Consider the following 137,896-nt stretch of genomic DNA (forward strand, 5'->3'; position numbering starts at 1 on the left):
TATGCATCATATAGAAATAATATTAGGAAAAAGGTCAAATTTTGACCAAAAATTAAAATTCACTTGGCATTGGACATAAAAAAAATTAGGGATTTCAATTGAAAAGGGCAGGAGGAGGATCACGAGACAAGAAAATGCACAAATTTGGACAGTTGATCGTTGACTGTTGACCGTTGACCATTGACAGTCGACCGGTTCGACGGGGCTGGGAATTTAAAGAGGCCTCCCACGCGTTATTTTTCTCACTATTCTCCTTCACCCCTTGAAAACCCTTCACATACCTGCTTCCAGAGACCATTTTGGGTTGGATTTTGGATTGATTGAAGGCTTTGGAGTGGATTTTGGGACATATTTGAGCTAGGGTTTCAATCTGAAACCTAGGGTTTTCATATTTGGGAGCGTCTTCTCTCTATACCGTGCGCCTCAGGCTTGGTTCAGCTTCATCTCTATGCTCCTAAGGCTTCAATTTGGTGTTTGCTCTCTCTTGTTTGATTTCATTCTCCCTTTGAACTTTTCTTTCTATCTATCCCATTCATTGGATAGCTCCAAGTCGAGAGACGGGGACCTCCAGGGCTTAGGGCAAGCGCCCTGCTGAGCCATCTCAGCTTGAGCAGATGGAGGCTCGCCAAAAGGTAAGGTATGACATGACCCTCTTCAATTCCGTCGAAGATTATCAGCGATACAAACAAAAATTTGCCCAGAGGAAAGTCGCCTTAGGGAGAAGTATCAATTTCTCCCAACTTCAGCACTTCGGGTTTAAGGGACTCTTCGGTTGGATGGGATGGCTGCCAGTCGTGACGATTTCTGACCCAATCTTCCTGACTTTGGTGCGGGCTTTTTATTCACGGGCGACCTATGGGCTTGGAGGACCGATATTGTCAACAGTTAAAGGAGTTGAGATCAGATTGAGCCCAAAGAGTATCTACCGCATTCTCAACATCCCTTCAGTTGGACTCCGAGTGTATGAGGCCAAGGCATGGTCCACTATGCTGGGATTCAAGCCTAGAGAGGTTGTTCAGAGGTTGTGCGGACTCGTAGATGCCCAGGGGATAGGCAAACCATCGGCACATAGCCTAACCGTACCCAGCCGAGTCCTTCATCACATGATATGCTCCATCTTATTGCTAAGAGAAGGACATCGAGATGAGGTCTTCTACCTTGAGGCCTTCATTGTGGACTCAATTCTGACTAGGAGACGGATTCATGTGGGATATCTAATGATGATGCATATGATATCCTGCGTTGAGAGCACGACATGAGTACTCCCCTACGGTCGCTTCCTTACCCGAGTATTCAAGGATGCCAAGGTCGACTTGAGTAGAGAGACAGACTTCGAGGCCCCCACTAGCTATGACACGTATGATGAGCAGTCTTTGGGGCGAATGAAGTTCGAGAAGGCACCTGATGGCTCCTGGATTAGGAGAGCTGAGCGACAGGCCCGGGGTCAGGGACAGATGCATCCTGGAGCAAAGGAGGAGGCCGAGATCAAAGAGATAGAGGATGGGTTATATCCTCAAAGGGATTTTGAGCAGAGATGACCCGAGCTTGACATTCCGTATCCACCTCAGTCAGAGGGTATTCATGTTGAGGCTACTTTCTCAGAGCTTATGATGACTGAGTCATCTTACACAGCAAGACCATAATCTCAGCCATCATTTACCAAGCTTCCTCACACAGAGCTACCATCTTAGGCACCTCACGCTCCTAATCATGCACCTTGGATGGATGTCTCTACTCATATCAGCTCCCTTGGGACTCGTATGGAGGAGCTTGCTTTAGTCCATGACACTTGTTTCTACTCTATGGAGGAGCACATGGATCAGTATCAGACTGGCGTCATTTTTCGATTTGAGCACTTCCAGTAGAGATTTGAGCGCATAGAGGAGTGTATGGATCAGCAGCAGGCTACATTCGAGCATCTCCAGTAGAGCATTGATCGCATTGAGAGTCGCCAGGCGAGTCAGCATGAGGAGATGATGGCTTACCTCCGCTCTGTGTTTCCTCCTCCACCCCCTCAGCCTTGAGATTAGCTAGACTTCCCCCTTAGTTTCTTTTTTATGTTGCCAAAGGAGGAGAAATATATAGGATCTAGGAGACCCTCATGCATATCATTGTCATCATTATCATATCTATCTCGTTTAGCATATGTCTTCATGTACATGTGAGGTTACCATATATATATATATGATATGATATTTTCATGATCCATTGTTTCCTATTCAAATTTTCATGTTTTACATTGTTTCCTATTAAAAATCATTTGATTGATCCATGATTGGTTTGAGGGGGAGATTTTATTCTCTCCTAGATAACCAATGTTTTTCATCATAAAAAAGGGGGAGATTGTTAGCCCAAGGATTCTCCTAATCGGGTTTTGATGATAACAAACCATGGTTAAGTAACTAATTTGTTTTATGGTTAAGAATCTCAGGCATAAACTCGAAAATTCATCAAATGACCAAATGGATACAAGATCGAGACACTTGGAAGACTTGTGATCATAGAAAACTAATGTAAGATGAATGCATGAGTGCACTTAGGATTTTCACACGTTTCATGCAACTTAGAAAACTCGGTTTATCCTTTAAAATTTCGATTTCATTAAAACCCGAGTTTTTAACTAATGTACCTTAGGAAAAATATTTTATAATTGGCTTAATAATTCATCTAAAGACCTTGCCTAAGTGTTACAAAAGAAAGGAATTAAAAAAAAAAGGTTTTTGGGGCCAAAAGGCTCAACCGGTCGAGGCTATGGCCAGCCGGCTCAACCGGTTGAGGAACCGGTCGACCGGTTATGCTCGTCCAGTCGAGGACCGGTCGACCGGTTATGCTCGTCCGGTCGAGGACCGGTCGAGGGATACCAAAAAGTTTCTCTCTCTCCTAGTAACCTTCTTTTCCCGGTCGAGGTGATTCTCTTCCCGGTCAAGGCAACGGTAACCTGTCATGCATTAAATGCTCCAACGGTTAGTGAACCGGTCGACCCCTAGCTTGACCGGACGAGATTACCTTTTGTTGTTTTTGACTCCCGAGCTTAGAAACCTATAAATTGAGAGCTTCACTTCATTTATTGAGTAGAGAACACTTGCATTCAATAGTCTACCTACCTATTCTTGATCAAAAACCTCTCATTTCTTTCATAGTGCATTAAATCACCACTTACATATCCTTTAGTGCACTCTTGTGTGTCATCCTAACTTTGTCTTATATTTGAGCTATCCTAAAGCTAGGTTGAGGGATTGTTTCTTGTAAAAATTTGAGTGTTAAAGCCTTCAAGAGGTTTGAATCTTGAAGAGATTGTGTAAGAGCTCATTGGAGCTAAAATCCAAGTGTAAGAAGATTGGAAGCTGGGTTGAAGTTTAAAGTTAGTGGAACCCTCACTCGGTTAGAAGATTGAGGAGAGTGGACGTAGGCAAGGAAGTGTCGAACCATTATAAACCAGAGTTTGAATTCTCTAACTCCATCTCTTTATTTTGCTTATATTGTGTTTGAATTTGTTGTGATTGAAAAGATTTTTAAAAACCCAATTCACCCCCCCTACATTTTGGGTATTTTTCTTAAATAAGCATAACCTTTGTTTTCTCAATTGTTTTTACCAATTTTTTTAAACAATAGAAAGACACATACACTCTATTATTTATCTTCTACATAGAATTATTATTATTATTATTATTATTATTTTGGCTAAGCCAAATTAACTCTAAATTAAATAAGACTTAGAGTGTGTTTGGCAGTGATGCTAAAAAATGTTTCTAGTCTTTCTATCACTTAAATGATAAAAAATTTCAAATGTTGAAAATATTAGAAGCGGTTTCTAAAATCACTACCAAACGGGCTCTTAATGCATTGAATTTGTTAATAAGTCTATTAAAATTTAAAAATAATTAAAACATAAATAATAAACTCATTAATATCATAGATTTATTAATATAATAAAATATCCTTTTTTTTCTAACATATAATAAAATAGTATGTTTTCTACTAAAAATATAATTTATGATTTTATTATAATATTACTATTTATGTTTTACTAAAAACTATATATTTTTTTAATTTATTTGTAATTATAGAATTATTTTCATTTTCAATAAGACTTCAATTAAATTTAATTAGTTAATATTATATAAATTGAATTTAATTTTTTTTTACAAAATCAAAACAATTTTTTTTTAAAAAAAAAAACAAATTATTCGAACAAGTCTTTTATAAAAATAACTTACTAAATGTCCTTACTTTTATTCAAAAATAAAAAAAAATAAAAAACTTTTTTTGATTCTTTAACTTAAAAATAGTTTCATGAGAAATCATAATCAAACAAAAAATTTTAAAAATAACAATTAAAGTATTTATTTAACTTGTATTAAAAATGATTATTAAAATTATTTTTATGTTATAGAAATTTTTGTTTAACTACAATAAAAAAAATTGTTTCAAAATGAAAAGAAAATTATTTATCTTTAACTCATGTTTAATTGTAAATTTAATTTTTATTTTTTAATAAAACTTAATTTGAATTTGATTTCATATTATTATAAATTAATTTTATAGAATTTTTATAAAATAAAAGTAAAACATTGTCTTTAAAAATAATGCAAATTCTTTCATTTAAACAAGCTTCTTGCTTTTTGTTTTAAACAATTATTTTTTAAAACATCTTACCAAACACTAGTTTTTAAAAAATTCTAAAAAATTGTTTTTTATTCTCTATTTTAAAAAAAAATTTAAAAACTAATTTTAGAAAACACCACCAAATGGGCCTAAGAGTCTCTTTGGTTGTTTGATTTAAAAATAGTTTTCTATTTTTAAAAACAAAAAATAGTTTTCTATTTTTAAAAACAAAAAATTGCTTTTAAAAATTTATAACATTATTTAACTGTTATTCTTTGAAAATAATTTTAAAAAACAAAGTGAAATAGAGAATAATTTTTAGAAAATAAGTAAAAGTTATTTTTTTTTACCAATTTTTAAAAACAAAAAGAAAACATATGCTCGTTTTGCCATATTTTATAAAACTTGGTTTTAAAAACTGTTTTTTGTTCTTTAACTTAAAAACAAACTTAAGAAAACATGGTTAAACAGTCCGAAAACTACAAAAAACAAATAAAGCCTAAAGCAATGTCTTTCTTCTTTCATTCTCTTCTTGCCAACTAATAGAAAAAGTTTTCAAATATGATTTCTTTTTTAATTACAAAGTATTTTTTCAAATCTCCTTTAGTTTCTTTATTTCTTCTTTAGATAAATAAATTCTAAATTAAATGATACTTGATACATACCATTTACTATTTTTAAAAAATAATTTGAAGCTCAAAATCGATTAAAGTAATACTAGACAGTCACAAAACTGAAAACTAGTCCAATTAACATTAAAAATTCATATACCAAAATTCATTATAACTAATTTTGATTGTTTCTTCTTTACATATATTACCATATTTTTGTGAATTTTTTCATTAGGAAAGTAAACGTCAAATCAAACAAAACTTAATGAATTTGATTCATTCACGAGTTTAATAACTTAAACCTCAAACATGATCCAATTAATACCAATAATTTATCGAAAAAAATAGTATAAAATGACTATATTATTTATTTTCTACACATAACCATATTTTTTCGATTTCTTTTACTAGACAAATAGATTTTAAATCAAACAAAGCTTGATATGTTGAATTTGTTCAAAAGTCTATTAATTTAAAAAAAAAATAGAATCTAAAATGTCACACAATTACTATTGGAAATTCATGAATTAAAATTAGTCTATAACGATTATATTATTTTTGTTACATATAACTATATTTATTTTAATGAATTTCTTTTGAGAAAAATAAACTCCAAATCAAGCAAAACTTAATGTATTGAATATCTTAAAGAATTTAATAATTTTTAAAAATAATTCGAAACTCAAAAATAAATCCAATCACTTCCAAAAATAATTTACCAAAATAAATATATAATGAATTTTGACTTTACTATTTTTCAAATGCACGTAACTATATTTTTTTAATTTTCTGACTAGATAAATAGATTCTAAATCATATAAAACTTAATGCTTTGAATTATTTAATAAATATTCTAGTTTTTAGGAATAACTTGAAATTATTAGAGTTTTAGTTATACCAATCAAAGGTAAACACCTAAAAAGGAGGAAAGGAAGGGGAGAATTGAATGTTGATATCTTTTTAAAAATTATGATGAATGTAAGAGACAAATAAACAACAATATAATAAAATTTTTTAATAATAATTATATATAAATAGAAAAAGTAAGGAAGAGAGGAGTGCAAACTCAAGATTTTATAGTGGTTAAGTGTAGTTTGACCTACATTTACTTTCCTCGTATTTCAAACCAATTTGAGGGTTTTACTATGAATAATGCTTCCAATACGAGCCTCCAAGCATATAATTAGATCATGGTTCAAATCAACTCTTTTTGATATATGACTTTAAGTATCCTTTAGATTATGGTTTAAATGAATCCTTTACACCTTATGAGAACAACACGAATCCTCCAAGTGCTACACTATCCTTAAAATCCCTTAAGTGTTACCCTATACTTAAGACTACCTCACAAGGTATATAAATATAGATTTAACAAGAATATAACTTTTAGTTTATAATTGACACAATAGAAAGCAAAGAAAACTAGAGTTGAATAGTTCACTCGAGTAATATTTATGAAGGATTTTGAACCATTACCTTTCCAATACAAAAATTTTGAAATTTTTAAACAAGAGTTAGAAGCCCAAACTAGTAATTGGGCAATCATTGAGTTGACCGTTGTCCAATCGATCTTCAACTAGTTCTTAACTAATCATTGCTTGATAGAAACATGTTTTTCTAGACTTAAAGCAATTTTACTTCCCTCAATTGATTGAGCCTAAACGACTTAATCGATTCTCCTTTATCTCGATTGGTTGCACTATTTTTACAAATTTGAGATTGGATCAAGGCCAAGAAACCTTGACTAATAGCTTCTTAATCTTTGAAAACTCTTTAAAATGATTTTAACTACATTAAAAAATTGGATTTTCCTTAAATCAAATTTTCACCAATTTATAAAAGAATTAAAAATACTTTAGCATTTAGATGAACTTACAAGATATAAACGCATAAATAAAATATGTATTGCATTATGATCTTAGTACACCAACAAACTTATAAAAAAGATTAAGGTCGTCCCTTTTCCTTGATTTCCCTCTTGATATATTTTTCATTATTTCTTTGAAAATTTTCTTGCCATAACACACTTAGAATGAATTCCTGGTTTTCATCTAAAATACTTTATTCATAATAGAATACTAAATGTTTACATGCAATGAAAATTTTGACTTATTCATCTTTTCTTAAAAATAAAATAAAATAAATTTTGCTTATTTTTAAATTAAATATTAAATAAAATATTATTAAGTATTATTATTTTCAAAGGGTTAGTTTCATTCATCTCCACTAAAGTTTTAGCTAAATACATTTAAACCTCATTGATTTGATATTTTATCAAATACCTCCTTTATTTTAAATGAGAGAAAAGATGAGTGAAAGCAAACAAATGAAAATGATAAAAAATGTATTTGATGAAATTTTTAAACAAATGAGAGTTGGATTTATTTAACTAAAATCCTCAGGTAAATGAAATTAACCTTATTTTTAAATTATCATTTATTTTTAACAAAAAAATAAAATCAATTATGTGTTTATGAGATTATTAATACCCATACATTTATAATATATACTTAACATAGTGTCATTCTTTTTATAAAAAAAAATAATTTATGATTTTATTATAATATTAGTATTTACATTTTACTAAAAATTAATTATTTTTAATCTATTTGTAATTAAAAAACTAATTTTCTTTCTAATCACACTTGAATTAAATTTAAGTAATATTACATAAATTAAATTTATAATTTTTTTTACACAATCAAAATAGGAAAATTATTTTTAAAAATAACTTTTCAAATGCTGTTATTTTTTTTTGTTGGTCAACTTAAAAACAATTTTTAAAAATAAATATAGACCTTAAGTTTTCAAAAATAAAATTTTAAAATATTTCTAAAGAAATTATTTTTAAAAATATTAAAATATTTCTTTTCAATGTTTTAAAAATTGCAAACATTTTAACCATTGAAACTAGTGTTGCCTGATGTTAGTTGTTGCGGGTTTGGGTCCCCATGAAAAGTCCTAATGGCTCGACCATGGAAGGTTCCTCCATTATCAACTAAAAAAAAAAAAAAAGACACCATTGAAACTAGTGGGTAAGGAAGATGTTAATTATTTTCATTTTAAAAAAATAAAGAACTTACATACAGAGCAAAGTAGAAGACCGGTTGGGCCTAGACCCACAACCGCTGTAGACCCTTCTAATTCGGAAACGGGCTGAAAAACCTACCCACAAACCCGACCCCACCTTTCGGGTATTTTGAAACTTTGATTCAATTCTTCGTTTCGCAGTTTGAGAGCAGTGACAGTCATGGCTCCACCCGGTTCTACCAATGGCGACGGAGAACAGGTTTGTGTTCTCTGATTCTCTGTTCAATTCATGTTAGGGTTTTGTCAATTTCCTTTTCTTTCTGTTTGGTTGCTCAGAAAAAGGAGGAAAATAGAAAAGTTGGTAAATTTTGGATTCTACATTTTCTAATATTGTTTTTGCTTTTCCTAGAAATTGAAAGGCATGGATTAACTAGGCCTAACAGCACTTCAGGGTTTGGGTGGTTTCTCTTTTTTTGTTGTTTCGTTGCTGAGAAAACTGGCAAAACTGGGAAGAAAACACTAATTTGAATTTTACGCTTTGGGTGTGTGCTTGTTTTCATTTCAAGATCGAATTGTCGGGATATGCCCTCAGTTTTTCAGATTCCTTTATTATTTTTTGTCTTCTGTCTTTCTTATCAATCAAATGGAGCATAATTGTTTGCACTAGAATCATTTAGTTCTGCTTCACGTTTTAATTTAACTCAGAGGAGCTCAAACAGAAACTGAAAGTTTGGAATAGAGAGGTCTTTGGTCATCTGGAAGATAACAAAAGAGCAGCCTTGCAGCAAGTGGACTATTGGGATGGTGTGGAAAGTGAACGAAGTTTGTCCTTGGAAGAGACAGAGGTAAAAAAAGAAGCAAAGGAAAGCTATCAAAAATGGGTCATGTTGGAAGAAAGTCATTGGAGACAACTCTCAAGGGAGGTGTGGCTTAAGGAAGGGGACAAGAATACGGGATTTTTTCATCGAATGGCGAATGCTCACCGGAACAACAATACGGTGGATAGAGTAAAAATTGATGGGGTTTGGTTGGAAGAGGATCAGGAAGTAAGGGAGGGGATTGCAAATGCTTTTCATCAGAGGCTCTCAGAAGATGTGGGGTGGAAGGCGGATATTGAGGGGATCCAATTAAACCGGATTAGTCAGCAAGAAGCAAAGAGCCTTGAGATTCCATTCTCTGAAAATGAGATCCATTCTGCTTTAATGGAGATGAGTGGGGATAAAGCCCCTAGGCCGGATGGTTTTACCATGGCGTTTTGGCAAAGTTCTTGGGAGTTCGTGAAAGAGGAGATCTTGGAGATGTTTAAGGAGTTTCATGAGCAAGGATCCTTTCTCAAAAGCCTCAATAACACCTTCTTGGTTCTGATTCCTAAGAAAGGGGGAGCAGATGACTTGGGAGATTTTAGACCCATTAGCCTCCTGGGGGGGCTATACAAATTGATGGCTAAAGTGTTAGCTAATAGGCTCAAGAGAGTGTTAAACAAAGTAGTAGCCCCTACTCAGAATGCTTTTGTGATGGGACGGCAAATCCTTGATGCTTCTCTTATTGCAAATGAGGTGATAGACTCATGGCAGAAAAGAAAAGAGAAAGGGCTCATTTGCAAGTTGGATATTGAGAAAGCGTATGACAGCATTAATTGGAAGTTCTTGCTGAAGACTCTTCACAAAATGGGTTTTGGTCCAAGGTGGGTGGGGTGGATGAGGAGTTGTATCTCTACAGCCAAGTTCTCAGTTCTTATTAATGGGGTTCCAGCTGGTTTCTTCCCGAGTTCTAAAGGGCTTCGTCAAGGAGATCCATTGTCTCCCTATCTCTTCGTCTTGGGAATGGAAGTGCTAGATGCCTTGATTAGGAGGGCGGTTGCGGGGGGATACCTTTCAGGGTGCAGCATCAAGGGTGATAGGAGGCACACTCTAAAAATCTCCCATCTTTTCTTTGCTGATGATACAATTGTGTTCTGTGAGGCTAACAAAGAGCATCTAACATACTTGAGTTGGATTCTCTTGTGGTTTGAAGCAGCCTCAGGCCTAAGGATCAATTTGGACAAAAGTGAAATCATCCCAGTTGGTGAAGTGGAGGAGATTGAGGCGATGGCAGTGGAATTAGGATGTAGGGTGGGATCTCTTCCGTCTCATTACTTGGGATTGCCATTAGGGGCTCCGCATAAAGCCTCCTCAGTTTGGGATGGGGTGGAGGAGAGAGTGAGAAGGAGACTAGCACGGTGGAAACGTCAATATATTTCAAAAGGGGGGAGAATCACTCTTATTAGAAGCGTTTTGGCTAGCATGCCAATCTATCACATGTCTCTGTTCAGAATGCCTAAGGCAGTGGCCAGGAGATTAGATAAAGTCCAAAGAGATTTCCTATGGGGAGGGGGAAGTGAGGTAAAGAAAGCTCATCTAATCAAGTGGGAGGCGATTTGTGAGGCTAAAAGCAATGGAGGGTTAGGCTTAAGGAAGTTGGTGCTCCTGAACAAAGCTCTACTTGGCAAATGGGTATGGAGACTTGCTATTGATAGAGATGATCTATGGAAGCAAGTGATAATAGAGAAATATGGGCAAGAGGGACATGGATGGAGAGCAAAGAAGGCTATTGGGACTATCGGCGTGGGGGTTTGGAAGGAAATATGGAAGGAATCTGATTGGTGTTGGGATAACATGGGGTTCATAGTTGGGAAAGGAAACAAAATCAATTTTTGGACTGATGCTTGGTGTGAAGATACAAGGCTGTCCCAAAGATTCCCCCACCTATATGCTATGGCTGCGCATAGGGAGGCGACTGTGGAGGAGATGTGGGATCAGAATTTCGGCCAAGGGGGGTGGAATCTAAGATTTTTGAGGGACTTTAATGATTGGGAGCTGGAGATGATAGGGAACTTATTGCATGTTCTGAGGAGTTACAAGCCTTCTATGGAGGAAGATTCAGTCCGTTGGAAGGGAGGAAGGAATGGTAAATTTAGGGTGAAAGAAGCCTATAGAGTGGTGACCAGACCAAATGATATTGGGTTTCCTTCTAGAAGTATTTGGGTGGATTCAGTTCCAACCAAGGTTGCATTCTACGCTTGGGAGGCTACTTGGGGGAGGGTGCTCACTCTTGATAGACTTCAGAAAAGAGGATGGCAGTTTCCTAATTGTTGTTTTCTATGTGGGTGTGAAGAAGAAACTGTAAATCACATTCTTATTCATTGTATAGTTGTCAGAGTTTTGTGGGATATTGTTCTTGGGTTATCAGGTGTGCAGTGGGTTTTTCCAGAAACTGTAAAGGGGGTGTTAACTAGCTGGAGGGGCCCTTTTGTGGGAAAGAAAAGGAAAAAGATATGGAAATCCATCCCGTTGTGTATTTTTTGGACGGTTTGGAAAGAAAGAAATAGGTTAGCTTTTAGGGGAGGAGAGTTAAATATCCAAAAGCTTAAGAATTCTTTTGTGTGTAGTTTGTGGAGTTGGGCTAGATTGTATATTGGCAAGGAGCGTATGTCCCTTATAGGGTTCCTAGAATGGTTGGCATCCAACTAAGGGATGGTGAGGCTTGCTGTTTTTTTGGCCTTTTGAGGGGTTTGTTGCTTTGTATACCCCCTGTATACTTGTAACTTTTTGCCCCTTTATCAATATATCTTGTTTTACTTATCAAAAAAAAAAATTTAACTCAGGCTTTGCGATTTTTTCTTTGAAGGATGGAGTTTTTAGAATTAAATTCATTATCTGTTTTATTGTCTAGATTACCCAGATTATGAATTCAATTCACTTTGGTTTTGGCTAATTTTATTTTATTTTATTTTTTGGTTTTGCTGTTTGGTTGCTGAGAAGAAAAAATCGAAATGCAAAATAGTTGGGTCATACTTTTGTTTCTGCTCCTTTTTAGTTTCTTACATTCCTCATTCACCAAATGGCTCATAATGTAGATGCTAGAATTATTTCTTTTTTTATATTTATTTATTTATTTATTTTTTTACCATTTTGATTCAATTGTGAATTAGAATTTATTTTAGTTGGATTTTTTTTTCTTTTTGTTTTTTTTTGGTATTTAAATTCGATTATTCCTAGAAAAGTAATAGTTTTGGAATTGAATTTTCAAGCTTTAAACCACTTATTTTTGTAAATTTCTTGTTTCAATCTGTTTTAGAGCATTTCTTTTATGGTTATTGTGCCATTTTTTGGTGTTTTTTCATGGAAAACAGAAGCTTTTTCAAGTCATTGATAATCAAAAGGAAGGAAAACATGACTAGGATTTGGAGGAGTATTTTGTGGGAGTTGTAGATATGGATTTTTGAGCAGTGACCATTTGTTTATGACAAAACAATGGTTAGTTTCTGCATAAAAGCAATGTTGCTAAATTATTATAAATCTTTATCATGTATAGACTGAGTTTCCATGCTGAAAAGGTTTCTATATTAAGGATATAATTAGGGGAGAATTGTGCTTTAGGTGTTATGGATGTGATAATCAGTCAGATGCTGATTTGTTGTAATCACCAATGGTTGGAAGAAAAATTGGGAGTTCTAGATGTACTTTTCTTTGAACTAAACATCCACCTTTCTTTGTCTTTTCTAAATAGAAAAGGGCATTTAAAATGACCACATTGCACTTTTCTTCAACCTCCAGCCACTCCAACCAACCTTAACCCTAGTTCCCTCCCCCTTCTTCTCAAGGTTCAAAGTATCAGCTGAGTCAGGTACGACTTGACTGAGTTGTATCTGCCTTGGCAAGGTCTACAATGAGCCCGGTATCTGATAGATATTTTTGCATTGGCTCAGTGGTAAATCAGTAACACTGGTTTAACTTGGTCAAGTTCCTGAGACGCCTCGATCATAAATGCAATGTAATTACCATAGATATGGCTTGTATATGCATAAAAGCTGTATTGGGCTTGCAATAAGGGTACTAATAAGATGGATTAGGGTCCATTGCACATGTCATGGAGTTCCATAGATGTGTTGGTCTACGCATCCCAAAAAGTTTTGTTCATGCCTTGTAAATTTAGTGCATACATCAAGGTATCTTTGACATTGAATAAAAATGAAAATGAGATGAATTAGGGGTCTATTACCCTTTTCATACAATTTCATGGATATATATAGGCTTGCAAACAAAAAAATAGTCTCATACATGTAGTGCATTTGCTTTATGCTTGCAGCACAACTGTCTAGTGCATGCCTAAAAGGCGCCACAGGCGATTTAACATTCAATAAGGGCACAAATAAGATGGATGAGGAGTTCATTGTACCTGCCATTTAGTTTCTTGTACCACTATTGATAAGTAATCAATTTTCTATGAAAGATATACAAGACTTGAGATGTGTATAGGCATAGAAAACTAACTACACTACTTGTACATTGTAATTGCATTTATAAGACATTGTAAATTTGTAATAGTGTCATTGCATTATATGCAATGAATATTATTATAAATATTATTCATATTTATTTTTAAGGGTTAAATATACTTTGCTCCCTCAACTTTTAGGGTTTTTTGCACTTGGCTCCTTCACATTCAAAAGCCAATAGTTTACTCTCCAAATTTGCTAAATAGTGTTAGTTCATATTTTTTTAGATGACTTGTATTTTCACTAACTAAAAAACTCATGTGCCTTGAGTGATTATCATGCTCTCATATTTTGAGTTTTAATCCCTTTCAAGGACTATTATCATGCTCTCGTATTTTGAGTCTTCATCCCTTTCAAAAACTATTATACCCTTACATTTAGGGTCAAGTGCAACATGGATTTTTTTGTTAATGAAAATAAATGCTGTCCACAATAAAAAAAAAAAAAAATGTGGTGACACTACTTTGAAATTTGGGGGCAAGTTTTGGATTTTGAATGTGAGGTGCAATGACAAAAGTCTTTGAAAGTCATGGGGCAAACTGTTTTTAAGTGTAATCTTAATAATAAGTAATTATTTTCAATAATGTGCCAAATTCATAATATTAATATTTGAAATAAATTCTACTCTCCTTGAATTGTATTAGAATACAATATGTACATCTTATTTATACACAATTGGGCATTAGATTCCCTTAAAATCTCTCCCATAAATAAGGAATCTTATTTCCCTACCACCTATTATCCTATAATCTCTCCCATAAATCATATTTTACCAAAGAAAGAAAAGGAAAGAAATAAATATAAAATTATTTAGAATCTACCAACACCCCTCTCAAGCTAGAGAATCGATGTTGTCCATTCCCAGCTTGCATGTAATTATTTGAAACTGATGACTAGCCAATCCTTTTGTCAAAACATCTGCAAGCTGCTTTTTTGTTGAAATATAAGGTGTGCAGATCAAACTACTATCGAATTTTTCCTTGGTGAAGTGTCGATTTACTTCTACATGCTTTGTTTGGTCATGTTGTACTGGATTGTGAGCAATATTGATTGTTGAATTTTTGTTGTAGTATAACTTCACTGTCCCTTCCTACTTGATTCCTAGATCATCAAAAACAATCTTTATCCCTAATAGCTCACAAATCCCATGTGCCATAACTTTGAACTCTACTTATGCGCTTGATCGTGTTACCACGAATTGCTTCTTACTTTTCCATGTCACTAAGTTTCCACCTAAGAATGTATGATAACTAACATCGATTTGCCACTGATCCTACCTAATTAGAAGTAATGTATGCCTCTAGGCTTACCTCTTTATTTTTCTTAGAGAAAATTCCCTTTCTAGTAAACGTAGAATCTTGTATACCACCTCTAGATGGACTTCCTTGGGAGAATGCATAAATTGGCTTACGACGCTAACATCATAGGCTATATCCCTTGCATGTGATAAGTAGATTAACTTCCTAGCTAGACATTGATACATTCCACATTCTACTATTGCATCTTATTGAGCTTCCCCTAGCTTATGATTTTGTTCAATGGGGGTATCAGTAGGCTTACAAAATTTACAACCAAGCATGCTAATCTCCTTAAGATCCAAAATGTACTTTTTTTGAGAGATAAAAATACCCTTCCTTGAATGAGCCACTTCAATCCCTAAAAAATACATGAGTTTTCCCAAGTCTTTTATCTCAAGAGCTAGTTTCTTCTTAAGTCTTTCTATTTACTCAATCATCTCTTGTTACAATTATGTTATCAATATAAACTATGAAAACAGTAAGTTTACACATATGTAAGCATTTGATGAAGAGTGTATGATCTCCCTGGCTTTGTCGAAACTCCATGTCATTTATAGCTTTTGTAAATCTTTCAAACCATGCTTAGGGAGATTGTTTAATGTCATAAAGTGCCTTTCTTAGTCTACATACATTATTTCTTTCGAAGTCTCCATTGAAACTCGGTGGTGTTTCCATATACACTTCTTCTAAATCACCATGCAATAATGCATTCTTAACATCAAGTTGTTGTAAAGACCAACCAAAGTTAGCTGCCAAGGATAATAATATACAAATGGTATTCATTTTTGCTACTGGAGCAAATGTTTCTTGGTAGTCTACCCCATAAGTTTGCATATACCCCTTGGCCACTAGCTTATCGATATCTCTCCAATGTCCTGTCAACTCTATATTTAATAGTGAACACCCATTTACATCCAACCGGTTTTTTTCCCTTTCATAATTCGATTGTGTGTTCATTACCCGACTCAGATTCAAACTCTTGAGCTTGTATTCAATTAGGTTGGGACTATTTCCTCCTAGAGTAAACCTATAGTGGCATGGTGGTTGCATTAATTCCTCCTTGATCCATTTTTGATGAGGGTTCTTGACCAGATGACCAGGAGGTAGAACCTAGGAGAAAGAAGCATGATTAAAAAATTCCAGGTAAATCAAGCAAACCATGAGAGAGAAACTTATCTTCACCTAAGTTCTCCCTTTGAAGATAAATATTAGGAAAAAATGATTGATTTCCAACAAAAGTGACATCCATGATTGTAAATATTTTTTGAGAAGTTGGATGACATCTATAATCCTTTTTGGTTGGAAAGTATCCCAAAAACAAACATTTTAAAGCTTGGGGATCAAGTTTGCCATGATTCGTAGTATAGACATGGACAAATGACATGCAACTAAAAACTTTGGGAGGAAGTTTACTAAAGCTATTGAAATGTGGAAGAAATTTTGAGTGTGTCCAATGGAGTTTTATTTTCAAGCACCTTTGAGGGTAGCCAGTTAATCAAATGAGCTATAGTTAAGACAACCTCTCCTTAATATGATTTAGGCATATTTTTTTGAAAAAGTAAGGCTCGGATTATTTTTAATAGATGTTCATTTTTCCATTCAACCACACCATTTGGCTGTGAGGAATTAATACATGAAGATTGGTGTATAATCCCTTATTTTTCAAGAAAAGGAGATGACACCTGATTAAAGTATTCTTTTCTATTATTGGATCCAATGGCTTTCATTTTAACCCCAAACCGTGTGTTAACCATTTTGTGAAAGATAGGAAACACAAAACCAACATTTGATTTGTTTTTCATGAGGTATAATCAATTCACCCTAGTACAATCATTGATAAAGGATGCAAACCACATTGCGGCATTGCTCCAAAAAAACTTGGGATTCGAGAAGGACTCCAAACATTAGTATGAATTAACAAGAAGGGGAATACTGATTTTATATTACTTAAAGGAAACGAAACACGATGATGTTTAGCTAATTGACAAACCTTGCAATGAAAATTGTTAACATTTGATTTATTGAATAATAAAGGAAACATTTTTTAGAGCAAAGAAAAGATGGATGCCCTAAATGAAGGTGATGTAACCATCTTTGGGCTTTATTCAATGATAATTTTTCTGAAAATTGAGAGTACCATACGATCACCACTGCTAAAACTGGATTTAAGCAGGTACAAACCCTCTTGTTCCTTAGCATGCCCAATTGTCCTCCCTGTGTCTTGGTCCTGGATTACACAATGAGATGGGAAAAAGGTGACTGTACAGTTCAAATCTTTAGTAATTTGATGAATTGATGGGGGTTAACTGAAAGTTTTGGAACATGTGACATGAATTTTAATGTGAGAGCCGATGTTAAAAGAATTTTTCCTTGGCTTGCCACAATTGCTAATGTGCCATCGACAACTTTAATTTTTTTTTTTTTATCCCTAGAACATGGATTATAAGAAGAAAAATGGTCTGAAGAAAAAGGTCATATGATCAGTAGCACTTGAGTCAAGGACCCAAGTACTTGGAAAACAGTCCTTTGAAACACAAAGAACATGAGAAATAGGATACTTACCTGATTGGGCGAGAGTATGAAGTAGTAGGCTTGTCCATTGAAGTTAGAATGCTATAGAGCCTCTCAATCTCTTCTCTGTGCAATCTACCAACATTTGAATCATTAGAAGCTAAGATTTCTGGTTGGGAAATCTCATTAGATTGAGCAATATGGGTTTGATGATTCCGCTGTTCAAATTGTGCATATTGATTTCCATACCCTCTACCAAATGATTGCGGCTTTCCATGGAGTTTCCAACAAGTCTCCTTGGTATGCCTAGGTGTTTTGCAAAACACACATCACAAGTCATCTTTGTTGATTGGTGATCTGGACACTTCACTTCCTCTATAATTGTTGTTTGGTAGTATAGAGTTTGGCTTCATAGTGACAAGAGCTAAACCTTCTATTGTTGGGGTGTCAAACATAATACTCCTTCTTCCTTCTTCTGCTCTTATGATGGAGAAAACTTTGTTTAGGGTAGGTAGATCTTCCTTTCCAAGGACTTAAGCCTTGACTTGATCATATTTCACATTAAGACCTGCCAAGAAATAAAATATCCTTTCCCTTTCAACATATTCGAGTATCATGACAACATCTTCACTGCACTTCATCTTAATATTTTGATAGTAATCAATTCCAGCCATAAGCTTTTCATGATATTATAACTTGATTGGTTAGCGGTGTGTAATCCCAATGGGTTGGTCTAACCTAGAGAGTTTGCTTGTTTTTACTTTGTATTTTCTTGTATTTGATTCCTTGTAGTTTTGTTTTTCTTTGGTGGGAGGATTCCTCATCCTTCTCTTGTACATCCTTTTTATCAATATATTCCTTTGTCATTTCCTATAAAAAAAAAAACAAAAAAATGATATTATAATATTTAGTAACATAAAAAGTACCTTGCTTGGTTGCACAAATCTTGGTCTTTATTTCGTAGATGTGGGCAACATCCCTCGCTTTGGAGTATGTTTGCCTAACAGTCTCCTAAATATCTTTAACCATCATCAAGAATATGCACATCTTGTTGATCTTTGGTTGCATTGGATTCCACAATCATGACATAATCATTGAGTCCTCTTCATCCCATGCAATGAACTTTAGATTGTCTTCGCTTGGGACAGGTCTAATTAAGTGACTAAGTTTTCCTTTTCCCTTTAAAAACGTTTGCACCAGTTGAGACCACACCAAATAATTGCAGCTATTGAGTTTGAATGGATTTTGTAGATTTTGACTTTCTGCAAAAGGGTTATTGCTAGTCAGGTTGGGAGCAAAGTTTTAAGATTGGATGATTTTTGATCTGTTGGATATATTGTAGCAAATCAGAAATAATTTTTGTAAATCTGACAAAAGGGAAAATTTTATGAGCCTATGTAGGCCAAAAAATTCGAAGGAAATGGGCATCAACAAGTTCTACTGCTAGCAATGAAGGCCATACAAGTGCAATGAAATTCTTAGCAATTAAAGCTTAGAAAGAAAAAACTTAGGATGCAAAAGAGAGCGTAGCTTTGATATCATGAAATAAAATTTGCTCGCCTTGAATTGTATTAGAATATGATATGTACATCCTATTTATACTCTGTTAATCTCTCCCATAAATCAGGGATCTTATTCACCTACTACCTATTATCCTATAATCTTTCCCATAAATCATATTTTACCAAAGAAAGAAAAGAAAAGAAATAAATACAAAATTATCTGGAATCTGCCAGCAATATTAATATTAAATGATAATACTACTAATAATAATAATGATGATGATGAGTAAGTCGAGGAAAAGACAAAAACTGGAAAAAGATAAGAAGGGTAATTTTTTTTTTCCTTCTGTTCTATAATAGCCTTCCCACTAATTTTACAATTTTATGTTCTTCCTTCAATTTTTATCCATTGGACCCTAAAACATAATTGTCCCTTGTTTCAATTATGAGTTTGACAGTATAGAGTTCTCAGTCATGGTTCCATTCAGTTCTACCAATGGCAATGGTGACCAGGTTTGAGTGTGATGCTCAATTCAATTCACCTTAGAGTATGCTCATTCCTTTTCCTTTTTGGTTGTTAAGAAAATGGAGGGGAAATAACAAATTTTGGATTCTACAATTTTTTTTTTTTGTTTTTTTTTTTGTACATTCTCTAGAAATGGAAAAGCATGGATTGACTAGAGCGAATACTACTTGAGCGCTTGTGAATTTTATTTTATTTTTGGTTTGGTTTCTCATAAAATGGAGGAAAAGTGAGACGAAAACAGAAATTTTGAATTTTAAATTTGTGCTGTTTTTCATTTCTAAGAAATGGGAAACTTGACTTTAGTAGACTGGATAGTTGGGTTAGGCCTACAGTTTCACCTCAATTCACTTCAGGATTTTTGTGATTTTTCTTTGTTTCTATTGTTTGTTTACTAATAACATGTGGCGAAATTTAGAAGAAAAAAAAATTGGAATTTTATGTCTTATGCTGTATCTGATGTCCAAAAAACATGAGTTCACCAGGCCCGATAGTTATGGCTACAGTTTGAACTTCTTTGTTTATTTATTTTATGAGCATCTTCTCATCAACCAAAGGAAGCATGAATGTTTTTGATTGAATTATTTGGTTCTATTTCATGTTTTAATTTAGTTCAGAATTAAATTCATTTTATTTTGTATTCTCCAGATTATGTGGATTCTCAATTCAAATCACATAGGTTTGTTTGTTTGTTTTTTTTTTGTTTTTGTTTTTTGTTTTTTTTTTTCCTCTTTGTGTTTTGCTGTTTGGTTGCTTAGAAGAAATAAAAAATATGAATTCTTCATTTTATGCTGTTTTCCTGCACAAATTCAACTTAACTAGGCCAAATAGTTGGGTCAAAGTAAGAAGTTTGGAATAGTCTTTTTAGTCTTTAAACTACAAATGTTCATAATTTTCTTTTTGTAATTTGATAAGTTTTGAGGCATTTTTTTATGGCTATTGTGCCATTTGGGTAGGGTATTGTGGAAAATGGAAGCTTTTTAAAGTCATTGCAAATCAGAAGGAAGAAAGACAAGAGTAGGATATGAAAAGGAGGGTTTTTCATGAGGGGTTGTAAACATGGATTTTTGAGCTCTGATTATATGTTTATTCTTAAAAAGACTGGTTTTCTGATCAGAAAAAAAAAGGACTCATTTGGATTTCCGTGGTGTTATCAAAGGTGATTGCCTAGGTTGCCTAGGCCATTAGGCTAGACAGGGCAAATAAAGGCCACCTCTTGAAGACTCAGGCGAGGCGGCTTCAAAGAGGCAATGCCTAGGTGATCATGTAGGTAATCGCCTTGGGATAAGGTGAAAGACATAGATGTGTTCTTGCCTTTGACCATGAGTTAAGATTAAACATACTTAATTGTAATTTCATTCAATATATCATTGGATTAAACAAAGTATAAAATAAAATATTATATCATCAATCTTAGAGATAATAGGATAGAGGACTATCAATCTAGTCTTGATAGAAGTGATGACAATTTTGATTTCAATAATGACTTTGATGAGGATGCCTAAAGCTTCTCTAGAATGTTCAATTTCTTATTTTGTTTTTTATTTTGCATTTTAGATGTTTGAAAAATTAGAATATGCATTTAGATAGGATGAATATCTCTAAATAATATGATGTTTCTTATGATAGGGGGTATAATATATAATACTTTGAATAATTATTACTATTTTGTTAATCTTATAAGATATCATGAGCGAAAAAAAATTAAGGGTGTTGATTGTTGAAGACAACACTTATACTGGTTGAGTATCGAATAGGTAATATGTGTATATTTTTTATCGCCTTACTATAGTGAGGCTATCGCCTTGTTTTCGCCTTTTGCCTTAGGCTAAAAGGAGTCTTATCGCCTTGACATCACCTTTTGCTTTTGACAACACTGGATTTCTGCTAATTTTAGTAATTTTCACAATGTTTGGTGTCAGATTGCAAAGTAGCTCATTTGATGCTTCTAAATCTTATATATATATATAAACTTTTTGTTGTTCTATAAATTTTTTGTTGTTGTATAATTAGAGTAATGCCTTTTTATTATTGCATAAATAGTGTAATGCTGTTATGTTGCTAAATTCCTTATCCTGAAAAAGCTGTGTTTCCATGCTGAAAAGTTTGTATTTTGAGGATATAATTAACATAACTGTCTCTTTTATGCATGGAATTATTATTTGTATATGTACAGTGTTGAAATGCTTTATTAGCTAAAAATTTAGTAGGTGTGTATTCTGGCTTATCATTCTTTCTTTGTCTGACAGGTTCTTGTAGAAGAGAACTTATTTTTGAGAACATTAATATTAAACAGGCCTCGACAATTGAATGCCCTTTCCTTTCAAATGGTATGAGAAATGGTTAGGAGATGCTTTATTATCTTCTAATCTCGTTAGTCCCATATTTTATTGCTACATGATCAACTATTGATTACATTGCCTACATTTATTATTTGTTCTGTTATGTTTTCTTTTTCGGAACATCATTCATTTTCTAAGCCACATTTTGTACACTGACATCTCAACTCCGTAGAACACCTCATAAGGCTAACATGTTACCACATGTTAATACGATAAGAACACATGGTTTTAATTTCAGTGACTTAAAATCAGGTCCCTACATGAAACGCAATGAGATACCCTGCATATAATCTACAAGAGTGTTATAAACATGTAACCAAGCAACTTATTTATTTATTTATAATAAAAAAACAATTGACATTTTCATTAAATGAGTAAAAAGAGAAGGATGAGAAATCCTTCCCAAAGTATAAAACCTGATCAAAACAGAGGAAAGAAAAATGATCTAAAAGACATCAAAATGTCTTGACATTACTATTGATGAAAAAAATCTCCCATATATCTTTACATTCTAATTTACAATACATATATACAAAGAATGAGATCTCCTAAATTAGGCTACTAATTAAAAAAATCTCTAAAATCAAGCAATCTGATTGCAAGAATCCTATATGGAAATTTATCTAAGGTTCCTATATGGAATTTACCCAAATTCTTGGTACAAGAATCAGGGGTCAACTTTTACAAGAAAGGAAAAATATGGTAGGGGAAATTAGATATATATGAAGAAAAATAATTGCTGATTTCTTGGCTTATTCTTCTAACACTCCCCCTCAAGCTAGTGCGAAAATATTTTGCAATCCCAGCTTGTCTAAGATTGTATAAAAAGTTGAACTTGGTTGGTCATTTGTTAGAATATCTGCCAATTGTTTAGAAGAGGGGACATACGGAGTGCAAATCAACCTAATACCAAGTCTTTCTTTGATGAAATGCCGATCTATCTCCATATGATTGGTTTGATCATGATGAACGAGGTTATGAGCTATATTTATAGTAGCTTGGTTATCACAATATAACCTCATGGGTTCTTTTAAAGTGATGCCAAGGTCAGTAAGAATGATCTTTATCCAGAGTAGTTCACAAATCCCTTGGGCTATGGCCTTAAACTCAGCTTCTGTGCTAGATCTAGCCACGACTGGTTGCTTTTTACTTCTCCAAGTAACTAGATTTCCTCTTAAAAAGGTACAATATCTAGAAGTTAACCTTCTATCGACAATTGATTTAGCCCAATCAGCATCACTGTAAGCTTCCAATTCCATATTTCATGTCTTTTGAAATAAGATTCCCTTGCCTGGTGTAGACTTTAAGTAACGAAGGATTTTATATATTGCCTCCATGTGAGATTCATGCGGTGAATGCATGAATTGGCTTACCACACCTACAACATATGCAATGTCTGGTTGAGTGTGAGATAAATAAATTAATTTTCCCACCAATCTTTGATAGAGGCTGTAGTCTACCATATCATCCTCTATTTTTCCTCTTAATTTATGATTTTGCTTAATCGGACTCTTTGCTGGTTTGCATCCTAGCATCCTTGTCTCCCTTAGCAAATCAAGGATATATTTCTATTGGGAAATAAATATTCCCCCTTTTGAATGTGTCACTTCAATTCTGAGGAAATATTTTAGACTTCCTAGATCCTTGATCTCAGATTCATTAGACAAACTAGTTTTTAGTCTTTGAATTTCCCATTCGTCATTTCCTGTAACAATAATGTCATCCACATAAACTACCAAGACAGTCAACTTACTAAAGGGGTTATGTTTGATAAACAATGTGTGGTCTTCTTGGCTTTGATGGTAGTTCATTCTTATTGTTGATTTTGTAAATCTCCCAAACCATGCTCTTGGAGATTATTTAAGTCCGTAAAGAGACTTCTTAAGCTTGCAAACTTTGTTCTTCCAAGCCTTGTCACCAGACCTCGGTGGAGTGTCCATGTATACCTCTTCTTCTAAGTTGCCATTGTAAAAAAGCATTCTTCACATCAAATTGCTGCAAAGGCCAATCAAAATTAACAGTTTAAGACAATAGAATACGAATAGTGTTCATTTTTGCCACCAGTGCAAAGGTCTCTTGGTAGTCAATGCCATAAGTTTTGGTAAGTCCCTTAACTACCAATCTAGCCTTATACCTCTCTATTGTCCCAGCAGCCTTGTATTTAATTGTGAAAATCCACTTACATCCTACTGTTTTCTTCCCTTTGGGAAGCTCAACTATATCCCAATTCTCATTTTTTTCCAAGGCTTGCATCTCCTCATTAATTGCTTTCCTGCAATTCTCATCTCTAAGTGCCTCTTGGATTGTGTTTGGTATCTCAACAAAAGACATTTGGGTAATAAAGGCTCGGTATGTAGATGATAAACAATGTAATGAGGTAAAATTTGAAATAGGATGTTGAGTGCATTGTTTAGTGCCTTTCCTCAATGCAATTGGCCAATACAAATCATTATAGACACTAGAATGAGTATTTTCATTACCTGATTCAGGTTTGGATGATGGGATATGAGAGGATGTTGTAGATTTTCCTTTCCTTGAATGCACTTTTAGTTTGGAGGTGTTTGCTGGCAGCATGTATTCCCTATCTTTGAGCTGAATCTTCATTGGCTGGAATTTCAGTGGGCAATTTTTCTACAATTAGCTCTTCGTTGGGAGTTTGCTAGAATTTCTTATGTTCACTAGCTGATTCATTAGATGAATCCAAGGCTGGAACATTTGGAACAACAGGGAGTGTTAGTGCAGAATCTGAAAATTCTTGGGGCTGAAATATCTTGAACAGTAGGGGAACTTGATGTGTTTGAGGTAGAGACATTTGGCACATTAACTGGTTGTGGAAGGACACCCCCACCAATCTCACCATTCCTAGGAAAAATTCCTGACAACTTATCTTCCATTCCTCCAATCTCCCCTTGAAGATAAGTGTGTATGAAATGTGGTTGACTCTCAAAGAAGGTAACATCCATGGTGTTATCTGACCTTTTTGTGGGTGGATGGTAGCACTTATATCCTTTTTGATTGGAAGAATATCCAAGGAAGACACACCTAAGAGCTCTTGGGTCAAGTTTGTCTCTAGATTGTTTGGGAATGTGAATGAAAGATACACACTCAAATATTTTTGGAGGAAGTGTCCCAATACCATTAAAGCTGGGAAAAAACTTTGAAAGTACATCAACATGGGATTTAAAGTCTAAGACTTGAGAAGATATTCGATTTATCAAAAATGTAGCAGTCAAAACGGCTTCCCCCCAATATGTTTTTGGAACACTCATTTGAAAAGTAAAGACCTAGCAACTTCCAAGAGACGTCTGTTTTTTCTCTCTGCTACCCCATTTTGTTGTGGGGTATCTATGCATGAAGATTGATGCATAATACCTTCACTTTGGAGATAGGTGACAAGATTATGGTTGAAGTATTCCTTCCCATTATCTGACCTTAAGGTATGGATTTTGGTGCTAAATTGGGTACAAATGAATTTGTGGAATATCGGGAAAATGAAATTAACTTTCGATTTGGATTTTAGGAGATAAACCCAAGTGGTACGAGTGCAGTCATCAATGAAGGTAACAAACCATCTAGAACCCGAAATGTTTGGAATTCTAGAGGGTCCCCTAACATCAGTATGTATTAAACTAAAAGGAGATGTTTTTTCTTTATTTCTTATTGGAAAGGGCACACGATGGTGTTTTGCAAGCCCACAAACCTCACAATGAAAATCACGGGATTTAGTTTTGCCTAACAATGTGGGAAGCATTTTTTCCAAGACAAAGAAAGGTGGGTGTCCCAACCGTTTGTGCCATAGCCATATTTGATCAACTTTTGAGGTATTGTTGGTGGTAATAAGAGCTTGTGGGGTAGAATCACAAATCTTCCAATGTGTATTGAGGTAGTAGAGTCCACCTTTCCTCTTACCATGCCCAATCATCCTCCCCGTTATCTGTCCTGAAAAACACAATAGGAAGGGGTAAATGTTACAAAGCAATTCAAATCTTTAGTGATTTTACAAACAGACAAGAGATTACAAGACAAGTTTGGAACATGTAACACATTTTGCAAGGTCAAAGATGGAGTGATGGAGGCTATGCCTTGACCAATTATGGAAGAAAAAGTGCTATTAGCAACCTTCACTTTTGGCCTACTTGAAAGTGTTGTATAATTGGAAAAAAAATTGGAGTGACTGGTTATGTGGTTGGTATCCCTAGAATCAATGATCCAAATGCTTGATAAACAATCCTTGGAGGCACTTAAAGCTTCGATATTACCTGTTTGGATGAAAGAGCTTGAGGCGATTTTTGCAGTGGGAATTTCAGCACGTGTATCAAGTTGATTGAGAAGCATTTTCAGCTTTTCATAATGCTCCTTGCTGATTAAAATCAGTTCTTGCTCAGTGGTAGGGATATTTTCATGAGAGATATCAATGGTGGCAGCTTGATGCGCCTGTCCAGATCTTGTGACAGGTTTTCCTCCTCTATTGCTTCCCCCTTTACTTCCTAATTGAGGCTTGCCATGGGGTTTCCTGCAAGATTCACGTGTATGTCTTGGTTTGTGACAATAATTACACCAAAGTGAATCTTTATCATCTGGTGTTCTTCCTTCTACTTTGGATCCCATCGACTTGAGATTTCCAGCAGTAGCTAGTGCTGAATTTTCTGGAGTATATCCTCCTAGCATCACAACTCGAGGACTTTCTTCTCCAATCACATAGGCATAAACCTCCTGGATGGATGGAAAAGGTTCGTTCCCCAATATTTGTACTCGGTCTAATTCGGGATTAAGACCAACCAAGAATTCAAATACTCTCTCATGCTCCATTATCTTCTTCAATCTAGTAGTGTCTTTAGCAACTACCATTTCTATGTGCTGGTAATGATCTAATTCCAGCCATAGGCTTCACAATTTATTGTAATATTCAGTGACAGACCAACTTCCTTGCTTTGTAGCATGAATTCGGGACTTCAACTCATATACTTGTGTTGTTATTCCAATCTTGGAATATGTTTGACTGATAGCATCTCAAACCTCTTTGGCGGTGGAGAGAAACAAGTATGTTTGGCTAATCTCCAACTGCATGGAGTGTAGTAGCCAAGACATGACCATGGAATTTTCCTCATCCCATAATTCATATCGTGGATCATTGGAGTTGGGTTCTGATTTGGCACCCATGATATAGCCCATCTTCCCTTCACTTTTAATGAAAAGTTTGGCTGATTGAGACCATTGAGTTTTTGAGTGGTGATTTGGAGTGTAAGGCTATCATTATGATGGGTAGATAAAAGTGATAAGGTTTGGAGTGTAGAGGAGGGATTGAGGGGTAGGGTTGTTTGAGAGGATGGTGTATTTTCACAGTGTTTCATACATTTTAGGGAAAAGAGCAACATGGTTTCTAGTTTTTTTTTTTTTTTTTTTTTTTTTTTTTTTTTTTTTGGAGTAAACAAGAGATGACCTTGAGGGAATTATAATGGGAACTAAGGAACCAACAACCAAGGCTGATTAAAAAAGGGAACAAGCTACAACAACGAAGGTTGTATGTGATCGAGCAATGAAGGCTCTATGGATCTTGGTAGAGTCAAACTTCTAGCTTTGATACCATGATGAAAAAAATCTCTCATGTATTTTTACATTTTGATTTACAATACATATATACAAAGAATGAGATCTCCTAAATTAGGCTACTTATAAAAAAAATCCCTAAAATCAAGCAATCTTATTACAAGAATCCTATATGGAAATTTACCTAAGGTTCCTATATGGAATTTACCCAAATTCTTGGTACAAGAATCATGGGTCAGCTTTTACAAGAAAGGAAAAATATGGTAGGAGAAATCAGATATATATGGAGAAAAATAATTGTTGATTTCTTGGCTTATTCTTCTAATAACTATGTTAATCCTTTTTATCTACATATCGAAATTCAATCAGGTCTAATAAAATCGAGAGGAATGCCTTTGAAAGTTGTAGTAGTAGAGGCTTAAAAAGATGAATAGAAATAGACTAGGTTCCATAATGTTTTGGAAGTCCTTCACTTGTCCTCAAAGATCCTTACATTTTTTTTTCCTACCCTACTATCCAAATCCATGTAAAATAAGCAATTTTCCCTAATCCCTTAAAAGAAATGGTCAACATGTCACTGACACTTCTAAGTGGAACTAAATCTGAGCCATCTAGCTTGAATAGCTTATGCCATAACTCCAAAGTTGTTGGACATTATAAATAAAGGTGATCTATTGATTCTTCATTGCTCATACATACAATGCATCATTCCTAACTAAGAGCTTTGAAAACGCTTCTCATCTAAAGTAAGTCATTGACATTAACCTTCTTGTTGGCTACTAACTAAGCAAATGCTTAATCTTTGATGGGTTTTTTGATTTCCATATGAAATTAATAGGAGAGAAGAAAACTAAAGTTGATTGATTAGATAAGGTTAGGAAGAAAGATTTGACCAAAAATGAGTTTGAAGGTGGCAATGACCGAGCTCTCACATATGACGATGATAGTGATAGGTTAACACTATTTAGAATGGACATGAGTTTTTCAAGATCCTCTATCTCTGAATCAGTGAGGTTTTGCCAAAAGTTTAAGTTCCAAGTAAGAGGGGAAAAGAGTCCTAGGATGGATGAAATAGGGGAATTTTGAATTGATGAAACTTTATAAAGACTTAGAAATAGTGAAGCCAGAGGTTGATTCCCTCACCACAAGTCTTCCTAAAAATGGATTTTTGTCCCATTTCCCACCAAAAACTGGGTATGACGAGAAATCATGGAAAACATGAGAAATGGCCTCTTGGACAAGATTCAAGCTTATATATTCACTCATCTTGTTCCAATTCCTGTATATTTGTCCTATATAATGCTCTTGGGCTAATAATGGTGCAAATGTTAATATCATTATAGACTTAAAGAGATAATATCTTCCTACCCTCTTTATAGCATAAATGTGGATTAACTAACTCAAGTAATGCCCTTATGAGAGAGAAAGTTTCATGGAAAGGAATGTGAATGGACTTTTAAAGAAAGATAGTGGAGGATGCATTCCTCCAGACAATGCGTAAGGAATATGCATTTGAAGAAAGTAATCAGGTAAAAGATTTGAATAATTTAATTATTATTTAAGAGACTTGAGCAGTTATTATTATTATTATTATTATTATTATTGTGGAATTCCGGATTTATGGATGATTGTAGGATGAAATTAGAAGATATTATAGGCTGTAATTAGAGATTTGCTAGCTGTAAATAGTTGTAGATTATTTTCTATAGATAGGAGATAGTTTCCTCTCTTATGGGATCTGACAGAGCTTTTTAAGGAATTACCAGGCTGTTGGTAATCTCCTATTTCCCTATAAATGTATTTTCTGCAGTGTAAATGATATAGAAGAAAATTCTCACAATTATCTTCATGGTATCAGAGCAATTCCGCCTGGACCTATCACTTTTTTCTCGGTTTTAATCCAGAACCAATTTTTCTGGGTGCAAAGCAATCTTCTTCTTCATCCCAACTCATTACTTCTTTAAGTTTTTTGTTTTTGAGCCTAGTCTCTCATAGGTATTACTTTTCCCTATGGCCTCGGAAACCAGTAGCAGCGTTACGGGAACCATGTTTGGCTAGGAACTCGTGAGCAATGGTGGTGCAGAAGGTTCATCATTCCTCATCACTCGACACAAGTTAACTGGCCACAATTACCATCAATGAGCGAAGGCAGTTTTGATGTTTATCACAGGCAGAGGTAAGGATGAATACCTTTTCAGCACTACTGAATCGCCTAAGAAGGATGATAAAAGATTCAAGGTTTGGAACATCGAAAACAATCTGGTTATGTCTTGGCTGATCAATGCAATGGACACAGAAATAGGTCAAAACTTTTTGTTTTATGATACTGCACATGAAATCTGGATGGCAGCAAAGGAAACATACTCTGATAGTGACAATACTGCTGATCTATTTGACATCAAGGGAGCCCTACATGATCTAAGGCAAGGTGAGATGACTGTGACTCACTACTATAACACTCTTAGTCGTTTTTGGCAACAATTGGATGTGTTTGAGACCATGGATTGGGAGTGCCCAGGAGATGCTAGTCGATACAAAAGGATTATTGAAAAAGAAAGGGTCTTTAAGTTCCTGTTGGGATTAGACAAATCCCTAGATGAAGTAAGAGGGAGAATCCTTGGAACCAAGCCTCTCCCTACTATTCGAGAAGCTTTCTCAGAGGTTAGAAGAGAAGAAAGCAGGAAGAAGCTGATGATGGGAACAAGGCCATTCTCCAATGTTCAGGAAGGATCAGCACTCATCTCCCAAGGCTCCACAAACATTCAAGAAGGAACTGCCCTTGTTTCCCGAGGCTATGATGCAAGGCAGAAGAAAGGAAGACCATGGTGTGATCATTGCCGCAGACCAGGTCACACCAAAGAAACATGTTGGAAAATACACGGGAAGCCCACTGACTGGAAGTCAAACAAGGAGAAGGAGGCACGAGCATTTGTGGCAGATCCTGAAGGGAAAGAAAGAAGTACCAATGATTCTGCTCTCTTTAGCAAAGAACAAGTGGATTGGCTGCAAAAGATGTTTAGCCAAGGATCATCCACTAACCCCGTTATCTCAACCGGATCCGCTGCTCAGAGAGGTAACTTCCTAATTTCTTTACACACAAAAACTGAAGATTCATCAGGTTGGATCATCGATTCGGGTGCCTCCGACCACATGACAGGTGATATATCAGTACTCCATGATTGTAGCCCCTGCCATGAGAATTACAAAGTAAGAATTGCTGATGGCTCTCTTTCCACCGTGACTGGTATTGGAAGAGTGATTATTTTCGAGACCCTAACTCTTAATCAAGTTCTTTTGGTTCCCAAGCTCTCATGCAATTTACTATCAATCAGCAAGCTTACCCGAGACCTAAATTGTGTGGCTAAATTCTCTTCCTCTCATTGTTTGTTTCAGGATTTGGCTTCGGGGATGATGATTGGCAATGCTAAGGAAAGCAAAGGACTCTACTGGTTTAGGGCAGCTGGAAAACAAGACTCTCAAGCACATCATGTATCTTTCTCTGATCCTAGGTTAAACCTGTCTTTAGATTCAAATAAAGAAAGTACCATCATGTTACTGCATTATCGCCTAGGACACCCAAATTTTATGTACTTATCAAAGATGTTTCCAGCACTATTTAAAAACAAAAATCCCAAACTTTTCCAATGTGAGATTTGCCAATTTTCTAAGCATTGTCGTAACTCTTATCCATCCCAAAATTACAAACCATCAAAACCTTTTTCCATTATTCATAGCGACATTTGGGGACCCTCTCGTGTTCACAATATCTCTGGGGCTAGATGGTTTGTTAGCTTTGTTGATGACCATACTCGAGTTACGTGGGTATTTCTCATGAAGGAAAAATCAGAGGTAGGTTCTATCTTCAAATTCTTTCATTCCATGATTCAAACACAATTTCAAGCTAAGATCCAAGTGTTTAGAACAGACAATGCCAGGGAGTACTTCAATGTTATACTCGGAAATTATCTTCTAGAAAATGGGATTATTCACCAAAGTTCCTGCATTGATACCCCACAACAGAATGGGATAGCCGAGAGAAAAAATCGACACCTTCTAGAGGTAGCCCGATCTATTAGGTTTACCACTCATGTCCCAAAACAATTCTGGGGAGAGGCTGTTTTAAATGCTACATACCTAATAAATAGGATGCCTTCTAGAGTCTTGAAATTTGATACTCCATGCCAAACCCTTTCCAAAAACTTTCCTCTAAATCGGATTATAACTGATATACCTCTCAAGGTCTTTGGATGTTCTGCATATGTTCATCTCCCTCCTCATCAACGAAGTAAACATGATCCCAAGTCTATCAAGTGTATCTTTATCGGTTATTCCTCTTATCAAAAGGGGTATAAGTGCTATTGTCCTTCCACTCGGAAAACCTATAACACTATGGATGTGACCTTTCTTGAGAATGTACCTTTTTACACCAAAACTCATATTCAGGGGGAGAATCCAGTCAATCAGCAAGCAGAATATCAGTTTTGGGATGTGCCCGTGCCTGACTTTGGGGTGCCAGAACCTAATTTTTCCAGTGAACCATCTATGGCACCGGATGGACCACCATCAGAGTCACATCAGATTCAAGGAGACAAGGAGTCCATTGGCAAAGAACTTCAAGTTTACTCAAGGCGTCAGAAGAACCCTAAACCGGTGGACCTACATCCTGAGCTTCCTCCTGTGCCTTGTCAAACTGATGACCCGAAATCAAATCCCACCGGAGTCATTCAAGGTAATATTGATTCTCCTGTTATTACTGATGACATTGACTCTATGGATGATCTCAATAGGCCCGTGGCCCATAGAAAGGGAGTAAGATCTTGTACTCAGCATCCCATCTCAAAATTTGTGTCCTATGAGAAGCTATCTCCTAATCTTCGAGCTCTCATCACAAATCTGGAGAGTATTGCTCTCCCAAACTGCATACAAGAGGCCTTACAGCATCCTGAGTGGAGAAAGGCAGTGAATGAAGAAATACAAGCACTGCAGAAGAATGACACTTGGAAGATTATGAAATTACCACAAGGAAAACGCCCTGTGGGTTGTAAGTGGGTCTTCAATGTCAAATACAAGGCAGATGGGAGGATAGACCGGTACAAGGCAAGGTTGGTGGCCAAAGGATTTACACAAACCTATGGGATTGATTTTCAAGAAACTTTTGCACCAGTTGCAAAGTTAAATACAATCCGAGTCTTGCTATCCTTGGCAGCCAACCTTGATTGGAATTTGCATCAACTAGACGTCAAAAACGCATTTCTCAATGGCGATCTTGAAGAAGAAGTCTACATGGAGATTCCTTCAGGCCTAAAACTCTCCAGTAGCAATGACCTAGTCTGCAAACTTCAGAAATCACTCTATGGGCTTAAGCAATCCCCAAGAGCTTGGTTTGAGAGGTTTACTAAGGTGATTAAAGGAGAGGAATTTTCACAAGGGCAATCTGATCACACTCTTTTCATTAAGAGATCGCCTGGTGGTAAGATTACAGTTCTTATAGTCTATGTTGATGATATAATTGTTACCGGGAATGATGAAGAGGAAATTTCCCGACTTAAAACAGTTCTAAGTAAAGAATTTGAGATTAAAGATCTAGGAACTTTGAGGTATTTTCTTGGCATGGAGGTAGCAAGGTCAAGCAAGGGTATCTTTGTATCACAACGAAAGTATACTCTTGACTTGTTGAAGGAAACAGGAATGCTTGGATGCAAACCCTCTAATACTCCTATGGATCCATTCAACAAGATAGGCTCAAAAGAAGATATGGTTGCTGTTGACAAGGGAAGATATCAAAGACTAGTTGGAAGGTTAATCTACTTATCACACACAAGACCTGACATCAGCTTTGCAGTGAGTATGGTTAGTCAATTTATGAACAATCCCACCGAAGAACATCAAGAAGCCGTATATAGGATACTACGCTACTTAAAGATGACTCCAGGTAAAGGATTATTCTTCAAAAGAGTGGCAAGCCGTGACGTGGAGATCTTCTCAGATGCAGACTGGGCTGGTTCCTTAACAGATAGAAGGTATACTTCAGGTTATTGTACCTATGTCTGGGGCAATCTAGTTACTTGGAGGAGTAAGAAGCAATCGGTTGTGGCACGCAGCAGTGCAGAAGCGGTAGTTCGTGCCATGGCCCATGGAATTTGTGAAGGGATATGGTTAAAAAGGCTGCTTGAAGAACTCCAGCTCGCTCCTCACGGACCTATGAAGTTGATGTGTGACAATCAAGCAGCAATCAGCATCGCAAAAAATCCAGTCCATCATGATCGAACCAAACATGTTGAGATTGATCGTCACTTCATCAAAGAGAAGATAGAGCAAAAGATCATAGAAGTGGACTACATCCCTACACGGCAACAGATTGCAGATATAATGACAAAGGCTGTTCCTAGAACCCAATTTGACATACTTCTCTCCAAGCTGGGAATGATTAATATTCATTGCCCAGGGGGAGTGTGGAATTCCGGATTTATGGATGATTGTAGGATGAAATTAGAAGATATTACAGGCTGTAATTAGAGATTTGCTAGCTGTAAATAGTTGTAGATTATTTTCTATAGATAGGAGATAGTTTCCTCTCTTGTGGGATCTGACAGAGCTTTTTAAGGAATTACCAGGCTGTTGGTAATCTCCTATTTCCCTATAAATGTATTTTCTGCAGTGTAAATGATATAGAAGAAAATTCTCACAATTATCTTCAATTATTATTATTATTATTATTATTATTATTATAGAGACTTGAGCAATTTCCTTTTTTTTTTTCCCTCTTTTTTCTTTTTGGATAGGCAAAAGAAAAATGTAAAAAAAGTACCTAAAAATAGGCAGCCACCACCCAAGTATGCAGAAATTATCGAGAGAGAACCTAATGGAAAAGAAAAAAAAATGGAAGGAAGGAAATAAATAAAGAGCTGTGCACTATAGCTCTGATCCAAGCCCTCAACGAAGTACAAAACATTAAGTAATCCTGATCCAGTCAAAAAAAGTTTTTAGGAAGAGCTCTTTCAACTACTGGTCGTGCACCTCTTCCTCTCTAAAAGTTCTGTCATTGTTCTCCCTCTAAAATGCATCAAAATAGGCAAGGGAGCTTCTCCTCCACATATTAGTATGCTGCTTTGCCACACCTTTACCTTGCCATTCTAAAAGAAACTTTCTCACTATCCTTGGGAATAACCAGAAATTTCAGTAAAGAAAGTAGAAGTTCTCAAAGCATTATTGATGAGAATATGGTTCACCTTCTCCTCTCAAACCATGCACAGAAAACATCTGTTTAGCAGAGGTCAAACCTCTTCTTATGAACCGATCAATCATAAATGTTTTTTCCAAACTTCTTCCTAGGCAAGGAAAAACACGCTTTGAGAGGAAATCCAGCTTCCTACACCTCCGTAGTGGGGAATTTTATTGAGATCTTTGAGAATAAGGAGGTTTTTTTTTTTTTTTTTTTTTTTCTAGAAAAGCACCAGTTCTTTGCACACCTCCACTCTAATCTATCCACATCAGTTCCTTGTAAGAGGAACTGTTGCTCTCCCACTCCTTAGTGGGGAACTGCATTGAGATCTCTAAGAAAAAGGAAGAATAAAAAGGCTTCATGGAAAAGCATCAATTCTTCACACCTATCACACTAATCTATCATTGCCCCTCCCTGTAAGTCAGTGGATGAATACACTCAAGAAAGCTACCACCCCCCTCCCCCACTTCCCAGTCATTAAAGAACCTTACAAAATAAGGTTTCCGATTACTTGCCCCTCTTCCACCACTCAAAGTTTCAGCAACTCTCGCATTTTTTTCGGAAGAAAAACAATCTTCCATAGTACATTCCCCTGACCATCTATCCATCAAGAGCCAAATTACATTTTGTCTCATGTCGAGGACAGAGCAACGACATTGAGGGCTCTAGTTTTATCCAAGGGGATAACTTGGCCAATGACCTTTGATTTGCTTTGAGTACTACCAACAAGATATAGAGTAAGTAGGCTTTATTGTGGTGGGGCAGTACCCAAAAATTAGTTGTGTGGGAGTGGGGGAAGGGGGAGGAGATATGGTGGGTGAGTATTGCAATAGGTTGGTGTTTGAGAACCTGTAGTTGCTAGTAGAATGGGATGGTGCCAGAAAATTGGTGGGGTAAAGATGGGTTGGGGTGGGGGAAGCCATGAAAATGGACATAATTAGCAGTAACATCTTTGTATCAGAAATGGAAGAGAGAGAGAGAGAGAGACATTTGTGAGCCAGCTAATTGAAAAATAGGTGTCTGTGAGCCAGCTGACTGAATTGAAAAGGAGTAAAACTAATTTTATATAAAGATAAAATGAGAAATGAAAGAGAATTTAAAAGAAACTAATGCTACGCAGAATAATGTGGATGATTGTGATTAACAGGTGTACAAGAAGTTCTCAGAAAGATTCTGGGCCCATTACCATCATTTGTAGAAATCTTTCTAGGAAAAATTTGTAGGTCATGCTATAAAACTTGAAATATATCAGGATGAAGGAAGTTTTGACTTTGAGGACTATTTCTTGCAATTGTTGTTATAGGGAATTATGATGAAGTGTAACTTTCCTGCTTTCATTCCTGTTATGTTGTCATGGCATTCATTATCCTTATAATATATGGTTTTTGCATGTCAGGGACCCTGCAGAAAGTAACCAAGTTGCTACTATATTTTTTCATTACAACGAGATTTTGATAATTCTATTTATTGCTGTTTTTTTTTTTAAGGTATCAAAGCTTTTGGAACTTTTTGTTGCCTATGAGGATGATTGTAATGTCAAGTTGGTAATTTTGAAGGTACTTACCCAACAAAACACAATATTCATGATTTGTTCTATCGATGGCTGTATATGCTTTCTTTTTTTTCTCCTTGTGTGTACTTGAGCATGATATAGATGCATCTAGTTCAATGCCCCTGCAACTCTAATCAATATGTACAATAACCAAGAAAGGGATTTGACATTACAAGAAGGGTGAGCTTTTATTTACTGAAGGAGAATAGTTAGTGAGGTCACAAATCAATCAACAAAACATGTAGCCAAGCACAGGCTTTCCTTTGTAGGGGATTTTTTTACGCCCTTGAGTTGTACATTGTTTCTATGTTTTGTGCATGTTCTTGTTTTGTCCTCTCTGTCTCTCTCTCTCACACTCACATCTTGAAGGATACCTCATCTTTCCTATAATTATTCTCTTTATCAGTAATTTTCTGTTGAGTGTAAAAAATAGATAATGGATTGAACTCAGAAGAACCCATAAAAAAAAATTGGATTGAACTCAAAAGAGTTTGAATTGCAATTAGTGTAAGGCCAAGCATCAAGCTGAACTATTGTTCTGAAGGTCAGTCTGAACTTAATTTTACATCATGTCAGCCAATGTGTACCCCTATTAGATTTGCAAAATCTTGCATCAGGCCATTGAAAATCAATTCCTTAAGTTGTCCTAGGTTGGGCTAATCACAGTAGTTTTTTTAGTGGTTCTCTTAAGTTTAAATATTATTGAAAAGTTTTAATGTTCTGCTTACAAGCTTGGGATGACAGCAGGTGTTAGGAGTGGAGCATATGGTTACAAAACAAACACTAGGGGGGTGTTTGATAAAAGAGTTTATCATTGCAGTAAAAAAAAATTGGTGGGTCCCATTTTCTATTTGTGTTTGATAATACAAATTTTAAATGATTTAAAACTGAAAACTAGTAAAAAACCACTTAATATGTTAATAATGAGAGTTGACTAATTACCTATAGCAAAACATTTCTTTTCATAGCCTAACCAATCCAAAAATTGGCAACAACAATACAAAAAGGAAAACTTACTGAACATAGTAGCTTCAAAACCTGTCATCATACAATTACATTAAACTAAGTTTATACTTCAAACTAAATAACAAGAAAGCACAAAATATTCTTTTTTTTTTCTTTTAATATAGTGGATTCAGTAACACTATCACCATGCAATTACATTGAATAAAGTTCAGACCTTTGAAACAAATTACCACTATATACATATGGATAGAAAAAAAAAATAAAAATAAAACACATATAAGATTCTTAAATGGTAACTAGCCATTATTATTTGTAAGTTCGTAACTCTAAGAACATGAATTTTTTTTTTGATAGCTAAAGGCAATTGTATTAAAAGAAAAAGTATACACGACGTATACAAAGCAACCAAAGAGGTGTAAATACACAAAAATTAGCAACCGTACCCTAAGAAGAACCTAACCAATCCACAAAATCTAGCAAGGACATAGAACCATTCCCAATATACAATCTAGCCCAATCCCAAAATAGATACAAAAAGGAGCTTTTAAAAGTTTGGTCTAAACTTTTACAATTCTCAAAGGCTCTCTTATTTCTCTCCCTCCAAATGGTCCAAAAAAGGCATAAAGGAGCAACTTTCCAAGCCTTTTTACTTTTTCTACCAACAAAGGAGCCTCCCCCACTCAACAGCAATCCTCTCACCGATGAGTTCATCACTCACTATACATCAAATAAAGCTAAAGTCGGCTGCTACAAAATGCAAGCTTTCGAACAATGCAGAAGAATATGATCACTCGTTTCTTCCTCTTCTTTGCATATGTAGTATTTATTAGGCATCTTCCAACTCCTCTTTCTGAGTTGATCCTGCATCAAAATCTTAGCCCAGGTTGCCTCCCAAGCAAAGAAGCTTACTCTAATGGGAGCTTGGGAATTCCAAACCATACCATGAGGGAAAGGATCAACTCCCCTATTGGCCAAGGAAGAATATAAGGACTTAACAAAAAAGACACCATTCTTTGTATCCACCCACACCAAAATATCATCAGAATCTAAAGAGAGGGCATGATCATGCAACCTCCCAAAGAAGTTATTAGTCAAAGGATAAGGTTTCAAAATGTATATATACTAAGCCCAAAAAGAAACAAAGAAATGAAACGCATCCTACATCATCTCCAATGTTTGCCAAGTGTCCTAAAAAAATCCTAGTGTTCCTCTCCCTCCATACAATCCACAACAAAGAAAGATATGCGATCCTCTAAACAATCTTGTCTCTAATAGAGTTCCCAAAACACTTGAAAGAAATTACCATTATATCACGAATATTGCCTAGTTGAACCCACGTCATCCCCTCTTGTGAGAAAATCCTATGCCATAATCCCAAAGTAATTAGGCAATATAAGAAGAGATGATCGACTGTCTCACTACTCCTATAAAGGATGCACCAATTAGGCCTAAGGACTTTGAAAGGTCTTCTCAATTGTAACATTTCATTGGTATTTACCTTCTTATGTGCTACTAATCTGGCGAAGGCCATGACCCAAGCTTGATGACTCTTGATTTCCACAAAAAGTTAGCTGGGTAAAAGGGAGTAGAATCTGAGAAATTGGATAAAGCTAAAAGAAAAGATTTTACTAAGAAAACTCCTGAAAATGACGAAATCCAAGCTTTCGCATTTGGAATAGAAGGAGTCAAATGAACATGGGAAAGTAAAGACATTAGTTTTTGAAGATTCTCAATCTCCACATCCATTGGATTGCGATGAAAGATAAGATCCCAAGACATAGAAGTATCATTACCTAATATGGTTGAAAGGGAAAGGTTTTTAGTTGTGGTGACTCTGAAAAGTCTTGCAAATTGTAAACATAACGGTTGGTCCCCTTACCACAAATCTTCTCAGAAACGAATTATGGCCCCATCACCTATCGCAAAGCGAGTGTGTAGAAAAAACTTGGAGAATATGTGTAATATCCTTTTAGGGGCAACGATGTGACCATCTGACTATATTGTTGGCATCCCATCCATTAGGACGTGTCCCATGGATACTCAAGATAACTTGATGCCAAAGGACAAAACTTTCCTAAGGGTACTTGCCAAGCCATTTCTCTAATAACTTGGTTCCTCAGAGTAATTTTCCTAAACCCTAACCCACCAAACTCATTAGATCTACATACTATGTCCGAACTGACCAAGTGATCCCTTTTACCCTCCCCAAACCCGGACCATAGAAAATCTTTTTGTAATTTCTCTATCCTCAAAGCTAGTATAGTTGGAATCTTGAAAAGAGATAGAAAGTAGCTTGGAATGTGCAACAAACAAGACTGAATTATGGTGATTCTACTTCCTAAGGACAAAAAAGCTCTTTTTCATCCATCTAACCTCCTAGAGAGACTATTCAACACTTGATGCCAAAAGGAAATCGATTTTGGGTTCCCTCTTAAAGGAAGACCCAAATACATTAAAGGTCACTGAGACCTCGGTATGCCTTAACCCAACCCTTGGCATATCCATTCACTAAGATTCCAAAAGTCGTTGAAGATAGACAACCCCTCATCTAAGATCTCCATCTTGAATTAATTCATTTTCTTTCAAGTGCATAGTCCAAAAAATCCCAATCTACATGATCATAAGTCTTTTCAAAATCGATTTTGAATACTACCCCTTCCTATCTTGATCTCCTTTTCTCATCCACCACCTCATTAGCAATCAAGACAACATCTAGAATCTACCTTCCCTCAACAAAAACACCTTGAGTCGAAAAAATGGTGTTTTGAAAGACTTTATGTAATCGCCTTGATAATACTTTTGCCTACAATTTTGTACAAACTGGTAACCGAACTGATGGGTCTGTAATTAGATATCCTGCTTGTTTGACTTTTTTTTGGCACTAGAGTAATGAAGGTAGCGTTCATGCTTTGATTAATTATGCCATTATTGTGAAACTCTAAAAATACACTTAAAAGATCCTCCTTGATCATCTCCCAACATTACTAATAAAACCCAACGGTGAATCTATCTGGCCCGGGGGTCTTTTCCTTATTTAAATGCAACACAACATTGTGAATCTCCTCTTTCGAAAATGGGTGATCCAACCACTCGACACTCTCTGTTGAGGTAGGAGACCAATCCAAACCTCCAATCCTCTAAGAACCTCTTAAAGGCTTGGAGAATAACTTCCCAAAATGGAGCTTAATCTCCTTTGAAATGCTTTCAATGTTATTTAAGACTACCCCATCTTCTAATACCAAGGACTTAATGAACTTCCTATTCCACCTGCCATTGGTCACCTTATGAAAAAAATTTAGAATTGCAATCCCTTTCTCTTAATCCATTTGACCCTAGATTTTTGCTTCCAAGACACCTTGTCCAATTCCCCCCACCCTTGCCGCCCTCCTTAAGGTCCTCCTTGTTGCTAGTTTGGGAGTAAAAGTCCATTCTTATTCCTTCTCAGCCAAACCCACAATGTCCAAAAGGATATTTTTCTTCTTTTCTTTTAAGTCTCTAAAAGAAACTTTATTCCACTCTTTCAATTTTGACTTCACAAACTGTAACTTTTTCATGAATTTGTGACTTTCCCATCCTTCAAACTGACACTCATTCCACCAACAACCTAAATTATCCTTGAAATCAGAATGTATCAGCCACATGTTTTCAAACCTAAAAGGTGTTGACCCCTAATTAAAAAGGTTGGTGTCTAACACAAATGGGCAATGATCCGAAGTCAATCTGGGAAAAGCTTCTTGGATGCTTTGCAGGAAACCTTGCTCCCACTCATTAGAAAATAAGAATTTATCCAACCTTTTGAAAATAGGGATTTCTTGCAAGTTTGACCAAGCGGAGGACACATTCCTAAGAGGAGGATCGATTAACTCACAATCTCTTATAAAATCATCAAAATCCCTCATGCTTGTGGTTAACTTGGAACCCCATAACTTTTTTGAAATTCTTCTTATAACATTAAAATCCCCACCAACACACCATTTCGGAAAAGTTAAACTTGAAAGATTCCATCCAAAAATCCTTTCTAAAGTGTGACGAACTAGGGCCATAGGCCAAAGTTAGCCAGAAAGCCCCTTTGACCTCTGACTTCAACTTGATTGTTACTGAGAAAGACCCTAGAACAACCTCTAAGCTCTTAAACCTTAAAGCATCCCTAAAGATTGCCACTCCTCTTGAAGCCCCGCTAGTTGGGAGAACTGCCTAGTCTTTGTTTTTGACCTTCCACACACTACCCACAAACCTCCTATCACAAGACTCCCTCTTTGTTTCCTACAACAGAACCACATCTGGATTTTCATGGCAAAGAAAATCCTTCACTACCCTTCTTTTCTTTCTGGAACCAAGATCTCTAGTATTCTAACTGATGATTTTCATAATTATTGAAAAAACCTAGAAAATACTAAAGAACCCATAAAAATAAAGAAGTTTAGAGACAACAAAAGAGATTTTGTTCTTCCTTCTGGAATAAACATTTTGCACAAAGTGCCATTTATTTTGGCCATCTGAGCTCCACTCTCATTGTATTTGACAATCTTGACATTTAAAGTTTCCAAAACCGACTTAATGGAAACCATTTTTGAAGGAGAGATGCCTTCAATATGGAAATCTTCGAACTGAGCGGGACCTAACTCCATAGGCAAACACTCACTAGGGAAGAAACTCCACTAGGGTTGTTTTGTGGTAACTTGAGAAAAGAATCGCCCTCTAACTCTTGGTTGGGCTTGCCTACTGAGGACGCCACACCTTTGGGATAGGAACAACCCCTAATTAAACTAGAATGTAACTTGTTAAACCCTGAAGGATTGGTTGACGAAGAAAAAATACAACACATTAATCTCAAAGGGAGGATCAAAGAAGGCATAGAAAGACTCGAGGACCGAAGAGAAGTAACAGGGGATAAGGGAGAAGAAGGTAACTTAATAACTCCCTCTAAAACTTGGCCTTTAACCATAGAAAGTGGAGTAGAAGTGTGTACCTGGACTTGACACCCGTAGTGTAGAGCACCCCATCTAACCTTAACCCCGCTTGGACCATCCCCCAAACACAAGGAAAAAGGGCACGAAGCTCCCTTTGCCTTCTCTGTTGACCCTTGAACTTTTGACTACCTTGTTGTCTCTAAAAGGGAGGTGCTCTGGTTCTCTTTCCCTAAGAATTTCTTCACCTTCGAGGAAAGCTCTCTCTCTTGAAGACACTTTTCTGTACTTGCTACGACACTCCCAGCCAAAGGACTTGGCATCTTCTCAAAATAGGACGTTGGGGGTAAACCTCTCGCAGGACTACTACCCAACTTCCTGTCTAGACTAAGGTGGGGCATTGACGCACATAGAGAGGAGCTAAGATTCCTTAGGAAAGCATCCTTAGACCCTTCGTCCTCTAGCACCTTTAACAAGTTGATTGTGTTGTAGTTTAAGCTTTTGTCTCTAAGGCTAGCCAAATGGGCTTGCTTTTAAGAAGAAGATGACTAAAATCCTATACCACGATGTCAACCTTCTTCAGAACGGGCCCTACTTGCACTGAGCCTACCCTCATTTAACACAAGTTTAGTATGAAACAAGCTTTGGATAGGCTTGGGCTTTCCTTCTGAAATGGGCTTGAGTTTCCTTCTACATAAGATTCCTTCTCCCTTAAGTCATCGGCCTGCTTTACATTCCCATTTGAATTTGAAATAATGTGAGACAAGAGAAAGTGGATGGTAGTTGTTCCCTATTTTCTCTTTTGCCTCACCACATGTCCTCAGTTCTTGTGAGGGCCTTTTAGCACGCCATCTCCCACTGAAAACAACTTGCTCTGCAGCCAATTAATTCATTCCTCCTCTATAACCCTTCTCCTTCCTCTCCGATGACTAAAACTGCCATAGCAAAAACCCAGGTACCATCTATCACCTCCAACAACGCTGCAACACCACATTTCGGTTCATCTCCACCTTCAATTTGATCTTTGACATATCTACAAGTTTAAGGTATCTCGATCCACCTTTGCCACCTACCCCCAGTTCTTCATAATGAACCATAGCTGGTTTTCATCCCACAGATGGAATGAAAGACCCCGTAATTCTATCCAACCCCTCCTGAATTTTCCAAGAACCATTGTATTTTCTTTTGGTGACCATTTCCACAAACACAAAACCATTCCTCCTCTTAGTACCAATCTTCCCCGCGCTTGAAGCCACTCTACTCTTTCAACATAATCCAAAAAGAAGACACCTTTGTATGTTTTTTGAAAGGATTTATGGAAATCATTCCCCTCGCCACATCATTCTCGTCAGAGCCTTACTAACAACACCCTAATCTTGAACTTTTCCTTGGCAGTTATAGATCATAGCCCTAACCCTCTTTCCAACTGGTAAGAGAGCTCCTTTCCTTATACCCTCCTCTTCTACAATTCTTACATAAGAGTGATTCTCGCTCCTCTGTTCCATTGACAGAATGAAAATAGCACTCCGACACTGAGGACATCGATTTCCTTAAGGCTTCCCATCCTTCTCCCTTCACACCTTCAGGAACAATTAGAGAAGTAGTTTTTCTGTTTGTAACAAACTCCATAATTCTAATGAATCTTCCTCTGCTATTGAAATAAACCTCCAACAAATGTGTCCTCGATTTTCCCCTAAACTTTTGAATGAAACCTAGAGATCCTGCCAACTTCATAGCTTTCTTCAACTGTTCCATTATCCAAGTGACTTCCTCCTCTTCAAAAGCCATCGGAAAAGCTTTTCCTAGAACCCTCTTCATAATCGAAATCCAAGGACCCTCATGGATGCCTTCAAACTTGACCTAAAAAAACCTTTTTCTCCGCTTTGAACCGTTTCACACCCATTTTCTCGACTCCCTTTCTGAGTTTCCCTCTTTCCAACCTCTATCAATGAAATCTATAATTAAGTCTTCAAGTTATTCAATCCTTGTTGGCTCTCACTTGTGTGAATTCAACACTTAAGTTTTCATAACTTATTTTTTAGTTTTATCAAATACTACCTAGGCCTTGACCTTTACCCGATTATAACACTTCTATTGGTACTAGGCTTATCTACATTCACAAATGCTTTATCACTTTGCTACAAATTCACTCACTTGGGAACAAATTACCAAATTACTGGATATGAGTGAACCATCGGCATTGATATTTGGCAAAAACACCAATGAAAGAACGTTTTGTTACATGTATGGGTCCTATGGGAGGCTAGACCTAACAACCTATCATTTGTTCTTATAAGAAGAACACTCACTTAAGTTTTTTTTACCTATTGGTTAGGCATAGATCATATTGAAAAACTTTTGTTCCAATAGGGTAATACCTATAAGGAGGCTGGGTGGAATGGGTGTTTCTTAAAGATTATAATAGATGGATTGAAATTCTTAACCCAGTTCTAAAAAAGAATGGGAATTAAGCCTTATTGAAACAATTAAGTCCTGTAGGATATCATGAATAGGCAATAGAACACATCCCACACAAGAGACAAATGATCTTATGTGGAACAACTCCACACCAATTGTGAAGATAAAAAACCATGAAGCCTAAGACCTCTAATCTAACAATCTACTGTTTGAGATCAAGATACATAGATTTACCTGGTTACTTATCCTAAAGACTTACTCTCTAATACTTATATCGTGATCTACATCCACAATGCAACACCTCCAATGCTTTAGTGGATTCGCCTCAACCTCTAAGGGGATGCAAGTTCTTCCAATAGCTTGAAAATTGAATCCATGAGACTTGAGAGTTTAGTGAATGATAGGGCAAGCTAGGGTCTTATCTCGTTGAAGCATCAAACTTTAAAACAGGTTTAGAAGTGGTATATCTAGGCCTAAGAGCCTAGAGGGTCAAAAATGAAATTTTCTTTAAAAAATAAAATCTCAACTTTCCAAAAATTAATTAAGACATTTTAGCTCAATTTTTTAAAACAAATTCAATCCATACTCTCTCATATACTAACTTGCCTCTAACAAACCTTTTTAAACTTGTGATAATCTGGTTGAATGAATAACAACCTCAAATCTTCAATGAAGAGCAAGTCACTATCTAAAAAGGTTCCTATGCTATAATGAAAATGAACAAAATTGCCAACAAATAAAATGGAAATGTAATGCCCTTACACATATCCCAAATAGAACTCTACGGTAATTATTTTGTATAGCAAGCAGAGGCAGAACTATATTGTCTGTAAATTCCATATGCATAATTTTGATTAAAGGAAGGGTTGATAATCACAACCAACTAAAGTTGATTGGTGTCCTCTAAACTAGCTGGCTTTGATTTCATTATTGAAGCAAAAATCATTTATTTGCTGGAAGGAATAGTAGTGACACACATTTGGAGTGCTAGTAACATGAAAATGGAGGGAACTCAGTAATGATGCATTCATGTGTGTCCGTAGAAAAAATGGTGGTTGGAAACTGGATTCTTGATTTTGAAAAATTGTTCGACTTTGTAGAGGGTGTGTAGCTTTATTTAGATGCCTAATTTGGAAAATTGGATAATAGATTGTTTGGTAGGTGAGACGTCTCTTTATTAAAGGTTGTTTTTGGGCATTTCCTACCCAACCCCCCCTGAATAATGCATGGTGGGGATCATGTTGGATGTTTTTTTTTTCTTCTACTTTTCAAGCGGGGCTATGTACTGGGTGTTTATATATAGTTTTGTTTTAGTCTCTTTCTTCTTGTATGTGGTTTGAGAGAGAGCTCATCCTTGTACATCCTGCCTTTTTTATTAATACAAATGTTCTGGTTGACAATAGAGAAGGTAGATCAATTAGGGAGAGTTCACTAATATATCTCTTGTAAAATCCCTCCTACTGTTTAATTAATTAAATATCAATTGTATAAAGTTATTTGATTGGAAAAACCTTGCACATGATATTTATTTATTTATACTTATGACTCAAAAAATATGGTGCAGTGAGTGGTATTAGTCAAAGAAAAATTTTACTTTGATAGTAATTTAGAATTTCTTGTAGACTGTACAACACATTCCCTCCTCTAGTATATAGAAAAGAAAAAAAACCAAAATATTTTAATAGTTAGTATCATTGATATGCAATTAATAAGTGTTAAGGAGCATGATATGCATATTGAGCCCAAATATTGCAAGCTTAAGCCTTTAGGAAAGTTGGTAGTTTAACATGGTATCAGAGTTTGGTTTGGTGAGACGTCATGGGTTCAAGCAGCCTCTCCGGAATTTGTATGTTTGTTTCCCCCATTTGTTTCTCCTCTCCCCCTTTGCAATTCTTTGGTATCCTCCCTCCCTCCATAATTTGTAATTCTATGGTATCTCTCCACATGTGGGAATGGGGCTGCATGTGAGGGAGGATGTTAAAGACCATGATATGCATATTGAGCCCAAATCTTGCAAGTTTAAGTTTTTAGGAAAGTTGGTAGTTCAACAATAAGCTGTAGATTTACACTGATTTGGAGAATCAATCCAAATATCTTCCTGTTTTTGGCTTTATAGAGAGCAAAATTTTTATGGCTTGCACGTTACTTGTTATGTCTATAGGGAAATGGAAGAGCATTTTGTGCTGGTGGTGATGTTGCAGCTGTGGTTCGTGATATTAATGGAGGTAAATCTTATCCTTGCTCAATATGCCATTGCCTTCACTGGTGTGTAATGTTCAAAGTAGTTAGCTACCATCTTAGTTGAGGTGGATGCATCTTCTTATTATTAGTTTATTGTTTACCTGCTCTTTCTTCATTCTTTTTTTTTTCTTTTCTTGTCTCTTTTCTGATCCTTCGAAAGTTTTCAGTTATCTCCCATTGGGAAGATGCCAGCTTTTATGTAAGCATGTAGTAGCTTCATTTGCAAGAAATCTAAAGTGAACTTTTGCAAAGTTGATAGTAGTTTGTTGCCCATGTATATGCATCAGGTGATTGGAGATTAGGTGCGAAATTTTTCTGGAAAGAATTCATTCTAAATTATGTAATGGCAACATACAGTAAGCCTCAGGTGATCCATTTTGGGATTTAATTTTGGTTTCTCTTTTCCTCGTTAATGAATACTCATTTTAATCGCATTGCTTAGTGAAGTCAGCTTTGTCCGTCATCCTATGGAATTATTTGGTTTTATTGTTTACAAGTGATTATGATTGAAGGTTTCAATTCTTAATGGAATTGTTATGGGAGGTGGTGCTGGTGCTTCCATGCATGGTAGATTTCGTATTGCAACAGAGAATTCGGTACTCCTCTCTCTTCATATAAGGTTTTAAGTATCATGGGATTTTGCTTATTTTAAGAGAACATGGTTACATAAATTGCATCTTTGAGAATTTTATCTGTCTTACTTCATTTGGTTGATGAGATTTTCTTAGACTATTAGTTCTGAATGCCTGTCTTTCGACTTAAAAAGTATATGAATTTCTTGGTTTAGGACTTTCTATTATTTTTTAAATCTTGTTGTATTTAACATTCTAGGAAATACTATATGTTTTGCTTATCATTTTCATGTGAGAATTATCAAGGAATATCTTTATGTATAATTGTGTGTTAACTAGCAGTGAATGCATTATGAAGATGCTCCATGAGATCCTTTCTTCTTTCTAGGGGACCCTAGTCTCAGCTAGTCATGTTGTTTCATTTGTTAATTTATGGATAACAAATCATTGGATGGGTTTTAGATCTAGGCAATGTAGGTGGATAGATTTTTGCCTTGTATGGTGGTCGGGGGTTTGTATGTCCTCATTGGTTTGTTCGACTGAGCCCTTTGTAGGCAGTTGAGCCCCTTTTCATTTACTATGGTGTTGGATGTCCATGGTAGGATGATCAAGACTGAAAAGTGTTATTGTAGAGGGTTTTGTAGTTATGAGGGATTGTTTGACTATCTCTCATTTACAATTTGCAGCTATAAATGAAGAGAGAACTTGTAATTTTAGCCCCATGCTTTAAAATCATTGGGATGGTTAGTGGCACACAAGAAGGTAAACACTAATGACTTGCTACAATTGAAAAGACCCTACAAAGCTCTTAGTCCTGACATTTGTAAGTTGTGCATGAAGCAAAGAGAATCAACAAATCATCTTTTTCTACATTGTTCCTTGTCCATGGGGTTGTGGCACAGATTATTTCAGCTAGCCAAGATGGATTGGGTTTCTCCGAGAAGCATTTCAGACATGATGTCTATCAATTATAAAGGTTTTGGCACTTCCAAAAGAGGGATAGTTTTGTGGCAAAATGCGTGCATTGCTTTAATTTGGGTTGTGTGGCGGGAAAGAAATGCTAGGATATTTGAGGACAAAGCTAGGAATTCAGAGAATCTATGGGATTCCATTCACTTCCTAGCTTCTCTTTGGGCTTATTGTTCCGCGGTTTTTAAGGGCATTCCCCTTAACGCGTTACAAATAGATTGGCTAGCAGTGTGTAGTTCCAACGGGATGGTCTAGCCAAGAGAGCTTGTTCGTAGTTTTCATAGTGTAGTTTCTTGTTCTTTTATTGTGTTGTTTAGTTTTATCTTTGGTGGGAGGATTCCTTATCCTTCTTTTGTACTTCTTATTCTTTCAATATATATATTTGTTGTTTCCTATATAAAAAAAAATAATAATAATAAATTCAAAATACTAAGTGTCAATTCGAAGTTCATTTTTCTAAGATGAATTTTTTTAAAAATATAACTATGTGTAGAAAGAAATAATAGAATCATTCTACACTAATTTTTATCTATAAATTCCCGGTATGGGTTTATTATTTGAGTTTCAATTTATTTTTAAAAACTAGTGGATTTGATAATGAATCTATGTAGAAGAGAAACAATAGAATCGTTCTAGACCAATTTTCGCCTATTAATTTTTTGTATTAATTGGATCGCTTTTTGAGTTTTAAGTTATTTTTAAAAATCACTAGATTCGATAATGAATCTAATGCATTAAGTTTTGTTTAATTTGAAGTTCATTTGCCTAGTGAAAAAAATTGGAAAATAATGATTCTACGTAGAAGAGAAACAATAGTCATTTTAGAAATTTGTCCATAAATTTTTTGTATTAATTGGATCACTTTTTGATTTTAAAATTACTAGATTCATTAATGAATCTAACACATTAAATCTTACTTAGTTTGGTGTTTATTTGCCTAGTGAAAAAATTTGTAAAATTATTATATATGTACAAAAAAAACTAACCAAGTCATTTAAAATAAATTTTGGTCTATGATTTTTTAATACTAATTAAATCGGTTTTTGAGTTTCAAATTATTTTTTAAAATTAATAAATTTTATGTATTAAGTATAGTATGATTTGGAATTTTGCTTAACTAAAATTTCTACAGAAATTTTAAAAATTTAGAAAAACACATGTAATTTAAAGGAAGATCATATTTGAATATTTATGATATTGGTATCAGATTGTAGAAAGAGAAAAAAAATTGATATTGTTAGATAATGTATGGTTATTTAGATTATTTCCTTTTCCTTTTCCTTTTCTTTCCTTACTGTATTGTGGGTCCCACTAGCATGTATATATATACCCAAGTCCAATGTGTATTCTTTACAGTTTTTCAATAACAATAATTAGGGATTCTCTCTTTTCTCTCTCTCTCTTCACATGGTATCAGAGCCTAGGGAGAAAAAAACCCTAATTATTTCCGGTTTATCCGTGAATCCATTTTGGGAAATCTTTCAGTGACCGTATTTCATTCCGGTCACCCTTCCCATCTCCTAAAGCTTCCGATCAACCCTCACCGCTGTCAGAAAACACTCACCGTCGGCAAATTTTCCGGCGACCTTTTCTGGCGACTTTCCGGCGAAGTCCTTTTTCGACACCGACCATACCATCAGGTGCGCAAGGAGGAGATCTTCAACTTTTCTCAAAGCACCGGAGGAAGAATCCCAGCCATGCGCCGTCCACGTGCGTCTATTCTCCGGCGGCCTGAATCTCACGCGCCGGCGCGTGAGGGCGCGTGGGGCACTTTCCGGCCACGCGCTTCCACCTCTAGCCTCGCCTAACGCCGTCTAGCCACCCTTCATCTGCGCTTGTGTCATCTGAGCCCTAAAAGTGCATTTTTTGGGGTTTTTTGTCTCCGCTGGCCCTCTAAACCGCCTTTCTGGCTACCTCCGGTGGCTTCCTCTCCACCCCGAGCCCTGCACGTGTCTTAGGAAGTCCGCGATAAGCCGTATTAAGGCTCTCTTCGATCCAAACGCATTTCATTCACCAGATAAGTAGATATGACTACTAAAAGTTCCACTTTTTCCTCTGTCATATCTGGATCTCCTATGATTATTTCAGAGAAATTGGTTGGCAGTGAAAATTATTTGTCCTGGTTTGCCTCTATGGAACTTTGGTTTATGGGTCAAGGTTATGAGGATCACCTTGTTACGCAGGAGGCGGATATCCCTGAGGTTGACAAAGTACAATGGAGGAAGATAGATGCACAGTTATGTAGTGTGTTATGGCAATCAGTTGATTCTAAGATTCTGCATCATCTTCGGGCCTACAAAACATGCTTTAAATTTTGGAATTAGGCGAAAGGGCTATACACGAATGATATCCAACGTCTTTATAAGGTGGCTTGTCAATGTCAAACAACAAGACATGGATTTATCTACTTATATTGGCCAGATTGCCTCTCTTAAGGAGGAATTCTTGACCGTGATGCCTCTTACTACTGATGTTGGGGATCAACGCATACAGATTGACAAGTTCTTCGTGGTTCTTACGTTTATTGGCCTCCGTCCAGATCTCGAGACCATCCGCGATCAGATTCTTGGCAGTTCCTCCGTTCCATCCTTGGATGATGTGTTTGCTCGCCTCCTCCGTATCTCCTCCACTCAGACTTTGCCATCTGATAACACTTCAGATTCTTCTGTGTTAGTTTCTCAAACTAACTCTCGAGGAGGACGCAGTGGTAACCGAGGTAGAGACCAACGTCCTCATTGCACCTATTGCAATAAGCTTGGCCACACTCGTGATCGGTGTTATCAGTTACATGGGTGGCCTCCCCGCACTGCCCACGTGGCCCAGTCATCTGATCCTCAGTCGCCTCAGCCTCCCAGTTCCTCCACATCTCAGGGTATTTTCCTCACTGATAGTGAGTATGACGACTATCTCCGCTATCAGGTCACCAAGTCAGTTTCTGTTGCTTCTGTTGCCCAGACTGGTAATGCTTCTGCTTGTCTTACCCACACATCTTCTCTTGGACCTTGGATTCTAGATTCTGATGCTTCTGATCACATATCTGGTAATAAGGATCTTTTCTCTTCTATTACTACTACCTCTGCCTTACCTACTGTTACTTTAGCTAATGGTTCCCAAACTATGGCTAAAGGTTTTGGTTTCGCTCATCCTCTCCCTTCCCTATCTCTCCATTCTGTCCTTTATGCCCCTGAGTGTCCTTTTAATCTTATTTCCATCAGCAAAATAACTCGCACTCTTAACTGTTCTATCACTTTCTCTGATAAATTTATGACCTTGCAGGACCAGAGTACAGGGAAGACGATTGGCATAGGACGTGAGTCTCAAGGCCTCTATCACCTCACCTCGCCTTCACCTGCAGTTTGCATTTCCACTGATGCTCCCCTCCTCATTTACAGTCGCTGGGCCACCCTAGTCTATCCAAGTTCCAGAAAATGGTCCCTAGTTTTTCATCTTTGTCGTTGCTTGCGTGTGAGTCCTGTCAGCTTGGGAAACATACTCGTGTCTCGTTCCCAAAGCGTTTGAATAATCGGGCAAAGTTTCCTTTTGAACTTGTCCACATTGATGTTTGGGGTCCTTGTTGGACCGCGTCTACTTTAGGATTTCAGTATTTTGTCACTTTCATTGATGACTATTCTTGATGTACTTGGTTATTTTTAATGAAAAATCGAGCTGAGTTATTCTCTATTTTCCAAAAATTTTATGCTGAAATCCAAACCCAGTTCAATATTTCTATTCGTGTGTTGCGCAGTGACAATGCCAGGGAATATTTTTCTGCACCATTTACTTCATTTATGTCCCAACATGGGATCATTCATCAGTCTTCTTGTGCTCATACTCCTCAACAAAATGGGGTAGCTAAACGTAAGAATCGACATCTTGTTGAGACAGCTCGTACTCTCTTTCTACATAGTCATGTTCCTTTTCGTTTTTGGAGGGACGCTGTTCTTACAACATGTTATTTGATTAATCGTATGCCCTTATTTGTATTACACGATCAGATTTCTCATTCCCTTCTTTTCCCTGACCAACCACTTTATTTCCTTCCTCGTGTTTTTGGTTGTACTTGCTTTGTTCATATTCTCACTCCTGGACAGGACAAACTTTTTGCCAGAGTCACAAAATGCATCTTCTTGGGATATTCCAGACTTCAAAAGGGTTATCGTTGTTATTCCTCTGCGACCCATCGCTACTTTCTCTCCGCTGATGTCACTTTCTTTGAGGACTCACCGTTTTTCTCCACCTCTGAGTCTCTTCCTGTTTTTGAAGTCTTACCCCTTCCCATTATCTCCCCACCTGATGCAGTGCCTTCTCTCGCCCACTTCAAGTTTATCATCGCTGTCATCGTGTCGCTGTTCCTCCTTCTTTGGCCGCGGTACCTGCTGACTCACCTTCTATCCCTTCGGCTTCTCCTGCCCCGGCTCTGCCTCCTTCTGCTGACTTACCCATTACTCTTCGGAAAGGTAATCGATCTACTCGTAATCCTCATCCCATTTACAATTTTTTGAGTTACCATCGATTATCTTCACCCTATTCTGCATTTGTTTATGCTATATCTTCTATTTCTCTTCCCAAGAGCACCCGTGAGACTTTTTCCCATCCAGGTTGGCGACAGGCAATGGTAGATGAAATGGATGCTTTACACTCCAATGACACTTGGGATCTTGTTGTTTTACCCCCTGGTAAATCTACAGTTGGTTGTCGTTGGGTCTACACGGTTAAGGTTGGCCCTGATGGTCAGGTTGATCGCCTTAAGGCCCGCTTAGTTGCTAAAGGCTATACTCAGGTTTATGGTTCTGATTATGGTGACACTTTCTCTCCTGTTGCCAAGATAGCTTTTGTTCGTCTCTTGCTCTCCATGGCTGCTATGCGTTCTTGGCCTCCTTATCAGTTAGATATTAAAAATGCTTTCCTTCATGGGGATCTTGCTGAGGAAGTTTATATGGAGCAACCACCTGGTTTTGTTGCTCAGGGGGAGTCTGGTTTAGTGTGTAGGTTACGCCGTTCTCTATATGGCTTGAAACAATCTCCTCGAGCATGGTTTGGCCGTTTTAGTTCTGTTGTTCAAGAGTTTGGCATGCTTCGCAGTACATCAGACCATTCAGTTTTCTATCATCATAACTCCTTGGGGCAGTGTATTTATCTGGTTGTTTATGTGGACGACATCGTCATTACAGGCAGTGATCAGGATGGTATTCAGAAACTAAAGCAACATCTTTTTACCCACTTTCAGACCAAAGACTTGGGGAAACTCAAGTATTTCTTGGGATTGAGATAGCTTTTGTTCGTCTCTTGCTCTCCATGGCTGCTATGCGTTCTTGGCCTCCTTATCAGTTAGATATTAAAAATGCTTTCCTTCATGGGGATCTTGCTGAGGAAGTTTATATGGAGCAACCACCTGGTTTTGTTGCTCAGGGGGAGTCTGGTTTAGTGTGTAGGTTACGCCGTTCTCTATATGGCTTGAAACAATCTCCTCGAGCATGGTTTAGCCGTTTTAGTTCTGTTGTTTAGGAGTTTGGCATGTTCCGCAGTACAGCAGACCATTCCGTTTTCTATCATCATAACTCTTCGGGGCAGTGTATTTATCTGGTAGTTTATGTGGACGACATCGTCATTACAGGCAGTGATCAGAATGGTATTCAGAACCTAAAGCAACACCTTTTCACCCACTTTCAGACTAAAGACTTGGGGAAACTCAAGTATTTCTTAGGGATTGAGATAGCTCAATCCAGTTCCAGTGTGGTTCTTTCCCAAAGGAAGTATGCTTTAGACATCTTGGAAGAAACCGGTATGTTAGACTGTAAACCGGTAGACACTCCTATGGATCCAAATGTCAAACTTATACCAGGACAGGGGGAGCCTTTACGAGATCCTGGGAGATATCGACAACTTGTAGGTAAACTGAACTACCTCACCATTACTCGTCTAGACATTTCTTTTCTTGTAAGTGTTGTTAGTCAATTCCTACAGTCACCATGTGATAGCCATTGGGATGCTGTAATCCGCATTCTTCGATATATCAAAAGCACACCAGGCCAAGGTGTGTTGTACGAGAATAAAGGTCATACCCAAGTTGTTGGTTACACAGATGCAGATTGGGCTGGCTCACCCATAGATAGACGTTCCATTTCTGGGTATTGTGTTTTTATTGGAGGTAACCTAATATCTTGGAAGAGCAAGAAACAAAATGTAGTGGCCAGATCTAGTGCTGAAGCCGAGTATCGAGCTATGGCTTTGGCAACATATGAACTCATATGGCTGAAACATCTTCTTCGGGAGTTGAGATTTGGAAAGGATGAACAGATGAAGCTCATCTGTGATAACCAAGCCGCTTTGCATATTGCATCCAATCCAGTCTTCCATGAAAGGACCAAACACATTGAAGTTGACTGTCACTTCATTAGAGAGAAGATCGCATCAGGATGTGTGGCGACTAGTTTTGTCAATTCAAATGATCAACTAACAGATAGTTTTACTAAATCTCTCAGAGGTCTTAGAATTAAATACATTTGTAACAAGCTTGGTGCATATAACATATATGCTCCAGCTTGAGGCGGAGTGTTAGATAATGTATAGTTATTTAGGTTTTTTACTTTTCCTTTTCCTTTTCTTTCCTTACTGTATTGTGGGTCCCACTAGCATGCATATATATACCCAAGTCCAATGTGTATTCTTTACAGTTTTTCAATAACAATAATTAGGGATTCTCCCTTTTCTCTCTCTCTCTTCACAGATATCATGTTCAATTTTTATTTGTTTATTTTGTTTTGTTTTGTTGTTGTTGTTGTTTTTTTTTGTTTTTTTTAATTTCTCTATGTTTTCCTTTTGTTTTTGTAATTAGTAAAAACAACTTCTACTTTTTTTTAAAAAAAAATTGTTCTCTATTTCACTTTGTTTTTAAAAACTGGAAACAAAGAACAACGGCCAAACGGTGTCATGAATTTTTAAAGACAATTTTCTGTTTATAAAAACAGAAAAATGTTTTTTGATTACATGGCCAAATAGGCTCGAAGATTTTAGGAACATGTCTTTCAACTTGGAACTTTGATAGCTCTGCCTCTTCAAACATTCTGAATTTTTCTCCTTTCAAATGCAACAATTTAAGCTTAATGGCATGGATTTTCGCACTATACTTCTTTTTGATACAAAGCCATTATACTAGCTAATTAATGTTTCCTTTACTGATAAGGTAGCACTATAACAAACATTATGGTTACCTTTAGAACAAAAAAACATTTATAAAGATTTAATGTGGCCAGGGTTCATGGAAGGGAGCATGAACCATTTAACATGCTGGAGTTTAGTATTTGTGCCTAAGCTTGAGGGAGATTGGGTTTGGAGGTGGATCTTTGTGAGGAATGGAGCTTTCTTTGGTAATTGATGATGTTGGTTCCTTAGAGAGCTTTACTTGTTATGGAATGCAGTTATTAGAAGCATTTATGGTTGCATAGCTACATGCAGGATGTTAACTTTGTGGTGAAGAATATGTATTGCAACCTTGGAATTTATTTCCTTGAGGCTATTAGGATTTCATCCATTGTTTGTGATCAAATTGCGATTGGTGGATCAAAGATCTATTCCTAAAGTGTGGTCTGGAGACTGATTAAGTTATTTAACATGCCCTCCCTCGTTCTATTGCATTTGAATGGTAAGAGCCTCCTCCAATTCCAGCTTTTGGTCTTTCCCTTAATAATGCCCTTTTTTAGTACTTAAACTTTCCAAAAGGCTAAATTGATTGCAAAATTGATCTCCTCTTCTCCCTTTTTTTATTTCTTGAAGAGTGCTTATTTACCTCTCTTTTTCTTAATGGGAGAAGACTTGGTCCTTGAACTCTTTAAGACCTTTTGCTTTAGGGTCCTGTTTCCCACCAAGGAGTAATAATGCAAGTTTTCTTCTCCCTCTCCAATCGTGTTGATTAGGAAGCCTAGGGCTCCTCCAAATGCAAAATCTTTGCATGGTTGGATGCTTAGAAGAAGGTTGTTGGACAAAAAAGTTTCCTAAAAAGCTGATACTATTAGGATTAGGGTCCACAATGTACGAGCCCTATTCTGCGGTCTTTGGGGGGGAACGGGACTTCTTCTCTTCTACTCCTTCTTCTGGGTGTGACCGAGCCTTAGTGGTGGGAGATGTTTTCGGTTTGGATGTCGCCGCTGAAGGTGCTAGTAACCAAGCTCCATTACGCGCAGTGTTGTCTGATGGAAATCCGTGGGTGATGGACTCAGAGGGGGAAAAGGCTATTGTTGATAAGCCGGAGGCTGTTGAGGAAATGCAAGATAGGGAGGATTCTAGTAGTATTTGGGATGAAAGTAACCTGTTGAAGTTCAGTAAGGCACTGGGGTTCGCGGCAGAAGGCGTGGAAGGGGAAATCCTAAAATTATTGCTAAGACTGAAGACCAGAAGGGATCAAGGCAAGAAAAAGGGATCGCTAGGATTGACTAGGTTTGATCGGGAAGTTAAAAAGTTAGAATGGTCGGTTAATTACGATGGAAAAACCAGAAAGAAAAGTTCGGATAGAAGAGGGGGGGATAGATCCTTGTGTTTTAAATGAAGATTAAGATTCTATCTTGGAATGTTAGAGGGATAAATGGTAGAAATAAGAGGAAACTAATTAAAGCCTTAATTAGTTCCCATAAAGTGGATTTAGTTTGCCTGCAGGAGACTAAAATGACTGAGATGTCTTTAGGGGTAGTGCGAAGCCTAGGTGTGGGGAGATTTTTGGAGTGGGGAGCTCTGAATGCCAGGGGGGCTGCGGGAGGGGTGGTAGTTTATTGGGACAATAGAGTGTTGGAGTTAATGGGGATGGAGGTGGGCCTTTTTTCCATTTCTTGTCGTTTTAAGAACTGTGAAGATGGGTTCAGATGGATTTTTTCAGGAGTGTATGGTCCTACAATGAAAAAATATAGAGAGTTTTTATGGGAAGAGTTAGGGGCCATCCGAGGGCTTTGGAATGACCCCTGGTGTATTGGTGGAGATTTCAATATGATCAGATTTCCGAATGAGCGTAGAAGAGGAGGGAGACTGTCTCCTTCAATGCGAAGATTCTCGGAGGTGATCGATGACTTGGACTTGAGGGATCTGCCCCTTCAGGGGGGTCCGTTTACATGGAGTGGAATGTTGAACAACCAAACCATGTCAAGACTTGATCGATTCCTGGTGTCGGAGGATTGGGAGGGCCATTTTAATGGGGTGGTACAGAGTATTCTTCCTAGGCCAATGTCAGATCACTTTCCCATTCTTTTAGATGGGGGAGGGGTGAGGAGGGTGTCAAAATATTGTATGAATGACCGAATACCTTGGCCTTGAGTTTTGTATATTATATATAGACTTTACAAGGATGCTTTACATGGAAAGCAAATAAAAGCAAATAAATTCCAGCATGATTCTAGCCCTATACATGTAAACTATAATCTGTCAAATAATATATGCTAACTGTACAAAATAATAAATGAAGAAATAAGGAAACAATTGTGGGCTAAAATAAGGAAAGAAGGGTGGGCTAAAATAAGGAAGAAAGTGTGACAGCAAAGCTGTCCTTTGATAGCTGTCCTTTGACTAGCAAAGCTGTCCTAGTGTGGACAGCAAAGCTGTCCTTTAACAAAAGCTGTCCTTTGACAGCCCCCCTCAAATTGATGCAGGTTGATCAACAAGCATCAATTTGCTACTTAGCAAGCAATGTCGATGACGAGGGAGAGCCTTGGTGAAGATATCAGCAATTTGTAAGTCGGTGGAAATATGTGGAAGAGTGATAACACGAGCTTCAAAGGCTTCACGGATAGAGTGACAGTCCACTTCAATATGCTTTGTGCGCTCATGATAGACAGGATTGGCCGTGATCTGAATAGCGCTTGTATTATCGGCATGGAGAGGTGTAGGATCGGTCTCAGAAAAATCTAACTCCGCAAGCATACCTCGAAGCCAAATGATTTCAGAACAAGCAAGAGACATCGCCCGATACTCAGATTCCGTAGATGACTTAGAGACTCTGTCTTGCTTCTTACTTTTCCAAGATATCAATGCATCTCCTAAGAACACACACCAACCAGTGATGGAGCGACGGGTATCCGCACAACCTGCCCAATCAGCATCACTATAAGCAGCAAGGCGAGTAGAATTGCCTGCAGGGAAGAACAAGCCACGAGTAGAAGTGCCTTGAACATAGCGTATGATCCTACGAACAGCAGCCAAATGAAGATGACGAGGAGTCTGAAGGAACTGGTTGACTTGCTGTACAGCAAAAGAAATGTCCGGTCTAGTAATGGTGAGATAAACAAGGCTACCCACCAACTTCCTGTATAAACTGGGATCAGCAAGTAAGTTGCCCTCCTCTTTGCGAAGCTTGACATTTAATTCCATGGGAGTATCAACAGAAGTAGCCCCTTGTAGACCAGCTGTAGCCACCAAGTCACTCGCATACTTATGTTGATTGAGGGAAATACCAGAGGGACTATGATGCACCTCAAGACCAAGAAAATATGTGAGAGGTCCAAGATCTTTCATATGAAAGGACTCGGAGAGATGAGTTTTGAGCTGACCAAGTAAAGCAGAATCGGAACCAGTGATCACAATATCATCAACATAAACCAAAAGAACAACAATACCCATGTCTGATTTCCGAAGAAACAAGGAAGTGTCATACTTGCTCTGCCTGAATGAAAATTGTAATAAAGTGGTGCGGAATTTCTCAAACCAGGCCCTCGGAGCCTGTTTGAGACCATAAAGAGAGCGACGAAGCTTACACACATGTGAAGTCGGAGAGGGAAACAATCCCGGGGGTGGCTTCATATAAATACACTCTTTAAGATCCCCATGAAGAAAAGCATTTTTTTACATCCATCTGATGTAATGGCCAATCACTGGAAGCAGCAAGAGCTAGAATCGTACGAACAGTAGTCATTTTAGCCACAGGAGCAAAGGTCTCTTCATAATTGACACCATATTCCTGATTATTCCCAAGTGCAACAAGCCGAGCTTTGTAACGATCCAAACTTCCATCAGATCGGACCTTGACTGAGTAAACCCATTTGCAACCCAGAGGAACAATAGTGGGAGGACAGGGCTCAATGTCCCAAGTGTGATTGGCCTCTAGAGCGGCAATTTCTTCTTGCATAGCTTGTCGCCAACAATCATGCTTAGTAGCATGTGAGTAGCATGTGGGAATATCAAATTTGGACAATGCAGCAGTAAGGGCTGAAATAGAATTGCCAGAACTGGAAGAGGGAAATCCATACCTATTCGGAGGTACAGACACTCGAGAAGAGCGACGTACTGAAGGTGCTGCAACTGACTGCATCTGGAGCGTGGTAGGATCAGATATCGGGTGAGCCACCGAAAGAGACTGTGGGTGGGAGCGTCTCGTATACACAATACCTGGTTGAAAGCGAGAACTGACTGGATGAAGATCTGAGAACTGTTGCTCAAAGGAGGGAAGGACCACAGTAGAAGAGGATGACACAGTAGAAGAGGATACAGGAAAGAAATGTTGATTTTCAAAGAAAATAACATTCCTAGAAATACGTGTACGATGTAATGTAGGATCATAGCAAACAAATCCCTTTTGACACATATTATATCCCAAGAAAGCACATCGAACAGATTGAGCAGATAATTTATGTCGCTCATGGGGAGGTAAATGAACAAAGCATACACAACCAAAAATACGAAGGTGATCATAACTAGGTTGCTTAGCAAATAAGCGGAAATAGGGAGACTCCATATGTAGGACTTGAGAAGGTAAACGATTAATCAAGTGAGTAGCAGTTTTTAGAGCCTCTACCCAAAACATGGATGGAACAGAAGATTCTAACAAGAGAGTACGTACCACATCTAAAAGATGACGATTTTTGCGTTCGGCAACTCCATTTTGTTGAGGAGTAGAGGGACATGAACGTTGATGAATAATACCCTTAGAAGCCAAGAATGCTTGAAACTCAGTAGACAAATACTCACCACCAGAATCTGTGCGTAATGTCTTAATAGAAGTAGAAAATTGATTGTCAACATACGCTAAAAACTCAGTGAAAGTACGAAAGACCTCAGATTTAGAGCGAAGAAAGTAGACCCAAGTAAATCTGCTATGATCATCAATGAAAGTCACATAATATTTAAATTTCTCATGTGAACTAACCGGGGAAGGTCCCCAAACATCACTATGGATAAGATCAAAGCAGTGAGATGCTCTACTTGCATGCAAAGGGAAGGGAAGAGTTTTACTTTTACCAAGTTTGCAAGAATCACACTCAAGAGATAAAGAATAACGATCCTTATTACCAGGTAAATCAGAGTTCAATACATGAGATAAGATTTGAGTATTGGGATGGCCTAAACGACGATGCCACACCGTACTAAGATCTGAAACATTATTACAAGCAAAAGACTTAATAGAAGAACGTGGAGAAAAATCTGGAACAGGTAAAAATAGTGGAAACAAGCGCCCCACTTTAGGTCCCTTCGCGATCGGCTTCCCCGTTACTTGGTCCTGCACAACACAACCATTACCAGAAAAATTAACAGCACAATTGTTATCAACTAATTGGCCAACAAAAATAAGATTCGTGGAAAGCTGAGGGGCAAGAAACACATCAGTGAACTTAGAAGAGGCATCGCCGATAGCAGCTATGGGCAAAGAGCTGCCATTGGCAGTCTGAATGGAAGATTGACCAGCGTAGGGCCGAACATGACACAAAGCGGTGGGATTATTAGTCATGTGATTAGAGGCCCCCGAGTCCACGTACCAGAGTTTAGTAGAATTGTTACCTTGAAACCCCATTGCTGATAATGCTGAAATTAATATCCGTTGCACCATTTCTGGGGTGCAGTAATCTGGTGCAGGAGGTGCAGGAACAGAGCACGCAGCTGAAGGAGAGTCGTGTGTTGCTACAGGAGGGACAATAACCGAAGTCTGAAATGCTTGGGCCTGACGATTCTGGGGGCGAATACGACATTCTTTGATAATGTGACCTTTCTTCTTGCAATAAGAACAAAACTTCTTAGGGCAAGTGGCAGCAATATGCCCATATTCCTTGCAGCAAAAACACTGCAAGTTTTTAGAATGCATAGGTGGTCCGCGTCCTTGGGCAGCATAAGCTACAGTTGTCGTCCCGGAACTGCCATGAGATTGCTCCAAAATAGCTTGAGTACTAAGGCGTTGCTCTTCGCGAAGTAACTCACCAAAACAAATATCAAGAGAGGGAACAGGAGATCTATTCAGTAAAGAGGAGCGAACAGATTCATATTCCGGACGTAGTTTCATAAGAAACTGATCACGCCGGGTAGTCGCGTGAATAGTCTGAATAGTTGAGAGAGCGGCAATAGGAACATCTGCTGTAACCAAATCAGCATATTCATGCCAAAGATTCAGAAATGCCGAGTAGTAGTCCTGGATGGAAAGACTACCATGTTGAAACATGGCAATCGCATGTTCTAATTGAAAGCGACGAGCATCGTTATCCTGATGATAAACTTTCTTCAAATAAGCCCACATAGATTGAGCGGAGCGATGGGGCCCGCAAGTGGGTGACAATATGAGGCTCCACTGAACCAAGAAGCCAAGACATGATGCGTGCATCAAGCACAGCCCATGAATGAGAAGTCCCAACATCCTGAGATTTGTCAAAAGTGGATGGTTTTTCAACATCCGTGCCATCAATATGACCCCAAAGGTCTTTTCCCTTGAGAAAAAGTTCAAACTGAAATGCCCAGGTAGAATAATTTGTGCCTGTAAACTTAACACACAGCGGTGCGGAATCCATAGAAAATAAATAGAACCCGAGACAAAAGGATGGACCAAAAAAAATCCCAGAAGAAAACTGACCCACGACAGCCACAGAAATACTGAGAAAAATGGTTGTGGTTGGGTGCAGCACGGATCAACACAGACTTGACCGAAAGACACGAGAGGCACCTCCGAAACCGAAAAGACAGAAAAGAATTTGAGGGAAGAAAAATTAGCAACCTTGCTCTGATACCATGTCAAAATATTGTATGAATGACCGAATACCTTGGCCTTGAGTTTTGTATATTATATATAGACTTTACAAGGATGCTTTACATGGAAAGCAAATAAAAGCAAATAAATTCCAGCATGATTCTAGCCCTATACATGTAAACTATAATCTGTCAAATAATATATGCTAACTGTACAAAATAATAAATGAAGAAATAAGGAAACAATTGTGGGCTAAAATAAGGAAAGAAGGGTGGGCTAAATTAAGGAAGGAAGTGTGGACAGCAAGTGTGGGCTAAAATAAGGAAGGAAGTGTGACAGCAAAGCTGTCCTTTGATAGCTGTCCTTTGACCAGCAAAGCTGTCCTAGTGTGGACAGCAAAGCTGTCCTTTAACAAAAGCTGTCCTTTGACAGAGGGGGCCTGTCCCTTTCCGTTTTGAAAACATGTGGCTTAAGGAGGAGGGTTTTAAGGATTTGTTGAAGGGGTGGTGGCAAGGTCTAAGATTTAGCGGGTCTTTTAGCTTCATCCTTGCAGAGAAATTGAAGGCTTTAAAGGCAATCTTAAAGTCATGGAATAAGGTAGTTTTTGGGAAGGTGGGAGTGAATAAGAGATTGGCTTTGGACAAAGTGGATTTTTGGGATTCTCAGGAGAAGAAGCGTACATTATCTTTGGAGGAGCTGGAAGCCAGAAAGGAAGCTAAGGGGGACTTTGAGAAATGGGCTCTTATGGAGGAGATTTCTTGGAGACAAAAATCAAGAGAAGTGTGGTTGAGGGAGGGTGACAGAAATACCGGCTTCTTTCATAAGATGGCCAATTCCCATAGGAGAAGTTGTTTGTCTAAGATTAAGATTAATGGTAACTGGTTAACAGAAGAGCAGGATATCAAGGGGGGTGTGGTTGGAGCTTTCGAGAACCTGCTAACAGATCCTGGGGATTGGCATCCATCAATGGAAGGTTTGGATTTTAATAGGATTGATGGTGAGGATGCAGCTTGTCTGGAAGGGGTTTTTACAGAGGCAAAGGTCTTCTCTACCCTCTCAGATCTGAACGGAGACAAGGCTCCTGGTCCAGACGGCTTTTCTCTCAGCTTTTGGCAGTTCAGCTGGGATTTTGTGAAAGATGAGGTTATGGGCTTTATGAAGGAGTTCCACGAGCATGGCAGATTTGTGAGGAGCTTGAACTCAACTTTCCTGGTCCTTATCCCTAAAAAACCGGATGCGGAGGACCTTAAAGATTTCAGACTAATCAGCTTGATAGGTGGATTGTATAAACTGTTGGCAAAAGTGCTAGCAAACAGGATCAAGAAGAAGGTGGGAAAGGTGGTGTCTTCAGCTCAAAACGCCTTTGTTGAAGGAAGACAAATTCTGGATGCTGCCCTAATTGCCAATGAGGCAATAGACTCGTTGCTGAAGAGAAACGAGAGTGGGGTGTTGTGTAAGCTAGATATAGAGAAGGCGTACGATCACTTGAATTGGAATTTTCTACTATTGGTATTGCAAAGAATGGGGTTTGGGGAGAAGTGGACTGGCTGGATCTCCTGGTGTATCTCCACAGCGACGTTTTCAGTCTTGATTAATGGCACTCCAGCCGGTTTTTTCAATAGTTCAAGGGGTTTGCGTCAAGGGGATCCTCTCTCTCCCTACCTATTTGTTATCGGGATGGAGGCTTTTAGTAGGCTCATCCTTAGAGCAGTGAGGGGGGGTTTTCTTTCGAGCTGCAGGATAAAAGGAAGAAGTGGAGACGGGGCTGTGGTAACTCATCTGCTGTTCGCCGATGATACTTTAGTTTTTTGTGAAGCTTCCCAAGATCAGATGGCTCATTTAAGCTGGTTGTTGATGTGGTTTGAAGCCATATCAGGTTTGAGGATTAATTTGGATAAGAGCGAGATTTTGCCGGTTGGGAGAGTAGAGAATTTGGAGGCTTTGGCTCTTGAGGTTGGTTGTAAAGTGGGAAGGCTGCCAAATTCTTACTTGGGGATCCCTTTGGGGGCGAATCACAAGTCTGTGGCTGTTTGGGATGGGGTGGAAGAGAGATTTCGGAGAAGGCTTGCCTTGTGGAAAAGGAATTGTATCTCCAAAGGCGGTAGAATTACACTAATTCGCAGTACTTTGTCAAGTATGCCCATATACTTGATGTCTTTACTTCGAATGCCAAGAGTGGTTAGTTTAAGATTGGAAAAAATTCAAAGGGATTTTTTGTGGGGGGAAGGAGCTTTGGAGAGGAAGCCTCATCTAGTAAATTGCGATTCCGTGTGCTCGGACATAAGGAAGGGTGGCTTGGGAGTTAGACGTTTGGCTACTCTCAATAGAGCCCTTTTATGCAAGTGGAATTGGCGGTTTGCGAATGAAAGGGAGGCTCTTTGGAGGCAAGTCATTAGTAGGAAGTTCGGGGAGGAAGAAGGGGGCTGGTATACTAGAGAAGTTAGGGAGGGGTTTGGAGTAGGCTTGTGGAAGGAAATAAGGAAGGAAGGAGCTTTCTTGCAAAACAAAGTTGTCTTTTCTGTGGGGAATGGTAGAAGGGTGAAATTTTGGAATGATAATTGGTGTGGGAATTTCTCTCTCAGTAATTTGTTTCCCTCTTTGTATGCCTTTGCTTCATTTAAAGAGGCTTGGCTAGTGGAGTTATGGGATCATTCGGGAGATGAAGGGGTTTGGAATCCTAGCTTCTCTCAGTCCTTTAATGACTGGGAGGTGGAGGGGGTGGAGAGATTACTTCTGACAATCCGAGGTAGGAGACTTAATCCTCTTTTGGAAGATAGAATGCTGTGGAAAGAGACTAAAGATGGGATTTTCTCAGTTAAGTCCCTTTATAGTTCGCTAGCTTCAAGAAGAGATGTTCAATTCCCTTATAGTAATATTTGGAGTATTTGTGTGCCTACCTAAGTGAGCTTCTTTGCTTGGGAAGCTTATTGGGGTAAGGTGCTAACCTTGGATCGACTTAAAAAGAGGGGCCGGTCTCTAGCTAACAGATGCTTCCTTTGCGGTATGGAAGAAGAGTCAATTGATCATATTCTTATTCAGTGCTCTAAGGCAAGAGGGTTATGGGAGTTATTGTTTGCTCTGTTTGGTGTTACTTGGGTCCTCCCTTCTTTGGTTAGAGATACTCTTAGTGGTTGGAGTGGCTTTAAGTTGGGCAAGAAGCGTAGGAAGGTGTGGAACGCAGCCCCGTTGTGCATTTTTTGGGCGGTTTGGAAGGAAAGAAACATGATAGCTTTCGATAATGAAGAGTTATCAATTCATAGGTTGAAGAATTCTTTTGTTTGTAATCTTTGGCTATGGACTAAATTGGTTGTAAATGATGGTCCTCTTCCTTTGATCAATTTTTTTGATTGGCTAGGCGCTAGTTGAGGGCTGGTATTGTATCTCTTTTTCTTTTTGGGCCTATTGGCGCCTCTTGTATACATCCTGTATGCTTGGGTCAGCCTCAAGGCGCCCTTTTCTAATATATTTTTGTTGTGTGTTTGCCTATAAAAAAAAAATGTATATCATGCTCTATAACACCCAACATCATGTGTGACTACTTACCTACGCATGGAGAGACAAATATGCCTATAGGCCAACCAACCATAAACAACCTCCTTTAAGCTTAACTATGAGCTTAATAGGAAAGTGACATGTGATGAGGTTCAAACATAGAGCTTCCCACCAAATGAGGCTTTGATACGATGTTGCACAACTAATTTTTCTAAAAAGCTTAAGCTATTAGGATTTTGGCATATAATGTATATTATGCTCTCCAACAAAATTCATTACTATTACTTAAGATAAGGAGATCTTACAATGCTAAAAACCTTGGGAGATGTGTGTTGTATACATAGAGCAGAAGATAGTAGATATTAGGGAATGATTTATATTATGGGCCTACATGCTAATAGCTTAACGTCATTCTCATTATTGTATCTGTGCACTGGTTAACGGAGGACTCTGGGTTCAAGTCCTTCCCTTATCTATTTATATGTAGTCTTGTTTGTGTTTCCCATGGTAGATATGAGGTTGCATGTTGGCCTAGAGCATGATATATATTGTGGGCCTAAATCCAATAACATAAGCTTTTAGCAAAGTATTTGTCCATTGTTCTTTAGCACTTGCAATATGACAAATATTGTTTTCTTCTTTAGGATATTTTTAGTGGCCCTAGGATATTTTAACTCTTTCAGTGATATCTTTTTAGGGTTTAGGAGGGAATCTAAGGGAAATCATGTTAAGACATTGTGCTTTATTATTCACTCTTTATGTAATTTATTTTGAGAAGAACATTTGGAAATTTTAAAGATAGGATTTTCACTAATGAATTGTGGGAAAATATTTGTTAGATGTTTGCTTTTGATTCTTGTCATCAAAGAGTTCACTAATACTTGCATTTAATATTAAAGACAAAAGAGGACAAAAATCCTTCCAAGATGTACAATTGTTGATCAAATGATAGAAACATATATTGCTCCACCAAAATGTAAAACTATTTGCATAGACCATTGGTAGAAAAGTAATGAAGACAATAAAAATGCTTTATACACCTAGTAATGAAAAATGCCTCTAACAAAAGAAACTAAGCGCTTTGCTTCTTTTTTGGCTAATTGTCGATCGCCTTCTTGCTCTAACTCCTCAAGTCTATATAACTCAATTCAATTAACTAAGCAAGGAACCTAAAAGAAGGGGTATCCCACCTTCCTGCCAATATCTATAATTTTGTGAAACCAACTATTAAATTTCCATGAGCCCCTCTCCTCTTTTGACATTCAAGAAGTAACAACAATAGAATCTCTCTACATTTAGGTTGGACGGACATAAAGCTTTAGCCTATAACAAGCCCTTCAATAATGTTATTCTCACCCTTGATAGCTAAACCCACTCTAGCTTGTTTAGAGTAAGCCCTTGATATTGATTATTTAGAGAACATTTTTCAAAATTTAGCTTTATTGAACCTATTAGAGAAAGTAACTAATCAAGTAGTCTCTCATGTGATCTTTTAGAGTGGCAAGCATTTTTCCAATCTTGCTATGATAGGTTAAAGAAGTACCTTAAAAAAGATAGTGACAAAGGCCCAAAGGTAGGAGAAGAAGTAAACCAAATCCTAAATAGCCTTCATTGATTTCCTATTGTCCTCAAAGATCCTAACATTTCCCTCCTGTCATAAATTAAGTCTATTGCTAATGCTCTTGAAGAGAATTACTAGCAGGTCTTCAAATCCTCTAGGGAGCACTTGATCAATATTGGTAAGATCGAACAATCCATGCCAAGCTCCGTAAGCTATAGGGTGATGAGGAAAGAGGCGATCAACGAATTCACTACTCTCCAAGCATGTAACACATTAGTCTAGGTTGATAACTTTATAAGGTCTTCTAACCCATATCATATTGTTAGTATTAACCTTCTTATTAGTCAAAGGCCATGCAAAAGGTTCAACTTTAGATGGAACTTTTGAATTCCAAAAGAATTTAGCAAGAGCAAAAGGGGTCGAGATAGGAGAAATTGTAAGAGCTCTAAGAAGGAACTCACTGAGAAAAGTCTTTAGCATCCTAGTTAGGGCTGCAATTCAGGTGGGTTAGGTTGGGTTTATACCTAACTTGAGCCTAATCCGAATTAATAAACATTCAACCTGAACCCTACCTAACCTAACACAACCTTTGACCTTATGCCTAACCTATTCCCATTTTTTCAAGCCTGGGTGGAGTTCAAGTTAGGCTTGGGTTGATTGGGTTAAACTTGGGTTGGATAGGCTATACAGGTTGGTTTCGGTTGAACCCACCTATAATGACATTTTTAACTTTATTTTTTATATATTTATACTAAAATTTAAGTAGTAAACAACACATTAGTTTGAAATAATAACAGTAGATATACATACAAGAAAAATGAAATAATACATAATATAATTAAATTTAATATATATTTTTAAATTATTTGAAAGGATATAAATGAAGTATTGGTATATATAATATTACAAATCATAATTATTATAAAATATTAAATTGGGCTCAAATTAGGCTTGGGATGCCCAAACCACTGGCCTTAGCATAACTCAATTTGAATTTGAGTTGAGAAAACTCAACCCAAGCCCAACTCGAGTATTTAAAATACTTGGTTGGATTCAGCTAACCGGCCTAAGTTGCACTTGTTATCCCAATGAGTCGAATCCTCATATCTAGATGGGAGGTGAAAGGTGCATAGGTGATTAGAAAGGAAAGGAGGGTTTTTAGCTCCTCAATTTTTAAATCAAAATGGCTTTGACAAACATAAAATTTCAACAAGGAGAGGTAGAGGAACTAAAACTAAGTAAACCGAACATCTCTAGTCCTTGAAACACTGAAAAGTTTTAAAAATTGAAGTTTGAGAGGCCGATCGCCCTGCCATATATCCTCTTAAATGAATTTTTATACCATCTCCCATAGACCAACAAGTAAAATTAGAGAAATCAGTCAAAATTTAAGCAAAAACCTTCCAAGGATAATAGTATAACCACCCAACCACAATCTTGGCATCCCAACCATTGAAATGTAATCTATAGATGCTTAAGATGGCTCTAAGACCCAGGTTTGCACACATGCTTCTACCTAATGAGGTAGTCTCTCTTAGTTTTCCTAATCTGACCAAAGAAAATCCTCGGTCAATCTCTAAGCTTAGCAACCATTTTTATTGGGACCTTGAATATAGAAAGCAAATAAATGAAGATTATCACAACACTAGGGTTATTCTACCTTCTATGGACCAAAAAGCTTTTTCCCAACCATTTGAAGGACTAGAAATTCTATTTAACACTAGGTACCAAAATGATGAAAACTGAAAAACTATTAGAGCTATTATCCAAGTAAACTACAACCAAGTTACTCCAAACACTGTCAGGGCCAAGATTTCTTAAGGAAAAATCCTTTGCAAAAGCTAAACCAAGAACTTTTGGTTAATCACTTCTTACAATTTTTTTTGGATAATTATCAAAAGTTCTTACAATAAGCAAGTTCTTCCATTTCATAATGATAACCCTCAACTACTTTCTGAAGGTTTCCAAGAAACAATTAGTAGCCTTTAATTAAAAAACTGACCTTTGGACTTCTAATTTAATAACAACCTTTTCCATGCAAACCTTTGATGTTTTCAAACTACCATAAATTGTCTAATACTGACCACATCATTCTCCCCTCCTTAGAAGAAGTTTGTCCTCGGGTTTGGTGCTGCTGGAAACATCTTTTATGTTTTCACCAGTGTAAAATATAAATCTGAAATGTTTAATATTGAATCTATTCCCATATGTTTTGGCAGATCTACCACATAAGCATTCTCCCCAATCTTGATGATTTTGTAGGGTCCTATCTTTCTTTTACTTAGCTTGGAATAAAAACCAGCTGGAAATCTTTCCTTGCTTAGGTGTACCATCACCATGTTGCCCTCTTGAAAGCTTTGGCTGTGCCTCTTCTGATCTGCATATTTCTTATGCATTCGACTCCTCAATCTTCAATCTGATTTCTTCATGCAGGTTTTTCATTAAGTCAGCCATGTTTTCACCCTTTAAACCATTTCTTCCCATCTCTGGTAAAGGAGCTAAATCATAAAGATGCACTGGTTGCTTCCCATGAACAACTTCAAAAGGACTTTTGCCTATAGTTCGATTCTTGGAATAGTTATAGGCAAATTCTGCTTGCACAACCACAACTTCCCGTTGCTTAGATTTCTGAATAGGCACCTCAATAAATTAGCCAAACTTCTATTGACAACCTCAGTTTGTCCATCCGTTTGAGGATGATAGCAAGTACAATACTGCAGCCTGGTTCCAAACTTCTTCCATAAAGTTCTCCAAAAATGAGAGAGAAATTTGGGGTCTCGATCTGATTTGATAGATTTTGGAACTCCATGTAATCGCACAACCTCTCTAAAGTAAAGATTTGCTATATTTGATGCATCCATCATTTTTGCAAATCTGTCAACCACCACAAAGATGGAATCCATTCCCTATTGACTTCTAGGTAATCCCACCACAAAGTACATACTTACATCTTCCCAAGGAGCTGTAGGAACTGTCAGCGGAGTATACGAACCTATATTTTGAACTTTTCCTTTCAATTCTTGAAACGTTTGACACTATTTAACAAATTTGTAAACATTCCTCCTCATTTTTGGCCAAAAGGACTTCTGTTCAATCATAGCATATGTTTTATTTGTCCCAAAATGTCCTCCTAAGCCTCAACTATGCATGTCTTGAATGATCTTTTCCCTCAAAGAGCAATCTGGAATACAAAGTTGATTCCCTTTGAATAGGAAGCCATCATGCAACAAATACTTTCCCGGTTGCCTATTAGTACAATCCTTTCAAATTGAACCAAAGAAAAGGTCACCAGGATAAAGATCCTTAAAGGAGTCGAAACCTTTAATAGTAACAATCATATTAGTCAACAACAAACTTCTTCGACTAAGTGCATCTGCCACTTTGTTACTTGCTCCGGACTTGTTCTTTATCACAAATGTGAACTGTTGCAAGTAAGAAACCCAATGGGCATGCCTCTTGCTTAACTTTTGTTACCTGTTGAGATGCTTTAAAGCTTCATGATCTGTATGCAAAATAAATTCTTGATGTATCAAGTAATGCTCCCAATGTTTAAGAGCCTTAATGATGAAATAAAATTCTTTATCATAACTGTTGTATCTACTTCTTTTGTCATTTAATTTTTCGCTGTAAAATTTCAAGCCTGCCTTTTTGACTTGGAACAGCTCCAATCCCAATTTCGGAAGCATCACACTCTACTTCAAAGACCCCTTCAAAATCTGGCAGCACTAGTACCGTGGCCAAGCTGAGCATCTCTTTCATCTTTTGAAAACTCTTCAGCTTTGTTCTGACCATTGAAACCTCCCTTTCTTCATGCAATCAGTGACAGGAGCAATTATAGTGCTGAAATTCTTGATGAAGCGTCTATAAAATGAGGCTAGACCATGAAAACTGCACACTTTTCCCACTATTTTTGGCATTGGTCAGCTTCTAATTGCTTCAACCTTACTGTCATTAACTTTTATCTCTTCAGCACCAACTATATATCCCAGAAATAGCAAAGAATCAGTGAAAAATCTGCACTTCTTCATATTGGCATGAAGCTTTTCTCTTTTGAGAACTTCTAATACTCCCTTCAGGTGTTGCAAATAGGACTCCTTGGATGGGCTTAAGTATATTATCAAAATCTACCACCACAAACTTTCCAATGAATGACTCCAGAATTTGATTCATCAAACGCATAAATGTGCTAGGTGCATTTGACAAACCAAACGGCATCACAATCCATTCATAAAGCCTATGTTTAGTTTTGAAGGCTGTTTTCCATTCATCACCTTCCTGATTCCTAATTTGGTGATAGCCACTTTTAAGATCAAATTTAGAATATACCTTTGTTCCATGCAGCATATCCAACATATCATCTAGTCTTGAGATTGGGTATCGATGCTTTATCGTTATCCGATTTATTGCCCAACTATCGATGCACATTCTCTAGGTACCATCTTTCTTTGGAGTTAATAGTACTGGAACTGCACATGGACTCATTGATTCCCTTTTGCATCCCTTCTGGAGCAACTCTTCCACTTGTCTTTGAAGTTCTTCATGTTCTTTTGGAGGCATTCTGTAATGTGGCAGGTTTGGTAGGCTGGCCCCTGGTATTAGATCAATATGGTGCTGGATGCTTCTTTTTGGAGGCAATCAACTTGGCAGTTCTATAGGATGTACCTCTGAAAAATTTCCAGCAATGCCTTTGGTTCATTAGAAACATCTTGCTGGTCTTCTAAGACTTCTCTTGCCAACAGCAAAAAGGCAACTCCATTGGCTTCAAACTCATTTAGAAGCATTGAACAGTTACATAAGATGGTTCTTGTTTGGCGTTAGACTAAACAAACTCTTCTTCTTTCATTGGGGCAAGTACTACCTTTAAGCCAATTTTTGTAGAAAGCATAAACATTCTTCTCTCCATGGTGGACAATTTTATTGTCAAATTGCCATGGCCTTCCAAGTAACAAATGGCAGGCTCCATTTCCACCACATCACATAGAACCTTATTTGAATCATTTTTCCCAATTGAGAAGGGAACAAAATACTGCTGCACTACTTCTACTTCACCTCCTTTGGTGAACCAAGCAATTCAATATGGCTTTGGGTGTGGTAGCACTTCCAAGTTGAGCTTTGTCACCATTTCTTTAGAAACAAGATTCTCACAACTTCCCCCATCAATAATAACATTGCAAAGCCTCCCATGCGAAGAACATCTAGTTTTAAAAATATTGTTTCTTTGCAATCGCTTTTTGATGTTTTTGGAGTTAACATGGAACGTCTTACCACTAAATTTGGACGATCATGGTCTTCATATGTGACTTCCTCTTTTGTGAATTCCAGCAACCTTCCATCACCTTGAGGTTCCATCTCTACCTCATTATCATTGTTCTCCCCTTCATCTTCATTGATTAGTAAATTGTTGGCCTGTTTTTGGCAATCAGAAGATTTGTAACCCTCTTTTCCTCATTTATAACATATTATTCTGCATCCTGCTGGCTGCAATGAGTTGCTACTATTTCCAAGAACATGATTTCTCATTGTTGCATGCCCTTGGCCTTGGTTGCGAGCTTGGAAGTGAGTATTTGATCTAGAATTCTACAAATCATCGGTCGCTGACTCGCTGCCACTGATTTCTGCCATCTCCCTCCTGCCTATTATCCTCCAATTGATTAGGCCCTCTTGCACTTCTAATCAGGTGGTTGTTGGACCATCTTTGTTGATTTTCAACCTTCATTGACAACTGAACAACACCAGATAGTGTCCAACATGGTTGCAGCTCCACCAAATTTCTAACATTTGGCCTCAATCCCATCAAATAACAATGAGTGACCTGCACTTCCATTTCGGTTAGTTGTACTCTAGTTCAAATTTTGTAAAACTCACTAGTGTATTCTCACACAGAATGTTGGCCTTGCTGAAGTGCTTGGTATTGCTGAAAAAGAATCCCTTCATAGGTCAATGGAAGGAATTGACTTTGGATTTGCTGCTACATTTTAGTCCAGCTCTGGATTTTCTCCTTTCTAGATTGGACTTTGTCATCTGCACTTGCTGCCACCAAGAGGAAGTATACCCCTTCAATTTTATAACCACCATCTTCACCTTTTTATTTTCTGGAAGATTTAGAAACTCAAAAACCCTTTCAACTTCATTCAACCAATCTAAGACCTCCTCTAGTTGCTCCTCTCCAGTAAAGTGTGGAATATTTACCTTAATGTTTAGATTTTGATCACAATCTGTAGTACAATGAAACATCAATTGCTTCTCCAAAGGTAAAACTCCACTGTCTTCATCTGAAAAGTCCCTTACAGTTTGCTGGAAGTCCTCCATAGCAGGCTGATTTCTCACATTCCTCTGTTGGTAAGTTCGAAAATTCTGCCTTGTTTGGCCTCCAAGGGTGGAATTTGGAGCACCAATAATACCAGCTTGCTCCAATCTGGCACATAATTGATTAAGCTGCTGCTGCAAGTTTGCAAACTCTTCTCTAGTTGGGCCGCTTCCTGCTAGTTGTGATGCTGCAGCATTCAAATGATCCCCAAACCCGGCCATTGATTCAAACAATAACAAATCTGGACCAAAGGCTCTGATACCAATTGATGAAAACGGAAAAGTTATTAGAGCTATTATCTAAGTAAACTACAACCAAGTTACTCCAAACACTGTCGGAGCCAAGATTTCTTATGGGAAATCTAGTTTGCAAAAGCTTAAACCAGGAACTTCTAGTTAATCACTTCTTATATTTTTTTCGGATAATCATCAAAAGTTCTTCCCTTTCATAATGACGACCCCCAACTACTTTTTGAAGGTTTCCAAGACACAATTAGTAGTTTTTAATAACAAAAACTGACCTTTGGACTTCTAATTTAATAACAAACCTTTCCCATGCAAACCTTTGCTGTTTTTAAACTGCCATAAATTGTCTAGTACTGATTGCATCACAAAATGAAGCAGCTCTGGAGTTTCTCCCCAAAGGGAGACCTAAATAAGTTAGGGACAACAAGAGAATCTGTATTCTTTTTTCACTAGAACTCTCAACAAATTTTTGATATATTAGAAATTGATTTACTTGTTTAGTAGAAAGAGAGATGGTTTTAGTGCATGGTTGGATGTCCCCACATATGGGATGCGGCATGTCCTATTATGATGGGTGCCTATTGGATAACTCAAGGAAAAGAGCATTGAAGATCTTTTTGGAAACCCCAGAGGGTTGGCTTGTAAAAGATTAAGAACTTGACGTATGAAAGACATTAAAAACATTACTTTGACTTCAATGATGGTTTGGCAGGTTTTTGTTTTTTATAAGTTTTCAGTCATTATTGTTTAATGAGGTTAATGCCAGAGAAGTTGATTTGGCCATAGTGCAAGTTATTCATTTTGTTTTGACTCACTTATAGTTTTGCTCTTGGCATTAAAGAATACTATTTTCAGCTAGTGTTGGTGAAATCCTTGGCAATATTTGGTGCTATTAATTGTGATCAATGTTCATTTTATATGTTTATTTTAAATAAGGAAAGCACTTAAATGCTATCAGTTGTTTTATTTTTTCGAATTCCATTTATTTTGAAAACTTAAAGATAGTCACCATTGTGCCCTTGTCATCCTGTTCCTTGAACTGGATTTGCAGGTTTTTGCAATGCCAGAAACAGCTTTAGGACTCTTCCCAGATGTAGGGGCCTCCTATTTCTTGTCAAGACTTCCTGGTTTCTTTGGTAATTCCAGTTATCCTTTTTTCATTTGCATGAGGCTGTGTTCAATGCTCCCAATTATATCCCAAACCCAATTCCTTGGAGTTCCTTTTCCTTCAGCAGGTTGTAGGTGTCGGTTGTTCCATTCCATTTTTATGTTTACCCAATAATATGGATCATATTATCAGCAGGAGAGTTGTGACACCAAAATTTAGTTCAATTTACTTTTTAATTATTCTTATTGTAGTTAGGAAGACTCGGGGCTCAAAATTTAAATCTTATTGTTTCTTACTTTTTTTTTAAAAAAAAAAAAATTATTATCATAAATTATTGTAGTTTCAGCCTTTCAGATGGGTTTATATTTAAATTGAAGTCTTCTAAATTTAAATTTCCTGGAAAATTGAAAATGAAAATGAAAATTTCTTGTTTTTGGAAGCAATATGAAACAAAGTTCAACATTTATGTATGATCAATGTTTAAAAACTGGACACAGCTCAATGCATAAAACTTCAAAACTCATGGATAAAACGGTTCAGCATTCTGGCCTGATCATGCTGTCCTTGTGCAAAAATGATGAAATTTCAAAAGAAAAATTGGAAATTATAGTGTCGCCTAATACCACAATACTTTGAGAAAGGCTTGTGCCAATATACACATACAGTTGATTATCACTTTTTACTTCTAAAAGCACGATAATTCTTAAGTTCTTAGCTTAGATCATTCTGTTATGTGCCTAAGGAGTGGGGAATCAATAGATCATCTGTTTTTACATTGCGTAGTGACTTTGAACCTATGGAATAGACTATTTAGCATTGCTAGGATAGATAGGGTTTGGCCTAAGGGTGTGACAAATATGTTATATATCTCTTTTAGAGGGTTTGTGCATACTCTTAGAGGAAGGGTACTTTGACTTGTAGCTTGCATTGCATTGTTATGGATATGGTTTGGAGGGAGACGAATGCAAGAATTTTTAATGATGAATGGAGGATATGATCGATTTGGATTTGATACATTTCCATTCATCTTTATGGGCTTCTTCCTCTTTAACTTTTGAGTGTACGCCATCAAACATTCTATACCTTGATTGGAATATGGTGTGCAAGTCAAAGAGTACTGGTTGTAGGATGCTCTCAGTATAGACTCTTTTACCTCCTTTAGATTTGATTAGGTTAAACTTTGGCAGATGTGCTCTAGGTAATCCAGATCAACAAGGAAATAAAGGTGTGATTGGGGATCAATAAGATATAGTGTTGAGAGCCTTCTCTATATTGGAATGAGAGGGTTTGGATATTGTGGTAGAGATCTTAATTCTTTTGGAGGGCTTATTGCAAGCCAAGATTTTGGATCTTTCTAATTGTAGACAAAAAATAATTCTTTTTCTTAAATCATAAAAAAACTGTACATGCTCAATTTATACAAGAGGAATTTTGACCCTATGGAGGTTCCATGTAAATCACCACTTCTAAGTCTCCATGCAAGAAAACATTTTTAACATCAAATTGTTGCAAATACCAATTAAAATTAGCAACCAAAGATAATACAACACGTATGGTATTCATTTTTGCTATTGGAGCAAAACTCTCCTTATAATCTATTTCATATGTCTGAGTGTACCCTTTTGCAGCAAGCCTGACCTTATACCTTTCTAAGGAACCATCCACTTTGTATTCCAAGGTAAACGCCTATTTTCACCCCACTTATTTCTTTCCACTAGGCAAATCAACAATTTCCAAAGTTTTATTCTTCTATAATGCACTCATTTCCTCTCTCGTAGCTTGTATCTAGTTCTTATCCCTAAGTGCCGCATGTGTTGTTTCTGGAAATGTTGATGGAGTTTAGGGAGGTGAGAAAAGCTTTGTGTTGGGAAGAAAATCTGTGGAAAGACACAGCGTGAAATTGGGTGTTCAGTGCATTTAAGAGATTGCGAATTGATAGATTTACCTTTAAGGAGTGCATCATTTACTTGGTCAAACATGCAAGAAAATCCAGTTTGCAAGAGATTAGATCGTTTCCTGTACTCAAATGAGTGGGAACAAGTATTTCCTCAAAGTATTCAAGGAGTACTGCCAAGATGGACATCGGATCATTGGCCGATTGTCTTGGAAACTAATCCGTTCAAGTGGGGTCCAACGCCGTTCAGATTTGAGAATATGTGGTTGCAACATCCTAGTTTTAAGGAGAGTTTTGGAAGATGGTGGAGGGAGTTTCAAGGAAATGGGTGGGAAGGGCACAAGTTCATGAGGAAATTACAGTTCGTTAAAGCCAAATTGAAAGAGTGGAATAAGGTTTCTTTTGGAGAGCTAAGTAAAAGGAAAAAAGATATCTTATCTGATTTAGTTAACTTTGATTCCTTGGAGCAAGAAGGGGGCCTATCTCATGAACTTTTAGCCCAAAGAGCTTTAAGAAAAGGGGAGCTAGAGGAGTTGATTTTGAGGGAAGAAATACATTGGAGACAAAAAGCTAGGGTGAATGGGTAAAAGAAGGGGATTGTAACTCAAATTTTTTTCATAAGGTGGCCAATGGCAGGCGAAATAGGAAATTTATTAAGGAGTTGGAGAATGAAAATGGCCTAATGATGAATAATTCAGAGAGCATAAAAGAGGAGATTTTAAGGTATTTCAAAAAGCTCTACACGAGTCCTTCTGGAGAGCCTTGGAGAGTGGAAGGCTTAAATTGGTCCCCTATATCTAGTGAGAGTGCGTTTAGGTTGGAATCCCCCTTTACTGAAGAAGAGATTTTTAAGGCTATATTTCAGATGGACGGGGATAAGGCTCCGGGGCCGGATGGCTTTACCATTGCAGTGTTTCAAGATTGTTGGGAAGTGATAAAGGAGGATCTAGTGAAAGTGTTTGCAGAATTTCATAGGAGCGGAATTATTAATCAAAGCACCAATGCTTCCTTTATAGTTCTGTTACCCAAAAAAAGCATGTCAAGGAGAATCTCAGACTTTAAACCTATTAGCTTGATCACTAGTCTTTACAAGATAATAGCCAAAGTGTTAGCAGGGCGCATAAGAGGGGTACTTCACGAGACCATCCATTCTACTCAAGGAGCCTTCGTTCAAGGGAGACAAATTTTGGATGCAGTTCTCATAGCCAATGAGATAGTGGATGATAAAAGAAAATCAGGGGAGGAAGGAGTTGTATTCAAAATTGACTTTGAAAAGGCCTATGATCATGTGAGTTGGGATTTTTTGGATCATGTGTTGGAGATGAAAGGGTTTGGTCTTAGATGGAGGAAATGGATGAGAGGTTGCTTGTCCTCGGTTTCTTTTGCAGTCCTGGTGAACGGTAATGCGAAAGGGTGGGTTAAGGCATCTAGAGGTTTAGGACAAGGAGACCCTTTATCACCGTTCTTGTTCACTATAGTGGCAGATGTATTGAGTAGGATGTTATTGAAAGCTAAGGAGAGAAACGTCTTGGAGGGTTTCAGGGTGGGTAGGAACAGATCAAGGGTTTCCCACTTACAATTTGCAGATGATACCATTTTCTTTTCCAGCTCTCGGGAGGAGGATATGATGACCCTTAAGAATGTCCTGCTAGTGTTTGGGCATATTTCCGGTTTGAAAGTTAATCTTGACAAAAGCAATATCTATGGTATTAATCTTGAGCATAATCCCCTTTCTAGGTTGGCCGAGATGCTTGACTGCAAGGCTTCTGGGTGGCCTATACTTTACCTAGGTCTTCCTCTGGGAGGGAATCCTAAGGCGTGTGGCTTTTGGGATCCTGTGATTGAGAGGATATCAAGGAGATTAGATGGGTGGTAGAAGACATATTTATCTTTTGGAGGCAGAATAACACTCATTCAATCTTGTCTCACCCATATGCCATGTTACTTTCTTTCCTTGTTTAAGATTCCCGCCTCTGTGGTAGCAAAAATTGAGAGAATGCAAAGAGATTTTTTATGGTCAGGCGTAGGGGAAGGTAAAAGAGACCATTTGGTTAATTGGGACGTAGTGTGTAAGCCGAAATCGAGAGGGGGATTGGGTTTTGGAAAGATATCTATAAGGAATGTCGCTCGTTTAGGGAAGTGGTTGTGGAGATATCCTAGGGAGGGTTCAGCTCTGTGGCATCAGGTTATTTTAAGCATTTATGGATCACACTCCAATGGATGGGATGTCAACAACATAGTTAGATGGTCTCATCGTTGTCCTTGGAAGGCCATTGCACTAGTCTACCAAGAGTTTTCCAAGTTTACTCGGTTTGTGGTAGGTCATGGGGATAGAATTCGGTTCTGGGATGACTTGTGGTGGGGGGAACAACCTTTGGGAGTCCAATATCCAAGATTACTTAGCGTAGTCATGGATAAAAATGCTCTTATTTCATCAATTCTTGGATATACTCGCCCCTTTTCAATTTTCGCTGAAATCTTTCTGATTTTGAGATAGAAGATTTAAAGGGCCTTATGCGGTCTTTTGATCGTCTACACATATCACCTTCGGTTCCAGATAAGAGATCATGGTCCTTATCTCCTTCAGGTCTTTTCACAGTCAAATCTTTCTTTCTGACCTTATCCCAATATTCTGAGTCGCCTCCAGTTTTCCTTACCAAGTTTGTCTGGAATGCTCAAGTCCCTTTCAAAGTCAAGTCCTTTGTCTGGTTGGTGGCTCACAAGAAGGTTAATACTAATGACTTGCTACAATTGAGAAGACCCTACAAAGCACTTAGCCCTGACATATGTAAGTTGTGCATGAAGCATGGAGAAATAGTAGATCACCTTTTCCTTCATTACTCTTTGATGTTGGGGTTGTGGCACAGATTATTTCAATGAGCAAAGATGGATTGGGTTTTCCCAAGGAGCATCTCTAACATGTTATCTAGCAATTTTAATGGTTTTGGATCTTCCAAGAAATGGATTGTTTTATGGCAAAACGTGTGTATCGTGTTAATGTGGGTGGTGTGGCGGGAAAGAAATGCAAGGATTTTTGAGGACAAAGTAAGGCATTCTGAGTATTTTTGGGATTCTATTTGTTTTCTTACTTCTTTTTGGGCTTTTTGTTCTAAGGTTTTTAAGGGGATTCCTCTTTACATATTACAACTTGATTGGTTAGCGGCGTGTAACTAGAATGTCTACTTTTCTCTTTTTGTACTTTCTTATATTTGATTACTTGTAATCTTGTTTCTCTTTGCTGGGAGGATTCCTCATCCTTCTAATTGTACCTTCTTTTTTTCAATATATTCCTTTGTCGTTTCCTATCAAAAAAAAAAAAGGGGCACCTTTCCCGATGCAGTGGGCAAATCTAGATCAGGAAAATGTGAATCAACAACTTGTGAACAGGCATGTTCATATGAAAGAGTAGTGTAGGAAAAACACATAGTCTACTTGATAGTTTTATCCTAAGAATTGGATAATTTTTCTTATTTAAGTATGTGACTTATTTGTATTAAGCTAGAATGACAACTTAAACTTGTTTTAGTTTTTTGGGAATTTCATATAAATTTTCTAAAATTTAAAAAATGTCTTTTTTGTTTTTATTTTTTTATTTTTTTATTTTTTTTTATCCTTATCCATTTATCTAGGTCTTTGACTTGATATTTATATCACAATGACTAGTGATTTAATGAATTTAGTTCTCATTTTTTATTTTAAAATTTTTGTTTTTTAATTTGTAGTATGTATTACCTGCAAGGACACGATTGTCCATTCTGTTTTTATTTTTGTTGCTACCCTGGTAACTTTACTAATTATGAATCATTTGTGTTAGTCAGTAATTTTCCCTTTTTTATTTTAAAATTTTTGTTTTTTAATTTGTAGTATGTATTACCTGCAAGGACACGATTGTCCATTCTGTTTTTATTTTTGTTGCTACCTTGGTAACTTTACTAATTATGAATCATTTGTGCTAGTCAGTAATTTTCCCTTTACATTTTTGGCAGGAGAATATGTTGGTCTTACAGGGGCAAGATTGGATGGTGCTGAAATGCTTGCATGTGGTCTTGCAACTCATTTTGTCCCTTCAACAGTATACTTCTTGTCTCACCATGCCTGTCGTATACTATGCCTTAGTTTTAGTGCTCAAAAATCAAATAAAACCCAATACCACTCTCTAGTGAGGAATAATACTGGTTGGAAATTGTGACCAGTGTGAGTGTGCTTTTGTTGGAATGAAGACACTAGAGATGGATATCATTGTTGTTTGAAGTTTTTCCCATGCCTGTCTAATTAGTGCAAAATAGGGATGTAGCTAGTCAACTTGGGTTTTTTTAGAGGGGAGAGTTTTAGGGTCTATTTAGCAATGATTTTTAAAACAGTTCTCAAAAAATGTTTTTTGAGAACAATTCATAAAAACATGTCTCAATTGTTTTTAGGAACAAAATTTTGTTTGGAAACTCAAATATGAAAAATTGTTTTCTTGAGTTATTCTACATGGTACCATACACTACAATGCAAAAGTTCGTAAAATATTCTCTACTTTTTTAATTGTTGCTTATAACACTTTATAAGAAGCAATTGAAAACACCTCTAATTTGTTCTAAAAAACAATATGATGATCAAAAAAAAAAAAAAAAACGTGTTCTTTGAGTTAGAAAGCTATTTATGTTCTGAAGATCCAAAATATTTTTCAAGAGCAGTTTCCAAACAAACTTAAGTTTTTTATGCAACTTAAACTACTCTTTACCGTGTTCTATTTCTTTTCTAATGCTATGCATTGAAGGAGAACAATCGAAGTCTACAATCTCTCATAGTGATGCAATCTTCAATTTTGAGTTACATCATTTGAAGAAATAATACATCCATGAAGGTTTATGAACCTTTTTGTATATATGTGTCTCTCTGTGTGCGTACGCTTGTGTGGTAGGTAATAAGCAATATATAAAGGACTTTTAAAGGGGTGTAACTTACATTGATCATAGGCTACAAGTAACACCAAAGAAAAGAAAAGAAGAAATGGCAGCCATAGGTCTTAAGCCTCTTCCAAAGCGTCAATGAGATCCATAAAAGACAATATCCTCCCCATGGTAGAATTCACTAACCAATAAAATAGAGATTTAATTTAAGAAACTATCCTTCACTTTCAGGTCTAGTAGCATTGGCATTCAAAGGGTGTGTGATTTCTCTCTCTCCAAAGTTACCAAGTTAACTCAAGTAGAGCATTCTACAAAACAACAATCTCTTCTTCACAAATCAACCATTCTCTGCAATCCACACGTCCTTCCTCTTCTTCACTAATGTTGATGCCAACTGGCAAGATTTTCTTTAAGAAAATGAGGCATAACTTACAACCCCAAATAGGACAAGCAATAAAGAAAGGGAATTGTTCCAAGAACATGAATAAAAAAATAGCTAATAGACTCCTTTCTTTTCTTGCACCTAGAAAACCATATTCTTGATAATCCTCCCCCTTTTGATTAGCTACTTATTAGTTAAGCAAGTTGCCTAAGAAGGGTGGAGTAGTACAATTTCCAATTTATGTTGATGATAAAATGTTATTATGATCTTTAGAAAGTTCACTACATTGGGGGTCTATTGAAAAACAAACCTTAGTTAATTTCCTAATCATTCTTCCCTACCCATGCCACACAATATGAAGGAATCCACCATTTCCAACTCTCAATCGTGAAATCTAACGAACCACAACTTCTAATGCCCTTTACGCTCCATGGTCTAATAATTTGTGATTGTGGCTTTTGTGTTAACCTCTAAATAAGTTTTGATATCTTTCATTAAGCTAGTTTTAACATTTATGTAGCCCATTTCATATCAAAATCCTTGTTGATTCCCAAAATTATTCCACTATATCATTTTGAATTTCAACAGAACTTTCCAATATTCCCATTCCTCTCCCTTGAGCACATTGCTCCTCTTTAACAAATTTTCCCTATCACTACTTCTTTCTCTTCTCTCTCTCTCTCTAAGTATGTGTGTGTGTGTGTGTGTGTGTGTGTATGTAGATATGTAATCTGTAATTTTTATGAGAAACCATACTTGAATTCATAGTAAGAAAAAGATATACAGGAAAGATGAAAGATTCTTTATATTCATGCATAGGGAAACTAGAAAAACTAGAAAGAGAAAAGAGCTCCTTATAAAAGAAATTTATGCTTCCCACACCTAAAAGGCAAAGGTGAGGATGGAATACCAAACTCAAGGAGACATGAAGTCTTCAAGAAATTCTACAAAAGGGACCTCCCTTATTAACCAGTTTTTTGGCTCTAGATTTATTGACCTAGGTTTCTAAGCGACTGAACAATTAAACCTCTAGGGAAGTCCAATATCCTCAGCCCAGTTCATATCTCCATGGTCCTCTCCATTCTTTTGCTATCATGAATCTTCTCATTTTCAAACAATGTTGTATGGCTAATATCCGAGGTCAAGCACAACAGGATGCACCTAAGCTTAGCTTTAAATTAAACCACAAATCCTACTGTTGAAATGGAAATACCCACATGAATACCAAGGTTGATTTCAGCTAAATAAATCAGTGGATAAGAATATTTGTCTATTTTTCATGTAAATCATATTCATAGGAATATAAGCTGAAACATCTCTTGATTTTGGTCTCAACCATTTATAAAGAAGTAAAAAATCCTTCCCTGAAAGGAGAACTTGATTTAGTAATTCTTTCCATAAAGCATCAATGCAAATGAAAAACATCTCCTAGATAAGCTTTGGTATTAGACAGTCCTTCTAATAGAAGAGATATATGATGATAAGCTTGTGCTTGTTTGGAGGGATCATAAAAATTAATTAAAGTGTGTCATTTATGGTACATAAAATATTAAATTAAAGCCACTCCTGTATAAGGGTCTTGGTATTGTAATGTAGAGAGTCAACCGTTTTGAGTCCCACAATTGCATATTCTATTGCAAGAAATTGCTCCTTGTTAGCTCCATAACTCAACTACATTATTGGCGAACATTAGGTGTGAAATGGTTTTTCTTAGCCCAGCCTTAAAACTGTGAAGAAAACCAAGTTCCACCACTCAGTCAATGAAATAATTAAGACCTTAACCAAAACAAGTGGATAGGGGTACGGGAAACCTTTGCCTTGGATTAATGAACCTTTAGAAGAAACCTATGGGGTTACCATTACGAACATCAAGGCCTGGTTTGGATTAGCTTTTGGGAAGCTAAAAACCCTCTTTTTAATTTTATTATTTTTGTGTGTGAGTGTGTGTGAGTGTGTGTGTTTATGTTGTTAAGTCCAACGAAAGCTTCTAGATGTTTTTGGGTAATATAAGTATAAGAGTTTATTAGTTAAAAAAGAGCTTACTCGGGAAGTAGGACAATATTACTTCTCGTGGAAGCTTTTTTTTGCTTATGAAGGAAGTAGTTTCATGTTTAATGAAACTATGGAAAAAGTTGATTTTCATTGATGATCAATAATTGAGATTACATAGGGATGTATACAAAGTTGGATGTATATTCTAGTAAACTATATAATCTGTCTAGGCATAATTCTTGGGTCAATGACAATCTATATATTTACAAGATCACTACCATTTAGGGTAGATTACATACAAGGAAAGATACAAAATCATAGAGAATGTGATCTCCTAAGATTAAGGAGATTTCCAATGACAGAATTTTAACAGAAACATTTATATGATCAAGGTTGCTCCTTTAAAATCTTAGCTTTAGCTTCAACTTTCAACAAAAAGCAAAAGTAAGAAGCTATCCCAAACAAGGTTGAAGAATCTAACATTAAAGATGTAAGTTTTATCCAAATAGACAATTTCTTGCTGAAACTCATTCTCTTAAGAAAATAAATAAAGAAGTGTCAATTAACATAATCATAGACTTAAAAAACTACTTTCTTGATCACCCTCTAGAATCTATTAGCTAAAATCTTGGTTAGGCAGAGAAGCTCCTTGCCTCATATCTTGGATTTGCCTTTGGGAGTGTTCATAAGTCTTGTGCAAGTATTGAACTTAGTAAAGGAAATATTTGAAAGGAGATGGACCTAATGGAAGAAGCAATAGTTGTCTAAGAGGGAGAGATTAACCCTTATAAAGATTGCCATGTCCCTATTTGCAATACCTAGGAAAGTGGGGATTAGATTAGAAAAAATTAGAGAGACTTTTTGTAGGGAAATCATTTAGAGAGAAGGAAAATGTGTATAGTAAGGTAGTTTTTATAGTTTGCAAAGATAAATGGTTTGGACATTTGGGAATTAAGAGGTTGGATGTTCAAAATCGATGTTCATTAGGGAAATGATGGTGGAGATATGGTCTTGAGTTTGATAGTCTATGGAGGAAGTGTAGGGTATCCCGGATCTTTCCATTACCTATCCCAGAATTAGGTTAGGTGCATGAAAACTTACCTAGGGCATCCAAACCCTAGCAACGGAAGCAAAGATACAAATTTTAACAATAAAGGATCCGGATTTATGGTTTCAAAAACATTACTGAATATTTGGATATTCCTAAATCAATTCCTTTCGATAACAATTAATCCTGTAGCCTCCAAAAATCTTGTAAACCTAAGATATTCTGCCTAATGGCTCTTCCCTAGTTACTTAGCACTCAAACAGCGGGGGGAGGTTAGGGTTCTCTCTCTCTAGGTGGTGGAAGAAGACAAAAGCTTAAAACCTTAACCCCTAAGGAGGTATTTATAGGTTTGCTACTAGGCTTAAATGACTTAAGTCCCAAGGGCTTGGATTATTAAAATTAAGCTAAAAAATGGTCTAAACAAATTAATTAATTAGCGCAATCTAGAGATGTCATTCACTAACCCTGTGCAACCTTGCGAAATTACCAAAACCTCATTATGCACATAAGTGAACCAAGAGTTGATCTAACCCTTATAAATTGTGTTAACAAGGTATATGAGCTCAAGCGGGGACCACTATAGAGAATCAACTACACTCTAGTACTCTATGTAAATAACAATGAGAAACTAAGTGTTTGGATCCGTGACTTATTATCCCTTGTATGCAATCTCCCTATGAAGTGGTGTCTGTAGTCTAATAAGTTGAAAATTATTAGCCTCTCAAGACTGCCTCTACTATCCTTGAGTTTAGATCCTCTTATTATTTGATCAATTGACATATCTTAGCTTATAAAGAGCTTATGTCAAGTTCCACTTAAGGAACTATTATGACCATAGTTGACATGAACACACCTCATTAGGATCACCCATGAGAATACTTTGTCTCGATCTCATGAGATATCATAGTGCCTTTATTGAGAATACCTATTGTTACCATCTTCCATCAACAATGACTCAATTCATAGGAAATATATGATCACTTTAGCATCTTACCTCTAGGTCAAAGTCACTGCTAACTTTGGCACAAACTCAATATTCTCTTACAGTTGAGAAACAACATAATGTAGCAACTTGGTGAAGTTATGACTTCTTGATAGTGTTATGTCATTTTACTGTAGGTCATGTCCAATGTATAACCATACACACTAGTGCACTTACCATAAGAAATCCATCCTGATGGTTAAGACAAGTCATTCTTGCAATTAGAAGGTAGTGCACTACAACCTCTAATGGGTTGCCTAACCCCACAAAGTGGCTATAAACAATTCATCTATTTGCAAGGGACCCATGACTTGGATCTTCCGTGCAACTCCTACTGTACCCAAGTCATGTACAATGCAAAAGATGCATGTCAGAATGCTTATAAAGTACAATGCATGGAATAAGAATAGATAAAAGTGAAACTGGAACTTTATTAATAAATAATAAACTCCGAATTTTGTTACATTATGTCATACTTTTAAGAGCTTTATCCTAACAGGAAGATCATCCAAGGAAAATTTGGGAAGATGGGTGGGCAGTTGAGTATTCTAAGGGTGAGATAGACTTTTGGAGTGAGTTATGAATAGACATTGAAACAAGATGGGAAGAATATAGTTTCTGGATTACCATTCAGATAAAAAAAATGGAATGAGAACCAAATTCGGTTTTGATAGATGGGTGGGTGAAAGTCCTTTAAAAGGGGCTTTCCTTTGCATTTCATATTATCCTATGTCAAGAATGCTACAAATCTTTTAGATGTGTGTAATAGTGGAGACCAATGGTCTTCATAGTTCAAAAGGCACCGTAAGGGTGCAAGAATAAGGATGGACAACTTACTTTGGAAAGAGAATGGAAAGGGAAGTTTCCAAGTAAGTCTTATTACAATATTTTATATGCTAACATTAATGAATTGTTCCCTACCAAAGAAATTTAGAGGTCATGTGCTCCTTTAAGGACCTGGTTTTTTTTTTTTTTCTTTTTTTGGCTGAAAAAAACATAGGGGGAGATTGTAACAATAGATATTCTCATGAGGAAAGGATAAATGATAATAAATAGATGCAACCTCTATAATAGTGAAGCATAGAAATCACATCTAATCCATTATGAAAGACAAAATGGTTGCAGAATTTTCAATTAGCAATATTAAATTAAGTGTTTCCATCCTAATGGATGGGATGCCAACATTTCAGTTAGGTGGTCACACAGATGACCCTAGAAGGCTATTGCACAAGTGTTTTAGGACTTTTCCATGCATCTTCGCTTTGTGGTGGGGAATGGGGAGAGAATCCATTTTTGGGAAGATTTATGGTGGGGAGATCAACCTTTGTGTACACAATTTTTGAGTCTTTATAGAGTTGTCTCAATGAGAAACCTTTCCATCTCAGTCGTCCTTGGGAATTCTTATCTGGTTTCTTGTAATTTTAACTTTCGATGCAATCTCATTGACTCAAATATTGTACTTCTCGAAAGACTCATGTCTTCACTTACCTTATTGCACTTGTCTCTTTTTAGTGAAGATTCAAGAGCTTGGTACTTATCTTCTTTTGGTTTATTCTCAGTAAGATCTCTTTTCATAGTCTTGTCCAAGTCCTTAAATCCAATCCCTTCCTTCTGGCTAATTTTGTTTGGAAATCAAAAGCCCCTTCAAAGTTCAAGGCCTTTGCTTGGTTAGTGCCGCATAAGAAGGTAAATACCATCAATATGTTGCAAGTGAGAAGACCATACAAATCTCTAAGTCCTCATTGGTGCATTCTTAGCAAAAGGAGTGAAGAATCAGTTGACCACTTGTTCTTACATTGCCCAATAATGTTGGGGCCTTGGCTTAAGCTCTTTGCGATAGCTCATTTGGATTGGGTTCTCCCTCAGAGTATTGGAGATATGATGGTTATTTCATTTAGAGGGTTGGGGAACTCAATTAGAGGCAAGACTCTTTGGCATATCTCATGCCTTACTGTATTGTGGATTGTGTGGCAAGAGCAAAACACTAGGATTTTTTAGGATAAGTACAAAACAAAAGTGATGTTGTGGAATCTTATTCACTTTTACTTCTCCTTGTGGGCCTCTTGTATTGTCGCCTTTAGAGGAATTCCACTTAGTGTTATTCAACCAAGTTGGTCATTAGTTTGTAATTCAAAAGGGGTGGATAATGATTAAGAGTTTGTTTTTGGTTTCTTGTGATATTTTGTACATGTCTTCATCTGTATTTACCATTGTATAGTGGAGGAGTATAATCTTACTTTGATCAGGTTTTGTATTTTTAGGAAGGACCTCTCATCCTTATCATGAACTTTATAATTATCAATATATTTTCTGTTGATCAAAAAAAAAAAAAAAAAAAAAAAGGTAGGTGTTTCTAGAGTCACTAAAAAACCTTCTAATGTGGAAGATTAGGGACTTGGATAAGAGGCAAAGTAAGGTTTGGTGCTCAGCTCCTCTTTGCTTGTTTGGTGCATGTGGAGAGAACATAATAGAAAATTTTTCAATGAAGATTTGTCAAATCAAAGATTGAAGGTGATCTTCATTAAGTCCCTATTCAAGTGTTCTTGTGCTTCATTGGGAATGGGGAATGACACATAGTTGGGCCACTACCTAACAATTTAAGCTTTTAGGAAAGTTGATAGTAGCTTAACATGGTATGAAAGCCTTGTTTAGCGGGGATGCATGAGTTAGAATCTCATAGCATGTTTGTTTTCCCCAATTTATTAAGCTCACATGCAAGTTTGAAGAAGGTAGCCAATGAGACGAGGTGTTAGGGTAAGGCCCAAATGAGTTTGATATGTATTGTTAGCCAATTATCTAATAGTTTAAGCTTTGAAGAAAATTGGTGGCTTAACATCCTTAATTATGGATACTTAGGTCTTTATGATGATTATATTGTCTAGAAGTTTCTTGTTTTTTCTTTCTTTTCTTAGTATCCTTTGTACACCACTTGTGTGCATAGGTTGCTCAATTTTTTGTTAGGGTTTAATATATTCTCTGTTTGCCTATTAGCTAATAACTTGTAGCTCACCTTGGCAAACTTAAGGATCTAAACTCCTAAAAATTTTTATCCACTGCTTGTCTTATAGATTAGCACAATAAGGTTTGATTCAGAACTTTTCTCTAAAGTCCCTTAGCCTAAGGTTGCTTAACCCTTGACTTCAAAGGTAGCTGTCTAAAAAAATTTCAGCAATCACTTGCCTGAAATTCCAGCAACCAGTAACCTTTGACTCCTTGCCTTAAATCATAACATTTAATTTCCATCTTCAACCTAAACCATAATCTTTACTTGGCCCATCAATAGAGAGATTATAGATAGCACTGTTTAGGGTTTAAGTGTTATCTTGCATCATAATTATTCTTTATATTTAATATTGTGTGCCATAATAGCAAAAAACAAATGCATGGTTACTATTGAGGAACAACATAGTGCCCCTTTTCCTTGCATATTAAACTGTCTCATATTTGACCTTGTTGGAATTTTCCATTCACATTCTGTTTTTAATTTTCCCCTCTTAATCAATGGATAGAGGTTATTGTTGTTAGAAGCAGCACTGTGCAAGTTAGATTCAGGTGCTCCAGCCACCATTTCTTCAATACTTGATGAATACTCTCAGCAGCCTCATTTGAAAGAGAACAGTGCTTATCACAAGTAAGTTTCCCTCTACCCTCCTCCTTTGGATATAACCAATTGATCAGTGATTTTTAAGTTATTTGTACCTTTTCCTATGCTTCTTGTACGATGTTGTTGGTAAATGGATTCTACATGCACTAAGAAGATACTGGATGTCTCTGGGATCAAGAAGTTAAGATGGTATCAACCATTTTTTGATATCTTTTTGCTATGACGATTGGTATATATCCTATAATTTCTTGTGTATATAGAACAAGAGGCAAGACTAGATGTGGTAGAGTAGTAGACCAAAAAGAAACTAGGCAATCACACTCCAGATCTGCAATGCCTGGATTGAATTTCACCAACTCAGAATGAACAAATAGACTAAGATCATCATTATAAATCCTATCCGTTTCATACTACTAATCCTAACCTTAAATTAAAGCCCAAGGATTAGAAACCAAAAACAACACCAAAGGTCCAGGTTGTTTAATGCTAAAAATGCTGTGAAGGTTACCAAATTACAGTAAATGAACAGTAGATCACTAAGCTAACTTAAACTTTTCTGTGCTTTAAATACAGAAACTAAATAATTAAAATGTAAAACATATAGACTTTAAGTAAAGCAATTAAAAGAGTAAAGAACTATCACAAACATTTTTTTCACCAAAAGATTTACTTGGGGTGGGACCCATAGATATCATGTAGGTTTTTTGGTTGGTTAATGTGTGAGAGTATAAATGTTTTCTCACAACTTTTTGAATGTGTCACCAAAGTTTTTTGGAGTTCCTCTAAACATTACAGGATTGGATGTATGTCTATGACGTATGAAAGTGTCAGAGATTTGGACCTCACCTTGGAGACCAACTTCAATAGTTGCTCATGGGTTGATGGGATTGGCTGGCTCCAAAAAGATCATGAGGTTGTGATTATTCGAACTTTCTTAGAGTGCTGCTAGTTTTGGGATAGTTATCGAAGCAAAGATACTGACATTACTAGAGGGCCTAAAAAATGGCAAGTAGTTGGCTGTCTCCAGCCTTCTGGAAGAGAATGGCTACAGTTCCTTCTTGGTGGCTAATGGAACGAGAGAGACTTGGCTATGAACTTTGGATAATGGGGTTCATGGATCATGCTACAGTTTTGATATGTTCATTCTCCAAACAGTCAAGATTAGATAATAAAAATGCTGATTTGCTGGCCATGAGAGGATTCATCTCTCTTGTGGTTAGGAAGCCAAGGTGGTCTTTGTGGGGAGATTTCTTCCAGTCTTTTGCATCCATTTATTCTCTGTCAGAAGGTCCCTTCATCCTTCTTTTCACAAGCTTGATTCTTACAGGACCCTACAAGAAAGAATAATATAGCAAATGTAGACATCATGCCGCAATGTTATATCAAATAACCAGAGACATACCAAGTGAATGTTACATTTTTTGAGAGGAAGGACATCTGTACAGTGTCAATCAATCCATTGATAGAATTGGTAAGCAAACACCTTTTACAAGGTTTGTAGATAGATATCCTTCTTCTAAGCCACCTTATATATGTTGTTGGCTTTTGAGTTCAATTCTACCTTCTTCCCCGCATATTCAGATACGTTTGAAAAATACTGGTATGCTTCCATCTTCTTTTCTGTCAGTTGGGTAGAAATCAAAGACCAAAAGACTAGACAAGTGAGCTAATGGTAGTTGTCTGCTTCCACACCCAATTTTTCTGCTCTGCCTCGCAAATAGTTAGCTCTTTTGGCTATTTCACTTTCCTTTTTTCTTTCTTCTTTTTTTTACTTTTTTTATTCGGAAGAGAAAATCACAATCTTTTTTTGAAGAATTTCTGAATTCCTTTATTGATTTTTTAGGTACACACCATACACATATATATACACAAATGACTGAATAAGAAGATATCAATCTGGCTTGATTCTCTCCTAAAATTAGGAAACTGAATCATCCTATATGATCTCTCCTTTTTTATTCCTAAAACAACTTTCCTAAATTAAGAACCCTAACTTTGAATGCCAAATTTCAACACTCCCCCTCAAGCTGGAGAATATATATCATATAATCCCAGCTTGCAAGTTAAGTCTTCGAAGTTAGGCCTATGTAAAGCTTTGGTGAGGATGTCTGCGGTTTGGTGCTTGGTAGGAACATAGTTCAATTTAACCGTCTCACTAGTCACCTTCTCTGTGATGAAGTGTCTGTCAATCTCAACATGCTTGATCCTGTCATGATGCACGGGGTTCTTTGCTATGCTTATAGCTGCCTGATTATCACACATCATCAGAATTAGAGATGAACTCGTTTGTCCCAGTTCACTAAGAACCCTTTTTATCCAAATCCCTTCACAGATTCCCTGTGCAAGAGCTCTGTACTCAGCTTCTGCACTACTTCTGGCTACAATTGATTGCTTCTTACTCCTCCAGGTAACAAGATTTCCCCAGACAAAAGAACAATATCCAGAAGTGGACCGCCTGTCAATGATGTTTCCTGCCCAATCCGCATCTGAGTATACTTCAATGTCACGGTTCTCTGTCTTTCTGAAGAATAGACCTTTCCCTGGTGTCATTTTTAAATATCTAAGAATCCTGTAGACTGCTTCCATGTGTTCCTCAGTGGGGCTGTGCATGAATTGACTTACAGCACTCACTGCAAAGCCAATATCTGGCCGAGTGTGTGAGAGATAAATCAAGCGCCCGACAAGCCGTTGATACCTCCCCCTGTCTACTGGTGTACTTTCTTTCTCGATACCAAGTTTCTTTTGACTATCCATAGGAGTATCAATTGGTTTGCATCCAAGCATACCGGTCTCCTTAAGAAGATCGAGTATGTATTTTCTTTGAGAGACTACAATTCCCTTCCTTGATCTAGCCACTTCCATACCAAGGAAATATTTCAAATTTCCAAGGTCTTTAACTTCAAACTCTTCTGACAAATACTTCTTCAACTTCTGTAATTCCTCCATATCATTCCCAGATAGAATAATATCATCGACATAGACTATCAATATGGCCATTTTCCCGGCATGAGACTTCTTGACAAATAGAGTATGATCAGCCTGACCTTGTTTGTAACCCAGCTTTAGGACTGCTTTTGTGAATCTATCAAACCAGGCTCGGGGAGATTGTTTAAGGCCGTACAAGGATTTTTGGAGTTTGCAAACCTGATTCTTTGCCATACTTTCTTCGAAACCAGGTGGTATTTCCATGTAGACTTCCTTTTCTAGGTCACCATTTAGAAATGCATTTTTTATGTCCAGTTGTTGCAAGCACCAATCTTGATTGACAGCCAATGAGAGAAGAATCCTGATAGTGTTCAGTTTTGCAACAGGAGCAAAAGTTTCCTGATAGTCTATCCCATAGGATTGTGTAAACCCTCTAGCTACCAAACGAGCCTTGAATCTCTCGACTGATCCATCTGCTTTGTATTTTATGGTGAAAATCCACTTGCACCCCACGGGCCTCTTCCCAACCGGCAAATCTGTGATAGTCCACGTCCCATTCTTCTCAAGTGCATCAATCTCATCTTGTACTGCCTTCTTCCATTCTAAAATTTTGAGTGCCTCTTGTATTGTGTTGGGAACCTGAGTATCATCAAGAGAAGTAGCAAATGCTCTGTATGATGGTGATAGCCCTTCATACGTAACATAATTCCTAATTGGATGATCTGTACATCTTCTAACACCCTTCCTCAATGCAATTAGCAGAGTAGAATCATCAATGCTGGGAATTAACACCTCTCCAGCCCTATCCTCACCTATGTTCTCTTCAGGAAGACTTGAATTGGAGTCAATATATTGGCCACATGTTGACTGTGATCAGTGCTCTAATTCCTATCTTTTCCTCCTCCTGATGTAAACTTGTAAGTTCTCATTAGCAAGTTGTGGGGCTATAGGTTGAATAGGCATGGGAGACTGGATGGTCACGGGAGAAGGAACATTTGTGTGCTGGGCTGGCTGGACTGATGACGGCATGGGTGTGGACAACTCAGTGGGCGCAAATTGGGAAGGATTTGGTGACTCTGAGTGAAAAGAAGGTACACCCTTAAGAAGAGACTCCCAAACTTGATGTTCATTCATGCTCTCCCCCTGAACATGAGATTTGGGATAGAAGAAGACATGTTCAAAGAAAGAGACGTCCATGGTGGTGTAAAATCTTTTGTTGGTTGGAGAATAGCATTTGTACCCTTTTTGGGTTGGAGAATACCCTAGGAAAATGCACTTATTGGCTCGAGGAGCAAATTTGCTACGATTTTGAGGATACACATGAACGAATGCCGTGCAACCAAATACTTTGAGTGGTAAATCAGAAGAGGCTGCACGGGTGTGAGGAAATTGTTTTAAGAAAAGTTGACGTGGGGATTGAAAGGTAAGCACCCTGGATGGCATACGGTTAATCAAATAGGTAGCTGTGAGAATAGCTTTCCCCCAGAAATAGTTTGGAACATTAGAGGAAAACATAAGGCACCGGGCAACTTCCAAGAGATGTCTATTCTTGCGTTCAGCCACCCCATTTTGTTGTGGGGTGTCAACGCAAGAACTTATGTGGATAATGCCGTGATTTTGAAGATAAGTACTGAGACTACTAGTAAAGTATTCCTTTGCATTATCTGACTTGAGGACTTGAATTTTGGAATTGAATTGATTTTGAACCATAAGATTGAAGGTTTGAAAAATGTGCCCGACCTCTGACTTTTCTTTCATAAGGAAAACCCATGTTACCCGTGTATGATCATCAACGAATGTCACAAACCATCGAGTGCCAGAAATATTTTTTATCCGAGAGGGACCCCACACATCACTATGTACTAGAGAGAAAACAGTCGAAGGTTTGTATGGGATTTGAGGATATACTGTTCGAGTATGCTTTGCAAACTGACAAATTTCACAGTGATAAGATGCTGGATTTTTATTGATAAATAATTTGGGAAACAATTTTGCAAGGTAAACAAAGCTAGGATGACCAAGGCGATAGTGTAACATTATAATCTCACTATCTTTATTGACCTTAGAATTTGACACAGAATTGAAAGACTCTAACATACTATGAGACTGTACGCAACTTGCTTGAGAGACTTGGTTTGAGAATTGGCCACATGAGAGGAGGTAGAGCCCGGAACACAGTTCAGCACTGCCAATCATCTTCCCCGATTTCAAGTCCTGAAAAACACACGAGTTTGGATAGAATTTAGTAACACATTGGAGATCACGGGCCAATTTGCTAATGGACAAAATATTACAATCCAAGTTTGGAACATGGAGGACAGAGTCAAGATATAAGTCTTTAGTAAGTTTTATAGAACCTGTCCCGACAATTTTTTACTTTGAACCATCAGCAATATGGACGGATGAATGACCATTACTTGGCTTGTAATTTTGAAGAATGGCAACATCTCCTGTCATGTGATCAGAAGCACCTGTGTCCACTATCCACGGCTTCATTCCTCCTCGATTAGCAGTGAGGGCTATCCCGGTAGTACTGCCACTGCCAACTTGGCTTAATAGTTTCTGTAGCATCTCCATCTGCTCTTTGTTGAATGGACTCGGCTCGGGAACAGATGTGCTCTCAGAGTTGGCAGCCACATGTGCTCTGCCATCTCTGTCAGACCGTGGCTTTGGTTTCCAATCAGCCGGTTTGCCATGAAGCTTCCAGCAAGCCTCCTTATAATGGTCTGGTTTCTTACAATAATCACACCAAGGTCTATCCCGTTTCTGACGATCTCCACTACTACTATTAAATGACCGAGCAGCAAGGGCAAAGGCATCCAATGTTGGGGCAGGTTGCTCTTTGGATCCCATCATCACTTTCTTTCTACTTTCTTCACGCCTAACCTCTGAAAAAGCCTCCCTGAGACTTGGAAGGGGTTTAATGCCCATGATTCGGCCTCTAACATCATCCAATTCCCTGTTTAGTCCTAGGAAAAACTTGAACAGTCTCTTTTGTTCCACAATTTTCCTGTATGTTGCTGCATCATCCGAACATTTCCATGAGTGAGTCTCGAATAAGTCAAGTTGCTGCCAATACCTTGTGAGTGTGTTGTAATACTGAGTAATTGACTGCTCTCCTTGGCGGAAGTCATGTAGGGCTAATTCAACCTGAAAAAGTTCTGAAGTATTTTCAGAACTTGAGTAAGTTTCTTTGGTTGCATCCCAAATGTCCTTTGCAGTCCTAAACAGCAAAAAATTTTCACCTATGTCATTGTTCATGGAATTGATAAGCCATGACATGATCATGCTGTTTTCAATCTTCCACTTCCTGAAACCCGATTTTGTAGTTTCTGGCATAGCTGCTTCTCCAGTGAGGTACTCATCCTTTCCTTTACCGCAAATGAACAGCAACACAGATTGTGACCACTGTAAATAGTTATGACCATTTAATTTGTGTCCTGTGATGAGAATAGGAGAGGAATCACTGCCACCAAGGTTTGGAATTTCAGATCTGCCCCCTGATTCTGGTGACGTGACGTTGGATACTTGTGATGATGCCATTCCGTATTTTGTCATGGACTGGAAAGGTAGAAGAACACTTCCCAAGGCACGTGCAGGGATTGGAGTTGAGAAAAAATAGTCGGAGGACGTCGGAAAAATTGATCGGAGGGCCCGTGGAGGCAAAAGAACCCCAAAAGAGGCACGTGCAGGGCTCGGATGGCAGAAACAGGTAAGAAGGGTGGCTGGAGGAGGAAGCGCGTCGCCGGAAAGTGGCTCACGCGCCCTCACGCGCCGGCGCGTGAGATGCAGTGGCCGGCCGGAAAAACGCGCGTGGATGCTTTTCTGGCTCCGGTGCTTTGGGAAAAATTGGAGATCTCCTCCAGGCGGTCCTTGCGGTGTAGAAAAAAACCATCGTCGGAAAGTTCGCCGGAAAAGTTGCCGACGGTGAATGTTTTCTGACGACGATTCGACCGACCGGAAAGCGTTTTCTCCCTTAGCTCTGAGAACAGGGACTGATGACCGGAATGAGAGATGGCCAGAGAGAGATGGTCGGATTGAGAGATGGCCAGAGAGATTTGACCGAAATAAATGATGGCCTGAATAAGAGGTGGCCAGAAGGGATTAGGGTTTCAGAAAACTGGCTTTGATACCATGAAGAATTTCTGAATTCCTTTATTGATTTTTTAGGTACACACCATACATATATATATACACAAATGACTGAATAAGAAGATATCAATCTGGCTTGATTCTCTCCTAAAATTAGGAAACTGAATCATCCTATATGATCTCTCCTTTTTTATTCCTAAAACAACTTTCCTAAATTAAGAACCCTAACTTTGAATGCCAAATTTCAACATTTTTATTTCCCCACAATTGCACCGAAAAGAAAGAAAAGAAAAGAAAGGAAAGAGTATAACCAATTAGTTAGGGCCTTGAGCTGAAAAAATTGCAAAACTTTCACAAGGAAAGTTCTGACTCTCTTTCTTCCCCTGGGAATCTGAACTTGTTTCCCTGCACAATCGAGGAGCAATATGAAAAGACTAGGCTTATTAGCAATCAAAGAAATAAAAAAGTACAAGGAATTGTTCTTGAACTTTCCAGCTGACTTTTCCACTTTAAGTTTCCACTTATCATCAGACCTCTTTCCTTTTTTTTTTGGTACATGACTTGAAAACAGTTTTAGGAAAGATTTTCTTTGCAAGTTTTGTTCACATGCAATTTAGATTGCATCCTCTATGGCATTGAAGAGAAAAGCGGCTAACAAGAGGCAATTTGCCACCTCAAACCTTGTCAATGTGTAGCAATATTAGATCACTGCCAAGTTATATGATGGGCTTGGTGTTCTGCTTGTACTTAGGAACTGATCATGGTTTGTTTCATCTCATCCCGTGCTCTAACATTTCCAAATCCTTCTTTTTTGTCAAGTCATTGTTGCTTAATCCTGCTCATACACAATGGATGTTAAATAAAATTCTGATCTTTTCAATCCATTTCGTCTCTAATTATTTTAGAAAATAAAATAAAATTTCATTGAAAATGTTTTAAATTTTTGATTAAAAATTAAGACCTTTTGGTATGGAAATTATTGAAATATTGAAAACTTTTGTTTCTTAAAATGTGCTTTAGGTGGATTCGTAATTATAGGTTAAAATCCTTAATTATACTTGCAACTTGATTCTTTTAAAATCCTCCCTTAGTCTACTTGACTATCAGAAGTCAAGATTATTTGAAGGTGGTTAGAGGCGAAGATAAGTGGTTCGAGGTTGTGGATGGATATAGTTGAATCAATTGAGTTTTTCAAATTCTAGTTGTCTTGATTAAATTTTATAGTAGAAGATCCTAAGGTGTTTGAAGGGTGTTATTTTTTTAACTAAGGGGTCTTTTTTGCTTTATTTATAATCGATCTAATCTTAAGTATGACCAGTCCTTAAGAACTGACAATGGGCAGTTTTATATATGTATTTATTTGTCCAAATCAAAATTTTCTTGATCAATATAAAATAAATCTCTGAATTTATTATGATTGAATCGCAACTATTGGATTGATCTACAAGTCCCACTATTTAGACCCAAATTTCCAAATTATAGTTCAAGGGAAACACAAGAGTCTTAAGACACCCCCTTTGAGCTCCTCATTCTTTCTAAACTGGGAATACTTGTTTCCAAAGAAAAGCTACCTTATTTTGAGCTATGAAAATTGGTTTTATTGGGGTTTCTTTTCAAAAAACAGGTTGATTCAATTTGTTTGTCCATTTCTTATCTCATTATTGTATTTAGATGGGGGTAAAATTCATTTTCTTCTTTATTGGGCACTAAGAAGTGGTTGAGATCAAGCTTGGTGGTGACTCCGAGTGTGTTCCTGATGTCAAAATATTGTGTGAATGGCCGAATACCTTGGCCTTGAGTTTTGTATATTATATATAGACTTTACAAGGATGCTATACATGGAAAACAAAAAAAACCAATTAAATTCCCGCATGATTCTAGCCCTATACATGTAAACTATAATCTATCAAATAATATATGCTAACTGTACAGAATAATAAATGGAAAAATAAGGAAACAATTGTGGGCTAAAATAAGGAAAGAAGTGTGGACAGCAAAGCTGTCCTTTGACAGCCCCCCTCAAATTGATGCAGGTTGATCAACAAGCATCAATTTGCTACTTAGCAAGCAATGTTGATGACGAGGGAGAGCCTTGGTGAAGATATCAACAATTTGTAAGTCAGTGGAAATATGTAGAAGAGTGATAACACGAGCTTCATAGGCTTCACAGATAGAGTGACAATCCACTTCAATATGCTTTGTGCGGTCATGATAGACAGGATTGGCCGTGATCTGAATAACACTTGTATTATTGGCATGTAGAGGTGTAGGATCAGTCTCAGAAAAATCTAACTCCGCAAGCAAACCTCGAAGCCAAATGATTTCAGAACAAGCAAGAGACATCGCCCAGTACTCAAATTTCGTAGATGACTTAGAGACTCTGTCTTGCTTCTTACTTTTCCAAGAGATCAATGCATCACCTAAGAACACACACCAACCAATGATGGAGCGACGGGTATCCGCACAACCAGCCCAATCAGCATCACTATAAGCAACAAGGCGAGTAGAATTGCCTGCAGGGAAGAACAAGCCACAAGTAGAAGTGCCTTGAACATAGCGTATGATCCTACAGACAACAGCCAAATGAAGATGACGAGGAGTCTGAAGGAACTGGCTGACTTGCTGTACAGAAAAAGAAATGTCAGGTCTAGTAATGGTGAGATAAACAAGGCTACCCACCAACTTCTTGTATAAACTGGGATCAGCAAGTAAGTCGCTCTCCTCTTTGCGAAGCTTGACATTTAATTCCATGGGAATATCAACAGAAGTAGCCCCTTGTAGACCAGCTGTAGCCACCAAGTCACTCGCATACTTATGTTGATTGAGGGAAATACCAGAGGGACTATGATGCACCTCAAGACCAAGAAAATATGTGAGAGACCCAAGATCTTTCATATGAAAGGACTCGAAGAGATGAGTTTTGAGCTAACCAAGTAAAGCAGGATCGGAACCAGTGATCACAATATCATCAACATAAACCAAAAGAACAACAATACCCATGTCTGATTTCTGAAGAAACAAGGAAGTGTCATACTTGCTCTACTTGAATGAAAATTGTAATAAAGTGGTGTGGAATTTATCAAACCAGGCCCTCGGAGCTTGTTTGAGACCATAAAGAGAGCGACGAAGCTTACACACATGTGAAGTCGGAGAGGGAAACAATCCCGGGGGTGGCTTCATATAAATACACTCTTTAAGATCCCTATGAAGAAAAACATTTTTTACATCCATATGATGTAGTGGCCAATCACTGGAAGCAACAAGAGCTAGAATCGTACGAATAGTAGTCATTTTAGCCACAGGAGCAAAGGTCTCTTCATAATTGACACCATATTCCTGATTATTCCCAAGTGCAACAAGCCGAGCTTTGTAACGATCCAAACTTCCATCATATCGGACCTTGACTGAGTAAACCCATTTGCAACCCAGAGGAACAATAGTGGGAGGACAGGGCTCAATGTCCCAAGTGTGATTGGCCTCTGGAGCGGCAATTTCTTCCTGCATAGCTTGTCGCTAACAATCATGCTTGGCAGCATGTGAGTAGCATGTGGGAATATCAAAATTGGACAATGTAGCAGTAAGGGCTGAAATAGAATTGCCAGAACTGGAAGAGGGAAATCCATACCTATTCGGAGGTACAGACACTCGAGGAGAGCGACGTACTAAAGGTGTTGGAGGTGCTGCAATTGACTGAATCTAGAGCGTGGTAGGATCAGATATCGGGTGAGCCAATGAAAGAGACTGTGGGCAGGAGCGTCTCGTATACACAATACCTGGTTGAAAGTGAGAACTGATTGGATGAAGATCTGAGAACTGTTGCTCAAAGGAGGGGAGGACCATAGTAGAAGAGGATACAGGAAAGAAATGTTGATTTTCAAAGAAAATAACATTCCAAGAATTACGTGTACGATGTAATGTAGGATCATAGCAAACAAATCCCTTTTGACACATTATATCCCAAGAAAGCACATCGAACAGATTGAGCAGATAATTTATATCGCTCATGAGGAGGTAAATGAACAAAGCATACACAACAAAAAATACGAAGGTAATCATAACTAGGTTGCTTAGCAAATAAGCGGAAATAGGGAGACTCCATATGTAGGACTTGAGAAGGTAAACGATTAATCAAGTGAGTAGCAGTTTTTAGAGCCTCTACCCAAAACATGGATGGAACAGAAGATTCTAACAAAAGAGTACGTACCACATCTAGGAGATGACGATTTTTGCGTTCGGCAACTCCATTTTGTTGAGGAGTAGAGGAACATGAACGATGATGAATAATACCCTTAGAAGCCAAGAATGCTTGAAACTCAGTAGACAAATACTCACCACCGGAATCTGTGCGTAATGTCTTAATAAAGGTAGAAAATTGATTGTCAACATACGCTAAAAACTCAGTGAAAGTACGAAAGACCTCAGATTTAGAGCGAAGAAAGTAGACCCAAGTAAATTTGCTATGATCATCAATGAAAGTCACATAATATTTAAATTTCTCATGTGAACTAACCGGGGAAGGTCCCCAAACATCACTATGAATAAGATCAAAGCAGTGAGATGCTCTACTTGCATGCAAAGGGAAGGGAAGAGTTTTACTTTTACCAAGTCTGCAAGAATCACACTCAAGAGATAAAGAAGAACGATCCTTATTACCAGGTAAATCAAAGTTCAATACATGAGATAAGATCTAAGTATTGGGATGGCCTAAACAACAATGTCACACCATACTAAGATTTGAAACATTATTAAAAGCAAAAGACTTAATAGAAGAAAGTGGAGAAAAATCTAGAATAGGTAAAAATAGTGGAAACAAGCGCCTCACTTTAGGTCCCTTCGCGATCGGCTCCCCCATTACCTGGTCCTGCACAACACAACCATTACTAGAAAAATTAACAGCACAATTGTTATCAACTAATTGGCCAACAGAAAGCATCGCCGATAGCAGCTATGGGCAAAGAGTTGCCATTGGTAGTCTGAATGGAAGATTGACCAGCGTAGGGCCGAACATGACACAAAGTGGTGGGATTATTAGTCATGTGATTAGAGGCCCCCGAGTCCACGTACCAGAGTTTAGTAGAATTTTTACCTTGGAACCCCATTGCTGATAATGCTGAAATTAACATCCGTTGCACCATTTCTGGGGTGCAGTAATCTGGTGCAGGAGGTGCAGGAACAGAGCACACAGCTAAAGGAGAGTCGTGTGTTGCAGAAGTTGCTACAGGAGGGATAATAACCGAAGTCTGAAATGCTTGGGCCTGACGATTCTGAGGGTGAATATGACATTCTTTGATAATATGACCCTTCTTCTTGCAATAAGAACAAAACTTCTTAGGACAAGTGGCAGCAATATGCCCATATTCCTTGCAGTAGAAACACTGCAAGTTTTTAGAATGCATAGGTGGTCCGCGTCCTTGGGCAGCATAAGCTACAGTTGCCGTCCCGGAACTACCATGAGATTGCTCCAGAATAGCTTGAGTACTAAGGCGTTGCTCTTCACGAAGTAACTCACCAAAACAAATATCAAGAGAGGGAACAGGAGATCTGTTCAGTAAAGAGGAGAGGACAAATTCATATTCCGGACGTAGTTTCATAAGAAACCAATCATGCCGGGTAGTCACGTGAATAGTCTGAATAGTTGAGAGAGCGGTAATAGGAACATCCGCTGTAACCAAATCAGCATATTCATGCCAAAGAGTCAGAAATGCCGAGTAGCAGTCTTGGATGGAAAGACTATCATGTTGAAACATGGCAATCGCATGTTCTAACTAAAAACGACGAGCATCGTTATCCTGATGATAAACTTTCTTCAAGTAAGCCCACAGATTGAACAGAGCGATGGGGCCGCAAGTGGGTGACAATATGAGGCTCCACTGAACCAAGAAGCCAAGACATGATGCATGCATCAAGCACAGCCCATGAAGGAAAGGACCCAACATCCTGAGATTTGTCAAAAGTGGATGGTTTTTCAACATCCGTGCCATCAATATGACCCCAAAGGTCTTTTCCCTTGAGAAAAAGTTCAAACTGAAAAGCCTAGGTAGAATAATTTGTGCCTGTAAACTTAACACATACAGGTGCGGAATCCATAGAAAATAAATAGAACCCGAGACAAAAGGATAGACCAAAAAAAATCCCAGAAGAAAATTGACCCACGACAACCACAGAAATACCGAGAAAAATGGTTGTGGTTGGGTGCAGCACGGATCAACACAGACTTGACCGAAAGACACGAGAGGCACCTCCGAAACCGAGAAGACAGAAAAGAATTTGAGGGAAGAAAAATTAGCAACCTTACTCTGATACCATGTCAAAATATTGTGTGAATGGCCAAATACCTTGGCCTTGAGTTTTGTATATTATATATAGACTTTACAAGGATGCTATATATGGAAAGCAAATAAAAGCAAATAAATTCCCGCATGATTCTAGCCCTATACATGTAAACTATAATCTGTCAAATAATGTATGCTAACTATACAGAATAATAAATAGAGAAATAAGGAAAGAAGTGTGGACAACAAAGCTATCCTTTGACACCTGAAGCTGTATGGCTGAAGTTGGAAGGTGCTCATCAAGTAGTTCGGAAGAGGATTGGTGGACTTGAACCAAGCAATACCTTGTATTCAACTGTTCTTTTTGTAGTGGAATTTTTCAGTTGCTTGTAGACCCGTGATTTTTTAATCTCTTCGGAGATTTTTCACGTTAAATCCTTGTGTCATTGCCTCCTTCTTTCTGTTTCTTCACTTCATTAATTCTATCGACTTATCTATGCTTGTGAAGTTAAAACTGTTAAAACAGTTTGGGTTGTTGATTATATTGGTTGAATCTTATCAACTGTGCTTAGGAAAGTGTTGAAAGGATTGGTTGGGTATTCTAATATTTGATGGTTCTTGTTGCAAGGTTAAATTGGTCTTGATTTGGGAGTGTTGATTTATTTGCATGTGATTTGCATTGTTGAAACTGTTGGAAAAGTGATGGTGCATCCATCCTTGCAAGTGTTTTAATTGTTTGCTGAAAATATTAGAAGACAAAAATAGAGAAAAATCAGGTGAATGACAGCCTTTCATTGGGAACCATCTCTAAGTTGGAATTCATTCTCCCCTCTCTAGGTGTAATCGATAGCTAAGATTCATCTACATAGGCTTTTAAAATTATTAAAATTGCTTGAACTTGGGTTTATGACTTTTACTACTAAAAATATTTTTCACTAAATTTGAAACTTGCTTTACTAAAATGAAGCTGGACAGCCTGGAAAAGAACTAAAAGATCTCAAATTGACTAGCAGCTATAGCTATTGGCATTACATTTTCTCAAAAATAGCAAAGGAATGGTCTGTAGTTCATTTTCAAGTCATTCTTGATGGCCTTCTGGTACTGTGAAAAGGCTTCAGGCATTAATAAAATCTCTTTGTTGGGACGGTGAGACTCTAGTGCAGTTTCCATACCTGGTTAGAGAAGATATATTCTATATGGAAACCAGAGCCAACAAAGGTGTGAAAGGAATTTTGGGCCATGGGACCTGCCAGCTCCATTGGGCCATCTATGGGTTCCTGTATCCAGCCAGCTACATGAAGAGAAAAGGAATGAGGACTGACTACCAACAAACCTGTTTTCTAAGGTTGATCAATAATTCAAGTTTAGCATATCAGAGTTTCAAAAATTGTTTGGGTGGTGTTTTTTTTTTCTTTTCTTTTTGTTCTTTCTTACATTGTAGTGTTGACCCCTTATTTTATTTTAAATTGGAGGGAATTCTAATTAGTATATGGTCATTTTGATGTAGGAAAACCCTAGGGTGGTTTTCTATAATCAAATAGGCAAGCTAGGACATCACAATTCAAAATTTCAGGAGAGGAACTGTGGTTGAAGGTTGGTAGCAGGGAAAAAGAAAATAGAAAACAGAAAAAAGTTAAAAACCTTAGAGTTGTACTAAGGCCTTTAAGGAGTCTTACCTTCAGAGAAATAATGGAAGCTTGCCATTGGAAATTGTGAAGTGTACAGAAAAATTCATATTATTCATCATTAGTGTTGCTTTATAAAAATTAGTCTTATTTATAGGTTTTAGAAAAACCTTAAAAACTCAATAAAACCAAGAAAAAGGAAATATAACTTGTATAGTAACTTATTAGGACTCTTATTTCTTTCCTAAAAGTTCTAAATCTTCCAAATAAAGATTTTTTTTTTTTTTAAGTCGGAACTTTCCTTTTAGAGTCTAATATAGAAGACTTTCTAAATTCTAAAAACCACTCTAATAGAAACATGTAGAAAAAGAAAAACTTTTATAAAAGAATGTTTACAAACATAGGAACTGCTTTAAAGGAGAAATTTCCAGTAAAAGATTTTCCAAATTCTAAGAAAGACTCAAATTCCAACTACATGTTAATCATGAGTCTTAAGAAACTAAAGATCTGAAAATGTTCCCTTTTCTCCTTTTTCTTGGACAGACCTTGGAGATTCATTCTCATCATGGTTATTATGTTTTTCTTTTCAAGGCAACACCTTGCTTTGGTTCTTCATATTGTCATTTTCAGTAATTACTTCTCTGCAGGTTGGCTGTTATTAATAAGTGCTTTTCTCGGAGAACAATCGAGGAAATTTTGTCTACCCTTGTAAGTTGGTCTGATGGAATTCTCTATATGAAAATTTTAATTTGTTATACCGTTTAGTGTTTTTATATATATATGTATGTATGTATGTATGTATGTTGTTGAGAGAGAGAGAGAGAGAAAAGGAGAAAAACCTTATTTTCATTCATCTAATCTCTACTTACAATTGAGAGATATATATATACAAGGCTAGGAGTCTTAACTACCATACATGTGACCTATATTAACAAGGAAAGATAGTATACTATACATACATTATATTCAACATATGTATAAAGAAATTTTGAGGGAACAAAATACTTTTTTTTTTTTTTTTTTAATTTTCTCTCTACATCAAATTGATACTTGCATCAATATTTATACATGAATGGTTAAGATCATCCGCCTTAGAAAAGGGAAATCTAATCCTTGATTTTTGGAGAAGGTCTCTCATAAAATTAGGAAATAAAATTAGAATAGGAAACAATTGTATGTTGTACAACTGTGTAGAGCAATTGTATACATGGTTGTTCCTTTCAGGTTTCCACACTTCCCCTCAAGCTGGGTTGTAAATGTTAATCATTCCTACATGGATGTCAAGTCTTCAAAGTGAGTTCTAGAAAGCGCCTTGGTAAGAATGTTTGCTGTCTAGAGAGTTGTTGGAGTGTAAAACAATGAAATCGTCCCTTCTTCTATCCTCTCCTTAATAAAATGACGATCTATTTCCACATGCTTTGTCCGATCATGATGAATCAGGTTCTTAATGATACTTATAGCAACTTGATTGTCACAAAACATCTTCATAGAATCTTCTACTGGAATTTCAGCTCGTTTCGGAGTATCTTTGACCACATTCCTTCACAAATTCCATGTGTCATTGCTCTAAATTCTGCTTCTACATTGCTCCAAGCTACAATAGATTGTTTCTTGCTTCACCAAGTAACCAAATTCCCCCATACATAGGTGCAATATTCTGAGGTTGATCTTTAACCAGTTATGGAGCCAACCTAGTTTGCATTTGAAAAAATTTCAATGTTTCTCTTCTGTGTTTTTTTTTAAATAGAATCCCATTCCTAGAGTCATTTTGTGATATCTTAGAATACGATACACAACTTTCATATGTTCCTCAGTTGGATTGTTCATGAATTGACTGACCACATTGACTAAAAAAGCAATGTCTGGTCTTATATGAGCAAGATAGATGAGTTTCCCCACAAGTCTTTGATATCTCCTTTTATCCACTGGAGCACTTCTTTTGACTATTCCTTGTTTAGTAGTGTATTTCATAGGTGTGTCTACAGGTTTATAACCAAACATTCCAATCTCCTTTAGCAAGTTTAGGAATACTTACATTGGGAGACAGCAATATCCATTTTTGATCTAGCAATTTCCATCCCAAGAAAATATTTAAGGTTCCCAGGTCTATAATTTTGAACTCATGGGTAAGAAAACTCTTGAGCTTGCCTATTTCTTTATCATGATTTGGAGTGGGAGACTTGGAGCAATAGAGATAGGATTAGAGTTGTGAACAAGGTAATAAGACTAATTTTCAAAGAATGTCACATCCATGAAGGTGTAAAACTTTTTTGTGATGAGGGAGTAACACTTATAACCCTTTTGGTTTGGAGAATATCCTAGGAAAATACGCTTAGTGGTCTAGGATCAAGCTTCCTTTGATGCTGTTAGGGAATGTGAACAAAGGTTGAGCAACCAAGGATGAAAATATCGGTAATTACGGATATATTGGTACTTCCATTTTATGGATATATCGAAGATATATCAATGGATATTTTGACACAAAATATAGGTGAACCTAAAATTGATCAAAACTTATAAAAATGTAAGAAAAAACTCTTAAAAATAAAATTAGAAGTATAATAGATATTTTAAAGTTGTTTTGTTCAAAAATTTGATACATGTATGATATAATTTATCATATTTGATAATAATATTGTATGCGCGGATAAAAAAATATGCATTTTATAAGTGTACATTTATTATTAAATTATGTCAAATATTATTTGACATAATATTGTGATATTTGATTATAATATGTTTAATTAAAAAATATATTTAATATTAAAATTAAATTTATAATCCATTTAATTCAATTGTATTAAATGATATAAAATAAATAATGATATATGCATGATTTTTAATATTTAATTAATATATTAATGAAATTAAAAATACTATAAAGAAAATTATCACAATAAATTTATATTTTTGGTGATTAATTATAATTAATTTGTTCTTTAAAACATTCTCTTAATATTATGTTTATATAATGGGTTTTTGTATATATAAATTTAGTGTCAAATATATAACAAGGGGCAAACTTGCCCTAGTGGTTGGTTTAACGACTAGTGAACGTTTTGGTCGGGGTTTGATTCCCCTCAGCAACATAAAATTTGAAATTTTTTGAAGTTTGACCGCCCATCCTGCATTGACCGGTCAAAATATCACCGAAATATCGGCGAAAAATCGATGAAATTACTGATAAATTGTCAAAATATCGAGGTATAGATATTTCTTCCCTATATATCGTGTCGAGATCCACCAATACACAATATTTCAGCGATATATCGCCTAAATATCGCGATATTTTAATCCTTGTGAGCAACTAAATACCTTCAATGGAATGGAGGAAATGAGCCAAGTCCTTGGGTATGATTTAAGAAAGACTTTGCACGGTGTATGAAAACTCAAGCCATGAGAAGGCATTCTATTGATGAGATAGTCTGCAGTAAATACAGCTTCTCCCCAAAAATTCTTTAGGACATGGGAGGAGAGTATAAGAGCCCTTACAACTTCTAACAAGTCTCTATTCTTTCTCTCAACTATCCCATTTTGTTGAAGAATATCAATGCAAGAACTTTGATGAACCATACCTTCTTTTAATAAGAATTCCCCTTGGATAGAATTGAAATAATCTCTTGCATTGTTAGTTTTCAACACTTGTATTTTGGCATGGAATTGGGTTTGGATCATGTTATAAAAATTCTTGAAAATTTGACCCACTTTTGATTTTTCTTTCATCAACAATATCCAAGAAATTCTAGTATGATCATCTATAATGGACACAAACCATCTAGTCCCTATTATGTTCTTTATCTTAGATGGCCCCCAAACATCACTATGTATCATGGAAAAAGGATGAAATGGTTTGTTTGGTTGAATTGGATAGGGCTTGCAAACATGCTTGGATAATTGACAAATTTCACACTAAAAAACATCTGAACTTTTAGTAAATAATGATGGAAAGAGTTTTTTGAGATACATGAAACTATGATGTCCTGAACGATAGTGTCATAACATAACATCACTATCTTTATTACAACTAAAGAAAGAAAGAGACCATTTTTCACTAACTGTCAGTCGAGGTTGTCTTTCAATATAATCAATCACTCTAAAGATATAGAGTCCCGAACACACCTCAGTATTGCCAATCGCCTTCCCAAAATTCAAGGTTTAGGAAAAATTTAGTAACACAATTCTTTTCTTGAGTAATTTTACTAATGGACAACAGATTGCAATCCAAATTTGGAACTAAAAGAACAAAGTCAAGAGTTAGGTCCTTAGAGATGACAACAAAACTTTTACCGACCACCTTTGAGAGAGAACCATCAGTTATATGAACCGTATAATCCCCAGAACAAGGTGTATAATTTTGAAAAATTGTAGTATCTCCAATCATGTGATCAAAAGCTCCTGAGTCAACAATCCAAGGACTCAAATTTTCCTTTTTTACTTTCAAGGCAGCAATAAAATTACCTTTCTGGGCTAAGGATCCAGACCCAACGATAGAATTGGAGGAATTTTCCCCTTGTTGGGATTCTTTGAACATTTTTTGCAACAATTCCAATTGCTCTTTGCTAAATGAACTAGAATTAGGTGGTGCTAGGTTGTCCTCAATGGTGACATTGTGTCCTCAGCTTTCTCTATCATTTTGAGGACATGACAACTTCCAATCCGCTGGTTTCCCATGGATTTTCCAGCTCCTGTCCATGGTGTGACCTGGTTTTCGGCAATGATCATACAAAGATCTCCCTTTTCTTGGTCAAGTTTTGTTAGAAGAATTGGGAGGACCCTGAGCCACTAGGGCTGAACCCTCAGTGACAAGTTGGTTGGTTGGTTTGTGACCACAACATGACTTTCTTTCTACTTTCTTCTCAGCTCACTTCTGAGGTAACTTCTTGGATGTTGGGTAAAGGTTTAGTTCTCAATATTCTGCCTCGAACTTCATCCAAATTTTTGTTCAGTCCTAATAAAAATTTGTAGATCTGTTTCTTCTCAACGATCTTGTATTTGATTTCATCCATTGGGGGGTCCCATTTGGTGGCTTCAAACATGTCCATCCGTTGCCAAGAGTGAGTTAAAAGACTGAAATATTGAGTGATAGACAACTCAACTTGGCATAAATCACGGATGATCCCTTCTATTTCAAATGCCTTTGTTGTGTCTTTTGTATCAAAATAAGTCTCCCTTACTACTTCCCAGATTTCTTGTGTTGTTTCATAGAATATAAAATTTTCCCCTATGTATTGTTCATCGAGTTAATTAACCAAGACAACCATATTATTCTCAGCCTTCCATCCTTTGAATTTCAGATCTTCTTTTGTAGGTTGAGGCATTGCACTGGTGAGGTAGTTATCCTTCCCTCTACCATATATGAACATTATGATTGCATGGGACCATTGAAGATGGTTTTGCCCATCCAGTTTGTGTCCAGTAATGAGAAGAGCAGCACCATTTGATCCTCCTTTGTTGCTTGGAATAGGAGCTTCTTGAGTGGAGGTGACTTCCGAGTTTGAGGAATCCTTCTTGATAGTCATTCTGTATTGGGTCATAGACAGATTGAATGGTTTAGAATTAGCTTTGATACCATGAAGAATGTTCGAGGGAAATATATGTATATTTTCCCCTCTACTTCAAACTGATTCTTGCATCAATAATTATACAATAATGGCTGAGATCATCTGTCTTAGAAAAAAGAAATTTAATCCTTGATTTTAGGAGAATAATTCTCATAAAATCAAGAAATAAAATTAAAATAGGAAACAACTGAATGCAATACAGCTGTGTGGTACAGCTGTGCAGAACAGCTGTATGCACAGTTGTTCCTTTTGGGTTTTCACAATGTATGCATATGTAAATGTATATAACTCAGTTCTTATTGCTTCAGCTGCATGTTATTATCCTCTTTTACCTTTAGTGTGTGGAACTTGGCCTTGGATGGACGTTATTATTTCTTAACCAGATTCTTATTTCCTCTGACACAGGAGAGAGAAGCTGTAAATAGCGCTGATAATTGGATCTCTGCAACAATTCAATCTCTGCAGAAGGCATCCCCAACAAGTCTTAAAATCTCTCTCAGATCGGTATGGATGTATGATGCCTTTGTTAACACTTCTTTTTCTCTAATGGGAATTGATTACTTCAGTACTAAATGTTATAGTATTGTAGAGAATTAATAATCTAATATGAAATCCAGAAATCATCAAGATTTCTTTGAAATAGTAAGAAAAGTGTTCTATGTTATCTAGTTGCAAAAGGTGCACATTAGATTTTGGGCTTTGGTTAAAAAAAGTTAAGACCAACAAAACTGTAACAGTTTCTCTTAAGTGATCTCAATTTGACTTGGCAAAGCCTTAAATACCAACCACTTGGGTCCCAGCACAGAAAAAGATTTTTATAATTAACTCCATCTAGGGCAATATCCTGTCATTTTCCATAGGTCATTTTTTTCTTTTCTCATCCCCTCAAGCCTTATTCTTTTTTTCTGTATAATTATTTTCCTTGTAATCCTTCAAGTTGAGAATCAAATCATATACCATCGGTTGATGTCTGTCATCAGTAACAAAAGCGAAAACAAGTGGAGAATGGTAAGAAAGATTCAAGTAGAGGAGATTATAAATGGTTCCAAATGGTTGAATTTCAATGCCTTCGATGGTATATGTGTACACTGGTAAGTAATTTCTGCAGATGAATTTATTAAGAACAGAGAAAAATAAGTATCATGAAAGAATTTTCTTTGTTCTCCAGCAGAGATGTCCAATGAATTATGGTGCTAAGCTTTTGGTAATTCTCATCCTAAGTTGTGTGTACATAAACCTGCATGTTTGAGATGGAATGTTTGGAACTATATTTACATTTATCATCAAGATGCATAGCAACCTCTCAAGTTTCTAGTTCATCTAATAGGGTTGCAAGGGTTGGTTTAGACAACCAATGTTGATGGTGGTTAGGTAATATAATCTGCAAGGTTATTCCAGGTTTCCAGCTAATGATGAAGACAAAATGGTAAACAGTTGTACATGAAGTGTTGCTATGGATCAACCGTTAGTGACCTAATGGGCTGATCCACCTATTTCTGGTTTTGCTCTTAATCTATAGAATTTTGCTGTTAGAGTATGATATACAAAGTGGGCCCAAATCCTACTATTTGAAGCTTTGAAGAAAATTGATTACTCAATAGTTTCTTTGGGAGATTTTTTACTTCAAACCATGGAATGAGAATATTAAGATCATTGTTAGAAGGTGCCATGCCGCTCCATCTACTTAGTAGAAATCTTTGAAAATTCTTAGTGGAACTTGAACATAGATCTTAGCAGTGCAAATCAGGTTTCAACAATTATTTGAACTTCATCATCAAGTTTTATAATCTTGGTCAGGATTGTAGAATCTTCTGAATCTTGATCTTGTATTATGGATTTCAATCTAAATCTGTCACAGAATCTCCATAAGACTATTATGTAATGGAATAAGGATAGAGTTGATAGAATTAAGATTTGACTTGATTATGACAAGTCAACGATTTTTTGTTCTATTTTTTTAAGTGACATTTACTATTGTGAATTTGTGTATACTTTTTGTTGAAGTTGAACATGTCTGATGTATAGGGTGAAAACTATAAAACTATACACACTGATGAGTATATATGTGCTACAGTTTAAATGAAGAACCTTATATTTGGATACTGGTGTGTCATAAAATGTTCATTTCTTGAGGTAGAAATACTGTTAAAGTTGGCATTGAAAGAGAAACACAAAGCAAGTTGGCACACTCACTGGTTCCTCTTGGAAGATATATGAAAATTTTGGACCTATATTGGGTATATTTCATGAATTTCTCACTGACAAGGCAATCAAGAGAGTAAATATAAGAAATATAAATAATTTTTTGCAAAGAGGTGATATTAGGACAAAAAGATGTCCCCTTGCACTTTTACAAGGACCCCAAAATAGATGAATATTAGTAATATTTCCTGATTTTTTCAATTTTTGTCCTTGGATGCATCAACATCTATGGGCTCTAAAATATGATTTTTTTTCTTTTTTTCTTTTTTATCTATTACCATTAATACTAAGCTTACAATACATTGATAGTCCAAAAACTTTGTCACCTGGTGAATAGGGGATAGGAACAAAAACTAATTTCATAAGTTCTTACGTTCTCAGAAGACATGAGCTCTACATATATTTATTGAAAATGGAAGAGCGTATTTGTCTTGTTGAAGAAGAGGTAAGGCCTTTTAAGCATGCTACCTAGACAGATTTTGCTGCTTATGATGTGGGAATAAAGGTTTCTTGTCTAAGAGCCAAATGTTGCTTTTAGAATGGTAAGCATGGGAAGGCAAGGTAGTTGTCTAAGTGGAGTAGCGGCCTTTGTTGTATAATACAAATGGAAAGATATACATATTTGGGAACAAAAATAGAATACCTATGAATGGTTTAACAGTGACCATCTGAAACTGGGAAACTGAGTTCCTTAATATGGTATGTTTATAAACACAATCTAGAAACCACCTGATGAAAAGCTTGTTTTGAGCTTTCAAATATTGCAACTTATAGTTTGCTCTGCTCCTGCAACTCCAGATCAGAGAAGGAAGACTCCAAGATGTAGGTCAATGCCTCACCCGCGAGTACAGAATGGTTTGTCATGTCCTGCAAGGAGAAGTCAGCAAAGATTTCTTTGAGGTTGTCAGCTGATTCAGTTCTTCAATTTTTTCATATCTATGTTCTTGTAAATGACCCTGAACACAACCTTTAAATGCAGGGTTGCAGGGCTATACTGTTGGACAAGGATAAGAATCCAAAGGTTATTCTGACATTCTGTTTGTTGATCCCTGCATCTTGGATCATCATGTTGTCCATAGCATACTTCATCACTAAAGTTGGGCATCTTTTATTTTTAAATTTTTTCTTGTTTGGTTCCTTTCTTTTTCAGTGGGAGCCTTCCAGATTGGAGCAAATCAATGAAAGTATGGTAGAGCAATACTTCTCCAAGGTAGATGATGAAGAGTGGGAAGACCTAAAGCTGCCTGCTAAGTTCACCTTCTCTGCATCTTTACTTGCAAAGCTTTAAATAAGAAAGCTGCATAATAGAGAACATCGATTTTACATTGCTACCTTTAGTGCTTTTGCGCCTTCCCAACCCCTTGTTATAAACCGAAAGTTGCTTGGCTATTCACTTGGGACCCTCATGAACTCACTGGCTAGTCAGTTTGCTCAGCTATGGCTCCTCAGCTTGTAATAAGGTGAATAGCTGCTCAACATGTAATATGAAGAAAAAAAAAACAGAACGTATTCCAAATGGAAATGTCTGCAAAATGTTGAGGTGGATTTTCCAATAATGAATATCATCCCTTTTTTTTTTCCTTTTTGGGGTTGTGCTATTTTAGAGTTGCCCATTTATTATAATGGAAAGAATAGGGTTTATATTTTCTAAAAGTAACATATCTAAGGAAATTCTTTTGATAACTATTTCTGGAAAGGGAAATTATATTTGCATCTACCTATTTAATGAACGTTTTTAAAATATAAATGCCCCTTGTGGAAATTCCCAAACTACCCTTCAACACAAAAACACATCCATTTCCTTCTTCATTCCTTCTCTTCTAATCTCTCTATAGCCATAGCAAAATTTTGAAAAAAAGTTGTGTTTTTCACCAATGAATGAGCAAATAATCATATTCAATTATGGTCCAAGTATAGGGGTATGGTTTTCATAATTCTTTGTTTTTGTATTTCCTATTGCATTTTTAGAGTTGGAAAGAGGTCTTGCGATTGAAGTTTGAAGTTCCAAGATCGAACATTTTTTAATTGTCTAACATTATACTTCCAAACTTTTCAATAATTTTTAGAACTGTACATTTGAACACTCTTTTAGGTGGTTACCTTCAAACGTAAAGTTATGAACATTCAAAGGATGTCCAAAGGTACAATTTTGAACACTTGTATGAGTGTTCAACACTGTATAGCCGAACAACCTCTTTTATCTTAAATAATAAATAAATTATTGATTTTTTAATATAGGATGATGTATCTATACCAGAATCTCCAATGATAGCCTACACAATTGTCTTCACAATGGATATCATCCATTATAGTAGGGAAGCATTTGATCGAATGAATAAGAGAAACTATAAAAGAAATTGAATGGTTATTATAATTGGTAAAAGAAAGAAGGGGTGAATTTATAGACAAAAATTGGAATTACTTTTACTTAGGTTCATTGAAGCCTATATTGAATATGAGAGTGTCCATTTGCTCTTAAGAGTGAAGTTGTCAATTAATGATGATTGGATATTGGTTTTTAGATGTGGAAGACATAACCACAATCGGGCACAATATCTTAAAGGGCATTCTTTTGTTAGTTGTTTAAGTCAATAAAAAATGAGTATGTTGAGTTGAAATGTTAAAAAGCAACATTAAGCTTGAAGAGATATTGAATAGTTTGAAGCAAAGAGATTAGCTTATTATAGCATGTTGAAGACAATATACAACGCAAGATATAGACATAAAGTAAATGAATATGGTGATGGATGACAAATACAATAGTTGATGCACAAATTGGAGTGGAACTACATCAAATGGCATAAAAGTGATGCACACAATGACTGTATTATAGACTTGATGTTCGCAGACCCAATATCCATTGATTTATTGTTGGCATTTCCAATGGTATTGATCATGGATTGTACCTACAAGACAAATAGATATTGAATGACTTTGATTGAGATAGTTAATGTAACATCAATATATAAGACATTTGCTTTTACATTTGCATATCTTGGGGGCGAAAAAAGGTAACCACACATGGGCCCTATAAAATTTGAGAAGTTTGATGCATGAAGACTTCCTTCCAAGAGTAGTTATCATTGATAGGGAACTTGCTCTTATGAATGCATTATATGATGTGTCCTCAACCTCCTCACATCTTTTATGTAGATGGCATATATCAAAAAAAATTTCTCACAAACTATAAGAAACAATTTTAGTCAAAGGTAAGGTGAGAAGCTTTTATTTTCATGTGGAAATTAAAGAGGCATATGAGTACTATCTTGGTTCCTTTGAGGGACAAAACCAAAATTACATAGAAGCAACTAAATATTACTCAATTCAATGGTTACTTCCATACAAAAAGAACTTTGTAGTAGTTTGGGTAAATAAAGTCATGCATTTCAATAATACTACAACAAATAGGTATACTCATTTATGACCTTTTTTTTTTCTTCTACATAATGTATTTTGACATGTATATTAAGTTCAAATGTTCTTCACTATTAAACAAGGCCAAAAGTTCACATGTCAAGTTGAAGAGATAATTGGGCACATCTCAAGATGATTTTGAGAGTTCTTGGGTCAAAATCCATGCCATGTTAGAGTTGCAATACATTGAAATAAATACATCATTTAAGATGAGTCTAATTAGAGTCTCTAACACGTGAATTAAGAGGAAGTATTTCCAAAGTTGCCCTCAGTATTCTTGTTAATGAAGGAAAAAAAATCTAAAATGTTAGAGTGAATGTATCCACTTGTGGATGTGTGTATAGATGGACTTAGTGACTTCTTTGTGCATAAGAGATATTTTTTCTATAAGATTAAAGGTCGATCAATCCTTTAGCATCAATAGACACTCATTAGAGGAAATTCCATTTGGTTCCTATTAAACACCAAGATACAAGGGAGATGAGTTATGAAACTATTATTGAACACTTCCATAAATGGTTTCTAAGTGTTAATATAACCGATAGGTAACAAATGTGAAAGAATGTGATGGAAATATCTACTCCAGAAATCACATCTATGATAACCCTCATGAAAATTTAAAGTCAAAAGAGTAACTAACATCTTCAAAGAAGAATGATTCATCTACTTGTAAGGATCCATCTTCATTTGAGTATGTGAGGGCAACATGGTATGAGGAAGCGATTATTGATACTACGTCATCAAAACAAAAGAGAAGGCTGAAGGATGTAATCAAATGATCATGTAGGACTGGTGAGTACATTTCTACATTTCCAAAATGTTTACGGCCTTATATTGTTTGTGTAAAATATGAGGGTGGATGGTGATTGTTATTGAGTTATAGCTTCTATTTTAGGCATGGATGAAGATGGTTGGCCATAGGTTAGGCAAGAAATTTTTAGGAGTTACCTACTTATTATATAGAGTATGATGAGTTATTTCAAGATAACTTGAAAGTTAATGAGCTCTTTCATTCCCTGAAATTTTTTATGGTCTTGTTTTGGTTGATAAATAGATGATAGCTTCTTAATACATCGTTGTGCTTGTCCACATATCGATGCATCAATGCCTAATGTTCCTTCTTCGATCAATGCCATTGTCTATACTGATTCGTGCCCAGTCGGGTCTTTTAATCAAAAACATTTATAAATCCTATGACCTCATACTAGCGTAGCAAAGCTACTATGGTATAACAGTTCTAGGGTCGAACTATGGGATGGGTTTTCATTCTACCAGTGATAGACTCAAGATTAGAAATTGAATCTAATGACTTCCTTTGTCAAAAACTTAAAGTTTAAAAGAAAATAAAATTTGTTTTGAAAGTGGTGTTTGAAATTAAACTAACATAAAACTAGGTAAAAATGGAAGAAAGAAAGTCTCCCAGAGCTAAGGGTTGCTAGGATCAAATTCAGAATGCAAAGTGGAAATTCCGGATTTCTCATCTAGTATTGGGGACAACAACATAAAGGATGGTTGTTTCCCGAACCGGTATAGGTTTAACAATGAAGATTTAATCCATAAAAAGTCAATAGAAATGGTAGTCAAGTTCCATTAATGGCTTGAGACACTATGGGTCTTCACCTTGAGCCACTTTCCAATGGCTCGTACATGATAACTAATGGTCTGATATGAATCCAGCAATAAGTATCCACAGAGACCTAAAGCTTAACATGTATTGGCCATTCAAAGTGATTCTAAGGGATTTAAAGCAATACTTTAGATTTAAAAGCCATTTATGAACTCCAACTACCTGTATTTAATGCACGAGAGTTTTCCACTTTAGCATCTGGACTTTTCACCTAGCTTCCTTCACTCCAAGAAACCAAAAGTTTAGCCTCTCATCCTCTGGGAAAACATCCTCAGAGGTTGTTTGGCTTCCAAGAAAAAGAAAATAGTAGAGAGAAAAGGAAAGCAAAGAGAGCCCTGTATTTTACTAAGTGTAAAACATAACATATGTTTCGAGAGATGATTTCCACCCCTCTTATAGTCTTTACAAAGCAAAGCCTGTGATTGGCTAATTACAGGGATAAGAAAGGAATTTACATCAAAAAATACAAAAGAAAAGATCTAATGTGGAGTCGGCAAAACAGAGGAGATTTCGCACCAAAGACGCATGGGCTGGTGCAAAATTCGCACATGCATGGGCTGTTGTGCGAAATTCGTACATGCATGGGTTGTTGTGCAAAATTTGCACTTGCTTGGGCTGTTGTGCGAAATTCGCACATGCATGGGCTGTTGTGCAAAATTCGCACATGCATGGTTGGTTGTGCGAAATTCGCACATGCATGGTGTAGTTGTCTTCCGAAGGCCATATCTTCCTCATTTCAGCTCCAAATCGTACACGGTTTGAAGCGTTGGATTCTTGACTTCCTGAGCTTTGAAATGGTATATAGCATGTAGAAAATTTACTTCGAGAAGTGCTCCAAAAGTGCGAAGGAAGGCTGCAGCTACTGTCCTCTGTTTTCTTCACTCTGTTTTCCTCTTTGCTTCTCTCCTTTACTTGGCTTGTCTTAATGATCCAAAAAGCTGTCAAAACACTAAAACTAGCCACAAATATGATTAGAAGTCATTGCTAGGTCCTTAACATGCCAATTGGAATAAAGATGGAGAACTACTACACAAAAGTGCTTAAAACATAATGAATTAAAAGCGCAAAATAGCACTTTTTGGGTAGTAATCATATACTTATGTGAAAGATTATATCAATTGGTTTTGTCAATAACAATCATTTTGGGGAGGTAATTTCATGAATATGATATGCTTTATTTACAATACTATAGTCTTACTTAACAAATTTATTTACTACATATGAAATGCTTGGTAGGTTTTGATGCAACTTAGAGCCCTAATTCCACCTATTGTAAGTAGTTAGTACTGGGAATACCGGATTGCTCCATTCCTTAGCCTTGGATCTAGTAGGGTGCATGATATCTACCCTAGGTTTCTCTAAATCTAAAACAATGGAAGATATGGCATAACTAAATAAATAAACATTATAGTAATTAGATCTAGAGAAAACAACAATATACCTTTGATTTGGATGTTCCCAGATTATTTCCAAGTTGATGAAGTAATAAAAAAAGAATCCAAAATCTCATAAAGCATTATATGGCTTGTGTACCCAATGTTCTTCCAACTAATCACACCTTACATGGTACCTAGCACAATAAAAATATGGTCTTCTCTCTAGAGGATGGCTAGGGTTTCCCTCTAAAGGCTCTCTCTAGAAGAAGACAAACAAAAGTTTGGAACCTTAACCCCTAAGAGGGTATTTACAGGGACTCTTTGTAGGCTCAAGTCCCTTGAGCCTAAATTAGCTTGGGTAACCTAATTCAGCCCACCTCAATCCTAATTAATTAATTAGTTTAATCTAGAAAGACAATTCATAAGATCTAGTGTAATGTTACACTTTTACCAAAATGCCCTTTTGCACATTTATGAACCTAAAACCTAAATCCCTCAAAACAAGCGTACCATAATAAACTGGGAGCTTGAGTCAGTACCATTGGGACCCATAGGAAAAATATTGGTTCCCTCATAATCTAATTTTAAAGTTGATTTAACATTTTATTAAAAATAATCAACTGCACTTCAGTATCCTATGTAATTACAACAAGGCAAAGCTCAAGTCCATGCCCTACTATCCACTATAGGTAGACCCCCATGAATTGGTATCCATAATCTAACAAGGTAGTGTTATCATTTATCAAGATTGCCTCTCCAATCCTTAAGTTACATATATACCTATTATGTAATCGATCGACATACTCTAACTCTAAGGAACATATGTCAAATTCCCACCTAGTGAAATGTTATGGCTATAGTCTTCTTGATCTCATATCTTTTGGATCACCCATAAGGTGCAAGTGGGTTTACAAGAGGAAAGAGGAAAGAGGATGAAAAGTTGAGGCTTTTAGGGCTAGGCATGTAGCAAAGGGTTATAGTAAAAAACCTGGTTTCAATTATGAGAAGACCTTCTCATTAGTAGCCATGCTCAAATCTATCATAACACTTTAATCCATTGCAACACATTTCGACTATGAGATATAGGAAATGGATGTTAAGACTACATTCTTGAATGAAAATCTTGATGAATGCATCTATATGATGTAACCAGACAGAAAAGAGTCAAGAACATATGGTATGTAAGTTGCATAAATCCATTTATGGATTAAAACAAGAATCCAAAAGGATTTGATAATCAATAATCAGATGCTTCACAAATCATCTATTCAAATTCGATCTTTGAATTGGACAAATTATTCAGCCACTCATGGAAAAAAAAAACATTTTGATAAGGTGTTCAAGTTCTTTGACTTTGATCAAAATGAAGATGTACTTTGTGTATATAAGAAGGTGCAAGGAAGCATGGTGGTTTTTATGGTCTTGTACGTTGATGACATTCTACTCATTGGTAATGATATAGGGTTATTGACATTAGTCAAGATCTGGTTGCCTACTTCGTTCCAGATGAAGGATCTAGGAAAAGTGTAGTATATTCTTAGGATTAAGGTCCTTAGAGACCACAAGAATAGGAAACTGGAGTTGTCTTAGGCTTCTTACATTAACAAGCTCTTGGTCAAGTATGTAATGTAAGATTCTAGGAAGGATTTCTTACATTTCAGGAATGGAATTCCTATTTCTCAGGAGTAATGTCCTAAGACACCTAAGGAGAAAGAATGTATGTAGGTAGTACCCTATGCTTTTGCGGTAGGTAACCTTATGTATGTGATGTTATGTGCTAAATCAAATGTTTGCTTTGTAGTAGGTATGGTGAGTAGATATCAATCAAATTTAAGCTTAGAACACCGGATAACTACCAAGCATATACTCAAGTATCTTAGGAGAATAAGGGATTATATGTTTGTGTTTTAGAATGATGAGTTAGTACTCAAAGGGCACACATATTCAAACTTTTAGTTTGATAAGGATTCTCGTAAGTTTACCTTTGATTTTGTTTTTACTTTTGATGGTGTTGTTGTTAATTGGAGAAGTGTGAAGCAATCTTGCATTGTTGACTCCACTATGGAAGCCAAATACATTGCAGCTTCTAAAGTAGCAAAGGAAGTTGTTTGACTTAGGAAGTTCCTCATGGGACTTGAGATTTTGCCTTTAGTTATACAAGCCATGATACTACTTTGTGACAATAGTAGGGTTGTGACACAATCTAAAGAACCAAGAAACCACCAAAAAAGTAAACATTTTGAGAGGAAGTACCACTTGATTCATGGGATAGTTCAGATGAGTGATATAGTGGTTGAGAAGATACCTTCTATCGATGAACCCTTTACCAAGACATTGATAGGAATAGTCTTTGATGGTTACAAGGATAGCATAACTATCAAATATGTACCTACTATGCTCTAAAGGCATGATGCTTTGAGGATTTCTAGCAGATTGTTAGGATAGAGCCCTTAAAAATATGGCATTATGTAATAAAATTTTAGATTTTATTATTTATTAATAAATTTCTAATTCACTTTTATTTATCTTAATTCCATGCATTATACCTTGTAAGCATTCTGACATGCATTTTTTACATTGTATGTGACTTGGGTGCATTAGAAGTTGATTCGTTCCCAATTGGTGTCTCAGTTGATTCATATCCTCTCAATGGTCCCTGACAGTGGTGCCATTTGATTCGTGTCCAACTGGTGTCCCTTGATTTTGGTCCTCAGAGAGTAATCAACAAAATTTATAACCTATTACACCATGAACTAGGGTAGCAAAGACAAAGCTACTATAGCATAGTGGCTCTAGGATCGTTCACTGGGATGGGTTTTCACTTCACAATTGATATTAATTCAAAGCTGAGTTGGTGCCTTTTCATTTCAAGGTTAGCTTTAAAAGAAAACATAAAGATGTTTGAATGAAAAAGGTTTGGTTTTAAACTAACCAAAAATAGTAATTGATTTTACTTACAAAGAAAAGTGTTTCTTAGAGTTTCAGATCACTAGACTCAGATTCCTCATACAAAAAGGGAGTTCTGATCACTTGTTTCTTTTCCTCGCATTGGGGATTTAACATATAGTTATTTCCCGAACCGGTGTTGTACAGATGCTTCCCATTAATGGGTTCAAACATTAAATCCCTCTCACTGATGCATCTTGCAATAGCTCATGCCTCTCACCTAGCATTTACCATTCAAGGTGATCTTTAACCTTGGATTACCCGTCAAAAGCTCGCAAGAGATAACTAATGGATGTCTCCTTGAAGTCTAAAAGCTTACCAAGTGTTGGCTATTCTAGAAAATCCTACCTTCAAACCACCTCCCAAAGGCTCGCAAGAGATAAACTAGTGCATCTCAATGGATGGAGATCACTTGTCTTACCAAGTGTTGGCCCAGGTGATTTAAAGGCGTTTTAAGTTAACTAAAAAGATAAAAACCATTAACGGGTCACACTTTCTCTTCATTAAAAACTAAAACAACAAAACTTCCAATTTATGCATGTGGAAACTTACCCGGCTTTCTTCACTCCAAGAGACGAAGAGCCTAGCCTCTCATCTTCTGAGGAAAAATCCTCAGAGTTTGATTGGCTAGAAAGAAAAATAACGAGAGAACAAAAATATATATGAAAAGCAGAGCAAGTGCTCTGTATTTTACTTCCTTCCCAAAACTGTACAAAGGATTGATCTCTGAGAACAAGCTCCCGAGAGTGATTCTCATGATGATAATTACAAAACTATATATAAGGGGTTATTCACCCTTTTTCCAAACTTAATAACTAAGGAATCCTATAATTGGTGGGTTACAAGGAGAGTTTGGGGATTTAGACATCAAATATCTAAAGCAAAATATCTCAAAATGTCAGTCGCAAATATCGGGAAGCTTCAGGAGAACACCGCGGCACTGTGCAGAAAAATATCTCAAAATGTCAGTCGCACATATTTGGAAGCTTCAGGAGAACACCGCGACACTGTGCAAAATGGCTACGAAACTCTCCGGGTAAGCGCTATCAGAGGATTCGGATACGTCTGACCGGGGAAGTTGAAACGCCCTCCTCTCCCATCCGGGTGGAATTTCGGCGGAGCAGAATTTCGGATGTGAGACATCCGGGTGGAATGTCGGCGGAGCAGCTCCATCCGGATTCTCTAAGAGGATATGTGGCGCGCTCCCCTATCCGGACTCCCTTAGGGAGAAGCACACGGCACTCGCGATCATCACACCTAGACGATAGCATATCCTATCCGGATATGTTGTCCGGATGAAAAAGACAGCCTGCCACAGCTCACGTTCCGCCGCCCTCCGATGGTGTGTCCGAACGCCCTGTGCCTTGCCATGGATTCCAAAGAACTCTCCTCAATCTTGGATTGCTTTGGTGATAAAAAAGTTATCAAAACACCAAAACTTAACACAATTTGATTAGAATTGATTGCAAGGGTCCTTAATATGTTAATTGGGTTAAAAGGTGGTAACTACTACTCAAAAGTGTTTAAAAGAGTTAATTACAAGCTATGAAATAGCACTTTTTGAGTAGTAATCAGAAATTGCACAGAAGATCCAAGTCACGAGTTCCTTGCAAGTAGATGACTAGTTTACAATTGATTCATGGGCCTAGGCAACCCATTAAAGGTTATAGTGTTACTACCTTATAGTTGGAGGAATTACTAGTCTTGGTTATTTGGATGGGTTTTCCATGGTAAGTGCACTAGTGTGTATGGTTACACATTAGACAAGACCTATGGTGAGTCATGACATAAGGCTATCAAGTAGTCATGACTTCACCAAGCTATTTTCGTTGTGTTGTCTCTCAACCTTGAGAGAACATTGAGATTATGCTAAACTTAGCAGTGGCTTTGACATACAAGTAAGATTGTAAGTTGATCATATATTTCCTATGAATTAGCTCATTGTTGATGAAATCTAGTAGCGATATGTATTCTTAATAGAAGCACCATGACATTTTATGGATTTAAACAAAGTGTCCCCTTAGATGATCCTAAGGAGGTGTGTTCATATAAACTATGGTCATACTAATTCCTTAAGTGAAACTTGACATAAGCTCTTAGAGAGCTAAGATATGTTAGTTGAACACACAATAGAAGGATTTGTAACTCAAGGATAGTAAAGGTAGTTTTGAAAGATTAATAGCTCACTTTGTTAGACTATAGACATTAGTTCATGGGGAGATTGAATGCAATGGATAGTAGGTCACAGACCTGAGCACTTAGTGTCTCATTGTTATTTACATATGGTACTAGTGTGCAAATGATTCTCTATAGTGGGATATTGAATCAACTTCAAATCTTGATTTTAAGGGATAAAATACTGTATTATAGGTCTTAGTGGTTCTCACTCGAGTTCATACACCTTGATGACACAATCTATAAGGGTGGATTGACTCTAAGGTCACTTTTATACAAGGGCTAGTGAACAAAGTCTTTGGATTGGGCTAATTGATTAATTAGTAAGCCCTATTGGGTTAATTAATCAATTATGATTCATTTTGGGTTAGATTAAGTGACTCAAGCCCTTAGTGGGCTCAAGTCACTTAAGCATAGTTAGGGAACCCTATAAAAACCCCTCAAGGGTTAGGGTTTCATCACTTTTTAGAAGTGAGCCATCTTTAACCATATAAAGAGAGGGAATCATAGCATTCACTATCCCTTCCTCCTATTGATTAAGTGTTAAGATCAAGGAAGAGCCATTCAGGCAAAAGATCTTAGGTGTTTGAGACCTCCAACAACTTCGATCTTCATCTTCACTACATGGCATGGATTTTAGAACATCCAAATCCCAAGTAATGTTTTTTGTTGCATATTTTAAATCTTATTCTTGTTCAAAAAGTTATTTTTCCATTATGCATAGGATTTAGAAAAGTCAAGGAAGTCTTGCATACACCTAACCTAACTCTTAGAAATGAACGGAGAGATCTTAGTATCCCTATAGTCTGTGCATTATACTATCCACCACTTTCAAATACCCCATGAATTGGTGTCTTAATCTAACAAGGTAGTGTTATCATCTATCAATTAACATACTCTACCTCTAAAGAGCATATGTCAAATTCCACTAAGTGTAATGTTATGGTCATTGATCATATGTCCTTTGGATCACCCAATGGGATACTCTGTCTTAATATCATAAGATACCATGGTACTTCTATTGAGAATACCCATTTCCACAAACTTCCTTCAATGGTGACCCAATCCATAGGGATATATGATCACATTAGGTGACTTATAAGTCAAAGCCTCTTGTTAATTTTGGCACAAACTCAATATCCTCTCAAAGTTGAGAGTCCTTGCAATATAGTAGTTTAATGATTCATGACAACAAATAGTCTTACATCATGATGCATCTTAGGTCTTATCCAATGTTTAAACATATACACTAATGAACTCATCATGAGAAACTCATCTCGATGACAAAGACAAGTCATCCCTCCAATTAGGAGGTAGTATACTATAGTCTCTATTCGATTGCCTAAATCCATTAACATATCAACTATGAACAACTTATAATCTTATAAGGAACCCATGACTTATGTCGTCCATGTAGCTTGTAATTCATCCAAGTCATATGCAATGCAAATAACATGATATGGTATATAAATTTATTAATATATTGAAATGTTTCATGGTTTAATTTCAAACAATGTTGTTACATAAAATATTGTTAATTTGGATGCTAATGTATGATGTATTGTATTATTAATGTTGTATGATAATGTAATCAAACAAGATATTGTATATTTGGATGATAATGTATGATCTATTATTTGCTTCAATTAATTAATTAGCCCAATCTAAAAAGATCATTCATAAGATCCAATGCAACCTTACGTTTTTACCAAAACTTCCTTATGCATGCTTATAAATTACAAACTTAATTCCCTCAAACAAATGTATCACCATGAATCAAGAGTTCGAACGAGTACCATTAGGACCTATAAGAAAATATTGGCTCTCTCATAGTTCAATTTTAAAGTTAACTCAAAACTCCACTAAAGAGAGTCAACTATACTCTAGTATCCTATAATATTAGAACAAGGAAAAGTTCGGGTACATGACCTACTACCCATTACATACAAGCTCCTCGTGAATTGGTATCTGTAATTTAACAAAGTACATGCTATCATCCTCTCAAGATTTCTAGTGGATTTTCGCTCCTAATCCATTTGTTTACATCATGCAGATACTCTCATTGAGATAGTCATTCAAGAATGTTGTCATGACATCCATTTGCCAAATATCATAATGGAGATGCATTGTAATGGATAGAAGTACTTTGATGGATTTCAGCATGGCTACTAGCAAGAAGGTCTCTTGGTATTGAAACCATTTTTTTTTTTTACTATAAACCTTAGCTACAAGTCTAGAATTATATGCCTCGACCTTTCCATCTATCCTTCTTTTCCTCTTGTAGACCCACTTACACCTATATTTTGTATCCATTCAGGTGTCTCGATAAGATCCCAAAATTTTTTAGATACATAGTCTAACTTTGCTTCCATAGCTCCTTGCCATAGATGAGCATCAACGTAGCTCATTGCTTCATTGTAATATGTGGGGTCGGTCTCATGTTCCTTTAGAATGGCCTTGGAAGACTCTCCCAAATACATGAACCTTTTTAGTTGTATAACAATTCTCCCACTACAATGAGACTCATGTACTAGAACTACTAGGAATGGTATATATAAAAACTTTTGGACTCATAGTTTTTTATGTTGTTATGGGAGTGTTTTCAAGTGCTCTCTAATCTATATCACACTTTGCCTTATTACTACTCATCATATAGTCTTGTGTCATAAATATGGCATTTGTGCTAACAAATACTTTATAGTCAACCTAATTATAAAAGTAACATCCTCTCATTCCTTTTGAATATCCTATAAACAAACATACCTTTAAACTTGCTTCCATCTTGTCAACTTTTTATTTCAGCACATGTGTTAGGCACTCCCTAATATGAATATGTCACAAACTAGGTTTACAATATGTCGACATCTCAGTGAGAGTCAAAGGTACTGACTTGGAAAGCATTTAGTTAAGTAGGTAAGTTGCAATTTCCAAGGCATATCCCCAAGAGGGTGTAGGAAGTGATGAGAAACTCATCATTAATCTCACCATATCCATCAATGTTTGATTTCCTCTTTTCACTACTCCATTCTACTATGAAGTTCCAAGTGCACTCAACTATGATACGTTCTCATTCTCTTTATGAAAGGATCGAACTGAGTGGACTTATGCTCACCACCTTGATCAAATCAAAGTTTCTTGATATGTTTACCTAATTGGTTTTCCAATTCCACCTTAAATTTAATGAATTTATCTAATGCATCAGATTTCCTATGCATTAGGCAAATATATCAAAACCTAGAGTAATCGTTTGTAAAGGTGATGAAGTACTCAACACCCCCCCCCCCTCCCCTGCATGGACATTTTACTTTCTATATAGAATTCCTAGATTGAAAGATCCTCTAGAATTACAAAGTGAAATATTCTAAACTTAACCAATCTTTGGATCCTATTTAGATTAATATTCTAGGCATAAATGTCAAAGGTATGTTTAATTAGTACTAGGTTCCTTTCTTTTAAGCAAGATATAATTATTCTCTTTCCTTGGCAACAAAACTCAAACCTAGCATGCTTTTTATCGGTTTTAATTAAATATAATTAAGTTTGGGTTAACTTCATGTTATTCTACATAACACACTTAATAAATATATAGTTTTTAGGTAATTTTCTGTGGACCCCTTCATAGATCGCCCTTTACCAATTTCACAATATCCAATAGCATATCATTTTCCTCCATTTTGTCAACTAGAATTACCATTTTGCATGGGAAACACCAAAAGAGATGAGAGTTATCCATTTGGATCACCAACAGTGAAGAACCCGTCTCAACTATCGGGATAATAGACCTCAATTCTGACTTTTGGAATTCTTCTTAAAGACAAAATTATCATCTCGATGTTGGTTCCTACTACATGTCAGTAGGCCTGCTTTTCTTGAAGAGACAAGCGGACCTCTCGAGATTTGGCTGAGTTTAGCATATGAGATGCATTTTGTTTCTCTCATGAACCTCAACCACAAGCTTGCACTATCTATGCTCACCGATGAAGCAAACCCAAGTATTACCAGGAAAGTTACGAATAACAGGGGAAGACAAAAATGGGAAGGAGGCAATGGAGATGAAACATAGAAATAAGTAAGGAAAACACCAAATGAAGTTCCCTTTCATGGGTCATCAGTGAGTTGCTAACTGGTGGGAGAAGCCAAAATGGACTTTAAATATAAATCAAAAACAAAGTTGCAAGCGTCTTACAGAGAAACAAAAAACAGAGAAAAATCAAACCCAAGTAAACCAAATAAAAGAAGTGAACACATTATAGCACAACCAAAATAACTTAGAGATTAGTCGGAACAAACATGTAATCCTCAATGCCCACTCTCAATCAACACGATAATGCTAAAAAGAATCAATAGAAAATGAAGCAAAATAGTGAAGAAAATTAGAAACAAGAAAAACATTGTGACCATAGCTGATAGGTCTCCCCTTGAGCCTAGCTTCCAACTTCTTTTCTTAATCTCTCCCCAAAAAACTCTCCCCCCCCCCCCCCCCCCTCCCCCCCGCTCCTCTCTAGCTCTCTGTTTTTTTTCCCAATCCCTCTCTTGCTCTGTTTTTCTCCCAATCCCCATCTTGCTCTGTTTTTCTTGTTCTTATTTCTCACATTCTCTCAAAACCTCCACCTACTGAAAGCCTCATTTCCTCAATCTCGGAAAACTCCTCTTCCCCTGTTTTTCCCATCCAACCATTTTCTTCTCATTCCCTCCAAAACCTCTCCCATTGAAAACCTCTATCCCCTCAAAAACTCTCTCTCAGTTTTTCTTTATTCCCTTATTTTTCTTCTCTTGCAAGCTTCTACCCACTCTACTGCTCACCCTTCAGCAAAAAGGTCTCCATCCTCAACCACCACCATGGTAAGGTGATGTCCTTTGCCACATGTCCCATGCATACAGCTCCTACGGAAACCGTCCCCCACTCCAACAACATGTTGTCCAGCTCCTCCCAGGGTGGTAAGAAAATATCCCATGAAATGCTCTCAATAAAAGAAAAAAAAAACAAATGGCCCTTGGTCTACAAAAAGGGTCTACAAATATGCCCTTCTTCGGTAGAGTTCATGAGTATAAGGAATATGAACACTATAGTGAAAAGAAAGTATGAATAGTGAGTGGAATGAAGTGAACTTTACCGAAGAAAAAGAAAGACCCCTAAAGGTACATAAGTAGAGCACAAACTTGCTCAAACCAAAAAATGAACAAAAATAACTCTAAAATCCTAAGAAAATGATAGCTCTCATAATGCCTCTAAAGTTGCGCTATGGATCCAGACTCCCTCTAAGATGTCTGAAAAATTGACTTGAAAATCAGTGTCAAAGTTAAGTAGCATTCAAACCACCTAGGAACATAGGGATGGACATAAAGAGAGAGACCATACGTGTACCATACGAGGACACAAGGCGTAGGATATCTAACAATACAATCAAGACACATGCTATGAGCTCAAAGAGCTATATCACACACAGTGGAAGAGGACAATCCCTGGAAAATCATGACTCCGAACGCTTGAAATGTGGCTCTAAATGCCAAGACTAAGACAAACGATTTTGAACAACTAAACTATGGTTCTAAATGCCTAAAACTCTAGCTCTGAACGCCGATGGGAGAAGTGGCTCTGAAAGCCTACAATTCTAAACACCTATGAAAGAAAGTGGTGGCTCTGAACGCTTAAATGGTGAAAATGACTCTAGATGCCTATGAAAGAAAGTGGTGGCTCTAAAAGCCTAATATGAGGAAATGGCTTTGAACGCCCAAGCTGACGAAAATGGAACTGAGTAGAGTGGTTCTGAAAGCCTAAACTGAAGAAGTGGCTCTGAACGCCTAACTAAGGAAGATGACTCTAAACGCCTAAATTGAAGAAATTACTCTGAACGCCTAACTAAGAAAGACGGCTTTGAATGCCTAAACTAAGCAAGATGGCTCTAAATGCCTAAATTATGGAAAATGGCTCTAAACACCTAACTGAGGAAGGTGGTTTTGAATGCCTAAACTGAGGAAGTGGCTCTGAACGCCTAATACAAAGAAAATGGCTCTGATCGCCTAAATTGATAAAAGTAGGACTAAGCAAAGTGGCTTTGAATGCCTAAGTGGGGAAGGCGGCTCTAAACGCTTAACTGAAGAATGTGGCTCTGAATGCCTAAACTGTGGCTCTGAACGCCTAAATTGTGGCTCTGAATGTCGAACTAAAAGTGAGTGGCTCTGAGCACCTAAATTGTGAAAAGTGGCTTTGAACGATGGCTCTGAACACCAAATTGTAAGAGATGGTGGCTTTGAATGTTTGAAATGTGAAGAGAAAGTGATGGCTCTAAACACCTATGGGGGGAATGGCTCTAAAGGCCTATGAAAATAGTGGCTCTGAACTCCTAAAACTGTAGAAGTGGCTTTGAACACCTGAGCTGGAGAAGTGGCTCTGAATGCTTGACTAAGGAAGGTGGCTTTGAATGCCTAATACAAGAAGGTGGCTTTGAACGCCTAATATGAGGAAGATGGCTTTAAACGCCTAAACTAATTAAGGTAGCTCTAAACACCTAATATGAGGAAAGTGGCTCTGAATGCCTAATCAGGAGAAGTGGCTCTGAACGCCTAAACTAAACAAGGTGGAACTGAACAAAGTGGCTTTGAACGCCTAAACTGAAAAAGGGGGCTCTGAATGCCTAAAATGAGCAAGGTGGCTGTGAATACTTAAGCTAAGGAAAATGTGGCTATAAACGGCTAACTGAGAAAGTGGCTCTGAACACCTAAACTAAGGAATATGACTCTAAATGCCTAAGCTAAAAAAAGTGGCTCTGAATTCCTAAACTGGAAGAGATGGCTCTGAACGCTTTAAATCAGAAGAGATGACTCTGAACGCCTAAAACTATGGCTTTGAACGTCTAAACTGAAATAGATGGCTTTGAACGCCTAAACTAGAATAGATGGCTCTAAACGCCTAAAATTGTGGCTCTGAACGCCTAAACTGAAAGAAATGGTTTTGAATGTCTAAAACCGAAGAGATGGCTTTAAATGCCTAAAAACAGGAAAAAATGGCTCTGAATGCCTAAACTAAAAGAAATGGCTCTGAACGCTTGAAACTGATAAAGGTGATGACTCTGAATGTTGAACTGAAGACATGGATTTGAACGCCAAACTAAATATATGATGGCTCTGAATGCCTAACTGAGAAATGTAATGGCTCTGAATGTCAAACTGAAGACATGGCTCTGAACACCAAACTAAATATATGATGGCTTTGAATGCCAAACCGAAGAAATATGGTGGCTCTAAATGGCAAGCTAACCAATGGCTTTGAAAGCCAAACTGTGAACAATGGCTCTGAATGCCAAACTGACCAATGACTTTGAATGCCAAACTGACCAATGGCTCTGAATGCCAAACAGTGAAGAGATGGTGGCTCTAAACGCCAAACTGCAAGGAAATGATGAGGGAAAATATGCCCCAGTGTGCCGTGTCGTTGCAACTCTTAATCCATTGAAAGGGTAACACATCTAACTAAATCACGAGGCCTGACAAAACGTCATGATAATTCGAATGCCTGTAAGTTAAGATACCCTACTGGAGGAATCCGTCATCATCTCAAAGAAACAATCCACTGAGAAGTCTCAAGAGAAGTTGAGGATTTTGAGGGTCCACGAAATGATGACTCCGCTGGGGATTTTGAGGGTCAAGCTTGAACTTAAGTTGAGGCAAATGTGACGTTTGATTGGTCAATTGATGGATACCTACTCCTTGTGTTTTTCTATGCTTGAGTGTTCATAGCACATTAAGAGTTTGATGTGATGATTTCCTCTAATTGATTGCTATATTCATTTGGGATATTGACATGCTGATTATATTGATTGATTATCTTGCTTGTCTTAGCATAGTGACTCTTCTTGTTGCATGATTATCCTTTTCACTTTGACATGTATGCTCACATTGTTGTACATCTTCTCTATCTCGGTGTCAATTTTCTTGCTTGTATATTATCATGATTATCATGGAGCATGTTATCCTTTGTTATACATTCATCTCGATTATCATACTTCTTGCTTGACTTTTGTGTAGATTTGGATGATATGTACTTGCTTTCCATGACTGCTCTTCTTCTGTGTGACTGCATGCGTTGCTTGTTTATGTGGGTTGCACATCTATCCTCTTACCTCCAACCATCTGGTTTTGGTCATTTCCTTCTTTTTGGTTCTTACATTTGCAAGTGTGAGGCCTTGTGTGTACTTGTTTATCTGGCCAAGCTAGTGGTTAGGAGTAGGGTCTAGCAATGGGTTATATCGATGTTTGGGAGCATTATAGAGGAGATGGAAATGATGATGTTGATTGAAGTCCGATATTTGAAGACCTTTATAGCTCAAAGCTAGGTTTCATGGATATTTGTGTGACTAGTGTGTTTTTTTTTTTTTGCTTTAGCTTCATAGGTTTGTCGGATGCACCCACACCATTCACTGTGCACTTTAGTTGACTACTGAGTGCTGAGAATTGCGAGACCTTTCACTATAGGAAACCCCCTAAGATGTCGAGGTAATGCATGTGTGGAGGTGATGACCACCTTGTATGAAAATACCCCATCTCTTCGGAGGCATGCAGAGGGTTGCATACCGTCAAAGGATATGATCATTTCTGCTAGGGATCCTTTAAAGTCCACCCCTCTTCTTTCTAGAGCCACCTTGACATTGTAGAGCGAGCCTTAGATCTTTCGACTAAGATTCCTTCCCTACACGTGGGTGCATCTGAGAGCCTTCACAGCCTCTTTAGTTATAGTTTAGATCCAATACTTCCTCATTTGGTCTCCAATTAAGAGTGCTTAGAGATCAATACGAGTTTGAGTTACAGTTAGACCACCCTCTTGCTTTGTGTTGATTTGTTTCTTCTAGTTCAGATTAGCATTTCTTCCGTGTTTTCCTTGTACCATACCTTATCTCATGTTTCATGGTCTGTAGGATTGGTTCTTCGTTCTCAGTCTGGATTCACCATCTTAAGTCAGAGTAGAGGGCAAATTGGTTCGCACCCTCGTGAGATCAAACATGGATTAGTAGTCTATTATAATTTACTAGTTCACAGCTGCCATGGCTTCCATTTAGGAGGCTTTGACTAATCTAAGACAGGAGATGAGTAGTCAGTAAAGTAGACAACCTATGGCTCAGGACGAGGTGTCTCATGATTCACTACTGCAGCCACCACCACTCAATCAGACGGTACCACATGCCTCGCCTTATTTATTACATGGTCAGTCTAAGGTCGTCCCACTTATAGCAGTACACACCACAATCCCTGAGGATACTCACGCATGTATGGATCGTATTGAGTAGTGTATTAGGTAGTTGAGACTATCTGACAGTTCAGCTGTTTGGGATGATCTTGATAGTATACCAATGGCCAGTCTATTAGCCAAGTTCAGGATTCTTGACATTGAGAGGTACACAAGCATTGGTTGTCCCCGTATTCATCTTCAATTCTACAGTACTATGATGAGGGCTCATGGGTTATACGAGTCACATATGATCACCATGTTCCATTTATGTCTAAGTGGCGCAACCTAACGTTGGTTCACATCTTTGGAGTCCTTGCAATACAGGACATGGGATGACCTAGCTCAGGAATTTTTGCAACAGTTTTCATTTAACATTATTGTAGATGTGTCGAGGAAATAGCTTGAGGCATTGAGATAGAGATCAGATGAGTCTATTTCTTCTTTCATCTCCCGTTGGTGGGAGAAGATAGTAGAGATTATTGATAGACCATCAGAGAGAGATCAGATATAGATGATTTTAAGGAGTTTATAGCCCAAGATTGCTAGACATGTAGTCAGAGTACCTTTTACAGACTTTGGATATTTGATTTCAGCATTGTATGATATGGAGGATGGCATTTCGAGAGTGTTATGGTCTGATTCTTCCCCTGTTGCTGCTAAGAGAAAGAAATCAGTTGGAGGACAGAGATCAGTTGATGTGGGTGTTGTTTCGTCTACTAGTCAGAGGCCTCCCAAGCATCATCAGTCAGTTCCATAGCCTATTAGGACTTACCCATCTTATCCACCTTAGTAGTATAGGCCATGGGCACCTCATCAGCCATATGATCAGGCTCACTTGCCTCCCACACTAGCACTATCTTGTTACGCCTCATAGAGTGCAGAGAGACCTCCAATTTCATATCTTATCCCAGTACAGCCATGTTATGCAACACAAGTTGCAGTGAGACCTCTAACTTTATACCCTAAACCTAGAGCTCCACAAGCATCTACTCCTTTTGCTTTGAGAACACCAAGACAAATTTCATAGTTGGGTATGTCATTGAGTTAGGCTTTTTGAAAGCTCACGGATGTTAGATTATTGACGCTTCTCGCTCCTAGGCCATTGCCTCAGCCTATTCCGCCACTGTTTAGGATGGATCTACATTGTGCATATCATCAAGGGTCAGGGCATGAGACCGATCGTTGTATTGCTTTGAGGCACACAATCCAAGACTTGATAGATCAGGGTTTGGTTCACTTAGGTTAACCAAGTGTAACCATTAACCCTCTGCTAGCTCATACTTCACATGCAGTCCCTCTACTAGCCAACAGTATACATTTCATGGATTTCATTGAGTCAGATGATTGCATTCACATGCTGAGTTAGGATGATTATGAGCTAGAGCCTATAGTAGTGGATGAGAGCTATGAGGTTAATGGAGTGATCTCAGACCCATAGGCATCTACACCATTTACACTGGTCCCTAACATACCACCAGTGTAGTTGACCACGGTTGGGTCGTTGATTCACCCATGCTATAACATTCAGTCTCCATTTATATTGAGTCAAGATCCTAATGAGATAGTTACTCAGGATGTTCAGTATGTTATCCGTGGAGGCAGGGTGGTATGACAACATCCTCCCACAGTTACTAGACCTTTAGAGAGTGATGTCACTCGAGAAGAGATCAGACGAGATGACAATGAGATTTTAAGGCAACTCTAGAGCACTCAAGTCTGTATCTTCATTCAGAGTCTTTTGGCATCATCTACATCTCATCGGGAGGCACTGGTCTGGGCATTAAGTCATATACGAGTTGAGACATCTACCTCCCCTGAGGGATTGATCCATATGTTGACAGTTGATAGGGCCACATGCATTGTCTTTTCTACTGACGATTTACCCCCTAGGGGTTCTGACCATACTCTACCCATCTACATTTTTGTTAGTTGTTCTAGGCATCCCTGAACGTTTGCCTGCTAGCTATAATATTCCATCTTGGCTTTGAACCTTTAGACTTTGAGCCATCTTCTCAGACAATTTGAGTCTATGACAGTACATGTAGAGAGGTTTTGGGTACGTTGACATTGGATTTGCAAATAGGCCCAGTCACATTCCCTGTTTTATTTCAGGTTTTGAGGATTCCCACATCCTTTAACCTATTACTAGGACGACCTTGGATCCATAGAGTAGGAGCCATACCATCTTTCTTTCATCAAAAAGTGAAGTTTATACATGAAGACAGAGTCATTACTATATAGTCTACTAGAGACACCTATTCTACTTTCGAGCCAGTATTAGAGATTAGTCATGGCGATGACAATGTATTTTTGACTGGTTTCACCTTTGATGAGATATAGACTGTGGAGGTTGAGCAGTTCTGTAGAGATCATGTGGCGCTTTCCTTTGATGAGCATGATAGTACAGTGGTTTGGGATATGATGAGATCTATGTCTTTCTTATTGGGTTTGGGTTTAGGGCGTTGTCAGAATGGCTTTAGAGAGTTTGTTGCCACAGTTGATCATGATACTCCTTTCGGTCTTGGTTTTGTTTCTATAGGGGTTGATTACAGATACATGGCGCTTCTACACAAGGAGAAACTCATAGTTCGTTTGCTTCACATGCCATTTGACTATCCTATTCGCCCATATAGGATGAGCTTAGCAGATTATTTTGTGAGAGCACTAGAGGCATAGATGCATTCAGAAATGATCACCAACGAACTTAGTGTTGATCAGGAGGCTGAACTTCAGTGTCTTGTTCATTAATTACAGTTGAGTGATGAAGTTCCTAGCACTTCCATTTCTGTTTTGGTTACTCTTTCGTCTCCAGATCGTATGAGCCTATTGACGTTTTATTTTCCAAAGGAGACTGATGAGTATAGGACATCTGTCAAGATTGTAGACATGATAGATGAGGTTATTCCATGTGACGAGTATAGTGATGAGATGTTCATGGTAAGCATGAGTCAGATTACCAATGATGTTTAGCCAGAGACTACTTTTCCACTCGATTTGTTTAGAGTACTTGCTATCGAGATGGTTAAGGATATTCAGTTTGTCCCTACTCCTGGGTTACTTACTGTTGTTGCTCATGATGATGATGTATTTGAGGGCATTATTAGCCCAGTTGTGGTAGAGTCCAAGCATGTGGACCCACCACTTTCTTTTGATGTACTATTAGGATTTGTCTCCCGTTATGATGATGTATTGACTCTTTCTTCATATATGGATATGAGTTTTTTTAAGTATTTTCCTGTCTCTTGTAATATCACTTTATTTGCACCTTATTCACCCACATCACAGATATTCGATATAGAAGATGAGATTGTATAGCACGATTCATATTAGGACTCTTCTTCTGCTTCTGATTCGAGTCCCAATGATCAAGGAGTTTCACCTACCACATGAGACGTTGTTTTTGTTGATTTTGGTACAGCAAACCAGCCTAGGGAGGTGAGGATTAGATTGGATTTGTCTACATATGAGAGGAATAGCCTTGCCTAGTTACTCAGATCATATTTAGATGTTTTTTCATGGTCTTATGAGGACATGTCAGGCCTTGATCCATCCATGGTCCAGCATCACTTGCCACTTCTACCTCATGTCAGACCGGTTAAGCAGAAGTTGAGATGATTGCATCCTCGTTAGAGTTTCCAAGTGAAGGAGGAGATTCAGAAGCAGCTCCGTGTGGGATTCTTATTAGTGGTCGAGTATTCTGAGTGGTTGGCTAATGTCATCCCTGTTTCAAAAAAAGACGGCAAGGTGAGAGTCTGTGTTGGTTTCTGAGATCTCAACAAGGCCAATCCCTAGGATGATTTTTCTCTCCCACACATTGACATGCTAGTTGATAGTACAACAGGTCATTCGATGTTATCCTTTATGGACGGGTTTTTCGAGTATAATCAGATCCTGATGGCTCAAAGAACATGGAGAAGACTTCTTTTATCATTGAGTGGGTTACTTACTGCTATAGAGTGATGTCGTTTGGTTTGAAGAATGCAAGAGCTACCTACCAGAGAGCAACGACCACTCTTTTCCATGATATGATGCACCGAGATGTCGAGGTTTATATGGATGACATGATAGTGAAATCCTGAAATAGATTAGATCACCTGGCAGCTTTGGAGAGATTCTTTGAGATGATCAAACGGTTTAGATTGAGATTGAATCCTAAGAAGTGCACTTTTGGAGTGACTTCTGGGATACATGGTCAGTGAGAGAGGCATAGAAGTAGATCAAGATAAGATTAGAGTCATCCTTGACATGCTTGCATCGAGGACTGAGAGAGAAATCAGAGGTTTCTTGGGTAAACTTTAGTACATCATTATGTTCATCGCCAAATTGATAGATATCTATGAGCCCATTTTTTGACTCTTGAGGAAGAATCAGCCTACTGTTTAAGATGATCAGTGTCAGCATGCATTTGAGATGATCAGAGAGTATTTTTTGTTACCTCCAGTTTCGGTGCCTGCTACACCATGTCGTCTTTTACTCCTGTACTTGATAGTGAAATCCTACATCATTATGTAATGTCTCTAACTCCTGTACTTGTCAGTCTCAGACATAGCCTTGGGATGCATATTAGCTCAGCTCGATGATTCGGGAAATGAGCGAGTTATTTATTATTTGAGTAAGAGTATGCTTGATTATGAGATGAGATATGTCATGATTGAGCGCTTTTGCTTAGCATTGGTTTGGGCTACTCGGAAATTGAGACATTACATGATAGAGTATTTAGTGCACTTGATATCTCGTTTGGACTCTTTAAGATATTTGTTTGATATACCTGCTTTGATTGGTCGACTCATGAGATGGTTGGTACCCTTGACTGAGTTAAATATTCATTATGTTACTCAAAAGTCTATCAAATGGAGCATTATTGCGGATCACTTAGCATAATTACCAATTTCTG

General features: G+C 37.1%; 2 protein-coding genes across 3 annotated transcripts; both read left to right on the forward strand.

The window, feature by feature from the left end:
- Positions 1-8,380: 8,380 nt before the first annotated feature.
- LOC100263739 (3-hydroxyisobutyryl-CoA hydrolase 1) lies at positions 8,381-113,821 on the forward strand. Of its 2 annotated transcripts, none has more exons than XM_002264149.4 (14): positions 8,381-8,505; positions 21,647-21,727; positions 35,996-36,064; positions 46,513-46,576; positions 46,880-46,959; positions 47,105-47,188; positions 74,708-74,792; positions 80,645-80,730; positions 89,470-89,591; positions 105,126-105,186; positions 110,445-110,543; positions 113,040-113,141; positions 113,221-113,262; positions 113,392-113,821. In XM_002264149.4, exons 1-14 carry the CDS (start codon positions 8,467-8,469, stop codon positions 113,527-113,529), a joined length of 1,152 nt encoding a protein of 383 aa, XP_002264185.1. In that variant the 5' UTR covers positions 8,381-8,466; the 3' UTR covers positions 113,530-113,821. The 2 variants fall into 2 exon arrangements, with proteins under 2 accessions (XP_002264185.1, XP_019081217.1); XM_019225672.2 differs by having other exon boundaries at positions 8,462-8,505; positions 21,647-21,770.
- LOC104881761 (retrovirus-related Pol polyprotein from transposon TNT 1-94) lies at positions 29,876-33,990 on the forward strand. Its single transcript, XM_010662957.3, has 2 exons — positions 29,876-30,359; positions 30,680-33,990. The coding sequence occupies exons 1-2, from the start codon at positions 30,003-30,005 to the stop codon at positions 33,800-33,802; spliced, it is 3,480 nt and encodes a 1,159-aa protein (XP_010661259.2). The 5' UTR covers positions 29,876-30,002; the 3' UTR covers positions 33,803-33,990.
- Positions 113,822-137,896: the final 24,075 nt, after the last annotated feature.

The sequence above is a fragment of the Vitis vinifera genome, chromosome 15, assembly GCF_030704535.1.
Source record: "Vitis vinifera cultivar Pinot Noir 40024 chromosome 15, ASM3070453v1".
Classification (NCBI taxonomy): Eukaryota; Viridiplantae; Streptophyta; class Magnoliopsida; order Vitales; family Vitaceae; genus Vitis; species Vitis vinifera.

Coding starts and splice junctions, on each gene's coding strand:
- LOC100263739 (XM_002264149.4), top strand. CDS start 8,467: ATGGCTCCACCCGGTTCTACCAATGGCGACGGAGAACAG. Junction 46,960..47,104: donor CAACATACAGTAAGCCTCAG/GTGATCCATTTT, acceptor TTATGATTGAAG/GTTTCAATTCTTAATGGAAT. Junction 113,263..113,391: donor ACAAGGATAAGAATCCAAAG/GTTATTCTGACA, acceptor TTTCTTTTTCAG/TGGGAGCCTTCCAGATTGGA.
- LOC104881761 (XM_010662957.3), top strand. CDS start 30,003: ATGTTCAGGAAGGATCAGCACTCATCTCCCAAGGCTCCACAAACATTC. Junction 30,360..30,679: donor CGGATCCGCTGCTCAGAGAG/GTAACTTCCTAA, acceptor TGTTTGTTTCAG/GATTTGGCTTCGGGGATGAT.